This window comes from Pinus tabuliformis, chromosome 9 (genome assembly GCF_031772625.1).
Source record: "Pinus tabuliformis cultivar Carrire ecotype Pingquan chromosome 9, CPIR1, whole genome shotgun sequence".
Classification (NCBI taxonomy): Eukaryota; Viridiplantae; Streptophyta; class Pinopsida; order Pinales; family Pinaceae; genus Pinus; species Pinus tabuliformis.
Window position 1 is genome coordinate 1,143,551,025 of NC_142307.1, and position 144,179 is coordinate 1,143,695,203.

The 144,179-nt window shown below is 38.2% G+C and overlaps 1 pseudogene; it reads left to right on the forward strand.

The window, feature by feature from the left end:
- Positions 1 to 7,316: 7,316 nt before the first annotated feature.
- Positions 7,317 to 88,054, forward strand: LOC149152674 (pentatricopeptide repeat-containing protein OTP51, chloroplastic-like; annotated as a pseudogene).
- The last annotated feature ends 56,125 nt before the right edge of the window (positions 88,055 to 144,179 follow it).

Consider the following 144,179-nt stretch of genomic DNA (forward strand, 5'->3'; position numbering starts at 1 on the left):
TGCTTCTTCATTATCCTGATGCTTTTGACCTAGAAATGGCATATCAACTCAGAGAGAGAGACCCTGCAATTCTTGAAAAAATGTAGTGAAACACAGTAAGTGTTGAAGCTAATCTTCTCATCAATAAGTATAAATTAAAGCTTGAGAGGACTAAGAAGAAAGTTGTTTTTAAAGAAGAACCTTCATCATCTTCAGATGTAAAGCTTGACACTCTAATCAAAACCATGGAGAAAATGATGGATAGAATATCCATAGCTGATCAACGAGAGGTGCCTTCAGTGAGGAATCTGAACTTTCATGGCCAACAACAACAATAGTTCAGAAATAGACAAAAAGAGCAACAAAATCAAGATACTCAAGGACAAGTAAGAGCGTCATTTCAACAAAATTATACCTAAGGCCGGGAAGAAGATGAAGAGGAGATTGTAGAAGCAACTCATTTCTTTGAAGATGATGAGTTTCTTACCTTTTTGACATAATAAGATTAGTTTTTTGAAGAAACTTTCATACCAAGTGATCAACAACTTGTACTTGCAAGTGATGATCTATGGGTTGTGCAAAATGAATAATTCCAAAGAGGATATCAAAATGCTCTTAGTCATTTGTAAAAACAATAAAACTTGAGGAAAATAAATGTACCTATTACATTGAACCAAAAGAGGCAAAATCTATAGAAAGATACACCAAGCAAAGAAGCATCTCCTGCAAATCATAATAAAGAAAAATAAATTTCCATACTAAGCCGGGATAAAACCAATTAGGCATCTACCAACAATGTGAGTAAAGATAAAGAGGTTCAAAGTGAAAGTCATAAGAAGGAGTCTCAAGCCAAAGGACAAACAGAAAAGAAGGACATCACTGCAAAAGCGGTAGAAAATCAATATATTCTATTTAGTTTAGAGAATGAAATTTCTAAGTTGAAAGTTTCAATTCCTCTAATAGAATTAGTGAAGAATGACAGGTATAAGTTTCATATTGCTAAAATGTTGAAGGTAGACCAAATGTCAGACATAGTAAATGTTGTTGATGATGAGCCTGCAATTCTGTTTGGTCCAACCTTAGAGGGAAGTCTTGAAGATAGTGAAATCCCACCTTTTTATCTTAGTCTCAAACTTCATGACTTCATCCTCCATAATGTCATGCTAGACTCTGGTGCCTCACATAATCTCATGCCCAAAGTCATCATGGACAAACTAGGACTGAGTATCACCCGACCTTATCATGACCTCTACTCTTTTGATTCAGGTATATTGAAATGTCTTGGTCTCATTAAAGATTTAGTAGTGTCCTTGGATCAAATTCCTTCCAATAATTTGTTGATGGATGTAGTGGTTGCTAATTTTCCTCCTTGGTATGGTATGTTTCTTTCAAGGTTTTGGGGAGCAAAACTAAAGGGTACTCTACAACTTGACTTTTCATATGCTACTATCCCAGTATTTGGGAAGTTCAGAAAACTCTACTGGAAAAAAATATGAAATTCATGATCAATAGTAAGGAAAAACCAATAAATCAATCTATACATGTTGTGCACACTGATCTTGATTCTTTCATTTTGTTTAGTGATATGAATTCAGTCGATGATGAAAGTCAGCTTGTAGAAATTTCAAAAGTTCCAGATGTTATAACCAACGTGCAGAAAGTTATGAATGTTGAAGGGAAAGAGATGAATGAAGAGTGTTTGCAGCCTGCAAACCATTTTGAAAAGATTGTTGAGATAGTGCAAAAAACAGAGTGTCCTGAAACAGCTAGCCATCCTCCAAAAGGTCAGACAATTTAGCCTTTAGAAATCCTTTTTCCGGATGAAGAAAATTGTCTTTGGACCATGGAGTTTGATGGTGCATTGGGAAAAGAAGGAGCTGGGATTGGTGTTTGGATTCATGGTCCATTACATCAGTCATGTAAAATTCATCACAATGTAAGAATGAGTTCTTACAAGTTAGCTTTTGACTGCTCAAACAATGAGGTGGAGTATGAGGCATTGATTGCTAAACTCAAGATTCTGAAGAAGTTGGGAGCAAAGAAAATTTATGTTTATGGCAAGTATTAGTTGGTAATAAAACAAGTAAAAGGGGAATACCAAGCCAAGCATCCAAGAATGAGAGATTATCACAATGTTATACTTGACATCCTCAAAGATTTTACATAATATACTTTGTCTCTTATTCCTAGAACTGAGAATGTTATAGCTGATTCTCTTGCTACTGCAGCTAGTATGGTGAAGATTCCCATTGACTCCAATCAGAAGTATTCTATTCATGTCAAACACCACCCAGTTGTCCCTGATAATATGATATTTTGGCAAGTGTTTTGGGATGACAAACAAATCAATAATTTTCTGCAAATGGAAGGTGAATTCCAGAATTCCCGCATTGATGATGCATCTAATATGAATGATCCATATTTTGAAGCAACTGATATTGAAATACTACAGCTGAAGGACAACAACATTCCAAGAGGTCTTGTACCTTTGGAAAAGTTGTTTGATCGAGATGATGTTGCCAAAAATCCACCATGGTCCCCATGGAGAAAGGAGTTGAAGATGTGAACATTGGTGCAGACGACAAGCCTAAGATGGTCAAATTTTCAAAGTATTTATCTCTTTAGATGAAAAGTAAGTACATAGATTTAATGACAAAATTTTCTAATGTATTTGCTTCAGATTATTCAGATTTGAATGTCTATGACGAGAATATCATTCAACACACTATTCTGGTCAAGCCTGATCAAAATCCATTTCACCAAATACTGAGGAGGATTAATCCTAATTTGTTGCCATCAATCAAGAAAGAGGTAATAGGCTTTATAAGTCTGGTATCATAGTTCCAATTTGATTTTCTGAATGGATGTCAAATCTAGTGCCTGTAAGAAAGAAGAATAAGGAGATTTATCTTTGCATTGATTTCAAAAATTTAAATAAAGTGTCCTTGACGGACAATTATCCCCTGCCAAAGATGGATCATATACCTTAGAGGGTAGTTGGGTCTTCTAGGATGTCATTTCTTGATGGATATTCCGAGTACAATCAGATTTTAGTGCATAAATATGATCAATTGAAAATAACCATCATAACACCTTGGGGTAAATTCATGTACACCAAGATGCCATTTGGATTAAAGAATGCAGGAACAACTTTTCAGTGGGATATGGACATAGCTTTTGCTAATGAAAATGATGTATTTTTGGTTATATATTTAAATGATCTCATATTTTTTCCCAAATCCAATGAAGATCATTTACATCATTTGAGAATTGTTCTTTAGAAATTCAGAAAATTTGGTATTTCACTCAATCCAAAGAAGAGCTTATTCGCCATGGAAGAAGGCAAGCTGTTGGGACACATCATCTCCAAGGATGGCATTCGCATTGATCCTGCAAGAGTTCAAGCCATTCAACAATTAGATTTCCTAAGGAACAAGAAAGAAATTCATTCTTTTAATGGGAAAATCATTTTTTTGAGAAGATTCATCCCCAATCTAGTTGAACATTTGAAAAAGATAGCAGACATGATGAAGAAGGACAGGGAGGTAAATTGGTCTCTAGAGGCTAAGAAATCTTTCCATGCAGTAAAATTTTCATTATCTATTGCTCCTATTTTAATTAGTCCAGATTATACTTCAGATTTCATTATTTTTTGATGTGCCTCTGAGCATACATTAGCAGCAGTCCTAATGCAAAAGAAAGATCAGAAAAATGAGTAGCCTATAGCGTTCTTCAATCACACCATAAGAGATGCGGCACGAAGATACAACATCATTGAGAAGTAGGCCTTGGCATTGGTGAAATCCCTCAAATATTTTTGAGTTTATATTCTGCATTATCACACCATTTCTTATGTTCCCACATCAATGGTAAAAGAGATTCTTGTACAAATAGATCCTAAAGGCAGAAGGGAAAAATGGATTGTAGCCCTACTTGAGTATGATTTGGAGATAAATCCCACAAAGCTCATCAAGCGACAAAGTTTGGCTAAGCTTATGGGTGAATCTAATTTACATGCACTAGACATCAATTTGATTGCAGCACTTTCTAAAAAAGAAGAAGAAGAAGACTCATATTTACAGGTGTCCGATATGTTTACCTCATCTCCATGGTATTCTAACATTGTCTATGTCTTGCAGCATTTAAATCCTCCACCAGAATTTCCCAAAGGTAAAGCTAGATCCTTAAAGTTGAAAGCTTCAAAGTATTGTATTCTTGATGGTGTTTTATACTGGAAAGACCCTAGTGGTGTGTTGTTGAACTGTTTGGTAGAAAATGAAGCAAAGGATGCGATGAAAGATTTTCATAAAGGAGACTGTGGAGACCATCACTTCTAGAAGACTACAACAAGTAAGATCTTGAGGGTTGGCTTCTATTGGCCCACTCTTTTTTTTTATGTATATAAAATAGTTATGAGCTATCATGAATGGCAGATGTTCCAAGGAAAACAAAAGCTTTTTCCATTAACCTTACAACCTATTTCAATTATAGCTCCTTTTAAGCAGTGGGGTCTTGACTTCATTAGCAAGATCCATCCTTCATCATTTGCACAACATAAATTGATCTTGACAGCCACAGACTATTGTACAAAATGGATTGAAGAAATCCCAACTAGGCAAGCTATTGATTATGTTATCATTCAGTTTATTGAATCTAATATCTTGTCTAGATTTGGTTGTCTATAGAAGATAATCACTGATAATGTTGTTGCTTTCAAGTCAAAGAGGATGGTAGAATTTTTTGCAAAGTATCGTATTGTATTGGGACATTCTATTGCTTATCATCCACAAGGGAATGGTCTGGCCGAATCTTCCAACAAATCTTTGATCAATATCATCAAGAAAGCTTTAGAAGTGAACAAGAAGAACTGGCACAAAAAGCTCATTGATGCTTTATGGGCGGATAGAGTCAATACTAAGAAATCAATAGTTATGTCTCATTTTCAGTTGGTGTACGGGGTTGATACAATTTTCCCTTCAGCTATTGTTATTCTCGTTATGAAAATTCTGCAGGAAGTGGACAACAAAACAAATGATATGCAGTGAAGGATAAATCAGATGATCCATTTACAGCAAACAAGTGAGGAAGTCTTTCAAAACACTTCTAAACTTCAGGAAAGGATCAAGAAGATCTATCACTGCAAGATAAAAGAAGACAACTTAAATTTGGGAGATGTAGTTCTTTGGTGGGATGCTAGAAATGAAGAAAAGGGTAAACATGGCAAGTTTGAAAACTTGTGGAAAGGACCATACCAAATCTCAACTTTCAGTCTTTGCATCCTTTCGCCGGCGAATAAATGTACTTTTACATAGTTTTTTTAGGGTTTCTATCCAAATTTTTAAAAACTTCCTTTTTTTCAATAAAATTTGGTCACTGGTTATGAAATTCATTCGACACCATTCCTTTCAATCTCATGGTCAAAGACACCATATTGGTCAAGGAATATCATCATTAGTAGAGTCCCATTCCCATTTTTTCTCATAATCCACTAAATAGGTCATAAATAAGTCATCACTAGCTCACCACAAGGTCACTAGGTGTAATTCTGGAAAATTGGTCTTTATAACATTCAAATTCATGTAAAAAAGAATAGTGGAAGTTAGTTTTTTCACTAAGGTTTGAAAATATATGTTTTATTTCATTTTCTGAAATGAAATATCCTCATAAAAAAATAAAAATAAATAAAGTGTCAAAGTCCAAGTGCAAATTATTGGTGGGTCCACTATTATGCTACAAAGAAAAATCGATTTTCTTCATGTATAAAAGCTCACCATTCACTCTTTCCATTCTTCACTTTCTCATTGTCACATCTAGCTCTCCATATCATTCTAGTGAGGTAAATATGTCATGCCAAGAAGGGTTATTTGCATCCAAAACTGAGTTCTGAAATCTGTGCTACGCAAAAGACTCTGCATCTGCTACACATTCCTAGTTTGCAGCTTCATCGTTTATCCAAGGTGTGGGCCCTCTACAGTTGCTTTCTCCTTCATGGTGACACTCCTCTGCATTTGAAACAGGTTGGTAATTATACCTTATGGTTTATACTCTTTTGGTTTCCATTACTTAATCTCATTGTATCCGAGCTCTATTTCCTAGGGTTTTTGAAGGTAGTTTACAAGAGTTTCACTCTTTTCTTGTCAAAATTCTTGACAAAACTCATACCTTTATGCTTCCACACCATTATATGCCTTAAAAAAACCTACCCATACACCTCCCATTAAGCCAACTCCCAAATTCCATCATTTCTACCCAAATCCCTATCAAAATTGCACTCTCTTTCACTGTAGGACTGTATTTTAGTGTTTTGGAAGCCTTACACTCACCCAATCTGGTAATTCCAGTTTCCCTAGCTTCCTAAACTCCCCCTATACTTCCCCAAATTTTCTCATAATTTCTCACATTCCCATACCCCTCATTTTCCCTAAACTCCCTCACAACCCTTCAAAATCCCCTGTTTTCATGTAGTCAAACCCTAATTTGCTATACTAAGAGCTAAGGGATAAGATGGAGTCTAAAACTTCAGAACAGAAGAAGCATAGAGGAGGACATGTCATTAGACATGAACCTACATCAAACCATGAGGTTTTGTCTTCTCCCTTTGTCATGAAATCATTTGAAGATGCTAGTTGCCTTAAATTTTGTCAAAATCCTGAAGAACTGAAATGTCATGACCAATTGACTAGTGCCTTTGCCACTAAGCTTAAAGATGACAAAGCTACCATAGCAAGGGTTCCAAATCACTGTGTCAAGACAAATCATCTCCATGGCTATAGGGATTCCAGACATTGGAGAGAACTCGTTCAAGAGGGAAGAACTTGACCTTCAAAGCTATAAAATGTACCTAAAAACACAGTATCAGGCAGCTCCAACTTATATTTTTCCATTTAGACATTTGTTCGATAAGTGCACCCCTATATCATGAGGTATTTCACATGTGAAGGCTGGTTTTCAAGGATGTACAAGTACCACAAGAAACTTGTCATGCATTTCACCGGTGTACAACAAGTCAACTTGTCCTATTTCTTGTATAAGAGTTTGGTCAAAATGGCAGAGAAGATACAATCGCAAGGGGAGAAACACCATTCTTGTTTGTCTCATCATGGCCTAGTGAAAGTGTTGGTTTGTCATCAATTTTCACAAGCAAATGTGTTTGGGACCATTTTTATAGTTTAGAATTTCCTCCATCTTCTTCAACTAGGTCTCATGATAAAATAATACGTACAGGCTTACCCATGCAACAAGAAATCGCTTCTTCAAGAAGATCAACAAAGAGAAAGGATAGGTCAGAAGGGTCTCAGACCTAATCTAGAGGTGATAGGCTTGTGTTTTCTCAAGAGATGGTTGAAGGGGCAAAGCCTACAACAGGTAAAGAAGAATTTTCCTCACAACATGAAGATTCATCTCGTCCGGACACACATGTGACTTTAAAAGAGAAAGAACAAGAGGGCAGAATTAAAGATCAGATAATGAGGGTTAAGGAGGCTAAAATCAAGAAGTTGGAGGGAAAATTGATAGAGGAAAATGCTCTAATATCATGCCTACAACAAGAGAACATGCAACTGAAGGTGAACCAAATGATTCAAGACAAGCAAGCAGCAGTTTCAAAGAAAGAGGATACAAAGGGAAAAGCAGTGGTTGAAATGGAAATGTCCAAGGGTAAAGGTAAGCAAATTGCATAAGGTAGACCTAGGAATAGAGCATCCAAAATATCTTTTGAGAAGCAAAGAGAGATTTCACCACCAAAGGAGTAGATTATGGTAGATGAAATAATCGCTAGAAACATCAGTGAAAATAGGGATTATTGGCTTGATAAGGTAAATGGATACCAGGAGCAGCTCCTCAAGAAGGCCAACAAGAACAAAAACTCACAGAGGCATATGGCTATGCACTACTACACTAGGAACAAAATATCTCAAGTCAAGATTAAATAGTTGAAGAGCAAGCTCAAGGAAAACCTAATTGGCCAAAAAGACAAAGATAGCCTTGAGATACTTTCTGAGGCCTCACTCATAGCATAACATACATTATTTTACCCCTACTCAGCAATTTTGAAGAAATTTGGGGAAAATTTTGTCATTTTCAAATTTTTGGGCATTTTTTACTGTTTTAAAAACTCATAAATTTCTATAAGCGCAATGCCTTGGCACTACGCTTTCACCTCAGAGCTCCAAATGATGAAAAATATATTTTCCTGGATAACATTTGCCATAAGGATGTCAGAAATCTACTTTTGGAAGCAGGTCAGCAAACTGGTGAAGAGGAAAAGCCAAAAAACAGGTGAAAAACACATGTTCTGCCATTTTTCTGGAACATGCATTGCGCGTACAGAGTCACCTTGGGAGAATGGATTTTTGAAGGCCTTCCTGTGTTCCATTTTCAAAAATTCGAGTTGATATGGAAACTAGACTCAAAATTCCAGTTGACCATTCTCTTACTTTTCAGGGTTGACCTCCAAAAGACCTCCAAAAACTTCCTACAATTTGCGCTATGCTTATGAAAGAACTGCACTGTTTATATTTTCCTGTAGCATACCTTTTACTGCAAATTTCACCAAATTTGTTTTTAATGATGTATTGTGGATGTCTTAATGACTTGATGATGTAATTATGAAGTTAATAGGCATGATAGGTTGTTTTAGTGTCTATTTAAAGCCTCATAAAGGTAGCAAAACTCAATTTGAAGACTAAAAGAAGAGTTTGTGTTTGACCTTCTTACCTTTTCTTGTTTGTTGAGAGAATTTTGATAACTGTTCCAACACCTAAGGATTTGACCCCTGAAGGTGGGGAAATGGTTTTTTGGAGTCTATATGTATGTTTTCTCATTCAGTGAGAAGGGTTGGACTTTTGTGGAGGAGGCCTGTATGTTTATCTTCTCTTTAGCTAATACAAGAGCAATTGCAGTTATTTTTCACGAACTCTAGTTCAATGAGTCTATGGTGTTTGTTTACTCTTTCTATAATTTTCTTATGAATATATAATCTCTCTTTAAATGCTTTATCTTCTTCCTATGAATTGCCTTGCAGTTATATAGACATGATTCTGGAATTTAAGATCAGTTTATGTGGAATTCATAGTTGTGTTTACTTTCTTCTAAAGCTAATGAATTCATGCTTTCACATGCTCATTAGTTTCTTTTAAGCTCAAAAATATATACTACCTTGAGAAACACTCTAATTGCACCATAACACACTGATATCTAGCTCCTATTTATACTTGTCTCTGCATACTTGAAGCCTAGATCTAATTACTTGATCTAAACCCTAGTCCAACAAACTTAAAACCCCAAAGTCACAAATAATCAAAGCAATCTTGCATATCTAACCTAAAACCTTGTTCTTTACAACAATTCATTAAAAAATCCTTTGCTATATCCTTCTCTGGTTCAATAAGGCTAGCTACTGAGCTGAAATTGGTTCGAGGTTACCTCTTTCGATCTCCTCCTCAGCCAAGGAAATTGTAGAGGCTAACATTTTGGTGTCATTTCTGGGGAAACAACTAATAAATCATTCCTGGGAAATATTTTAGATATTTCAAGAGAACTGGTTTAGTAGCTTATAGTTTCCAGTATCCAAAGATAGGTTGAGTTTAAAAATTTCATCAATCTTAAGATATGAAACAATTATGGCTCCTAAAAGATATACCAAGTCAAATCCTGACCCAAATCCACCTTTTATTGTTGAAGACCCTGAAAAACTGCTCAGAAAAGTTAAGTTACCTATCACTAAAAGTGCAATTCAAAAAATTAAAAGAATAACTTCTCTACCTAAAAATCTATTTTATGTTGATCAGTTTCCTTTTGATACTCTGTTAGAAGTGTCTCTTTCAAGGTCAAAATCTGAGTCTTTAATTTCTGAAGTGATATCTGAACCTCTTCAATTTGAATCTCATTCTCATTCTTCAGAATCTCTATCTACTAGAGTTGACCATGAGTTGTGGTTGAATTTTGACAAACTTCAAAGCCTTGCTGACCAGCTCCAAATCACTACTAAAAAGGCCTACATTCAGTATTAGCTAGAATACTTAACTATTGCTTCATCCTCTACTACACCTCCAAATAAATCTACTACATCTCCAAGTACATCACCACCTCATCTCCTCCTCCACCTCCATTAGTGTCATCATCTTTACCTACACAACCCATTGTAGTACCTCCACCACCTCCAACAATCATGGCAAGATTCATACCTCTTATGCTGCCTGCTCAAATTGCTACTCTACCTCAGAATTATGGCCAAAGAATCCCACTATTTGATGGAAGCTCAGAAATCACAACCCAACGTCATGTTGATAAATTGGTAGATTTTATTGATCTGGAAGAAATTGATGAAGATGATGCTACGATGAGAATTATAGCTCATAGTTTCTCTGGATATGTGAAGAAATGATTTCGCAGCTTGGCTGCTAATTCTATCAATAATACTCAGAGACCAATAGAATTGTTCTTAGCGTGTTGGCAAGAAAAGAAAAACCCACTACAGATTTTGGCTGAGTACAATTCTATGAAAAGAAATCGGAATGAGACAGTCGAAGAGTTCACAACAAGATTCAATTTGGTATACAATTCTATTCCTAATGATATGAAGCATCCACCTAGCTTAGTGCTTCTTCATTATCCTCATGATTTCAACCCAGATGTGGCATATCATCTCAAAGAGAGAGACCCTGCAACTCTTGAAGACATGCAACAAAATGCAGTAAGTGTTGAAGCTAATATGCTCATCAAGAAGTCTAAATTAAAGCCTGAGAGGACTGAGAAGAAAGTTGTTTTTAAAGAAGAACCTTCATCATATTCAAATGTAAAGCTTGACACTCTAATCAAAACCATGGAGAGAATGATGGATATAATATCCATAACTAATCGACAAGCGAAGCCTTTAGTGAGGAATCCGAACTTTCATGGCCAGCAACAACAACAATTCAGAAATAAACATAAATAGCAATGAAATCAAGGTCCTCAAGGACAAGTAAGAGTGCCATTGCAACAAAATTATACCAAAGGTGAGGAAGAATATGAAGCGGAGAATGTAGAAGCAAATCATTTCTTTGAATAAGATGAGTTTCCTACCTTTTTTATAGAAGAAGATCAGTTTTCTGAAGAACCTTTCATACCAAGTGATTAGCAACTTGTACTTGCAAGTGATGATCTATGGGTTGTTCAAACTGAAGAATACCAAAGATGATATCAGAATGCTCTTAGTCATTTGTAAAAACAGTACAACTTGAGGAACAGAAATGTACCTGTTACATTGAACTAGAAGAGGCAAAATTTATAGAATGATACACCAAGCAAAGAAGAAGCTCCTGCAAATCATAATAAAGAAAAATAAATTTCCATACTAAGTCGGGATAAAAACAATGAGGCATCTACCAGCAACGTGAGAAAAGATAAAGAGGTTCAAAGTGAAAGTCATAAGAAGGAGTCTCAAGCCAAAGGATAGATAGAAAAGAAGGACATATCTCCAAAAGAAGTATAAAATCAATCTATTCTATTTAGCTTAGAGAATGAAATTTCTAAGTTGAAAGTTTCAATTCCTCTAACTGAATTAGTGAAGAATGACAAGTATAAGTTTCATATTGCTAAAATGTTGAAGGTAGACCAAATGTCAGACATATAAATGTTGTTGATGATGAGCCTGCAATTCTGTTTGGTCCAGCCTTAGAGGGAAGTCTTGAAGATAGAGAAATCCCACCTTTTTATCTTAGTCTTAAACTTCGTGACTTCATCCTCCATAATGCCATGCTAGACTCTAGTGCCTCACATAATCTCATGCCCAAAGTCATCATGGACCAACTAGGACTGAGTATCACCTGACCTTATCACGACCTCTACTCTTTTCATTCGAGTAGAGTGAAATGTCTTGGCCTCATTAAAGATTTAGTAGTGTCCTTGGACCAAATTCCTTCCAAGAATTTGTTGATTGATGTAGTGATCATTGATTTTCCTCCTCGGTTTGGTATGTTTCTTTCAAGGTCTTGGGGAGCAAAACTAAAGGGTACTCTACAGATTGACTTTTCATATGCTACTATCCCAGTATTTGGGCAGCTCAAAAAACTCTATCGGGACAAAAAGATGAAATTCATGATCAGTAGTAAGGAAAAACCAATAAATCAACCTACACATGTTGTGCACACTGATCTCGATTCTTTCATTTTGTTTAGTGATATGAATTCAGTCGATGATGAAAGTCAGCTTGTAGAAATTTTAGAAGTTCCAAATGTTATAACTAGTGTGCAGAAAGTTATGAATGTTGAAGGGAAAGAGATGAATGAAGAGTGTTTGTAGCCTGCAAACCCTTTTGAAAAGATTGTTGAGATAGTGCAAAAAATAGAGTGTCTTGAAACAGCCAGCCATCCTCCAAAAGATCAGACAATTTATCCTTCAAAAATATTTTTCCTGGATGAAGAAAATGGTCTTTGGACCATGGAGTTTGATGGTGCATTGGGATAAGAAGGAGCTGGGATTGGTGTTTGGATTCATGGTCCATTAAATCAGTCATGTAAAATTCTTCACAATGTAAGAATGAGTTCTTACAAGTTAGCTTTTGACTGCTCAAACAATGAGGTGGAGTATGAGGCATTGATTGCAAGCCTCAATATTCTAAAGAATTTGGGAGCAAAGAAAAATTATGTTTATGATGACTACGAGTTGGTAATCAAACAAGTAAAAGGGGAATATTAGGCCAAGCATCCAAGAATGAGAGCTTATCGCAATGCTATACTTGACATCCTCAAAACTTTTACATAATATACTCTGTCTCTTATTCCTAGAACTCAGAGTGTTATAGCTGATTCTCTTGCTACTGCAACTAGTATGGTGAAGATTCCCATTCACTCCAATCAGAAGTATTCTATTCATGTCAAACACCACCCAACTATCCCTGATAATATGAGATTTTGGCAAGTGTTTTGGGATGACAAACAAATCAATAATTCTTTTTAAATGGAAGGTGAATTCCAGAATTCCCGCATTGATGATGCATCTAATATGAATGATCCATATTTTGAAGCAATTGATATTGATATACTACAACTGAGGGGCAACAACATTCCAAGAGATCTTGTACCTTTGGAAAAGTTGTTTGATCAAGATGATGTTGCCAAAAAGCTCACCATGGTCCCCACAGAGAAAGGAGTTGAAGATGTGAACATTAGTGCAGCCAACAAGCCTAAGATGGTCAAATTGTCAAAGTCTTTATCTCTTGAGATGAAAAGTAAGTACATAGATTTAATGACAAAATTTTCTGATGTATTTGCTTGGGATTATTCAGATTTGAAGGTCTATGACAAGAATATCATGCAGCACTCTATTCTGGTCAAGCCTAATCAAAAGCCATTTCGTTAGATACAGAGGAGGATTAATCCTAAGTTGCTTCCATCAATCGAGAAAGAGGTAATATGATTTATAAGTCTGGTATCATAGTTCCAATTTGATTTTTTGAATGGATGCCTAATCTAGTGCCTGTAAGAAAGAAGACCAAAGAGATTCATCTTTCAATTGATTTCAGAAATTTAAACAAAGTGTCCTTGAAGGACAATTATCCCCTGCCAAATATGGATCATATACTTCAAAGCGTAGTTGGGTCTTCCGGAATGTCATTTCTTGATGGATATTCCATGTACAATAAAATTTTAGTGCATAAAGATGATCAGCTGAAAACAACCTTCACAACACCATGGGGTACGTTCATGTACACCAAGATGCCATTTGGATTAAAGAATGTAGGAGCGACTTTTTAGCGGGCTATGGGCATAGCTTTCACTAATGAAATGGATGTATTTATGGTTATATATTTATATGATCTCACAGTTTTTTCCAAATCTAATGAAGATCATTTACATCATTTGAGAATTGTTTTTTAGAAATGCAAAAAAATTGGTATTTCACTTAATCCAAAGAAGAGCTTATTTTCCATGGAAGAAGGCAAGTTTTTGGGACACATCATCTCCAAGGATGGCATTCGCATTGATCTTGCAAGTGTGCAAGCCATTCAATAATTAGATTTCCCAAGGAACAAGAAGGAAATTCAGTGTTTCAATGAGAAAATGAATTTTTTGAGAAGATTCACCCCCAATCTAAATGAACATTTGAAAGAGATGACAGACATGCTAAAGAAGGATAGTGAGGTAAAGTGATCTTTGGAGGCTAAGAAATCTTTCCATGCAGTTAAATTTGCATTATCTATTGCTCCTATTTTGATTAGTCCATATTATACTTCAAATTTCATTATTTTTTCATTTGCCTCTGAGCATACATTAACAGCATTCCTAATTCAAAATAAAGATTAGAAAAATGAGTAGCCTATAGCGTTCTTCAGTCACACCTATAAGAGATGCAGCACTAAGATACAACATCATTGAGAAGCAGGCCTTGGCATTGGTGAAATCTCTCAAATATTTCGAGTTTATATTCTGCATTCTCACACCATTGCTTATGTTCCCACAACAGCGGTAAAATAAATTCTTGTGCAAATAGATCTTGAAGGCAGAAGGGGAAAATGGATTGCAGCCATGCTAGAGTATTATTTGGAGATAAAGCCCACAAAGCTCATCAAGGGACAAGGTTTGGCTAAGCTTATCGCTGAATCTAATTTACATGCACTAGAAATCAATTTGATTGCAGCACTTTCTGAAAAAGAAGAAGAAGAAGACTCATATTTACATCTGGTGATTTAGAACCTTGTTATGGTAGCTTTGTCATCTTTAAGCTTAGTGGCAAAGGCACTAGTCAATTCGTCATGATATTTCAGTTCTTCAAGCTTTTGACAAAATTTAAGACAATCAGCATCTTCAAATGATTTTATGACAAAGGGAGAAGACAAAACCTCATGGTTTGATGTATGTTCATGTCTAATGACATGTCCTCCTATGTTATTATTCTATTCTGAAGTTTTAGAATCCATCTTACCCTTAACTCTTAGTATAACAAATTAGGGTTTGACTACATGAAAACAGGGGATTTTGAAGGGTTGCGAGGGAGTTTAGGAAAAATGAGGGGTATGGGAATGTGAGAAAATTCTTAGAAAATTTTGGGAAGTATAGGGGAGTTTAAGAAGCTATGGAAACCAAAATTACCATATTTAGGTGAGTGGAAGGCTTCCAAAACACTAAAACATAGTCCTCCAATGAAAAAGAGTGCAAGTTTGCTAGGGTTTGGGTAGAAATGATGGAATTTGGGAGTGGGCTTGATGGGAGGTGTATGGGTAAGTGTATTTAATGTAGATAATGGTGTGGGAGCATAAAGATATGAGTTTTATCAACAATTTTGACAAGAAAAGAGTGAAACACTTGCAAACTACCATAAAAAACCCTAGGAAATAGATATGGGATACAATGAGCTTAAGTTATGGAAACCAAAAGAGTATAAACCCTAGGGTATAATTACCAACCTGTTTCAAATGCAGAGGAGTATCACCATGAAGGAGCAAGTAACTGTAGAGGGCCCACATCTTGGAGAAACGATGAAGCTGCAAACTGGGAATGTGTAGCAGAGGTAGAGTCTTTTGTGTAGCACAGATTTCAGAACTCGGTTTTGGATGCAGGTAACCCTTCTTGGCATGGCATATTTACCTCATTGGAATGATATGGAGATTTGGATGTAACAATGATAAAGTGAATAATGGCAAAAGTGAATGGTGAGCTTTTATACATGAAGAAAATCGATTTTTCTTTGTAGAATAATAGTGGACCCACCAATAATTTGCACTTTGACTTTGACACTTTATTTTTTATGTTTTTATGAGGATATTTAATTTGATAAAATGAAATAAAACATAGCTTTTCAAACCTTAGTGACCAAACTAACTTCCACTATTCTTTTTTGCATGAATTTGAATGGTATAAAGACCAATTTTCCAGAATTACACCTAGTGACCTAGTGGTGAGCTAGTGATGACTTATTTATGACCTATTAAGTGGATTATGAAAAAAAATTGGAATGGGAATCTACTAATGATGATATTCCTTGAAAAAGATGGTGTCTTTGACCATGAGAGTGAAAGGACTAGTGTATACTAACTTTCATAACCGGTGACCAAATTTTATTGAAAAAAAAAACTTTTTGAAACTAAAAATTTGACAAAAAACCCTAAAAAAAACTATGTAAAAGTACATTTGATCGCTGGTGAAACGATGCGAAGCTTGACACTAACACATACAATGGGAGGGGTATATATAGCCAAGGGTGATGATTGACCCTTGTGACTCTTGGACTACCCTCATGATTGTTCAACTTCCCATGACTTTTCAAGTGACATGACTCTTCAACTTCTCTGTGCATCCATTGGACTTCACTTCACATTACATTCAATTACAATGGATATAACCCATAATAGTGATGTGACTAAGACAGTCAGTAGGGTAACTGCTAGACATGTCTACGGAATTTCTTGACGTAGGGAAGAGCAAGGCAACGAGGGTCATCTGGGAAGCTCTTCGCAATTTTGGGGAATAGTGCAGAGCAAGGAAGTAGATGATCAGTTGGGCATGTCTGTGCAATTTTGGGGAACAGTGCAGACCCAAGTTTCAGATCCGTTCAGACTCTCAGTGGGCAAGGAGGAGCGTTGATGAATATTCTTGAGAAATGTCTAGTTTAGTCGGACAGGAATGTAATTATTGTCCAATTTTGGGAGGCAGACAAGTTTCTCACCTTTGGGATTGCGCAGTGCAGCTGACCTGGAGGACAACCTCAAGCACTGCATAGTTCCAAGTAGAAGAGCAGGGTCACTGAGGGCTAAGACTATGTAGTGGAGCTTAGTCAGGGTCCAGCGGAAGAGGGTTTTCCTATCGGGCATATTTTCAGGAAAATGGCAAAGTGTCGAAAGCAAGAAAACTTGTGCACATTGACATTTTGAACATACACTTAGGATACTTGATGACGTGACAACATCGATAACCATGACCAAAAGACAAAACATGCCCTTAGTGAGACAATCTTACGGTTGAGAGCGACAAGCATGACACCTGTGATAGACCTTCAGACAACTGTGATGATGTTTACATGACAGTTCTTACAACTTTGTGTGTGAGTACGATAGATGTTTACATACTGAAGAAAACCCAAACACACAAAGACAGACCTTCAAACTTGCCAAAATAATATCACAAGCATGAAAAAGTAATCAACATTCCAAAATATGACCGCTAGTCAAACAAGAAAAAAGTTGAAATGACTTCACAAGAGCTCATGTGGTGAGCTCGAGTGTTTCCAACCATCAAAGGAAAAACCAAGGAAGGCTCCAAAATTTTGATGCAAGCTAAAATTTTGTAGGGTGTTGCAGCCATTACAACACTTGGAAACCCAATGGTTGAATACCATCTTCTCTGTTTTGGTTCATTTTCATTGCAGGGCCTTGGCCTTTCAGGAAGTATTGACTCATTGTGAAGATCACTACGACTTCCCCACTTACCTTGCAGACAAACATGGTTCACCTTGTATCGACTCAGTTGAACACAACGTAAAAATTCAGCCAGATCATAGTGCTTCAAGAGGGAAGGGTAATTTGGCTCACACACTTAATATTTTCATAGTATAAATTTTCATCTATGGTGTTGCTCCACTACTAGCAGGCTTGGACAATACCTCTGTGGAGTCACACAGGAACACAAACATTGCTCGACTACCAACGAGCCTGGAAATTACCCTGATGGAGTTGCTTTCTTCGCCTCTCTGCGTAGGAATTATTCTCTTCTTTCACCTTTATTATTTTTTGAAAGAGGATTGTGCATAGGAACTTATTTCTTTTTGAGGTGGAAGAGGGATCCTGGCTTATTGAGAGAAGAAGAGGTTGTTCCTTCATAGAAGCATGTAAGACCTCTTATTCAAGTTTTCTCATTTAGATTTTCCCTTTCTCTATTTCTACTTGTTGGATAAGATTGAACACATAGAGAAACAAACTGAGTATAGGCATGAGGAACCCCAGACTGGACACACTAGACACGGGTTCATGGTTTGACCAAAACTTTCCTTATAGATGGATCGTATTTTTCTTAAATACTTCATTAGCCAAAATTTACAACCAAGCACAAAGAAGATGGACACGGGACTGGCCAAGTGTTGCAGTGTCACAAGACTCTTTGAACTTCTGGCACATGCATATTCAGATGCCAGAACGTAGTGCAAGACAACACTTATTTACAAAACAAACAATTGAATAGCAAAGCAGAGAAAATCAGCAAAGCAAAGAACAAATCAACTAAGAAAAGAAGAAAAAGCAAAGAAAATAGTAGAAGAGCAATGAAAGAAGTATGTACACAATGTGGGGTGCAGCCACAGAACATTAAAAATAACATTTTAAGTCTTTTCCATTGACAGAGAGAGTGTCAATCTTCCCATCAAGTGATTTTAAACAATACATGTGTTGGCCAAGCTTCTCGTGAACTCTGAATGGGTCAATCCACAGGGACTGAAACTTTGTATGTTTTCCTTTGTCTTCGTGGGGTTTATCCCACTTCAAGACTAAGTCACCCATAGCAAAGATGGTGTTCCCGCCTACTTATTATCGAACAATCTCTTGATATGGTTCTAATGAATTTTGAAATTTTATTTTTCTTTCACCCTTTCATCCTGTAGCTTGGGTAATGTGTCCATCTTATGCTGAACCAATAGACACGGCTTGCCTTGGGATTCTTGGGATAACTAGAGAGTAGGAAAGTAGATATTTTGCGGGAGGATGGCTTCTTTTCTGTATACCAGGAAGTAGGGGGAGATATTTAGAGAGGGTTTGGGTGTGACTTGGTCAATCTAAAGAGCATTCACCAGAATAGAATGCCAGTTTCATTGTTCAGAGTAAATGGTCCTTTTTATGATGCGGATAATATTTTTGTTTGTAGACTCGACAAGACCATTTCCCTATGGGTAGTAGTTAGTTGAATTCTTTAACACAATACCATTTTTCAATGAAAATTCATAAATATTTAATGAAGAAAAATACGTTGCATTGTCAAAAAAAAGTGATACAGGAATGCCAAACCTTGAGATGATGTTCTGTCTTAGGAAGCTGATGACTTCCTGGTCATTCACTTGTTTCAATGGAACTACTTTTGTCCACCGTGTGAAGTAATATGTAGCAGTTAAGATGTAGTGGTTCTGCTTTGATGAATGTGTGAAAATCTCCACAATGATGTCCAAGCCCCATTGTTGGAATGGTTCATCCACTGCAACAAGCTGCAGCAGGGTTGTTGACCTTTGTTTTTTGCTAGCACATCTCTGATAGACCGGACACCTGCAGGCATAAGCATGTGCATCTTTGAATAATGTAGGCCAGTATAAATTGGCCCACATGACCTTGTACACTGTTGTGTTACCCGTGAAGTGACCCCCCGCTGGTCCATCATGGAAATCACATAAACCATTTCTAAATCTTATTCATCCAGGAACTTGAGCAAACTGTCGTTGTGATGTTTTCTGTAAAGCACTCCATGCACCAATTGGTAAGATAAAGCTTTCAGTATAAGTGCCCTCTTCTATTACATACAAAAGTGAGAGGGCATGGTACCATGCTCAAGGTATTGGCACACGTCTACGTACCAAGAGTTTCTGTGTGAAGTGGGGGGGGGATCGCTCAACATTATACATTTCAATTTCTTGCTCCTAGACGGTGTGCTCTACTTATTCCTCTTGCGCATGTACTTTTTTAGCTGCTAATATGAAAATACCATGACCCTTTATGGTGTGAATTGGCTTCATGTCAAGACCATACTCTTGCATTCCATTCATTCAGTTTTCCCATCTCTCACCCAACTCTTGTTGAATGAGTAGTGATCTAACTAATGGGTGTGGCACAAAGACAACATAATGAATTTTTAAGAGGTAGGGTATGAAATGTTTAACTGCATTGTATATAGCGTATTTTTATTTTTCATGGTAGGATAGTTCATTTCAGGTCCTTGCAAACTTGTGCTTATGAAAGATATGGGTCGTTCATTGTTTAGCTCATCTTTCTAAGTGAGCACAACAATGAGTGAAGTATCAGAAGAAAACATGTAGAGAAAGAAATCATTGTTGAAGTTTGGGTTGTACAGTGCAGGCACCTCTGTCATAGCTTGCTTAATCGAGGAAAATGATTCCTTTTCCTTCTTTCCTCAACTGTACATTGTGTCCTTCTTGGTCATCTCTTGAATGGGTTTGAAAATCTGCACAATATCAAAGATGAACTTTCTAAGGAAGTTGATTTTCCCCAGGAAGGACTGCATAGCTTTCTTGTTCAAGAGATGAGGAACCTGCATGATGGTCTAGACTCTATTCAGATCTACCTTGATCCCACTCTTTGAAATGATGTGCCCAAGGAAGTTACCCTCAAACACTATGAAAATGCTCTTCTTGGGATTCAAGGATATCCTGTACTTCTAACATTGCTTAAAGATTTTCTTGAGATGGTGCAGGTGGTCTGACTGATGTCTAAAGAAGACTTTCATGTCATCATGGTAGACCACTATGATTTTTTAGATGAGCCAATGGAAAGTGATGTCCATTGCACACTGAAATGTAGCGTCTTCGTTTACCAGCCAAAACGAAATTATACAGTAAAGGAACATACCCCACTTGGTACGAAATTTTGTTTTCAGTCTATCAAGCTCTGCTACCAAAACCTGATTGTATCCTGAGAAACCATCTAGCAAAGAGAACATATATGCTCCAAATATTGTCTATAGTATGTGCTCCATAGATGGCACTGGGTAGTTATATTTGTCCAAGGAATAGTTAAGATTTCAGAAATCAACGCACAGGTGGATCTCCTCGGATGTTTTATGATAGGGACTAAATTTTAAACCCACATGGAATGACAAACCTTGTAAATGATCTGAGCATCCAACAACATGGTCAATTATTTTTGTACGAGAGGTTCAAGTGATGGATGTACCTTCCTTAGCTTCTGCTGAAAATACTTGACCCCTTCTTTGATTGGAATGATGTGCTGGATTATTTGCATGTCATATGTTTTCAAGTCATCGTACATCCACACTAACACATCATGGTACTGTCTGAACAGGCGAACAAAATATTGTTTCTCTTTTGGTGTACAACATGTATCGAGATTCATGAACTTTGGGTCTTTGTCAGTTCCCAGGTTGATCTATTCATACAACATTGTGGAACTGTGGGTTTTGGCATTCACCAACCCCTGAAAGCGGTTTTGCAAGTCATACATCTTTTGAGTGATACCACACTCTTGGGGATGAGATTTCCTTTACTATCATCAATTATGCTCTATAGAGACTTCCTGTGCTCATCTTCATCTATTTCTATATCCTTGAAGACATCAGTGTTCGCCATGAAATGCAGTATCTATTGATCTTCATTAAAAACATGTAAATTAGTGATGTTATCGGGGATAGATGGCTTATATAAAATTTCAACAGAAAATCTATCCCTAAGTGGTGTCATCCTAGCAGTTGCACTTTTGAGAGCATCTGCAGCTACATTACGGATTCTTGGTACATAAATAATATTGAAGTCTTGGAAGTTAGAGATAAGTCGCCATAACTATTTTTGGTAACTCTTAAGACGGGGTGAAACAAAGTGTGTGGTGTTACATACCTGGTGTACCACGATCTCTGAATCACCTACCACTTTAAGCACAACAACGTTGAGGTTGATGGCTTTCTGTAAGCCCAAAATGAGTGCTTCATACTCAGCGGTGTTCTTCATGCACTCAAACTCAAGTGGCTTGAGACTAAGTGTTTCCTTTGCAATTGGTATGTCAAAACACAACCAACGCGAGAGCCCTCCTATGTCTTGGATCCATCAAAGTATAGGGTCCACATATTATCTGTACAAGGACCGCTTTCTGCGCTAGTACTATTGTCACTACTGTTGTTACTGTTACAATCTATAGTACAATTTTCATATTCGCTAGTTGGGCAAGGATGGAGACCCAATTGTGTGTCTAGTGGGGTTGGGTTGGTTGTGTAAGATAACACCCTAGCTACATTTCCATAAAGCAATTTCCGAACATAAGTTTTATGAAAGCCAACGATTCATTTTGACCATCCAAGGGAGTAACATTGTGTTTCACGTATCTTTTTGACAACACCAGGATCTAGTTTTTTCTGCCCTGTGCGGAAGCCATAAGTTTGACCAATGCATAGAAAACTATCCTTGTAGCTTGCTGGACCAGTCTCTGTTGAGCAATAATCCATATGCTTTTGGATGTCGACAATCATAATGTTAATGCACTGGTGAACTCGTCTGCAAATGATAACCAAATAATCACATCTCAGAGTTCACCAATGGCTGGAACACATGTTCTGTCAAGTTGGATGATCTGCGTAGTTGTACTACTCCATTGAGCATTGATCCGCTTAACAATAGAGAGTGGCATGACATTGACTAACACACCAGGATCAACCAAACAATTGTGAACTTTGAAGTTGAATATTTCAAATGACAGCAGAAACGGTGGGCAGAGTGAGTTCGCTTCCTCCATCTAATGTGTGTTGAGCATAGATGCAAGTGTGTTGGGAGACTTGCTTGGTCCCTTGCTAGAAGAGGCAACACTGTCTGTGGAGGTTTGCCCCAGTGCACACAAAAGAATATCTTGTTAACCCGTGATCTTAGTTAACTCATAAAGGGAGATGTTTGCATGGGTCTTTTTCATGTCTTCAGCAATGTTGTAATCCAGAGCAGGAAGACTCACTGAGACGTACGGGGATAGACTTGTGTTCGTGTTGTCCAGTGGGCTGCTTTTGTTTTTGCTTCTCACAAACATACTTTTAGTTGTAGCTGTCTTCCCGGACTTGAATTGCATTTTCAATGTTGAGATAACCAGTGGATCAATTGTTTTGAGCAGATGACGTCTTGCCTTTTCTCTCGCTATCTCAAAAATAGTGGGGACCCCTTGACTTCTCAAACTATATCGACTATTTTTCTTTAGGGCCAGACAGTCGCTTGGAGGCTCCTTCTCAGTGGTTTTCTTCTGGGCAACATTAATACATTGATACATGTTGATTACATTCCTAACACTTGGAGCTTCATCAGATGCAAGATCTTCTTCTTTGTCTTCATCCTCAGGCTGAGCTTGCTCGCTGGCTGTGAATTAATTATTCAACTTTGTAGCCAAAGCAATCATTCCTTAGTTCCATCCTGTGAAGGTCTTCTCTGAATGTCGTTCACCCTAGAACTTGAAATAATGATCGATAGCGATTTCATCCAAGTTGAGCACAAGGTTAGAGCTCTGCATAGTTTTGGTCATGTGGTTGATGCTGCTACCCGAAGCTAAGTTCTTCTTCTACACAAATCTGGGAACCCTACTATTGATAGTTGTCTCACTCATCCGTTGCTTGATTCCAGAAACTTCAGTTGTCAAGGACTTGACGAGATGAGTAAGGCTTTCAATTTCACTTGCGTCCTTTTCCTTTGCGTTACTCACAGTATTCTGAGACCTCCTGCCCATGTATTTGGAGTCCTTAGCTAATTCATTATCTACAATGACTCCAATAGCACATACGTCTTTCTCCACAGCAATTACCTCTTGGCAATTTTTTAGAAGTGGTGGTTTCGCAGCTCGCTTAACGAAATGTGCAATGTTGGTCGGTAGTGCAGACGTTTAGTAATCAACTTTGATGGAGTCATGAGGTTTGGTGTCTGCAGTGAATTTGTTCAAGATACAATTAAACCTTTGGTTAAAATCTTTCACTTTTTCTTTATGCCTCATTTTGAGACTGCCCAACTCTTTTAGTAACATGGCAGGGCTTTTGTTGGCAGAAAACGTCTCTAGGAAAATTCTCTTGAACACCCCCCAATTCTAAATGGAGTTGAAAGGAACGTTGTGGTACCATATAGTTTCTCTTCCATCCAAGGTACATGGAAGCAGTATACATGCAACATTAGCATAACGTACCTCGAGTGTCTTCAGATGTAGGTAGAACATGTCTAGATGATCTTATGCCTTCATTGCTCTATCAGGGTCATACTTCGTTAGCAATTTCTCTGTGTGTCTTGGCATCTTGTGCAAGACATCTGGGAGTGCCAATGGGCCCTGTGTCATCCATTCCATATTTTGGTCAACCATTTTTTCCTCTTCTTCTGAATCTGAAAGTTCTGTTAATTTTATTAGGGGAACATTGTTCTTTACCATGATAGTTTCATTTAATCATAGATACATTAAGTTCACCTCATATTATTTAGATCTACACCATTATACATCACCATATGCAATAAAATAGAAATAAACAACATCACCATCATCATCATCATCATCATCAATGCAACGGAACATAAAAAGGAACAATAGAAGAAAGCATGCATGCATAGAGACACCAGGATTGGTCTGAGACTAGGGAAAAACCCACTATGGGGAAAACCTTTGCAAATATTCTTCTTCTTCTTAGATCATCATCAAAAGTTACAACATAGAGTACAATGATTCATCACTTTATCTATGCAGCAAAAACAATAATTATATCTATGAAATAGATCTTAATCATGTTAGGAATCAAAACCCTTATACTGATGGAAGTAATGAGTTGTCATAAACTGATGTCGACTGAAGTATATTGTTGTCATTGTTTTGATAATTGCTAAGTGTTGGTGTCACTTTTTCGAATCATTGTTGAGTACCGATAGCGTTAATTATTGAGCCCAATACATATAATTGCGACAAAAACTAACAAATTAGATCTGTATAACAAAAGAGAGAGACTTAGATATACTTTATTTGTAGCAGAGAAACCCAAATCCACTGATCTGTAGCAGAGAGAACCAGATCCACTGATTTGCAAAGTCAGCTGATGTAGAGATGCCGAAGACCCTAGACCCAAATTTGGGTCGTTCTCATCACCAATGTTTGTGAGCGACTGAAAACCTCAGAATCAGAATCATACAAACAATATTTGAGAAACTATAACTGCACATTCAATCCCTAGGGGTCTATGTGCCTATGACTATGGCCCTGAGCCACAGTCACTCTCTTTCTGGGCTATCTAGGTGACTATTAAAGCATAGTTGTACTCTCACAGTGATGATCCAAGTGACTATGCCATAAAGATTTCTCCCTGGGCTTCCTGGTGCAAGTGACTAAGGACCAGAAGCCTCTGATCCCAAAGTCGCTTCGTGTGAACTGCCTCTGAGAGACTATAGATGCACATTTTCTCCCTTTCCCACTTCGTGCCAATGACTATGGTAAAAAATCTTCAATTCTGGGCCAGTGACTGAGATCTAGGATACCCTAACTCAGAGCGAACCCTTCGCCCATGATCTCCAATTCGATGAGGACTTCCGTCGATGAATATGTGCAAGCGAAGACAAAGTAGAAGAATAGAAACATAACTTCAGTGTGTCCAAATGCGATTTAGGTCGCTTCCTTTCATGGCTTATCCTGAGGGTTCATTTGGGGTTAATACTGACCCAAGTAGTTACTCATGTGGTTAGGGTTGACCCAGTCCATAATACATTTATGAATGAAATAATTCATAACTTAACTTCCGCTTGACCAAATCAAGTGATCTTTAGGTCAATTTTGGTCCTCTCAAAAAGAGGAATCTGATGAAATCATTATCTCAGTCATTTGAGCTATCCAAGGTGGAATTTTATCGCAGTTGCAAAAATTAACACTCCCTCTCAACTAGGGGGAATTCCACCTGCCAATATCTGTCCATTGAATAATATGTCATTTTGGAATCTTCGAGTGTCATTATGTATTATCACGGATCATCTCTGTCATGTAGTCGTTGTGCCATGTACATATCAAGTGTCTCAACATTACAAATCATCATTGTACATCTCTTTTTCCTACTCATATGTTGTACATTCTTGGATCTAGAAGAAGAAGAACTTGATACCAGAGGGGAGCTCAATATACCACCCTCTATCCATCAGACTGTTATCTAGAATCTCATCTAACGGGCTACTTGATGCCAGCCTAAGTTGTATATAACCCAATGATGTAGCCTAAGCCGCATATACCCACAATATGCAAATTCTAAATTCTAATATCACACACTGTGTGCCCCAGGAATTCCCAAAGATTCCTTACGTAGAAAAAATTTCCCTTAGATCGAGGTTTAAGGCTCCTTAATTAATATCTATGTGGAAACATTTCATTTGACTATCCAAAGTATAAACCTTTGATAGCCCTTTAAGTGGAACCTTACCCATGCATATTAACCATACCCTTTTCACTCTAGTTAAAACTCAACTCAACCCATAAAACCTTAACCCTGCTTATTTCTATTATAATTTCCATTTAATAGAAATATTTCATAACCCATGTTCAAACCATACCTTTCTGCCATTCTTCAAACTTTTGCACATATACCAATGTTCTCCTTAGCATGTTAAATCTCCGACGTCGATCTCATTCCTTGATCCAACAACTGTCGCGTCACTCGATTGCCAACCAGCTTGGCTGATCTTCACCGTTGATCAATCCCACTTGATCCAAAGGTCATCGTGCAATATTGCACATAATTAAGCATGACCGATATCAAAATGAAGGCACGTGTGAAAAGTGGTTTTCTCTCTCCACCATTTTCTACATGTCAGTCTCTAAGCTTAATCACATGAATTTTTGAAATTCCGCTTACCACCTTGAAGGTGCGCGAGAAACTGCTTTCCCCTTGCAAGACTACTTCACCCTTTTCTATCACGTGGGTTTAATCTCCAACGTTTGTCTTCTTAACTTTATGTTTTGCGATTTAATCTTAGTCATCTATCTCCCTTGCTCTCATTCGTTGATCTGGCTGATCTAACGGTTCCTGAGCATTGCTACGTCCTTTTCGTTCTTAATGTGTAATAGCCCATTCGGCTTTCTGCCTGTGTATTTGTCTTCACCTCACGATCTTCACTTGTTCTGATCTTGACCTCCACTCGCGCCTTTATGCTTCCTTCACCTTCATTGTAACACTAAATTCTTTCTCCTATATTTTCTATGTGTAAAGACATAACACTCCTCTCTGCACCTCTTCTCTAGTTCTGCACACCTGCAACCTATGTTATGCATATTTACTCTAGATCACACACAGATTATAATTCAATTACTCAGTACACACACATAAACTCAGAAATTGAGTCATCTGTATTAATAAACAAACATTTACACAGGAATTTCTTCCTTGGCCAGATTTTCAATATCAGTGGCCTTTCTTTTCCTACCCGTACGCTTAAATGAATAACTGACTGACTTTGACTGACTCCTATCTAACCTCACTCTAACTTACTAACTAACTGTATGCCTTTTTGGCTTACATTTATAAAAAAATGTTCTTTTTAACCAATTGTGGTTCAAATCCTTAATTTGTTGAACTAAATCCTGAATATCCTCTAAGTCCACTTTTAACTCCAATTATCCCTAAGAATCCTCTCCAGTTCCACAAATCATGACACCACATTCTAGTATAAGAGTTACAATTGATTTCCAACTCTCTCAACATCACTTGTCATCACTCATGTTCTCCTATATTCGAGAGAATTTACAAATATCCTCACAATATCTAATTAATTCCCATTCTAGTCAATCAAAACACAAAAAATTACATACATACGAATCCAACTTCCTTGAAAACACAAGACCCCTAAGTTAACTAGACTATTATGAAATTGTTGAGCTGAATGCTCCTGCATCAGACTCCCAAGGTTAAAATAATCATGATCTCCTAATCATGTGTCCTCATAATAAAAAAAACCTCCAGGATCCCAAACCTTAGTTTGTAACTGCTCAAATGCCTTGCACCTTTGTTGTTGTTGTATATCTGTTGTCTTCTGGCTCATTTTCCTCTCTACAATCAGTTTCAAATTTGATTGATCACTCCTCTTGCTATCATTTTTCTCAACCTGGGTTGTTTCACCATCAACTGCCATAATTCTTCAATCTCTATCTCCATCACATCCTTGGGTTGGTACATACTCTGCCATTGCATCTCACTGCACATTGTCCATTCATATTTAAACTACTGATTATTTTCTTCAAATTTTTCTACTTCAGCTTTTGCTATTACTCTTGATATTTCTCCAGGTACTGTTGTAGATATTGCTTCCACCCAAACTTCCTAAAGATTCTTGAAGATATCTCCCTCTGCAACATCTAACTTTTGTTCCTTGTCTACAAATTTACTTTCCAATGATTTAATGTTTTCGTTCCATGGGCTAAGTACTATCATGGAATCTTCCTTTTCCTCCATTTGATTGTTCTCCTATGCCAAATTTTTTTTTTCTTTGCAGCAGTATCTTCATCACAACCTGCAATCATAAAAAAATTATTAAAATAAAAAACATAAGTCTTATGTGCGTTTTCTTCCTTTGGCAACGATTCAACTTGCTGCTCTGATTTTTTCTCCTCTGTCAACACATCAGTGTGTTGATTTAAATTCTCAAAGGAATTCACAAGACTGTCAGCTAGTCTCTCCTCCACACCATCTGCTTCAATGATGTTTCCTGCTCTTTTCCACTGTAGTGAACTCCTTCCTCTGAAATCACACTGTCATACTTTGAGTTTTCCAGCAAATACTCCAGCAATTCAACTTCTTTGTGACAATTCATAAGTGTTTCATCATCACTTATAATTCCTGCATTTATACACAAATTATCAATTTGAAAATTACAAGGTTCAACAATCTCAACTATTGCTTCACATATCAGCTTTTTAGACTAATTCTCATCTTTTTCTTTCACAAGAAATTGTTCCTATGTTATAACAGCTTCAAACCTCAATGTATTACTACATTCTTTCTGATGCAATAATTCACTACTTTTTCCATTCTTCTATCCTTTTACTTCATAGTATTCATCTTCTGAAAGATACTCTTCCATACTTTTGACAGCTTCAAAAGACTGCTCGTCCTCTGCAAAACGTTCCTTTGTTATCGACCAATCATCAGATGTCCTTTCTCCCTTTGTTAAATCTTTTTCATAGACTTCTTCTTTCTTAACATATTTTAGTAAATTTCCTTCTTCTTCAATGCATTTTCCCTTGTTGTCTCTCAGTAATCCTTCTTCAAGAGCTATCCTTACCCCATCATCTACATTAATATTCTCCTGCATTTTTTCTTCATCAAAATTCATTAGATTACCTCTTTGAGACAATATTCCTTTATTCTTCATCACACCAAGATCCTAATCTTCGATCTCTATGACAACTTTAAATGACTATCTTCTCTCATTAAGAAACTCATCAACGAACTCCTTCTATTGCAACCATTCAAATATTTCCTCATCTGAAAGGTTTTCTTCGCCATATTTCACTTCAAGATCTTCATTCATCTTGAAGACATATTTACAAGGTTCCTTTTCTCCTGTAATACCTACAATCAAACATAAACTATCAATTTTAAAAACATAAGACCTTTCGGCCTCCTTTGATGCTTTAGTCATCATATCTCCTTGTTGTTATGAATCCTTCATATGATTTATAAGATCTTCCATAGATCTCCAGTCTTCTTTACCCAGAACTTCACCCTATTCTGCTTCACAAATGGATATTTCCATTTCCAACACAGTTTCTCTAAGTTCTTCCACCAGCCACTTCACTTGCCTCTGTTGTAGCCTTCTCTGTAACTCAGACCACTTCACTGTCTTTTTTCTCAAGACCCAACCTTGTCTTTGATTTTCCTCTAGTATCATCCTTAATACATTGAGTTGTTGTTTTAACTCTGCAATCTCCTTGTTGTTGTGTGTGGAGCATGATTGTTCAAAGGTCTTTGTTTCAGCCGAATGTATACCCCAGGAAGTTTGTATACCCCTCCATGTGGGGGAGGGGGGGGGGGGGTGCGGGGGGGACTTGTCCCCCCCACGGGAGTCGAGGGGGGCCGATCCCCTCCAGCTGGGGGGTCCAAGGGCCAGTGGTCCCCAGGCGGGGGCTAGGGGGCAATGCCCCCGAGAGATAAAAACAGATGTAAAATTGTCTTGTAAAAGTATAGTAATTTCTAGTCAATCTAGGCCGTTCATTAGGCGGATGATATGATGGTAGAACTTATGTTTAGTTTAGGGTTTTTTGCCCTAGAAGGAAACCCCTCTCTTTGTATGAGGGCATTGTATTTGAGGCTATGATATAGACGTGTATTCTCGGAGCGAGAAATAGAGAGGTGAGACTATGAGATAAAACAGAGGATATTACAGCGGATCTACTGTAGGTTGTGTTTTCTCATTTTTCTGGATAATAGAAAGGAAGGACTAGCTGTTCGAGGTGGATGTAGCCCAAACTAGGTGAACCACGTATATCTTGTCTCTCTTGTTTTATGCATTTTCTGTGTTTATATTTCTGCAATATTTTATGTGTTCCATTACTCTGTAATATATAATTGTCTAACAATTGGTATCAAAGCCGAAGGTCTATTTGGCTAATAAACTCACAGGAAAGAAGGGTTCCTCATTCGAGTGGGAGCAATGGCAGAAGATGGTAAGTTTAGGTCGAGAAATTTAACGGCCAAAACTTCTCGCTGTGGAAGATGCAGATGGAAGATTATCTGTATCAGAAAGATTTATACCTACCATTGGGCGGAAAAAGAAAGATGCTTATGGGTACGACAGATGAAGAATGGAACCTTTTGGATAGAAAGGCACTTGGAACAATATGGTTGTGCCTTGCAGCGTCGGTCGCCTTCAACATTTCGAAGGAAACAACGACAGAGGGTTTGATTAAGGCGTTGGACAAACTAAATGAAAAAACCTTCGACCTCAAACAAGGTATTTCTAATGAAACAGTTATTTAATATGAAGATGATAGAAGGTGGATCTATTGCAGACCATCTAAATGATTTTAATACTATTACAAGTCAGTTATGCTCTGTAGGGGTAAACTTTGATGATGAAGTTAGAGCTCTGTTATTCTTGTACTCATTACCAGAAAGTTGGAATGGTTTAGTAATGGCCATTAGTAACTCTGTGTCTAGATCTAGTACTTTAAAGTTTGATGATGTTGTCGGTGCTATCCTTAGCGGGGAAATGCGACAGAAAAACTCTGGTGAGACATCAGGTAATGCTTTGAGTGCGGAGTCTAGGGGAAGAAAAATGGAAAGAGGAAAGAGCTCAGGATATCGCAGTAAATCAAGGAAAGGCAGATCCAAGTCCAAATCGGGGATAGTGTGCTGGAAATGCGGAAAGAAAGGACACCTAAAGAAAGACTGTAGATCTCGGAAGGGAAAAGAAGGAGATGCACAACAAGAAAACAATCATGAAGCAAATGTGACAGGTGAGGTGTTACAAGATGCTTTGATTCTTTCTTTTGAAAATATTACTGATTCCTGGGTGGTAGATTCGGGGGCCTCATTCCATGCCACACCTGATAAGAAATACTTTCATGACTATGTTCAAGGAGATTTTGGACAAGTTCGTTTGGGTGATGATAAACCCTGTAAAATTGTTGAAATGGGTAAGGTTCTTGTAAAACAGCAGAATGGAAACCAATGGCTACTAAAGGAGGTAAGGCATGTTCCAGATCTAAAGAAAAATCTGATTTCAACAGGGCAGTTAGGCGGTGAAGGTTGTGTGACAACTTTCATAGATAAAGCTTGGAAGGTCACCAAAGGAGCCCTGGTAATAGCAAAAGGCGAAAAGGTTGGTACATTGTATTTATGCAATGGTATTTCTAACTCTATTAATGCTTTAACTTCCAAAGGAGCAGATGCAGCATTATGGCATCATAGGTGTTATCACTTAAGAAACATTTTCCAAATTGTTCACATCAGTTTGATTGTGAAGGTTAGGTGTTAGTCCAAGTTCAGTTTTTCCATGTTAAATGTAGTGTCTAAGTCTTAGGAGTCTTGGTGGTATGGTTAAATAAAGGTCAATAACCCGTTCTCATTCATCACTGGTCCCACGACCTGCATAGATTCCCTGTATCAAGTCTGTTTTAAGGTTCTTATATGTTACAAAGCAGTTTAGGTGTTTTCATAGCGTGGAATCCAGTCTAGGTTTTTCGTAGCACAAAACCCAGATTTTGCACTGGCTGCGCTATGAAATCGGGGATTCGTGTTGATCCGTAGCAATTCTCATCCAACTGTCAAATCTATCAAAATCCATTATTTTTCTACATCACCAGTTGTCAGCCATACACTTTCCTATCAATTCAACCGCTTATCCTCATCATTAGGTCGTTAGGTGTCTTGGTACACACAGGTTGCAAGTTTCGAAAAGGAGCCGAGTGTTCACAGTCATGATGATGTTTGGGTTCATGCATGGGAAACAAATTGACAGGCTTTCAATTTAAATTCTTTGAAGATCAAGTGAGGCAGCTTTCCTTATCCATTACAAGTGAGGCAGGGGTCGAGATTGCGACAGTGCAAACTTCTTTAATATTCACATTGCAGGAATTCCATGGAGGGGTCTACCAAAAGAAAGGAGCATAGGTCAGGCAGATATTTGAGGAACGAACCTGAAGGCTTAGATATTATCCTAAAAACAACGAAGTTGAAAGAGCATTCAAACAGGTTGGCTATTGGAGATTTTGCGAAGAAAGCTTCAAGGAAACATGCAATTAAAGAAGCTCATTTTAACAAAATGGAGGCTCTGTGGGAAGACAAAACAATTGCAATACCCGAGGTGGTCGACTGTCATGCTCAATACTACACCTGGTCAGTCCCTGCAATAAAGGAAGCAAAATTCATTAGAAAGGTTAATACAAGACTGAGAGCTGGGATCAGAATCATGAAGAGGAAAATCGAGGACTTGAAGATACAACTAAGCCGGCGGGAAGGATTTCCCTAGCTAAGGAAAATCACACAACAAGTAATGTTAAGTCCTTAAATTTTGATGAATTACCTTTTTGAAGTTTTCTTTGAAGAATGATGCCTCTGCATCTAGTTTTGAACAACTTTAGAGCAGAGGAAAAGGACATTCCAAAAGAAAGAAGCTCAAGACAGTCGGATTTTGGCACTTAAACTATGTTTTCGTGATTACACAGCAGTTTCGTAGCGTGCTACGAAACTGTTGTAGCTACATATTTTGACGAAGTTGATCAATTTTGAGGGACAAAAGGGAAACCTTTTCAAAAAGGAGTTTTTGAAGAAGGATCATTTACCCAAGACAAGAATTCAGCAAGGGCAAAACGAGCAAAGGAAAAGCATATATGAACCATAAGCCATTTGTTATAAAAGTAATCACAGCCAAGTATTGTTCATCATACTTCAGGTAGAATTAAATAGGTTTTATCCTCATACACATGCATGGGAAAGGTCTACAGTAAATGAAAAACATGATAGTCCAAAAACATTTTGTGTAATCAAAGAAGAACAGCAAGGATAATCGATTTCGAATATCCTTGTGGAGACCAAAAGTAGAAAAACAAAGGCAGTTTCCTACTTTCCAGGAGCAGTTGAGAGATGAGACATTAAGGCCCAGCAAGCAGTTTCAAACATCCACCAAAGCTAAACTGAAGAAGACCATCTGTCAAAGAATGAATTTGGATTGTATTTAATGCTACTACCAACATGATGAAGAGTTAGAATCCTAATTGTCTTAGGTCTCTAAAACTGCTAGTTAGTAGTCAGTGGTATTTATTAGTTAGTTTTAAATGTTAATAGGTGTCATCATAGGAAAAATTCGAGTTCCCCTCATGCTGGAGGAGGAATCTCAATTATGTAAAAATATCTATATATAGCAGAAGAGCTGATATACAAGGGGTTGGAAATTTTCAGAGAAAGACTCATATTGTGCCATTGTAGAAGATTATGTTTTTATGAATGCAGACTTTGGCTTTACTTCTCAGGATTCAGAAAGAGTTCAGTGGTGCAATGGTGGCTTGTTTATGTTTGTCCTTATCTCCTTATTTGCAGTAGTATGAAAGTATGATACTTAGAATTCATTGGTTATGCTCTAACTTCCTTCATACATTTGTAGACTGTGTTTTCCTTTATGCTACTGATGTACCCTTCATATGTTGAATTCTAGATGCCCTGACTTCCATGTAAAGATAATTTTATTGTCATACTGAAGCATTTCTTGACTCCATAAACCCAATGGATGCTTACTGATCATGTTCAACCATTCATATTTCTTCACTTGTTTCATAGAGTTAACCATCTAATTCATTATCAAAAATATTTAATCTTGTGAGAGAGCCCTCTCAAGTTGGGGAGGCTAAGCCTCAGCCAAAAGCTGGTTTGAAATAGTTACTCAAAGTATTCCTCATCAGCAGCCTATCAGGAACTGATTTTGAGATAACAATAGGCTCAAACACATGAGCGAAAAGGGGATGAAGATTCTTCACTCAAGGAATTTGTTCCCGGTTTGAAGAATGTTGATTTGGACTTCTGTGAGAATTGCATTTATGGAAAGCAGAAGAGAGTCAAATTTCTCAGAGTTGGGAAAGAAAAGAAGAGAAAAAATATAGAGCTTATGCATACAAATGTATGGGGACCTACTCAGGTATCATCTCTCGGTGGCTCTCGTTATTATGTTACTTTTATTGATGATGCAACTAGAAAAACTTGGATTTATTGTATTAAGAATAAATCTAATGTATTTTATACTTTCAAGAAATGGAAATCTTTGGTTGAGATTGAGACAAGAAAGAAATTGAAGTGTCTTAGATCAGACAATGGAGGTGAATATTGTAGCAAAGAGTTTGATAGGTACTGTTCAGAGCATGGAATTCACAGAGAGAAGATAGTTCCAAGAACACCACAAGAAAATGGTGTGTCAGAAAGGATGAACAGAACAATCATGGAGCGTGCAAAGTGCATGAGATTGCATGCAGGATTGCCTTTACAGTTTTGGGCAGATGTTGTAGATATTGGCGTTTATCTAATAAACAGAGGGCCTTCAAGTTCCTTGGATGGTGGTGTTCCAGAGGAAGCATGGACAGGTAAAAAGGTAAACTACTCTTTTTTAAAGCCTTTTGGTTGTGAGGCCTCTGTCCATATTGATAAAGAAAATAGAACAAAGCTTGAGGAAAAGTCAAAGAAATGTAACTTTATTGGATATGGTGTTAATGATTTTGGTTATCGCTTATATGATTACAAAAATCACAAAATCATTAGGAGCAGAGATGTAATATTCAATGAAAAGATCTTATATAAGAATCAGTTGCAGGAAAAGAAACAGGAAAAAGAAAACAAGGAATACCTTGATGAGATCACAGCAAAAGTAAAGGTGCCTGAAAATAATATTAATCAACAACCACAACAAAAACAACAACAACAGGCACCCCAAACACCTAAAAGTGGTGTTAGAAGATCTACCAGGATAAGTAGACCCCCTGAACGATACTCTCCTTCATTATATTATTTATTGTTGACTGATTATGGTGAACCCAAATGTTATGAAGAAGCAATGCAGGTTGAAAGCAGGAAGAAGTGGGAGGTAGCCATGGAAGAAGAGATGGACTCCTTAATGCATAACCAGACTTGGGAATTAGTCAGGTTTCCTACAGGAAAAACTACATTGAAGAATAAATGGGTTTACAGGCTGAAGGAAGAAGATGGAGGAAAACAGAGGTACAAAGCTAGACTTGTGGTGAAGGGGCTTGCACAGAAGAAAGGTATTGATTTTGATGAAATATTTTCTCCTGTTGTTAAAATGACTTCAATCAAAACTATTCTAAGTCTAGTAGGAGATGAAGATTTGCATCTTGAGCAGTTAGATGTAAAGACAACCTTTCTCCATGGGGATTTGGAGGAAGAGATATATATGCAGCAGCCACAAGGATATGAAGTGAAAGGGAAGGAGAAACTAGTGTGCAGTTTGAAGAAGAGCTTGTATGGCTTAAAACAGGCTCCAAGGCAGTGGTATCTAAAATTTGACAAGTTTATGTATGAACAAGGTTATACTAGATGTCACTCTGATCATTGTGTTTATTTGAAAAGGAAAAATGATGGCAACTATATTATATTGTTATTGTATGTAGATGACATGCTTGTTATAGGGTCTAACATGTAGGAAATAAATGTGCTAAAAAGAAAATTAGCAAATTCATTTGCAATGAAGGATTTGGGAGCTGCAAAACAAATCTTGGTATGAGAATAACTAGAGACAGGAAAAATTGTAAATTAACATTGTCTCAGAATGAGTACATACAAAAGGTGTTGAAAAAATTTAATATGCACAATGCAAAACCAGTTAGTACACCTTTTGCTATCCATTTCAAACTTAGTAAGGAAATGTGCCCAAAGACCCAAGAAGACATGGATTATATGTCTAAAGTTCCATATGCATCAGCAGTTGGAAGCTTAATGTATGCAATGGTCTGCACAAGGCCTGATATTGCACATGCAGTGGGAGTTGTAAGCAGGTACATGAACAATCCAGGAAAGGAACATTGGATGGCAGTGGAATGGATTCTCATATATTTGAAAGGTACCACAAATCAAGCATTATGCTTTGGTGGTTCAAACATTTCCCTACAAGGATATGTTGATGCAGATATGGCAGGTGACAAGATAACATGAGGAGCACTACAAGATATGTATTTACTGTTGGTGGAACAACTGTCAGTTGGCTTTCAAAAATCCAAAGTGTTGTTGCACTTTCAACAACAGAAGCAAAGTATGTTGCTGCTACAGAGGCTAGTAAAGAAATGATTTGGTTATAATGGTTTATGGGTGAATTGGGTAAGGACCATGATATGGGCACGTTATACAGTGATAGCCAAAGTGCCATTCATCTTGCAAAGAACTCAGCATTTCATTCCAGGACTAAACACATACAACTCAAGTACCATTTCATACGATTAGTGTTGGAAGATGGAGATTTGAAGCTGGAAAAGGTACACACTAGCCGGAATCCTGCAGACATGCTAACAAAAGTTGTAACCAGGGAGAAACTGAGAACATGCTCAGTTTCAATTGGTCTTCAAGGATGACGATGAAGATGAGAAATATCCAGGTCCAAAGAGGAGTCATTGCCCAACAAATGAAGCAGCGGTGGAGTTTCTACAATCATTCTCCAAGTGGGAGATTGTTGTGTGTGGAGCATGATTGTTCAGAGGTCTTTATTTCAGCTGAATGTATACCCCAGGAAGTTTCTACACCCCTCCACGCGAGGGGGTGCGTGGGGGACTTGTCCCCCCCCATGGGGGTCCGGAGGGGCTGATCCCCTCCGGTTGGGGGGTCCGAGGGCCAACGGTCCCCCAGCGGGGGCTTGGGGGCGGTGCCCCCAAAGCTAAAAACAGATGTAAAATTTCCTTGTAAAATTATAGTAATTTCTAGCCAATCTGGGCCATTCATTAGGCAGATGATCTAATGATAGAACTTATGTTTAGTTTAGGTTTTTTTACCCTAGAGGACAACCCATCTCTTTTTATGAGGGCATTGTATTTGAGGCTGTGAAATAAATGTGTATTCTCGAAGCAAGAAACAAAGAGGTGAGACTGTGAGAGAAAACAAAGGATATTACAACGGATCTGTTGTAGGTTGTGTTTCGTCATTTTGTTGGATAATAGAAAGGAAGGACTATTTGTTCGTGTTGGACATAGCCCAAACTGGGTGAACCACGTATATCTATGTCTCTCTTGTTTTATGTGTTTTCTGCGTTTATATTTCTGCAATATTTTATGTGTTCCATTGCTCCGTAATATATAATTTTCTAACACTTGTCACACTCCTCTTGGCTCATTCTCTTGCCATTTGCCTTGGAATCCTCCTTCTTCAGTTTTCTTCTGTTGTGGTCTTCCTCAGAACCTCTGTTACCTCTGTTATGACTATCAGTAGTCATCTTCTTCTCTATCTTCATGAGTTCCTTACTCACTTACTATGAGCTACGTTAAGGCCTCTGCAACAACAAGTCCTCCTTGTTGCCACTTACGCCACCAAGCTTTCCTCTATACTTGGTCTTTTGGCAAGCACTTGGTTCTCTATTCTCTCGAACCTATTTGAGCACTTCTCTCTACTCCTTCTAGGCTTCAACTCATTTGCACCTTGTAAGAACACAACTGTCCTCTTGTATTTCAATCACAATGAAATACTAGGTTCTGACCACCTCTTCTTTCACTCAGGAATTCTTATCATCTTTCCTCATCCCTTAGCAATTCTACCCACATCCTTTGTGGAATTTCCTTCATGATCTTTCTGTGAGCTACAAAAATACCTCTGCAGTAATAAGTCTCCTTCTTGCTACACATGCCTCACTAAGCTTCTCTCCTTTGAGCTCAATCTTTTGGCATCTCTTTGGTTCTCTTCTCTAGAACTAATTGAGCACTCCTTGCTCTAGGTTGCTACAAATTTTCTCACCTTCAAGACCTCTGTATGATCTGGCTCTACCATTCACCTGCACTTTGAGTGGATTTTTCTTTGTTTCCTTTGCATCTGCAAATTTTGTTTGTCATATTTAAAATCTGATCTCCTCCTGCCTGCATACATATCTTCAAAACATAACTTTATTCTAAGGTTTCTCAAAGAATTCTTACACACGGAATTTCTTTAACCTACTCTGATACCAAATGACGCCAGCCTAAGCTTCATATGCCCCAATGATGCAACCTAAGCTGCATATACCCACAGTATGCAAATTCTAAATTCTGATATCACACTATGTGTGTCCCAGGAATTCCCAAAGATTCCTTACTTAGGAAAAATTTCCCTTAGATCAAGGTTTAAGGCTCCTTAATTAATCTCTATGCAGAAACATTTCATTTGACTATCCAAATTCTAAACCTTTGATAGCCCTTTAAGAGGAACCTTACCCACGCATATTAACCATACCCTTTTCACTCTAGTTAAAACTCAACTTAACCCATAAAACCTTAACCCCGCTTATTTCTATTATAATTTCCATTTAATAGAAATATTTCATAACCCATGTTCAAACCTTACCTTCCCGCCATTCTTCAAACCTTTGAATATATACCAATGTTCTCCTTAGTGCGTTAAATCTCCATTGTCGATCTCATTCCTCGATCCGACGACTTTTGCATCACCTGATCGCCAACCAGCTTGGCTGATCTTCACCTTTGATCAATCCCACTTGATCCAACGGTCATCGCACAATCTCGCACAGAATTAAGCACAACCGATATCAAAATGAAGGCACGAGAGAAAAGTAGTTTTCTCTCTCCACTTTTTGCTACGTGTCGGACTCTAAGCTTAATTGCGTGAATTTTTGAAAGATTACCACCTTGAAGGTGTGCAAGAAACTGCTTTCCCCTTACGAGACCACTTAACCCCTTTCTATCACGTGGGTTTAATCTCCATTGTTCGTATTCTTAACTTTAGTTTCACAACTTAATCTTAGTCATCTATCTACCTTGCTATCATTCATTGATCTGGCTAATCTAACAATTCCTGAGCACCGTTACATTCTTTTGGTTCTTATTATGTAATAGCCCATTCGGCTTTCTGCCTGTGTATTTGTCTTTGCCTCACGATCTTCACTTGTTCTGGTCTCGACTTCCACTCGTGCCTTTATGCTTCCTTCACCTTCGTTGTAACATTAAAGGATTTCTCCTATATTTTCTATGTGTAAGGCTGTAACACTCCTCTCTACACCTCTTCTTTGGTTTTGCACACTCACAACCTATGTTATGTAGATTTACTCTAGATCACACACAAATAATAATTCAATTACTCAGTACGCACACATAAACTCAGAAATCGAGTCATCTGTATTAATAAATAAACATTTACACAGGAATTTCTTCCTTGACCTGATTTTCAATATCAATGGCCTTTCTTTCCCTGCCCGTACGCTTAACTAACTGACTCTGACTGACTCCTATCTAACCTCACTCTAACTTACTAACTAACTCTATGCCTCTTTGGCTTACATTTATAAAAAAGGTTTTGTTTAACCAATGATGGTTCATATCCTTAATCTGTTGAACTAAATCCTGAATATCCTCTAAGTCCACTTTTAACTCCATTTATCCCTAAGAATCCTCCCTAGTTCCGCGAATCATGACACCACTTTCTAGTCTAAGGGTTACAATTGATTTCCAACTCTCTCAACATCACTCATAATCACTCATGTTCTCCTATATTCGAGAGCATTTACAAATATCCTCACAATATCTAATTAATTCCTATTCTAATCACTCAAAACATTATTAATTACATACATAGGAATCCAACTTCCTTGAAAACACAGGACCCCTAAGTTAACTAGACTATGATGAAATTGTTGAGCTGAATGCTCCTGCATCACTACTACTCGGAATATCATCAGGCTACTCCCTGAAGTGTCATTGGGCTACTACCCGGAGACACTAGCGGGGAGCCAGATCTATGACCCACATCATCATTGGAGATCATATCATCAAGGAACATGTCTCAACCTAGAACCACACCAGGGATCATATCTTGACCTGAAATCTCATGAGGGAGCTATACATCTACAACCCCATATCCTAGTAATAGGATATCCAAACACACATGGGAGCACATCTTGACCCTGGGATCTCATCAGGAAGCTCAATCTCAACCTGGAATCATATCGGGGAGAAATAGCTTCCACTCATGTCAAGAAATAGGATACCTCATCACATAGGGGATTAAACCCTCAATCCTAGATTACATAGGAAAGTACACCCTCTATCCTAGAATTTTGTCGGGGAGCTTCACCCTCAAACCTAAATCCTATTTCCTACTAATCTTCCCATTGATGACCCAAAATGGTCATGCGGTATAACACCTACATCATAATCGCCTAAGGTTGTACACCCCCAATTACACCCTCAACTCATTGGCCAAACAAGGAGTAATATTCCCAACAAGCCCTGATTGTGGGTATGATGCCAACTGGGGTATACTCTATAAAGACCAAGAGGGGAGCAACATTCTCCAACCTTGTGAAGATAGGGGAGTAAAATTCTTCAACCCTAGGTAATGGATAGGGTAACTCCCTATTTTCTAGAGTTCCCTCAACCCCAGGAGCCCTTATCCCTCAATTCCTCACCCTGGGAGCTCAAACAGGGTAGGAACAGTTGGCTCAGTGTCCTCGATCAGTGCTACTCTCATAATCGGCAGTTATTTCCTATTCACAGAGAACAACAAATCAAATATAATGTCAGATCATATATATTCATATGCATCAAGAAAGGATACCATAATCATCCTCCCTCTCAAGGAGGTGTCAACCGCAAACCTAAGATTGTCTCACACAACTGCACTATCAATATGTGAGAGTATCTCAATCCCAACTATAAATATGGGACTTACATCCAATCGGGTCATCACAAAGTATCCATGGTAGCCATGTCATATATAAATCATGCTTGAACATATCTCTAAGGAGCTTGCATATCTTGCCTCCCAGCTAGCTATGCTAGCAACATCATGATCAACCTTAATCATGCTATGGATCTATCATCCAATATATCATGGTAGATTGCATAGTAAAGCAACATCCAATTGTTCTTATCAAATATCAGCAGTATGTCTGTGCAAACACATATCATAGGAGAAATATCACATTCTCAAAAAAAGAATGCATCATGTTGATATTTCAAAGTATGCTCGGTGGCAACATTATGAAGAAACTCACTCATGAGTTAATTAAGGTTCTACATCATACATATACATATGGATGTTCAAAATGGAACATCAATTCTTCAACTATCAGATGCCACGTCAAGTTCAACAACATCTTGAATTTCACAAACATTTTCAATACCTTTGCAATATGGAATTTATTTCCCAAATTCCAGAAATTGATTCATCATGCCATGATACATTATTTCGAGCTTCATAAGCCATATCCCTCTGATTTTGAGCATCATAGTCTCATCACCTATCACAAGTAGAAAATCAGGATATGAAAACAAAAACCATGATCAATATCAAAGTCACATCATGGAACTCATCATTCTAAATTCATCAGATAACTAGACATATCTAGATTGTAATGTTCTAACCATAATGCCTTGTTGCACCAACATAATCATAACTCAATGTTGTACCATCAACAACAGAGTCATGTCATTAGAGTTTAGAAGCCAAATCACGACCATATTATTAATACTTTCAACTAGGACACAGGTGGGGCTCATATAAAGCTCATATCAAATCATGACTTCATCAAGCCAACAAGTTGCAATAATCTATGCAAATCAAGTCATTATCATCATCATAACATAAGTCATTTATGTTGCTAGGTGCAGATGCATACACCAGTGATGGGTCATATAAATTCCACTTTCAACCAATGTGCTAGAAAATAAGCAAGCCAATTTCCAAATAAGTCATCGTGCCCACATAGTATCGATATTAGGGAAAATCAATAATTGTCAGATCAGATCACTAGATATCAGGTCAAGTCAAAATTATATCATAGAGTGATTTATAATCAAAGCATTTCTCAATTATCAGCTATTTTCAAACACTATGACAAAACATTGTTCATATATATCAGTAAGCCAAATTATGCCAACCTCATGTAGCAAAAACATAATGACATATCTATAAGTATGTCCCGATCACATGCAAACACAACTTTAATCTGCATATTCATGTTATGGAAAGCATTCAACCTTTTCCAGCTAACATATCTTGTTGTTATCTGCAATACATTTTTGGTATTGATATCTTCCAGGTGACCATCTGATTTCATGCACAAAACTTCATTATATGATCAACAATTTAACTCAACAACTTTAGAAATCAGTTAACAGTGGCAGAATATGACAGAGACATCATCATTCAAAGTTTAGAAAGCTTCATATGATGGTAAACAACAATCAAACCTCTGGTTTCTCTCTTCAAGATGGCATGGGAGCAAATTTAGTTGCATGGATGTTGTCTAGGCCTTGGCATGCATGTGACCACGGGACGAAATTTCCTTGATCTATGACTGCGACCGGAGAAAAAACCCTAATTTCTGAATGGGCTTCAGATCTAAGACCTTGTTGCAGATCAATATTTTGATATGGACATAAATCATATTTCAGCAACATATAACACAAACAGAAATTTTTTTCAAGTCACTCCATTAAGTTATTACATCCAGTTTAAGCATATGCCATCAAGACAAGGTAGTAAGAGATCTGGAATACCAATATTACACTTATACCTCTTAGATGCACTTCATAACCAATGAGATCATATTAGGTCATTCAATAAATCTTTATCAAAACAACAAGAGTGTTAATCATTCTTTCCACATGATTATCACAAGCATTACCAGCAGGTTCATGTTTAAGAGTCAATAAATTTTCCTTCTATAAAAAATCCATCATGACAAGTATCAAGAGTATCATTGTCTAAATCCAAGGAATTAGCCTTATTTAAGATCAAGATTCCAATGGATAGATCATGGATATTAGCGAAGTGTATTAGATAGCCTCATATAATTCAATAGGAACAAAAGGTTTCAACACCAAGTGCATCTCTTCATCATAGGAAACATAGATCCAAGTCACTTTCATAAGCATGTATGAGCCAATAAAGAAAGAGGCATCCTCATCATACCTTAGGGCTTACCAAGCCAATAGCTGAAACACAACATACCATGCATACCTTGAGGTATTAAAATACCTGAGCACCTTCTCATTAGACATAGGCCACTTGAAGCACTTCATCATATTTTGCATCAAGTACCTCATTATCTCTTTCTAGATCTGCATCTCAAGATGCTTTAAGAAGGATCTACACATATCATCTCATCAAGGAGGTTAGATACATCCATATACTCAAATACATGTACATGAAGTACAAGCAATAAACATAATCACCAGATCCATGAATCTATCAAATAAGAAGCATCATAAGTCAAGAAATACTTATCTTCAATGAGAGGTGATCCTCTCCCTCTTGAACCAATATTCAAGAGCCATCAATGTCCATGGTCCATATACCAATGTTGTCTTCAGGTATCCAACCAGATATGCTAAGGATTGTCCCATATAGGACTTCATCAAATCTCCCACAAGTGCTTGAGCCTTGAACATACTATACCTCATGAAGTTTCCATAAACCAAGGTTTTCTCTCCAACCCTGACATCATATAATCCATCAAACCCTAATCATAAAGTTTCCTAGGGTTTTCTTCAAACACTAGAATTATTTTAGGTCTCCACCATCCTATTCTTTCTTCCATCAAAAGTGTATCCATGGGGCTGATCTTCACGAAATTTCTTCAACCCATCTATGATACCATGCTAATATTCTTATGGAAACATTGTTCTTTACCATGATAGTTGCATTTAATCATAAATACATTAAGTTCACCTCCTATTATTCAGATCTACACCATTATACATCATCATATGAAATAACATAGAAATAAAAAACATGATCATCGTCATCATCATCAATGCAGCAGAACATAAAAAGGAACAATAGAAGAAATCATGCATGCATAGAGACACTAGGATTGGTTTGAGATCGGGGAAAAACCCATTATGGGAAAAACCCTTGAAAATATTCTTATTCTTCTTAGATTGTCATCAAAAGTTATAGTAGAGAGTACAATGATTCATCACTTTATCTATGCAAAAAAAACAATAATGATATCTAAGATACATATGTTAATCATGTTCGGAATCAGAACCCTTATACTAATTGAAGTAATGAGTTGTCATAAACTGATCTTGACTGAAGTATATTGTTGTCACTATGTCGATCACTGTTGAGTTTTGTTTTCACTGTGTCGAATCATTATTGAGTACATTTGTCACTGATCACTGAACCCAATACATATAATTGCAGTGGAAACTAACAAATCAGATCTAAATATCTACATATTTGTATAACAGAAGAGAGAGACTCGGATCTACCTAATCTATAGCAGAGAAACCCAGATCCACCAATCTGTAGCAGAGAGAACCCAATCCACTGATCTGTGAATTCAACTAATGCTGAGATGCCAAAGACCCCAGATCCAAAGCTGGGTCGCTCTCATCACCACTGTCTATGAGCAACTGAAAACCTCAGAGTCGCACTCATACAGACAATATCCAAGCAACTATAACTGCACAGTCACTCCCTGGGGGTCTTTGTGCCTACGACTATGGCCCTGAGCCATAGTCACTCTCTTGTCAGGTTATCTGAGTGACTATCAAAGCATAGTCATACTCTCACAATGCTAATCTGAGTGACTATGTCGGCAGGGTCACTCCTTGGGCTTCCTGGTGCGAGCGACTAAGGTCCAGAAGCCTTTGATCCCAAAGTCACTCCCTAAGAACTACCTACGAGAGACTATAGTTACACATACTCCCTTTCCCACTTTGTGCCAGCAACTATGCTTGAAAATGTTCAGTTCTATGCCAGCGACCAAGATCTAGAATACCCTAACTCAGAGCAAACCCTTCGCCTGTGATCTCGGATCTGATGAGGACTTCCATCGATGAACCTGTGTGAGCCAAGACAAAGTAGAAGAATAGAAACGTAACTTCAGTGTGTCCACATGAGCTTGAGGTTGCTTCCTTTTATAGGTTGTCCTAAGGGTTCATTTGGGGTTAAGACTGACTCAAGCAGTTACTCATGTGGTTAGGTCCAACCCACTCCATAATACATGTGTGAATAAAATAATTCATAACTTAACTTCCTCTTGACCAAATCAAGTGATATTTAGGTCGATTTTGGTCCTCTCGAAAAGTGCAATCTGATGAAATCACTATCTCGATCATTTGAGCTATCCAAGGTGGAATTTTCTTGTAGTTGAAAAAATTAATAGTTTCAACCTCTGAATCTATTGGTATATCTCCACCTCCATCTCCTTCCCTGCCGTCCCCACCACTGCCTCTACCAGAACCTAAGGACAAGAGTAAGAGTTTATCTTCTTCTCCTTCTAGGAAAACTGGAGGTTTCTCTTCATTTTCAATAGCTTCTACTAGCTCTTTAAGAGTGGCAAGGATTTCTTCTTCCACATATGAGGCTACCACTCTTGTGGGAGTAGTCTTTTTCTTCCTCCTCAAATAGGGAAGAGTGTGCACTCCTAGAATCAGTCCAACAGCTTTAGCAAACTGATGGGTGATGGGAAAGACAACACGAATGTGATGATATGAATTTATTGTTTGAGTCTGGGAAATGAGGAGTAACCAACTTCAGAGTTACACGTAGGGGAGAGGGAGTTCATGCTACTACCTTGACCAAATGATGTATAAGTGGGGTTGGTAGGAAATTCAGCCATAAATTACTGTTGGCCCTCCTTCTAGCACTAAAAATGTTGATGGTGATGGACCCACCAACATTCAGTGGATCTCCCCGGTATGAAGTCCAAACTAGACCTCACGCCATTTGTTGTAGGAATCACATCTGGTACGAAGGCCTGGTTTCCACTATCTTATAGATTTCTCTTATCTCTTGTTGTTCAACACATGAAAGTGTTATACTTGTATCTTCAAAAAGTGAGGTGCGTATGCCTAGTGAGTGTGTAGTGTAACTTTGTGTCTGGGTTCTCTTACTATAAAGGAGAGGGTAAAAGTAAGCCTCTAGATGAGAGGTAGTAGTACCACCCAAGGAGAGACACATGCAAAACCCACAAGGGTTTTTCTAGCATCCAGCGAAGTAGTCCACAATGGATGTGGTAGTGATTAAAACTAAAGTGCAAAGGAAAACACATACACCATGCAACAGAGTAGTCCACACGGAGGTGACGGTCATTATAACCAAGAAAACAAGAATGGTCTATCTAATGTCTGGGCGGAGTAGTCCACATGAACAAGACAACAGTGATAAACAATACAACACATCTTCAACAATGTAAGTTCTAAAATAACCAAAGTAGTTCAACTATCTTAGTAAAGGTTAAGAAAACATGCATTACAAATGTTTAAAGAGTAGCCTTACAAACATCTACAAAACATGTGAGAAAACGTGCTAGCTTGAAACAAGATTCTAAATTAAGAAAAAGTCCAAGACACATTTGTACATTATACATCACTAGTCCCAATAATGGGACATTGAAGCCACTCCTTGCTCCTCAAATAACAGGCTACAGACTCTCAAGGCTATGTGGGAGGAGCCAAAGTGAAAAGTCTCGTGCTCATACAATGGGAGGGGTATATATAGCCAAGGGTGATGCTTGACCCTATGACTCTTGGACTACCCTCGTGATTGTTCAACTTCCCATGACCTTTCAACCGACATGACTCTTCAACTTATGTGTGTGTCCATTGGACTTCACTTTAAATTACATTCAATTACAATGGATATGGCCCATAATGGTGATGTGGCCAAGACAGCTCTTGACACAACTCGACATGACACTACTGACATGTACTGGCTGATTGTGGTGTCCATGTCGAGTTGCTACACTGCTGAGTGATGGATGTACTCTTCGTGTCCTTTGTCTTCTCCTCCACATGGCATAGTTTTGTGGGGTATTCCATGGTCTTGGTCTTGCTTGATGGTTCAATGCATGTGTTCCTTTTGCTTGTTTCTTTATATGCTTGGTACATTTGTCTAGCTACAAGAAAGTATTCTAGCATGTGCGCTCCTTCTTCATCTCGTTCATCATCTTGCCATGATCTACCAGTGTACATGTTCTTACAATTCACTCATGATGGGATGATGTCAAATCCAAAACCTCCTAGTCTAGCATGATGCATTTTGCTCATGTTTCAGGTGATAGGGAGGGAGGACAACTCATTGAGACAGCACAGAGTGCAGCTTAGGCTGGAATGAGGTATTTCGAGAGGACAACCTACACTGTCAAGAAAAATTACGCAGTGATCACTGGGAGGTAGGATTGTGTAGTGATATTCACCAGTGTTAGCTGCAAGTTGGGACCCTGAGGGGGGCAGCTTCTTCGTAGTTTTCAAAGGGAAGATAGAGCGGGCTGCAGAGGGAATACTGGTCAATTTTGTGCAATTTCCAGAGGGAAGATAGAGCAGGGATGCGGAGGGACCTGCTAGACATGAATGTGCAATCTCTAGGAATAGTGCAAGATAGTCAGTAGGGTAACTACCAAACATGTTTGCACAATTTCTAGAGGCAGGGCATAGAAAGGAAGCAAGGGTCATCTGGGAATCTCTGCGCAATTTTGGGGAACAGTGCAGAGCAAGGAAATAGATTACCAAATAGGCATGTTTGCACAATTTTTGGGAATACTGCAAACCCAAGTCTCAGAGCAGTGCAGGCTCTCATAGGGAAAGGAGGAGGGTTGATGACTGTGCTTGAGAAATGTGCACTTCAGTTGGACAGGGAGGCAATTTCTGTACAATTCTGGGAGGAAAACAGATTTCTCACCTCTGGAATTCTGCAATGCAGATGACCTAGAGGATAGCCTCAAGCACTACGCAGTTATGGGTAGCAGATCAGGGTCACTGAGGGTTGATACTGCACAGTGCAACTCAGTCGGGGTCTGACAAAAGAGGGTTGTCCGGTTGGAAATATTTTCAAGAAAATGGGTAACTATCGAAAGCAAGAAAACTTGTGGAGACTGACATTGTGAACATACACTAAGCATACTTGACGACGTGACAACATAGACAACCATTACCACAATACAAGGCATGCCCTTAGGGAGACTATATTAGAGTTGAGAGCAACAAGCGCAACACGTGTGACAGACCTTCAGACGACCATGACAACACTTGCGTAACAGTGCTTACAACTTTGTGTGTGAGTACAAAAGATGTTTACATAGTGAAGACAACCCAAACACACAAAGACAGACCTTGAAACTCACAAGAATAAGATCACAAGCATGACAAAGTAATCAACATGTTGAAAGATGATCGTTGGTCAAACAAGAAAAAAGTTGAAAAGAATACACAAGAGCTCATGGGGTGAGCTCGAGTGTTTGCAACCATCAAAAGAAAAACCAAGGAAGGCTCTGAAATTTGGATGCAAGCCAAAATTTTGGAGGTTGTTGCAGCTGCTACAACATGTCCCTAACTTCTAGCCCTACAACACTTATTCACGTATGTACTTGAGGCCATTTCTTCCTTTTTCATTTGGTTACATTTACTGCACACATGAATAAGGGCCAAGCCAACACCTTGAACTCAACCCCTGCTTATTTCCATACATTAATAGTTATATAGATCTCAGAGCTATGCCAAATAAGCTTGAATGCATGTGCATAACTGGTCTTAATGCCATCCCTCTGGATCTTATGAGGATTCCAACCTAATTAGCTTATACTTGGGTACTTAAGCATGCATATATGTATTTTAGCACCTGAACATTATCCTTATTGAGCTTTCAATTTCCTATATCTCTCCTCATCTATTCGTAGGGATCAACCTAACACATTCAACATATTCATATCTATTATATATGTTGGGCAACGGGTCCCCCGCGTAAGGGTTTTTGGGGTCAAAGCCCACAATTTTGGGTAAAAGTATGATAAAGGTTCCACAAAGTGCATGGAGCACAAATTGTAATGAGTCAAGTCAAAGGGTTGTCCACTTGAGAAAAATGTAAGATAATAGAAAGAGAGTCAGCCTGCCCATGGTCGATGGACCATGGGAATGTATAAATAGAGCAAGGCTCTAGGTTTAGAAGGTAGTTTTTTAGTAGCTTTGGTTAAGATCTGAGGTGTATGGGCTTGTAAAAGCAAGAGTGCTCTAATTCTATAAGTTCGAGACGTGGTTAGTCGTAGTTAGAGTAGGCTCTACAGTTGGTAGAGTTCGCAGCTGTGTGTGCGGACCACTGCAGCTGAGTGCGCAGGGTGGAATTGGATTGTACTTAACAGAAGGTTAATAAAGATAAGTGTTTCTGAATTATTGTGCATCTGATCGTGGATCTATATGTTTAAGCTTATGTTATGGTTTTATGCGTATCTTTAAGACTTATGGTTGTGCGCACTGGTTTTAACTATTGAATGATTGATTAAAAGACCTTAAGGAATAGATCAGATTTGTAATAACTGCAATAATAATAAGAATCTAGGAAACACCCCGTCATGGATCTTCGCAAAGGCCAAACAGCTACACAAAGTAGTGTGAGTGCGTGGTTCGGTTTGCGACCCCTCTAGACCTCTTCAAGACATCCCCAGGGTGCGGAAACCTGGTTCCAGCACCCTCCCATACTACCTCGGGTGAGACTTCAGTCCACACTCCGCAAACTATTGTCGAAAGGGCCAGTAGTGTTGGGATTTGTTTGGCCCCAATAAGCCAAAAAATGGTTCCGTTGCTGGGACCGGAATCTGCCTAAGGGATGTTTGATGTCAGAACACTAGAACCGTATGAAGAAATAAATTGAAGATTGAAGCTTCACGAGTTCATGGTAGATATCTGAGAAGAGGTGACTGGATCACCACATATACATGGAAATCCACGAGATCTTCTTCACGCCCTTCTCGTTAGAACTGTATGAGTGGATCGCGAGGCTAGCAGATAAAGTGCAAGCTTGATCAGCTAATGGTGTGGACTCTAGAGTTAGCATGCATGCTAAAGGCAAGATAGCGCGGGCCGTAGAGCATTGGTTGGATCGGATAATAGGAGGGGTTATCACTAAATTTGCGATAAACACAACTGTCAACTACAGCAAGGTGGAAAGACATTTTCTCAAGGGACTGCGGGGTAAGTACATCAAATAATTGAATACTTGGATTAAAATGTTGTTATGTGAAAAATGGGTTATGCAAATCCATTGATGTCTAGGGTAATGCAGAGCAAAAGAGGCTACCAAGGGATCTAAGGATTAGAGAACAGTCCCCTAATTTCATTTTCGTGGGAAAGCAAGGAGGAGCTCAGTGGGTTATCTCCGAGAAGTGCGGTCTAGTTGATAAAGAAACACATTCCACAGTTACCACCTCCATCCACGCCATCACTCTCTTCACCTACATCCACCCCATCTTCACCTACCCCACCTCTAGCACGTCCAAGGGTTGGAATGGCGAGTGTGATCAAGTTGCCCATATTTAAAGGCGTAGGAAATGAGGAACCAAACCAGTTTTGGTTTGTGGTAAAGGTAGTATGGGAAGCCCAAGGTGTTATGGATGATAACATTAAAAAGGCTACTTTGGTGAGCACGCTGCAGGATCATGTGTTGACATGGTATATTAAGCACTCTAGCGATCATCCAAATGCCGGAATAGCGGAGATGCAGGATGCATTGAACAAAGAGTTTAGCCAACCAAAATCATAAACTCAGTTAATGATTGGATTTAAGGAAATTGTGATGCTTTCGGGCGAGACTCTATTGGATCTGGACTGGCACCTGAAGAGTATGATCCAAGAGGCTAATATGATGCTTTCAGAGGCGTAGCATCATGCCTGGTTTGTGGCATCCCTAACACTACACCTAAGGACGGCGTTGTCACAACAAAAGGTCTCAACCCAGGCTGAAGCATTAGAGATAGAGATGAGGTTGCATGAAACTCCAATACAAGATCCTAGGTTGGGAGTTCAACAAATCCATGCGCAACTACAAAACCTATGCTTGGAGATGCAAATCCTGAAGCAAGATAGGGCACCCAGACCAGAGGCGTGTGAAGAAGTGTGGTGTATCAAATGCAAAGGCCAGGGTCACGACAAGGATCACTACCCTGTATTCGCGAACTATTTGGCGAGAGGGGGGTTGATGCCATTGAGGCTGGAGGTACAAGGAGGGCCAAGTGTGGCACCTGCACTCTGGTGCGTGATTTGTCAAGTAGGAGGAAAGCACATGATTGGAAACTATCACCTGTTGCAGAAATATACCTGGACTCTACAGCAACTATACTGTAACTTTTGTAGATCAGTGGGTCACAACGCGCGAACGTGTCAAAGCTGTGAGCTAATGATGGATAGGACCCCAGTCTATCGAATATAGACTGAAACATGAGGTTTCAATCCAGCCGCAGGGCCACACGGAGGATTACAAGGATGCGACCAAGGGAGAGGAGGGATGGGACCTAGATGAGGGCGTGGGCAGCTGATATGTTATAATTGCAGAGGGCCAGAGCACTACGCTCATGATTGTACCAACCCGATGAGAATATATTGTTCGTACTGTGAGTAGTTTGATCATGAAATGGTAGATTGTCTAACATTGATCGTCCAAATGCGTAAGAAAGGGGTACTAAAGCCTACCCCTACTCAAAATATCCAAATGATGCGGTCTAAATGACGCGAAGAGCACCCTAGCATAAACATGGTACTTAAAAGTGGCGTAACTATGGGGGAAGATAAGAGGAAATAGCCCGAAGAAAATTCAAAGGTTCGCGAGGCTCCTACAAGGGAACCTGAGTCTGAGATGGAACACGTGAAGGAAACATCCAAGGAAGCTAAGAAGAGCTTCACAGAGGCCTCTACTATAGGTAGTAAGGGTCAACTTAAGCAAGGAATGGATCCTTCTATGCTTAATACCTTTTTAGAGACATGTATGAAGCTTCTGCGTGACAATAAGGTAGTTAAGAGACTACAAGAACTGACCACTAGGTGTGCAGGATCAGGAGGGCCACACGTGGTCCGAAAGCTTAGAAAGCATGCTTTATGTACCGGACAGGAAATGCGATTGACGGTGAAAATTGGTGAGTATGAGATGGATCAAGTCATCTTATATTTGGGGTCAGATGCGAATGTATTACCAAAACATACGTGGGAACACATGGGCAAGCCCGTGCTACAGTGGTCTCCTATTCAATTATGGATGGCCAACCAACAAAAGATCTTACCAATGGGAAGGTCACAAGGGGTGATAGTGGACATTGAAGGTGTAAGTACGTAGATAGACTTCAAGGTAATAGAGATTGTGGATGACAGTAACCCTTACCCTGCATTACTTGCAATACACTAGGCAACGGATATGAATGGAGTCATCAACCTAAAAAAGCAGAAAATGATTTTCAAGAAAAAATCCCTACGTGTGATAGTTCCGCTGGATCCCACCGAAGGAAAGCACTACACTGAACCTGTGTGTGATGAGGACAGTGATGATGAACTATACTGCATCTACCAGATAACTGTGCAAGACCAGGATCAGGTGAATCCAATAGCAGACAAGAGAATCTCATGGGAACGTGATAGTTCCTACACGTCGGATTCAAATGAAGAGATAGAGCGATGGCAAAACTGATTACGTGAGGTAGCAACGCTAAATTGTAATATGATGATTATATCACTGTGATGCAGGACAACCAAAGTAAGGACACTACCAGTAGAGGACGGCACAACAAATGGGGAGGAATTCGTAGACCATTGGGGAACTACAATTATGGAATAGAAGCAGCACGATGCACAAGAAGGGGTGATGCATGTGACAACTACACAAGGGTGGAATACACCTTGGAAGATTAGGTGGAACGGGCGCAAACGTAGAAGGCGGCTGCATGTACGGGTTGGAGGCCCTCAGCATCGAACTTGGTCTAGGTAGCCAGGACGAAGTGGCTTGGGCACCCACCTACGACGAAGGATGCAGTCGTATGCTGTGCAACCACCACCCCAACTAAATCTATGCATACCAAGGGTTCGATGGGCCTATAGGACCATAAACAAAATGGGGTGTGTAAATATGACCCTCTCCGTGGTCAAACACGATGAAACCAGGAAGATGGAGAGAATTTCCCCGACCACCATCCCTGCAGTTCGGACTAATAGAAAGGACCTGGGAAAAGGAATTCGGTGGTTGCAGGAAGCCATTTGGTGCGGGAACTTGAAACTTCGTGAACTCGATGAAGAATGGGCACGGCTAAGGAGGAAAAGCATGATGTTGAATGAAGAAATCAACAAAATGAAAACTGGAGTCACACAAGCGGGCCGCGTGAATATGAGAATAAGGGGACCAGACCTGGTTAGACCTACAACGATACTAGAATGAGCTACGACCCTGCTATCATGGCTACGACCGCACCAACAAAGGAGTGTACCATATACAATAGAGTGCGAAGGGCTATAGGATACAAAGGTACTCAAAAGGTGCCTATAGCCTAGGCTAGCAGGAAAATTGAAGTCCCGCACCAAGGGTGCGACCACCTGACTATCCATAGGAGGCCCAGTCTCAGCACTCCATGCAGTTGGAAGAGAGCGTGGGACTATAAAGGAGTTTGTAGGGGGGTTGCGCAGCGCGGACGTGGGGAGCAAAATCAGTATGAAGCACAAATGCATCCGTGTACAAGGGACTGTGTTGCTGCGTGGGGAGGATGGAAGGTGACCATTACAGATACTGTTCATGACAAGATGTCCCATTTAAGACACCGAGGAGCAGACGACAGGCATTTAAGACACAGGATTGAATGAATCTACCACCAAAATCGCATTAATGAGCCACGAAAGGGGGGCATAGTCGAAGTTGAATTCAAAAAGGCATATAAAGCACAGGTGGCCTATCACCAAACAACCCTTGGCACTTTGCATATTAAGTCGTTCCATTATCAAGTAGATAGAAGCAGGATGAATAAGGCAATTGTGGGAGAAAGTATGTGGTTTCATGCATTGTCGAAGGATATGCAAGAGTCCTTAATTACGGTGATATCCATAACCAAGGATGTTACGCAGAACCCTATGTTGCAGGTAGAGGGCACAACCGAGATCCCTAAATCACCCCGGACACTGTGAACCAAGAAGGACCCACAGGTAGCAGGATCGGTCCGGATGTCTCTGCGAAATCTGTGATTCGGCAAACTATCGATGGAAGAAAAGGGAAAAATGGTTACTATTGAGAGCGATAATGAGGAAGAGGATCCTCTGACCTTTGTCGAAGAGATGGAGCCAGAAGAAGAGATGGAAGAAGATATCCAGCCAGTATGAGCCCCAAAAAAAAGGCCTAAGTATGTCCCTCCACAAAAAGGGAGGGTCAAGGTACCTAAAGATTTGGATACCGTTAAAAGCGCACTGATAACCCCGTCCCTCCCTAAAGGGGTTCTGTTTGAAGGAACGATGACTGGCTGCATTCCCACTATGAAATTTGAACACTAGGACCTTGCGGATATGAAGAAGTTTCCCCATTTGGAAATTAGCGAACTGATGGAACAAAGCATGGAGGGTGTTGTTACAACACTACAACCGCTCATGGGACTTGGATTAAACTTGTCTTCCTTCCCACGAGACGTCTTATACCAGCTATAGGATGGTGCAACGATGGAGCTCCGCACTAGGGAAGGACGTGCGATACAGATACTCAGTAAGCAACAAATTAACATCGAGTAGTTGAGCCTCCAACGTGATGAAGCAGTTGCACAGAATTGGCAGTTGGATCAAATTGTGGAGGAAGCATGTTATCGTGCCCCTGAGCTCAAGATTGTGGCAGATTTACCTATAGGCATACAGATCCACAAGTTGGCCAATGGGTTCCGCCAAGCAAAGGAAGAAGTAGCAAAAGTCCAGGTGGACCTCAACTTGTAGATCACAGAACTGAGACTCAAGGCACAGTCCTCTACACCACCAAAGGTTAGAGAGCAGCAGCAACATGCCATCCAATCTGGGTGGGAAGCAATAGCATGTGCCATACAAGAGTGCACCAGCTTGTTAGATCAGTCATTTATCATGGTCACTTCACTACAGGAAGACCCAACATTAAAGTGGTTAGAGACCGAAGCACGGGAGTTTCAGTAGGCCTATGATAATGTCCGAGGGACTGCATAGATGGTTTCCCTTACTCAACGATTGGCCAAGATGTGGGAGGCCCAAGATCTCAAGGCACAAGTCAACGCCGCTCGTCAAAAAGAAGCAGTCCTTAAAGAACCCATCCAGTCTTGGATTGATGAGGCATTCGCGGTCACCCCCAACATCGAGGGAAGGCTAGCCCACATGTAGGAAGTATACGAACTCAGAGAAGCAAGTGAAGCTAATAATGACATATTAGAGGCTCGCGCACAATGAGTACAACAGATGGCAGAAGAATGTGTTGTGAAGGTAAGCGAAGCATAGAAGTTGATGAATAACCTCCGCGCGAAGATCATCGCAGCAGCCAAGTGACTTAGGACAAGTCACGATGATTATGTTGGGGGTCTGTTAGGTAGCGGGCCCCCCGCGTAAGGGTTTTGGGGGTCAAAGCCCACAATTTTGGGTAAAAGTATGATAAAGGTTCACGAAGTGCGCGGAGTGTGAATTGTAATGAGTCAAGTCAAAGGGTTTTCCACTTGAGAAAAATGTAAGATAATAGAAAGAGAGTCAACTTGCCCATGGTCGGTGGACCATGGGAATGTATAATAGAGCAAGGCTCTAGGTTTAGAATGAAGTTTTTTAGTAGCTTTGGTTAAGATCTGAGGTGTGTGGGTTTGTAAAAGCAAGAGTGCTCTGAGTTTGTAAGTCCAAGTCGTGGTTCGTCGTAGTTAGAGTAGGTTCTGTAGCTATGTGTGCAGAGGCCTGGTAGATCCGCAGCGGTGTGCACGAACCCCTGCAGCTGAGTGTACAGGGTGGAATTGGATTGTACTGAATAGAAGGTTAATAAAGATAAGTGTTTCTGAATTATTATGAATCTAATTTCAGATCTATACGTTTATGCTTATGTTATGGTTTTATGCATATCTTTAAGATTTATGGTTGCACACATTGGTTTTAATTGTTGAATGCTCGATTAAAAGACCTTAAGGAATAGATCAGATCTATAATAATCGCAATAATAATAAGAATCTAGGAAACACCTCATCGTGGATCTTCGCGAAGGCCAGACAGCTACGCAGAGTAGCGCGAGTGCATGGTTCAGTTTGAGACCCCTCTAGACCTCACCAAGACATCCCTAGGATGTGGAAACCTAGTTCCAGCACCCTCCCATACTACCTCGAGTGAGACTTCAGTCCGCACTCCGTGGACTGTTGCCGAAAGCACCGATAGAGTTGGGATTTGTTTGGCTAAACATTTTTGAACCTGGGTCAGGGCCCAATAAGCCAACAATATATAAAAACACACACACACACACACATATATATTTTGTTATTCCTCCAGAGCTTGGCAGTTGAAAAATAAGGCGTGGAAGCTTAAACGTTACACATAACATAGATCTATCTATCTCTTAGTGCACATGAAGCTTAGAAAATGTTCAAACTCATAAGTAGTAACTAGCTCATATAACCATTGCACACATGCCAGTCAACTAAACTATGTGCTCATAATATTATAAACATTCAATTCATTCGAACATGCAAGAAGTTCACACTTCTAATTCATACAAGGATCATAATTATATAGCATACCTAAAGTCACATTTCATGGCATAATATATGCATTGGACCAACACATTGGATACATATCAATACAGGCCTTAGGCAAACACAAGAACTCAATCCATTCTATAACCATTTCTCTAATAAAACAATGTTAATTCAAACAAGAATACTTCATTCCTCAGCATTACAAGCCATGATAAAGCAATGCATCACACAAGCATAAAGAATTCAGAACATAAGAGACATCAACATACACTTCTCTTTGATAAATTGATCCAAGAAACTAATATTGGGACTTCAACTCTCCACCCAACCTTAGACACATTGTAGCCAAGTCTTTCTTGCAGTAGTCACCCCCAAGCCAGATTCCAGATCTTAAGGATGAGTGCTTAAGGGATTTAACCAAAACTTCTAATTGAAATAGGGTCTCCAGAGGAGCATCCACCTCCACCCACCAACAACTTCTTACATTCAATATCTCACAGGGAAATATAGAGGTCCACCACCTCCACCCATTCAACTAATTCAATAATAAAATGTGGATCTACCATTACAGGCCAAAGAAGGGAATCCATAGGCTTGCCTCCACCCAAAATCAACTGATGGAATCCATAGGTTTATCACCTCCACCTTCAATAAATTCTTTCACATAGTGGTTCCACCCAATCCTGGGAATCTAGAACCCACTGTATGAGCTAGAAAATTAGAGGGGGATAAATGATTTTCCTTATAAGGAATATGTCTCCACCCAAGCTGTCACGAGAATCCATAGAAATCTATCTCCACCCTCCAGTCTTACAGGGAATCCAAATACTATTGTCCTCACCTAGAAACATGTTCTTTCACCTCCCAATTCTCAATCAAATGTTTTCTCTGCTCCTTGCCTTTGGGTAGTGACGCAGAGCTATGTGCTCTTTTCCTCCTGCATTATGCTTTCTTTCCTCCTTGATCTAGGTCCGAGTGTCACAAAGGACCCTTCCAAGACCTTTTACTTTCATGATGTGTTAAATTGCATTTTTAAAAGAACATAAATGAATACATCTACATGTTGTAAAGAAGACGAACATGACATTCATCAACATATGAAAACATAAGCCATTGATAACGGAGTTCGTCTAGCAGGGACTACGTCTTCGGGCCCCGGTGTCAAGATGGTGTAAGCCGTTGCATTAAGTGTTGTCAATAGTGATGATGTACATAAGAGGTGATGCCAGTATCATACAAGGAAAATGCCCTCACACAAGAGCGGCGCCAAGATATGTTCTGCTACAGGAACTCTCAATCAAAAAAGGACTCCTATCAGTATGACATAAAACTCATGCATGATGATAATGAGCATCTCACCGACATGGCATAAAAGGATCTCAATGCAAACATACATGGCGACACATGAGCATCCCATCAACATAACGACCAAGGGATCTCAAACAAAAAATGACGAATCATGACAACAAGTACATCCCACAAATGATTATGCATCACATCAAGCAGAAATCATGAAAACAAGTAAGAAACAAGATCCCACATCAAACATCAAACAGGGATTTGTGCAGCACAATGCATAGCAAAAGAAATACATGAACACACTGCATATGCCTAACATCTAGGGGCCATCTGAAGAAAAGGATGTCAAACTGTTGAAGTTGTTCGTACCATAAATCTCGCGGCATCGAGTCTCATGGAATAGTTGCTCGCACATGAATGCTGACACCTACACTCCACTTTGAAAAGTGGTTGAAAAATGAAATGAGCAAATGGAAAATCTAAACACACCATCAGATTTGTGGCATCAAATAGTGCAAAATCAATTGTAAAATTTCTGAATTCTAAGAAAATGAAAATCTGGGGCTTAAGGAATCTTTTAGATTCCCCCTAGATTCCTTAAATATTCCCTCCTCTGGGTCCTCTGCAAATCAGCTACTCATATCATGAAACTGACTACGCCATCCGGTTTGTGTCACCGGTAGGTGTAAGATCGACATAAAATTTGTCCAATTTGTACACTGTAAAAATTTCACCCTCTTGGAAATTTCGCTCAATCATGGTTCCACTTGAAAATAAATTAATTAAAAATTCACCCTTATTTTTGTGCCCACTCCTAGTTCCTCCATGCTACCTCAGCACATAGTGAAAATGAGGTTTATATAAATTCTATTGGGCGGATAGTCCAAAGGACAACCGTTGGGTGTGTTGGTAACTTTAGCAAATAGTTGAGGAGGGGTCGAGGGATCAAATCCCGCCCCTCCCGCATTAACCCACATGATACATTTTTTTTTTATGTTTAAGATTGGGGCCCTGTAATTTTGGGTGGCCACACCCCAATTACCACAGAAGGTTACGTATACTCATTGTATTAAATGGAGGGTGCATGTGGCATGTTAATTTTTGGTGGTATCATATTAAATGTTGGTTCATTGGTAGGTTGGGGCCGACCCACATGGGCCATACAGGTTCAATCCCTGCCAGCCTCCACATAAAAATGATTAACATATGGTGTATAATGGAGAGGCAACCAATGATTTTGTGAACCTCTCCCTAAGGATTTCCTACCCTTGTCTTTTTTACCCTTATATTCTTTCTCTATTTTCTTTCATCTCTTTGTTGTTCTCCCTTGACTAGCTATGAATTCCCTCCTCTCGAATTCATCTCTTGTTTTTAGTGCATGGGGTGTCATCCACCAAAATAAATCCTCATCTCCCTTGAGTGGAGTGTGATAGTCCTCCCCATTATGCAATTGTAGTCATTTTTGGTTGTGGGAATACATTCTTTGTCACCCCCTGACTTCCTTCTCAGCCATAGTGGTTTTGTATTTTCTGTGTGGTGGTGGGGACGTTGTTGTGTCATCTTCCTACCCCACTCTTTTGTTGGTTGACTTCAACTATCCCTTTTTCCAATGCAACCCATCCTTCTTAAATTTTTTCCTCTCTTCCTTGTGGAATTATCCAAGGCAGGCATGGAATATGTTTTTCTCCTTTCCTACTTAGTCAATTTATAACACCAGTCCATTAAGACACACCTGCTAACCCTTGAATGGATATCATGAAACTAGTCAAAGCTCCTTCAATTCCTAAGCAATATTCTTCCTCAAAATATGGAATTTTTGTCCTAATTCTCAGGCCTTTTAGTTTATAATCAAAATACATGAGATATTTAAAATTGTTTGTAAGCATGAATTTTCCCAAAGGGGTTGTCACATAGGGAAGACAGTGGCCAAGTTTCAGAAACATGTGTATTAGCCCAAGATGTAAGAAGAGGCAGCTAGGTTCATAAGAGTATGAATGCTTTGTTATACTAGCAAGCCTAGTAATAGGAAATATGGTCTATATCATCCCTCGCTAGTACCCACTTGTCCTTGGGAAAGCATTTCCAAAGACTTTGTGGGAGGTTTACCAACAACTAGGAAGCGACATGTCTACCTATTCAAGGGAGTTGACATGTTTAGAAAGATGTGTGTTCCAATGACTTGTAAAAATACCATAAGCATGAAAGACGCAGTGAACTTGTTCTTTGGATAGGTCTAGATACAATTTGGAATACCAAGTACCACCATTTCATACAGGGACACAATATTTCTCAGTGCATTTTGGACTACATTTTTGGGAGAAGATTGACATGAATTTGAAGGGATTTGCAACATTCCATCCATAAAATATGGGAGAATAGAAGTAGTCAATATGATTTTGGTGCTAATTTTATGGGTTTTTGAGGGGTTATGATCAAAAGCATCTAAATACTTGGGATAAAAATATGGTATATATAAATCACTCTTATAATAGAGTAGTCCACACTTCTATTGGTAAATCCCCATTTGAAACTTATTTTGGATATTTTCCACCTTCACCTTTGGATATTGCATATGGGAAACAAGGAAGGGTGAGGGAATATCTCCCTAGGGATGCCTTATTGTAAGAAAAAAAAAATGAGAACATTAGGAAAATCTAGTTATAAGTACAAAAGACACTGCAAAAGTCATAGGTAAAATACAAGGCCAAGCCTGATCAACACAAAACAGAGAATTCATTCAAGGTAGGAGACAAAATATGGTTATATTTGAACAAGGAGAGTCTACAATCTCTTGGTAATAAAATCAAGGCTTTGTGATATGGTCCCTTTGAGATATTGGAGAAGGGGATGATAACTCCTATAGACTCAAACTAACCACATACATGTACATTTACTTTTTGGTGAATGTGGAAAAATTGAAACTTTACGAGCATTCAATGCTTGATTAGGAAGAAGAACATGTCCTACCTTCTGTATAGGATTTGGCACCGGAAGCTTAGGAAGAGATGACATAAGATACAATTTTGCAAAAGAGATCTAGAACTACAAGAAAAGGGAAGCATGACCTTTTGTATACTCTGTTGAAAGGAAAACTTCCAAGCAATGCTAAATGGTACTCTATGGAGAAGGTAGAGGAAAAATTTCCTCACCTCACTTGGTAAAATATTTTGAGGACCAAAAGAATCCCAAAATGGGGAGTTGTGATCTGGATTGGATCATTATATTATTTATCATCCATCTTGATGATTTCAAGGTGGGAAATTTGGAGGAATCAACTCACAAGGCCATTTTTACTAACTAGTCCTAGTTTGGCGAATTGGGTTCGAAAACCTTCCACAAGCAATTTGAGGGATCAAACAACATTTTTTTGGGGGGTAAAACTTTTCTACAAAAAATTTCACCCTGTATAACTATTCTACACATATATACCTTTGCAACGACACAAATATTTCCTCAATCAAAGTCCGTATGCAAAAGTTATGTCACCAAGAAGTTGACCTTCCTATTTTGACTACCATGATTCAAGAGGATGCCACGTAAGTCCTGATTTTTCATGGAAAATGGGTTACCCACATGATCAGGAGGAAGAATATTCTAGAATATTCAGTATTGTAACTCTAGTTAAGAGTTGAAGGAGTCAAACTTAACAACTAGTATGCTATCGAGCTATGTTATAACTGAGCCTCTAGGAGGAAAAAGGGGTTCCATTCTATTTGAGTGCATTTTGTTAAATAGATGTATAGAGTAGTTGATAGTGGATAAATAGAGAGGAAAAAAAGTATTTGTGTATTGTTTCATCCCATGGGCCATAGATCTCATTCTATGTACTTCTATCCATTTCCATTCAGAGAAAGACAAAGAATATCAAACTCACCTTCTAGCTAGGTTTTATATTGTAAGGGTTTCCCAAGTCATATCTTATGTTATCATGGTTGTGAGTGATTGTATTTATGTCTATTCTCTATTTTCAATATTTCATATAGTGCATACATAAGCATAACACAATATTAACAAATCCATAAAGCTAAGGAAAAATTAACCCTCATATTATAGAATTTGTATTTTCATTATATTGCAATGGATTTGTTGTGAACAACTATCCAATGGAATATCCATTGTAATTTATGTATCATCATATTATTTAAATATTGATTGAAAGAAATATATTTTTTGTATTTTAATAACACAAGGTAAGGTCATGATAATGAATGGCTTTGTTATTATATGGATGTGCTGTTGAATCTCTAAATGCTTTTCTTAACCATCCAACATTATTGAAAAGATTAATTTTCTTTCATTAATCATTTACTGGACTAAATTTCACCTCTAATAACAATATGTTATTTATTTGTTTACACAAATAGAAATGGAAGCAACATTTCTCATTTTCCCATTTAATTAAGCCTTATGAGAAAAATAGAAATCATCTTGTAGGGAGACAACTTTAAATTCTTATTTGTAGTTAAAGCCATTTCCACTAAACTTATTCTTAAAGAGTGATTTATTTCCTAGCCAGAAGAATGAACTATGGATTCCACCCCTTATCTAAACCATGATACCACTAGGGTGAAGGAAGTGCTTACATGGCTTTAATCTCTCTCAACCCAACCCACTACTTCCATGACAAAGCTCAACTTTTCACTACAAATATTTATAGGCCCTCATCTAGCCATCAAATAGAAATGGTACTCAAATACATTTCCCCACACAACAAAAGGAATACTTTCCCTTCATTTCTTAACGATCCTTGGAAGATAGTCTCCCTCTCCAATGCTTTTTGGTGCATGCAGAGAGAGTACAAATTTTGGTTGCATTTTTGGAATATGTAGGATAGAAGGCACTTGGCCTCAAAACAATCAACAAACAAAAATAATAGGATTGCATGTTTAAAGATTTTTACTTCAAGATTTATGGACATTTTATCCATTGTTTCTCTCTCAAACCATCGAATGTTTACTCACACATTCATTAGAAAGTTTCACCAACTTCTATGGGCTCTTATTAGCTACAGGTAGATTGGATTCTTGTAATATTCTTGACCCTTTGGATGTATTCAATATTAGCATAAAATTATGTTCCAATTGTCAATAAGAGATTATATTGATGGTTGTTAAGCATATGATTTTGGCCAAATTGATCCCATTGTTAGAAATACTAGTGGGGGGTGAATCAATATTTCAATCTAATTTCATTTTTACCTAGTTTTCACTATTCTTTACAATGTTAACTGAATCATCATTTAGCTAAAAGTACATTATGACATCATATCTATGCATAATAAAATAACACATGTAAACCATGAGCAACATATAATCATAAATGCAAGTGAAGCACATCACATCAACAAGTCAACATCATCATCATCACATAGAGACACCAAATATTAGGTGGAAAACCCAATTGGGAAAAACTACCACTATTATAGTCTTTGTCTTCTTCTTATTAATATTTAGAAAATATTCTTTTACATCTTACACTAGTGCATGCTTCTACCATTACGAAAACCCCTACTTGTTGGAGGCAAAAACCTCCAATTGTTTCTCCAACTACCACTAGAAGTAAGATACTACTCCCTGATCAAATTATCTGGCCACCATCAGAAGGAAGCTACCACTCCATTACTGAAGGCTCTGACCCTAAGACTCTTGTGGACCTCATTTCAAAATATTTCACACTAGATCCATCTGACTCAAATACAAATAATCATGGGCTTCGTTTCATCCATTTTCATACTAGACCCATACTAAACATTTTGCTCATTAATCTGAATACAAAACCAAATCATGTCATCAATAATCAATTTTCTCACCAATGTTGTTAATATAATCATCAATTTAATTTGACCTCAATGCATATTTGTAATAAACAATTGTCACAACCTAGTGGCATCATATTCTCTACCCAAACATCAGCAACAAAAACCAATCTCAACACTATAATATGTTGATTTGGGGTACCATCAGATGTGCTCTAGCCATGAAAATTGGTAGAGAGGCAAGCGCATGAGGTCTCCAAGACCCAGAAATGGTTTGCGCAGATTCTAATTAGTTTGGGAGATATGAAAATAATTAATATTTTTAATGGAGTTCCTAAGTCTAAACTTAGAAAAAAATAAAATATTAATGGGTATTAATATAAAACTGGGTTAGAAGGTTCCGAAATTCATGGATCAATCCAAATATAATCTTAGTCATTGATTATATATTTAATCTCGGTTGTTGATGGACCAACGAGAAAAGTATAAGATGAGGCTTGAGGGTCAATTGGAGAACACACTAGAGTGATCAATCATTCATTTTGCTAGAGCAACGTTGCTAAGCAAAGTTGAAACAGTGATTAGTAGCGAGGGGCAGTGAGTACGAGGCGGAAAGGTAGGAACAATCCTAGGAGACCAGCATAGAAGTGGAGAGAGCCAGAGCAATATTCATTCCAGGCTATGCAGAGCGCAACATAGGTAGTGCAGAGCCCAGAGAGACTACATCATCCATGCAGAAGGCAGAGGGAGTGACACAAAGGCTACCAGAGGCTGCGTAGTGCCTCAGAAGGCTAACATATAGGGTCTTGGGGCTGATGCAGGTTAGAAAGAGGCTGAAGCAGTGGCCAGAAGGGCCAACACTGAGCTTCAGTTGTGCCGGAGAGGGTTTCGTGGGACAAGTTTTATGAATACATGTTCCCGGATATAGAGGTATTGTTGTTGTAGATGTTTCTGTCGGGTGAGCTAGTTTATGCACCCAGTTGTGCTCAAATAAAATGCATAATAGTATTACCCTCTGAATAGTTTCACCAGTTTTCCCACATTGGGTTTTTCTAGGGACATTGGTCCAAAAATAACGGTGTCACTTATGTACTTGTTTTCTTTTAGTTGATGATCTGTAAATGTTGATACTGTACTTGTCTTTATTTTTCGTATCTACATGGTAAATAATTTGCTAAGTAATTAAACAAGTAGGTGAAATAAACTAGATAGTATAGGAATAATTTCTAATGGGTTAGACTTAGAAATTTCAACATGGTATCAGAGCGTGGTTGCAAATCATAGGAAAACTGAAGGCATCAACCAAGAAGAGCATTTTCAGCAGATTCAGTTGTCCTGAGTGACAAAGTTGATCCTTACAAAAGGCGACGGAGGAAGGAGTGACACAGAGGGACTGTGTCATCATTCTCGGCCAAAGAAAGGTAGCGTAGAGGCTAAGGGAGGCAGAATCAGGCTCACACAGAGCCATGCAGAGGCTAGGAGGGCTAATGCAATTGGTTGGGGGAGCTGATTTTCTGGTGCCGGGATTACGTAGAGCCAAGTGGCTCAATCCTTCAGTTGCTGGGGTATAGGAGGTTGTGGGTAATTTGTGGAGCGAATTTGGTGGGGTATTGTCGTCAGAACAATACCTAACAGGGAAAGACCATGGGGAGAGAGTTGCTACCAAGGCAGATTTCTAGCCAAGGAATCTAGATCAGTGGTGCAATTGCACAGACGACTAGAGTGGGACAACTTGACATTGGCAAAGGAATTTCCAGAAGGGAAATAGAGGCTCATAGGGAGTTGAGCCAAGAACTTCCAGACTGGGAATTTGAGAGACTCAGCAGGAGTCAAATAAAGGACTTTCAGGAGGGAAGTAGAGAGACTCAGAGGAGTCGAAAGAAGAGCATAGAGATGGTCGTGAATGGGATGAGAGATCATGATAGGCTGGACATGGCATCCAACTTTGTGGTCTAGAAGGCTAGGATCTTGTCCATTCTAGACAGACATTGCCTCAAGGGCTTCGTCATGAGAGTGATAGTTGTCCCTGTTGACCTAGTAGCTAATGAAAGGTACGAGGAGGAAATGTCTAAGGCTAAGTGCATCATCCTTTATGGGGTCAAGGATCATTTGGTACCACATATTGCCAAGAAGGAAACAACAAAGGAGATGTGGGATTCCTTGAAGACATTGCACCAGTATACTTATGTGCAGAGGAATATTCTCCTAGAGAATCAATTAAGGGCATACTAGATGAAGAATGGAGAGCCGATAGATGTCTTCCTCGGTCGCATGAAGAATATTCGTGACCAACTAACTTCCATAGGGGCCACGCTGGATGAGGAATTGATGGTGAGGACCACACTGAACGTAGTTTCTGAGGATTGGGAGGTATTTTTCCAAAGCATACTAGGAAGGATGAGTCTTCCAAATTGGGAAGAACTATGGGCAACTCTTCATCAAGAAGAGATCAAATGGTTGAACAAGGTGGGGACTAGCGAAAAAGGGGTCAATATCAAGAAGGAGGAAGAAGAAGATGCGGCTCTAGCATCTGCGGGAAAGCAGGAGGAGAGGAAGAAGAAGGACCTCTCCAAGGTCAAGTGCTTCCATTATGGGGAACTGGGTCATTTTGCAAACTATTGTCCTAGGAAGAAGAGTAAGGGAGAGGGTTCTGAGACCAAGGCAACGTCAGCAAGGGCATAGAAAGAAGTCGAGGAGGATGATGATTGTGCCATGAGTTCTCATGTCCCACTTGAGAAGAAGTGGGGAGACATCAATTTGTAGTCATACAGACTATAAGCGATGTGGGGTAGGATCCTTGAGGTATCCAACCTCTTGGATTATACCTTGCTACGGGAGTCCCAAAGAGGAGTAGCAGGACTTGTGGATGCAGGTAGAGACGGATGCGGATGAAGTGACAGAGCGTGCTATAGTGCAAGAGTCCTTGGATAGCTCGAGGCTAGCAGGCTGCAACAGTGCGAGAGGCACGAGAGTGTTGCACCAGTGCATGATGGCATAAATATTTGTGCAATGGTGCAAGATGCAAGGAGTTGCTGCAGCAGCGCAAAGGTCAATAGAAGGAGAAATTGTTAGCGGCAGAGGGAGATTCAACATCAAGAGTGTTTCTAGCCTGACAGGGATGTCAGAAGTTGGGTGGATCAGTTACTTACTTCTCAGTAAATTATTTGTAGTGCAATAGCAATATGCAATAGCACGATGTAGCATGATGAGAGGGGATGCAGTGCTAGGAGGATGGACCAGCAGCAACACGGATGCAGAGGGAGTTGTCATACAAATGCAATAGTGGTAGTGGCAGGGCCTTGGTAATAGTATAGGATGCAGCAGAGCAGAGAATGTTGGTCGGGGAGGCCTAGCATTAACATAGGTACCAGTGCTAGATAATCAGAGTGATGCTTAGTGAGGAGTATTACTAGAGCATAATCCTCACTAAGAGGGAGTGTTGATTTGGGGTAGCATTAGATGTGATTTGGCCATGAAAATTGGTGGAGAGTCTAAAGCACATGAGATCTCCAAGACCCATAAATGGTTTGGGCAGGTTCTAACTAGTTTGGGAGATATTAAAATAATGAATATTTTAAATGGAGTTCCTAAGTCCGAACTTAGAAAAAAAAAAAAAAATATTAATGGGTATTAATATAAAATTGGGTTAGAAGGTTCCAAAAGTCATGGATCAAGCCAAATCTAATCTTATTTGTTGATTATAGATTTAATCTTGGTCATTGATGGACCAACGAGAAAATTATAAGAGGAGGCTTGAAGGTCAGTTGGAGAACACACCAGAATGATCAGCCATCCATTTTTCCAGAGCGGGGTTGCTAAGCAAAGTTGAATTAGTGATCAGCAATGAGGGGCAGTGAGTATGAGGCAGAGAGGTAGGGACAATACTGGGAGACCAGCAGCCAGTCCAAGCTACGCGGAGCCCAGCAGTGGCAGCATAGAGCCCAGAGAGACTGTGTCATCCACGCAGAGAGAAAAGGGAGTGACGCAGAGGCTATTAGAGGTTGCACAGTGCCTCAAAAGTCTAATGCAGAGGATCCTGGGGCTGACGCAGTGGCCAGAAGGGCCAACGTTAAGCTTCATTTTTGTGGAGAGGATTTCATGGGACAGGTTTTCTAAATACCTATTTCCAAATATAGAGGTATTGTTGTTGTATATTTTTCTTTGTTGGGTGAGCCGATTTAGGCACCTAGTTGTACTCAAATAAACTTCATAATAATATTACCCTCTGAATAGTTGTACCTTTTTTCCCGCATTAGGTTTTTTCGGGGACATTGGTCCAAAAATAATGGTGTCACTTGTGTTCTTGTTTTCTTTCATTTGATGATCTATAAACGTTGATATTGTACTTATGTTTATTTACAATATTTACATGGTAAATAACTTGTTAGGTAATTAAACGAGTAGATGAAATAAACCATATAGTACTGGAAGAATTTCTAATGGGTTAGACTTAGAAATTTCAACATAATATGAAACCTATCAAACATTCAAGCAACACCTCCTCATCACAACATAAACTCTCTAACTTCACTAACAAAACCCTAGCAACATATTTTGACAAAAAACTTTGACCATGAACTAGATAGGAACATACATACAATGAAACTACAATTACTAATATCCATACAATGAAACTACAATTACTAGTATCCATACAATGACAAAACCCTAACATGTGAGCAACTTATAGTTATACATGCTTGTGGCCTCTATACATTTCTCATGAAAACTATACAACTGTTATGCCTCTGCAAAACTCACTGTTAGTCATCATTCCTCCGTCCATAAACCAAATTTGTCAATTTGCGTTCATATAATTAGCACCAAACCCTGATTCAATGACAACAACATCATCTCTCAACTTATAAATTACATAGGAAATAGACTCAATGCATTGATAAAATACTTTTCAATATCATTCTTTTTATGCACTCCAAACCCTAACACATAACAAAAACCATAAATCAACCTTTTTCGTTACAAAAAATAACAACTCAACAAACTCATCCAATACATCAGCTCATTAAGTGAAACTTAGTAAACATAAGTCTACTCAAACCCTAGCAGACAATCTCTTAATTAATACATCACCATTCTATTGGAAATAATACTGAGAGGGGGGTGAATCAGTGTTAGCAAGCCAATAATTTTTCATTTCCATAATCAGATTTATGTATGCTACTTCAGTTAATGGAACTCGTGTGTATACGCAATTGTGGTTAAGGAAACTAGCGTATATACTGCAAACTTAAGATTCAGTTAATTCATCATATGTTGATCTTTAATCAGTGCATCAGAACTATATAAACAATAACCAGGTGCAATAAAACAGAATAGACAATCACACACATGAACACAAGATATAAGGTGGAAACCCAATGTGGGTGAAAACCACTTGCTGCAATCGTCTCTATCTTCTTTTAATAAGAAGAAACTTATTTTTACGATTTTTGTACTGGTGCAGACTTATACCAGTATGTAGGATTCTACCTGCAAAAGGCTACAACCTTCTCTCATTCTCCAGCTTCTCTTGGAAGGGAGCTACAACCTCCTAGCTCGTGTACTAACTGATATGTTTACTAGTACATAGGTGCCTACCTACAAAAGGCTACAACCTTCTCTTTTCTTCCAGGGACCACGTTTCATAAATTTTCAGACTGGATCCATCAATAACATCATTCAATCATCAAATATATCTGCATCAACCAATCTCCTTTTCACCAACCACAACTGAACCAATCAATCACTTTGACAACCCTTCAATCTGATATTTCAGAATGTTGTAACCAGAATACAGTAACTAGAACCCGAGCCAGAACCCAGAACACTGTAACAGCAAATAGAGGCAGCTAAAACATATTTTACAAGGTGTACGCTACTTCCATGTGTCAAACCTGTGTGCATACGGTCCTTTCTGAAGGTGAAGCTGTATACAGATCTGCAAATCAAACTTAAGATGTATACGTTGTTTTGATATGCAAAACCAGTGTGTATATGTGCCTTTTCTAAAGTGAACCTGTGTACCAATCTGTAAATGATGATTTAAATATTACAACAATTCCATACTTCAGTTATACCCAGATCATCATATTTACAAACTACAACATGCGCAAGTTATTCAGATAAATGATCAAACCACATAAAGATACTTCACTTCAAGCCTTAAGGTCTTGACCCATCATTAGATCTTATCCTTCATCAAGCACTAAGGTTCATCCTTGGTTTAGATCCATCTATGTACCATAACCCAATAACTTGTACACTAGATCTTGCTCATCATCAGATATTCAATACTTGAGTACATTGACCTAATGATCTTCTTCTCCTTATATAGTTTTAGGCCTTTCTTAATACCATGGTCCAAAACCACTTAGGACCAATACCTGGGATCAATATTTCAGACCAGATACTTTGGACCAATACCATGGATCAAAATACCATAAACCAAATACCACGGACCAAAACTTAGATTTCCAACATGTACGCACCTTTATTTCTGTGAAACTGCGTGTGTACATTATACTCACCTTTTGCTCTGTTAACCCACGTGTATATGCTACTTTTTCAAGGTGAACCTACGTTCTCTTTCCTCATTCTGTGAAGTCTGATCTATAACCCTGAGTTGTTAACCTGTTTAACTGTAATCTGTCATCTGAGTGAGTTGTCATCAAGGACAACACTTGTGTCAAATCTGAGTAATAATGCCAACAATCTCCCCCTTTGGACTTGATGTCAACCCCAAGTCACTCTCCCACTTTGTCATCTAGGGCAAAGGGTCATGCTCCCCCTGAGTACATGTTGAATTCTCTGATATGCTAAAGTGTGCTGATTGAGCTTCATGAACGAGTCCATGCTCCCCCTGAATATAAGCAAGGTCTACAAAAATATGTTCTAAAAGAATAACATGACTCTATACATACATCATAAATGACCTTCCTATCACCAATGACTCATACATACATTCATCTCCCAACCAAGTGGGGATATACCAATTGTTTATACATGTCAAAACAAAAACATTACAACATCCATCCCATGCATAGTGGGGTAACAAAATAGGTCGTTTCATGACCTTTTCATAAAAAGATATACATGACATATATAACAGAGACCAAGACCATGATAGTCATCAACAATTATCATCAGTAGCATTTGTCAATCAGCCTCCAGTCCAGCAACCATGTTCTCCCCCTGAACCTGTTCCACCTAAAACAAAAACAACTGTGTGATTTTGTAACAAGATCTTCTAAGATAATGCCAAAAATGAATTATTAGAAGCATATGCTCCCCCTGAACCATATCAGACTCCTTTCTTCCTGAGTCTAGTCACTTCTTTTCCTCAAACCAACATATATGTGATTGTATCCACATAAACTGACGTATGTACGCAAATACGCTTCATGAAACTCGCGTATAACCACCTTTCTCTGAAACATGTAGGTTTTAACAGTAGGATGATGCATCAACTACTCCCAACTTCTGTCTGAGATATTCAAAAGTCTCTTTGGGCAGTGGTTTGGTAAATATATCAGCAACCTATTCTTTGGAGGGAACATATTCCAATTTGACCTTTTGTTCAAGCACTTGTTCATGTAGAAAGTGATATTTGATGGTTATGTTCTTGGTCTTGGAATGCATGACTGGATTCTTTGAAATACTAATGGCACTTGTGTTATCGCATAGAATGGAGATGGGTGGAGTACATGTGATCTAAATGTCTTGCAATATTTGCATCATCCAAAGGATTTTTGTGAAGCAATATGCAGCAGCCACATATTCTGCTTCAATTGTAGATAATGCAATTGAACTTTGTTTCTTGCTGAACCAAGACACTAATCTGGAACCCATATAGAATGCACCACCACTAGTGATTTTTCTATCATCAACGCTTCCTGCCCAATCTACATCTGTATATGCATGAAGAGTAAGATCTGTATCTCTAGGATACCATAAACCAAAATTTTGTGTCCCTTGAAGATATTTGAAAATCCTTTTGACTTCCTGAAGGTGTGATTCCTTTGGATTTGCTTGGAATCTTCCAACTATTCCTACTACATGCATGATGTCTAGTCGAGTACCTGTTAGATAAAGCAGACTGCCAATCATGGATCTGTAAGCTGGTTGATGTACTGCTGCTGATTCATCATTTGAGCTGATACTGCATCCTGTTACCATTGGGGTACATACTGGTTTGGTATCTTCCATGCCATTTTTTTTGCAAGATTTGTTTGAGATATTTGGTTTGTGACAGAAAAATACCATCTTTATTTTGTTGAACTTGTAGACCAAGAAAATATGTAAGCTCACCAAGCAGGGAAATTTCAAATTCTTGTTGCATTACCGAAGAAAAATTCTGACTCATAGCTTATTCATTGCTTCCAAAAATGATATCATCAACATACACAACAAGTATTAGCAATTTATTATTGTCAATATTCGTATATAGATTGTTATCAGTTGATCCCTTTGAAACTTGTTGATGGAGATATTTGTCAAGACAGTAATACTAGGCCCTTGGAGCTTGTTTTAGACCATAGAGAGCCTCATTGAGTCTGCATACAAGTTTTGCATCATTTCCAAGAATGAATCCATCTGGTTGCTCAATATAGACTTCTTCTTCTAAGTCTCCATTAAGAAAGGCAGATTTTACATCCATTTGATATACTTCGAATTTCTGAAACCTATAAAGAGCAAGGAACATTCTTATGGCTTCAATTCTAGCAACAACTGCATAAGTTTCTTCAAAATCTATACCTTTGTGTTGAGCATATCTTTTACAAACAAGTCTGGCCTTGTTTCTAATAACTTCTCCATTTTCATTCAGCTTGTTTTTGAATATCCATTTAATTACTATGATATTCTTATCATGAGGTCTAGGAACTAATTCCCAAGTATTATTATTTTAAATTTGCTCGAGTTATTCATTCATGGCTTTACCCAACATTCATCTTTGCTTACTTCATTTAAATTTTGAGGTTCGGTGGAGGATAGCAATGCTAGATAGCTGGAAGCTTCTGTAATAGTTCTTCTTGTCTGCACACCTGCCTCTTTTTGTCCCAAAATTTGCGTCTCTGGATGATTTTTCCGAACATACTTGGACGAAGTTTTTTCTTCTACCGTTATCTCTTCTTCTAGTGCTTCATTGGTTTCTTCTTCAGAATTAGTGGGATTTGATGTGGAAGGATAATCCTCATCTTCTTCATAATCTTCTGTTTTTATTTGTTTTGTATTTTTGCATGCTTCATCAACCACAACATCAATACTTTCAATACTTTTCCCAAGTATTTTATTATAACATTTATATCCTTTACTTCGAGAAGAGTAACCAAGGAAAATGCCTTCATCTGCTCTGGGTTCAAACTTACCAAGTTTTACATCAGTCCTTTTGATGTAACATTTGCTTCCAAAAACTTTGAAGTATTTTACAGTAGAAGTCTTACCATACCAAAGTTCATGTGGAGTTTGAGTGTTGTTTACCTGAACATTTGCTTGGTTGAGAATAGTGACGGCAGCAAATGCAGCTTCACCCCAGAAGGTTGCAGGAGTTCCAGACTCATCTAGCATAGCATGAGCCATTTGTTGAATAGATCTATTCATCCTTTCTACCACTCCATTTTGCTGAGGAGTCCTTACGGTGGAGAATTTCCTTTTTATTCCATGTTCTTTACAAAAGTCAAAGAATTCATCCGAAGTAAATTCCCCTCCTCGATCAGATCTGAAGCATTTGATTTTGAAATATGATTCATTTTCAACCAAAGCTTTGAAGGCTTTGAACTTTTTGAATTCTTCATCTTTATGCTTTAGAAGTCATATCCAACACATTCTGGAAAAATCATCAATGAACAATATAAAGTATTCTTCTCCACGAGGTGAATTTTTCCTTGATGGTCCACATAAATCAGTATGAACAATTTCAAGAGGCTTACTAGCTGATCCTTCCTTTTCAAGGACGTGCGATCTAGTTTTCTTACCAAATTGACATGATTTGCATATTGTATTTTCTGGAATGCTGATATCAGGAAGATCATGAATCGCCTGGAATCTGCATGCTTTTCTTATTTGAGGAAAACTTATATGCCCCAATCTTCTGTGCCATAGCCAATGTTCATCATTTTTGTTTAGATAGGACTGTTTTTGTCCTCCCTTGAGTATGTATAGTTTGTTTGGATTTCTTGTCCCTTTAATTATGGTTTCTCCTCTATCAAGCTCACGAAAAACACATCCATTTGATCAAAACACTACTTCATTTCCTTAATCACACATTTGACTCACACTTAACATATTGTGCTTTAAGCCATCAACATACATAACATTCCCAGCTTTAACTTTTTCTTTCAAGAAAACAAAGCCTTTACCTTTTATGATAGCGGGAGTGTCATTTCCAAATGAGACACTCTTTTCCTTTTCTAAGGCATTATATGAGCGTAGTTTTTCTCTGTCACCTGTCATGTGTTTTGAGCATCCACTTTCGATGTACCACTAGTTTTCTTGTCCTTTTGCATACAAGGCTGTACCACATCTTTCTGTTTGCGATTCTTTCTTTCTCCATATTTTGGATTTAATGGAGTTTTCTCCTTTTGAGCTATTTGCCAAAATTTACTCCTGCATTCAGATTCTTCATGGCCAAAGTTGTTACAGATTGAGCATTCCATTCCATTTTCAAGAAGAGAAAAGCTATTATAGGAAATTTTCTTGATCCCTGTCACATTTCTTTGATTTCGTACTTCTCTAGTCATGATATTTTTGTAAGAAACACATTGAGCAGCTTTTTGTCTAAAATTATGACATGAGAAACATTGGCCATTAAAGAAGTTCCTGCTATTATTGAATTTACTGACCTGATGATTATAGTTGAATTTCCTTCTACTGACCTATTAATTGATATTATTTGAAGCAAATTGAGTGTGGTTTACCTGACTTTAATTGTGGCCTCTGTTCATTCTTGAAGTAAATTGAGCTTGATTCACCTAGTGATCTACTTTATGCCTTTGCTGATGATTATCGAACTGTTCACTGATCTTTGCTGCATCACAATAGCTTTTAGTGGATGTTTACGGCTTCTGTGATTGAGATGTTTCTTCAAAGTATCCAAGACACATATTTATCAGAGGAGAGTGTTTCACTTTGATAATTTGATTTAAGGTATCTGATCCTTTAGCAAATCTAAGATTGAGAGCTTTTGTTTTCTCAAGATCCTTTCTTAGACCCACAATTTCACATTCTAGCTTTTCATTGTGTTTTTCTCTTTCAGCAAGTTGGAATGTCAAGGTATCTATAATCATACTCTTTTCTTCTAAAAATATTTTGAGTTTAGATATTTCTTCATAAAGGTCATCTTCATCTAAAGCATCTAAAAAATCATCATCTTAATAAGTCATTAGAAGTCTATAGTCATTGCTATTTTCATCTTCATCACTATTTGATAAACCATCACTATCTTCATGAGTATAGTAGCTCTTTTTAATTAAATTTTGTTTTCTGTTCCATTTTGCAAATTCCTTACCTTTATCAACCTTATCTTTATGAGGACATTTGGCAGCATAATGACTGAATCTTCCACAAGAAAAACATTTGAAAGGTAGTTTACCTCTAAATATTTCGGAACCCCGTTGAAGGTTCTTGACAAAGTTTGCTTCTTCTTCTCCTTCAGAAATATGTCCTGAAAGATTAAGTTCTTATTTTCCTGAAGCTTTAAATGTAGCTTCTCTCATATTTGATGGACCTCCTTTTCTCATCTCGAAAGCAGTTAAGATCTCGTGCAGCTGTGTCATAGTAATAGTCTAAAGATCCTGATTTTCTTCTATGGCAGATACTTTTGATTCAAACTTAGCAGACAAGGATCTTAAAACCTTTTCAACTAAAGTAACTTATTTTATCTCTTCACCCAAATTCTTCATGCAATTAACGATCTCATCTATACGTAAGAAGTAACTAGCTATACTTTCATCATTGTGCATTTTGAGAGTTTCATATTGAATTCTAAGAGTTTGCAGTTTTTCACATTTTACCTAAGTGTCTCCTTCATAGCTTAGAACGATTTTTTCCCATATTTCTTTGGCGGATTTGACTTGCATAACTTTGACAAATTTTAATTGTGATAGACTTCCCAATAATGTATTGACAGCCTTGGCATTGGTTTCATATTTCCTTTTACCTATCGCATCTGTAGGAATTATTGATGCAAATGTATATCCTCCTTCCACGATTTCCCAAACATATTTTCCAAGAGATTGAAGATAGGTTGTGGTTCTTACCTTCCAATAAATGAAGTTGCTTCCATCAAAGATTGGAGGTCTGATGGATCCCTCTCTTTCTTGATTACTCATGATGATGGATGTTCCTTGAAGCGATCAAGATTCTTCTGAAGAACCTACTCTGATACCAATTGTTGGAAATAATACTGAGAGGGGGGTGAATCAATATTAGCAAGTCAATAATTTTTCATTTCCATAATCAAATTTATATATGCTACTTCAGTTAATGGAACTCGCATGTATACGCAACTGTGGTTAAGGAAACTAGCATATATACTGCAAACTTAAGATTCAGTTAATTCGTCCTATGTTGATCCTTAATTAGTGCATCATAACTATATAAATAGTAATCAGGTGCAGTAAAACAGAACAGACAATCACACACATGAACACAAGATATAAGGTGGAAACCCACTGTGGGTGAAAACCACCTGCTGCAATCGTCTCTATCTTCTTTTAATAATAAGAAACTTCTTTTTACAATTTTTGTACTGGTGCAAACTTATACCAGTACGCAAGCTTCTACCTGTAGAAGGCTACAACCTTCTCTCGTTCTCCAGCTTCTCCTGGAAGGGAGCTACAACCCCTTAGCTCTTGTACTAGCTTATATGTTTACTAGTACGTAGGTGCCTGCCTACAGAAGGCTACAACCTTCTCTTTCCTTCCAGGGACCACGTTTCATAAATTTTCAGACTAGATCCATCAATAACATCATTCAATCATCAAATATATCTACATCAACCAATCTCCTTTTCACCAACCACAATTGAACCAATCAATCTCTTTGACAGTCCTTCAATCTGATCTTTCAGAATGCTATAACTAGAATATAGTAACCAGAACCCAAGCCAGAACCCAAAACACTGTAACAGCAAACAGAGGCAGCTAAAACATATTTTACAAGGTGTACGCTACTTCCCTGTGTCGAACCTACGTGCATATGCTCCTTTCTGAAGGCGAACCTACGTACAGATCTACAAATAAAACTTAAGATGTATACGCTATTTTGATATGCAGAACTAGTGTGTATACGCACCTTTTCTAAAGTGAACCTGCATACAGATCTATAAATGATGATTTAAATATTACAACAATTCCATACTTCAGTTATACCCAGATCATCATATTTACAGACTATAACATGTGCCAGTTATTGAGATAAATGATCAAACCACATAAAGATACTTCACTTCAAGCCTTAAGGTCTTGACCCATCATTAGATCTTATCCTTCATCAAGTGCTAAGGTTCATCCTTGGTTCAGATCCAGCTATGCACCATAACCCAATAACCTGTACACTAGATCTTGCTCATCATCAGATATTCAATACTTGAGTAAATTGGCCTAATGATCTTCTTCTCCTTATATAGTGTTAGACCTTTCTCAATACCATGGTCCAAAACCACCTAGGACCAATACCTTGGACCAAATACATGGGATCAATACTTCGGACCAGATACTTTGGACCAATACCATGGATCAAATACCACGGACCAAAACTTAGATTTCCAACATGTACACACCTTTATTTCTATGAAACTGCGTGTGTACGTTATACGCACCTTTTTGCCTGTTAACCTGCGTGTATACACTACTTTTTCAAGGTGAACCTGCGTATACTTCTCTTTCCTCATTCTGTGAAGTCTGATTTATAACTCTAAGCTATTAACCTACTAAACTGTAATCTGTCATCTAATTGAGTTGCCATCAAGGACAACACCTGTGTCAAATCTGAGTCATAATGCCAACACATTCATATCATCAAGTTACAATCAACAAACTATTGATACAACAACAACATATATCAAGAAACTCATCAACATTGTAGGGGCCTGATTCCTATTATTAGAGTCTCAATCTATAATACACTAACAGATCTATTTCCCTACTGTTCTAAAAGTAAAAAAAAAGAACTTGCTGACCTTCTTACATATATTTAAACATTCAACATCTTATCACTTTATCATAAGTAACATAATTTAAGGTGAGCATTCCATTGATATCAACTTAACAAGAGTGGTCCATGGAAAATACATGTTCCGACGGTTGATGATGATACCTTTGTCTTATAGCTCTTGTTGAACTCTCCTTCTCACCGACCCAACCGGATTTACCTCCCAGCCAACTAGGAAATAAATTCCTAGCCCAGGAAACCTCCACAGGTTCCCTAGCCCTCTATGCCCAAGTCCAACCAGATATAGTGTGTCCTCAAGAAGAATGTGCAAAACTAGATAATGATACTTTCCTCCTCTCAAACCCAAGAAACCTCCACAGGTTTCCAAGGTCTCCCAAAATCATAACAAGGCCAAACAATCACAACCAACCCCCACAATCCTAAGCAAGACTCCAACCCCCCCCCCTTTTCTTCCTTCCCCCTTCCCTTTTTATAGCCTCTTTCCTCAACCACCTCCCATTAATGTCATTAACTTCTCATCCATCCTTAGTTGACTTCTCTTCTCCCAAGTAAGCTAGGAGTACATTTGGAATTGTGACATGAATATAAAATTGAGAATTTAATGGGAAAGCATCATGTCTTCTCCCAAGTAAATCTGAAAAGTACATTTGGGAATGTGAAGTGTAATTACATGGAGAGGACCATGTCTTCTCCTTAGTAAATGTGAGGGTACATTGGGGAATGTGAAATGAATAAATATATATTGATGATAAGATGGAGAGGACTATGTCTTCTCCCAAGTAAATGTGAGGGTACATTGGGGAATGTGAAATGTACTTACATGGAGAGGACCATGTCTTCTCCTTAGTAAATGTGAGGGTACATTGGGGAATGTGAAATGAATAAATATATATTGATGATAAGATGGAGAGGACTATGTCTTCTCCCAAGTAAATGTGAGGGTACATTGGGGAATGTGAAATGAATACATATATTTTGAAATAATGGAAGGAGACCATATCCTACATAATATTCAATTTGAGAAGGTAAGTGGGGAATTTGAATAATGGAAATCATAAATTTATATTAGACCAATATTTCTCAATATTTTTAGATAATGTAAATATTAACAAAATTTGTAGGATAAGATTTAAGTGGGGCATTACATACACCCCTCCTTTAGAAAACTTCATCCCGAAGTTAGAATGAAAAGATACAAGGAGTTTGAAAGCATAGCAAACCAGAGAGAGTTATAGCATTAAAATTCGATAAGTCAGAAAATGACATTACTTCCCATCAAGAGTCTCCAACTGATCTATATCTTCCTATCCACCCTGGCCTACTTCCGTTCCCGCCCTATCCATCCTCTGCTGCCTTATCAGTGGCAAAGGCCATACTGACCACTGATAAAACCGACATGGTGGGAGCGTCGAATGCCTCGACCAAACTTTCCCCAGCAGGAATCTGGCAATCGTCATCACACGTTTAGGGGGAGCGTTCAGCTATCCTCCCCACGATTCCAGGTTTCAGAGGATACATGGTGGGAAACACCTCCACCCCTCCTTCAGAGCACGGACCACACTACAGAGCTGGTTGGACTTGTCATCGAATAATCCAGTCAGGTCGTCTTGCCACCTGTCATTTGCATTTTTTTCTCGTGTCATAAGAGTGCATATCAAGTAGATACCAATGAAGTAAAATAATGTACATTATACCTTCCTCATGAGATGTCTCATCCTTCCCTCTTGGCTATCACATAGTTCTTTTCCCCTGCAGGTTAGCCTCTCATTCATGCATTTATATAACAACAAGACATATAATCATCACATTACTAAGTCTAGTATCCATGTGTCAATCTAGGAATTCTCGCTAAGTCATTCATTTAAATAAATCATATCCACTTGAGCTATATATGAACCAAATTAATTATGATAAGTTACGCACTAGATAGTCCATCACTAAGTGAATCATACATGTATTCCATACATCAACCATTTCTATCATTAATATCAAATCTATCAACTGATTCATATAAGTAGTTTTATGTGTCAACCAAATGCATCAATATTACATAATGTTCATAAATAAATAACATGGAAATAGGATCTTAACATAGGTAGCTGTCTAAGTCAAAATAGGCATCACAGATGCTCAAAACGTGAGGGGTAGTCACGATGCATAGTCTCTGCATCCTCCCAGGTAGCAGATCCTGGGCTATACTTGTCCCACTGGACCTTAACTTGGTCCACCGTGCGACGTCTGAGCTGTCGAACCCTACGGTCCAATATACGTAATGGTTCTACCATTACGGTTCCCATGTCCGAGACCTGCAAGTCCTGCCAATCCAGTTTGTGAGATTCATCAGAAACATAATGTCGTAAAACATATACATGAAAAACATCATGAGTTTTATGCAAATGGGGCGGCAGTACAAGACGATAGGCAACTGGTCCAATCTTCTCCTTGATCCTAAAAGGTCCTACGAACCGAGGTGACAATTTCGTCCCCTTCCCAAACCGGATGGTGCTTTTGTTGGGCCGGATACGAATAAAAACTTGGTCCCCTACTTCATAACTGCGATCAATCCTATGTGAATCAGCATAACTCTTCTGTCTATCCTGTGCTTCCTTTAACCTTTGCCGAACCTGCTTTACCCGCTCCTCCATTTCTTGAACTAATTCCGGGCCAACTATCACTCGGTCCTCCAACTTTTCCCAACTCAATGGCGTCCTGCAAGGTCTTCCATATAGAGCTTGATAAGGAGGCATCCCGATTGAACTGTGATAACTGTTATTATAGGCAAACTCTACCAATGGTAATTACCTTTCCCACTGAGTCTGATTATCCATGACGTACATCCTAAGCATGTCCTCCAGAACCTGATTTACTCTTTTGGTCTGCCCATCTGTTTCTGGATGATATGCAGTGCTTAGGTTTAACTGAGTTCCCAGTGCTGACTGCAAACTTGTCCAAAACCTAGATGTAAATCGGGAGTCTCTATCAGAAATGATCTTTGTGGGCAATCCATGCAATCGGATAACTTCATTGACAAACACTCGCGCCACATCCGTAACATCGTAAGTGTCCCTTACTGGGATGAAATGGGCACTTTTGGTCAATTTATCAACTATAACCAATATAGCATTGTGCCTCTAGGAAGTGAGTGGCAAACCCACCACAAAATCCATGGAAATTACTTCCCATTTAGATGTAGGGATGTCATGAGGTTGTAGGAGTCCTGCTGGATGGCGATGATCAGCCTTCACTCACTGACATTCAAGACATTTGGCGACAAACTGGACTATGTCATGCTTCATGCCTGCCCAAAAGAAGAGTTTCCTTGCATCTGCGTACATCTTCTTTACCCCAGGATGTGCACAATAGAGTGCTCTATGAGATTCTCTGAGGATGGTTTCTCTTATACCCCCTTCCTTAGGTACGTACATTCTCCCTTGGAATCTCAATAGCCCATCTGGTTCAAGGACATATCCTTCAAACTTTGGTTCTATCTGTTTCCCATTTTGGATAGCTGAGATTACTTTTAAATACCAACTATCTTCAAAGAGTTTCTCCAATATCCGCTCCCTTAAATTTACCTTTAAGGCTACTAGGGAGAAAGTTCGTGGCCTCCTGCTTAGTGCATTCGCCACTACATTCTCCTTTCCCTTGATGTATGATATTTCAAAATCATACTCACTCATGAATTCGCTCCATCGCCTTTGTCTGGCGTTCAAATCCCTTTGAGTGAAGAGATGCTTTAGGCTTTGATGATCTGTTCTTAACTCAAATCTTCTCCCAATGAGGTAGTGTCTCCATAGCTTCAAGGCTAACATCACTGCTGCCAATTCTAAGTCGTGGGTAGCATATAACTCTTCATGCTTCTTCAATTTTCTAGAAGCGTAAGCTATTACTCCGCCTTCTTGCATCAATACTGCACCCAATCCCTACGTCGAAGCATCGGTGCAGACAGTGAAGTCTTTTCTCATGTCTGGTACTTGAAGGATCGGTGCACTAGTTAGTAACCTCTTCAACTCTGTGAATGCAGTGCCACATTCATTTGTCCATTCATACCTAACCCCCTTTCGCTGTAATGTGGTGATGGGTTTTGCAATCCTTGAAAACCCTTCCACAAACCTGCGATAATACCCAGCTAGCCCCATAAAACTACGTACCTCATGGGCATTTTTTGGTACTGGTCAATACATTATGGCCTTCACCTTTTCCGAGTCAACTGAAATCCCTTCTCCTGAAATGATGTGCCCAAGGTAATGGACTTTCTTCTGAAAGAAGGAACACTTTGACAATTTCCCATACAATTGATTTTCCCTTAAACAAGTCAATACTACCCTTAGGTGCTTTTCATGCTCCTTTTCATTCTTGGAATATATAAGAATGTCATCAAGGAAGACTTGCACGAATTGGTCCAAATACTTCCTGAACACACCATTCATGAGGCTCATGAATACTGCTGGTGCATTAGTTAAACCGAATGGAACAACTACGAACTCATAGTGCCCAAATCGAGTTCGAAATGCAGTTTTTGAGATGTCTTCCTCCTTTATCCTCAATTGGTGGTACCCAGATCGTAGATCGATTTTTGAGAAGACCTCTACCCCCTTCATTTGATCAAATAAGTCATCTATTCGAGGTATTGGGTACCTATTCTTTATCGTGGCTCTGTTTAAGTCTCTATAATCTATGCATAGGCGCAGGGAACCATCCTTCTTCTTGACAAAAATTACTGGTGCACCCCAAGGGGAAATACTAGGTCTGATCAATCCCAAGTCTAAGAGCTCCTTTAACTGCATTTGCAACTCACAAAGCTCTGGAGTTGTCATCCTATAGGGTGTCTTAGATATTGGTTCTACACCTGGTTTCAGATCAATGGTGAAATCAATCTCTCTTACAGGAGGTAATCCAGGCAATTCCTCTAGAAAAACATCCTTGAATTCAGCCAAAACTGGATGTTAATCCATGGAAGGTCCTTTCTGGTCACTTACAGTCTTGACCAAATACAGTTTGCAACCTTGTCTGAGACAACGTTTTACCTTCATCATGGATATGAATCGTAGGGACACTCCCCTCTTGATTCCACAAATCTCAATTGGCCTACCTTCATCATCTAAACAGATCACCTTCTTCTTGAAACAGTCTACCAAAGCTCGATGAGCTTCTAGCCAGTCCATTCCAACAATTACATCATACGTTCCCAATTCTGTTACGTATGCCTTTAACTTAGTCATACACACCTCGAGGTTTACCTGACATTGGTCAACACTAGGCCCTATTGCTTGTTTTATTCCAGAAGCCATCTCGACTTGTTTAAAGTCATCGTGCTCATAGGTTGCCAACCCACATTTTTCTAATGCGACTGGTGAAATGAAACTATCTGTAGCACCAGAGTCAAACAAAAATTTAACTTTTACTTTGTTTATCATACCTGAGGTTTCTACTACACAGACTGGTGTTCAACTTGCTGATTGTCAACTGCGGCATAGATTCGGTGGTGGCTACCTGCTCCCCCCATTGGTTCTTTTCCCTCTCTTATGTTGTTACTGGTTCGAAACTCTGGGCAGTCCCGCTGGTAATGAGGTCCTCCGCATCCCCAACAAGTGATGCGTGGTGGACCTTGAACCGAATGATGTGGAGTTCTTTGGAAAGAGTTTCTTCCCCTGGAACCCCTACCCCCACTTGTTGTTCCTCGCCTATGACTTTGATTTGTACGCGCCCTTGAAACTGTGGGTGAAGCTGCACTAGAAACCATGGAAATTCCTACTGTTGGTGTTCTAGGTATAACCCTGTTTCCATATGGTGGTGGCCTCCGACTTCCCCCCCTTGGGAAGGTACGAGGGGCCTTCCCCATAAACCCTGTTTGACGTGGAAAGATGGCTCTGCCTTCACCCTTTAAATCTAGGTGTTCTTCGACATAACGAGCCTGTTCTACAGCTTCTGCAACTGAGGATGGTTTCCACATCCGTACCATTGCCCTAATCTTAGGTCTCAATCCATACATAAAACGATCCGCTTGGCGCTGATCAGTATCCATGTAGGAAACATACTTGACCAATTCCATAAATCGAATTTCATATTCTTCTACAGTACGACCTCCCTGTATCAGGGCATGGAAGGCTCCTACCTGTTGTTCTTCATAATATGCTGGTAGGTACTTCTTCCTAAACCTCTCCTCAAACAATTCCCAAGTAACTGTGTCTGGAGTGAGGTGTAGTTGACGCTCCAAGTTACCCCACCAATTCAGAGCACTATCTCTGAGTTGGAATATTGCTATTTTGGCTTTGGAATTGGAATTGTAATCCCTTAGTGCGAAACACCTTCCCATCCCCTCTAACTAGGCTTCTGCACGCTCACTGGCACGACCTCCTGCAAATTCTGGGAGTTTAATCTTCTGGAGCTCTCTAGTAATGTCCTCAACTGGAGGTCTTCTATCATAATCTCTAGATCCCTCGGGGTTCCCTAACCCTGATGAAGGGTGTTCCCCTTCCATTTCATTTGTTTGGCGTCCTCTTAAGGTTTCATTAATTGCTTCCAAGGAACGCAGGATGAGAGTCAATTCTGGTGAAGGTAATGGGTTATTTGAAGGAGGTCCTTGTGAAGACTCCCCAGGCCCTTGGTTCCTTCGTGTCCTCACCATTTTGATTTGTTCAAAATCTGCACGATATCTAAGACTTATTAACCCATCATAAGGGAAACCGAAATTTTGAACATTATAAAATCGTAGGTGTATAGAACTGCCTTTCTCTTTGAACCTAATATTCACTAAAGGAGAGTATGTCCCCACCTACTTAATAATCACGTCTTTCAATATTAAATAATGATCCAAGAGTTAATGTATAAATTACATATTATATTTTAAATATTATAAAGGTTGTAAATACATTAGTTACCAACCTTGTTACAACAATGCCTAAGGGTGAATTCTATTAAAAGGACTCATTCTAAACAAAAAAAGACTCCAAAAATGTCATTACCACCTAATACATTGAAACTAATATGGGCTAAGAAGAGTCTATCTCACCTACTTAATCACTATGTATTACAATATTAAGTTTTAACCTTACATAAGAAGCCATTATATCAATTACATATTACATGACAAGAATTTGAGAGTGTAGGTGTATAACATTGCCTAGCCCTTGGAACCTAATATCCACTAAAGGAGAGTATGTTCCCACCTACTTAAAGACTCAGTCTTTCAATTTTAAATTATGACCCTTATAAATATAAGGGGATTATTGTATGAATTACATATTACAGGATAAATATATAAGGGTTGTAGATACATAAGAATAACATGGTGACCAACCATCTTATCAGCAACAGTGCCTAAGGAGTGAATTCTACGAAAAAAAATACCCATTATAAACAAAAGTGGCTCCAAAAATGTCATTCTCACTGTTTATTTCTGATTTTTGCACAAACATTCATTTCTCAAGAAGCGGATGGAAAATGGATAAAACATAAAACATAAGTAAGAAAAAAAATGGATAATTCTGAACGAACCCTAAATGCATTTGCAACTTAAAATGTTGGCTGGTAAAATCCTTCTCATCATATAGGGAGATATTGTTGAATAGAGTATTTGGTTTGATAACATCCTTTTGTTGTATTATTGCTGTATGTCATTGTTGTTTTATCTCTGAGCTATTGAAGAAATCTTTTTCTGTTGCCACCTAAACGAGTGTTGCTTTGCTGACGTCGATAGTCAAATATCTTGTGTTGCTAAATCCTTCAAGTCGACAAATAATGGAATTGTCTGTTTTAGTTTAATTCCCACATCTACTTTTTCGAGGATTAATTCATATACATGCCACATTATATGTTTCCTTTTGTTTTCTAAAGTTATCTTGGTTGTCGGCTTTATTTCCACCCTTTATATACCTTTGCTTTTTACTTTTAATACTTTAACATTTGTTATAAACTTCAGAAAATATTTGCCATGCCTGAAATCATATTCCTTCCATATATAGAGGATTGTCTTATTCTCTCCTTATATTTTGATGGTGCCTTTTCATGCAACCCATTAACTCTAGACTTTCGTGTCAAACTTTGCCTTATGATTCTTTGATGCCTGCACAGCGAGGGGTTTCTTTGTTGCTCTAACGACACTCTCAGAAATATGTAATATATAGGTGAAGTTAGGTAAGTTGTACTCAAATTATAAATAACGTATATTTCATTCAGTGTGATAAAGAAATTCCAAAAATTGGTGCTTTTCAATTTTTAATTTTTTTTTTGCCCAGGTATATCTCACACACGTACACATGCCCAGGTATATCTCACACACGTACACTGGTACACAGGGCAAGATAAGATAAATAAGATAATTTTATTACTGTCAGACAAAAGATCACAAAAATAGGTGTATGAGACTGAAAAGTACATCCAAAAACTCAAAGGAGAATGTAAAAGTGCAAGGGCAACACTTATAACAATGTTTCTAAAACAGGTAATATTTCTCTAACATTATAAATTACATTAATTACCTCTTAGGACCTAAGTCTTAGGAAACAAATATTACATGGTCTAATACTTTTGTGTATGTATCAGTATTGCGAAAGTCTCTGATTTCTCCCCATTTCTCTAATTTTTTTCTAAGTTTATTAGGTTGCAAAGTTTTTAGAGCTTTTTAGTTTTGAGTTTATACGTCTAAAAAGAAATTTAACCAATTATTTCTCCATTTTATCAATTTTCCAAATTGATTGTCTTCGCTAATTTTTTTTTTAGATGCCAAGTTTTGCATGGTCACTGACATGTACTTGTATAAATTTCAATAATTATTTAAAAAAAAAATAAAAAAAATTGAATGATGAATTAAGTTTAAATTTGGGATTATTTTTGCTTATTTATTAGAAAAGCCCCAGAACTCTAAAACATTTCTTATCGCAAAGCCTAAGAAGTTATGTTTCCTATACTGACCCTGTTTCTGGTTTTGTTTAGTGTTTGTAATTTCCAGTAACAGTGTATCAAGTGACAACATCGGTTCTGGAACACAGACTGCCTGAACTTCATCGCTTCTTCTCGTTGTCCTCACACCTCAAGTAGAATCCACATTTTCTCGATGTATGGCAAAGTGTCGACCTAATCGGGCAGCTTATGAAATATACCTTGAATCCTTGATTAAATGTGGCACGCTGGAGAGGGCTGAGGGGGTTTTTGCAGAGTTGCAAAGGGATGGTGCAATTGGTATTAAATCAAGATGTGCAACATAATGCTAGAGGGATATCTCAATGCTAGTCAAGAAGAAAGGATCAAACAATTGTATGATGAAATGTGTCATAAGAAATATGACGTTGAGCCTACATTGATGCTACAAATAAAACCGTTGCTCAATTTGGGCGAAAAAAAAAATTGTTAATAAGCGTCTCAGCTTGAAACTTGTTGCAGAGCAGCGTGAAATTTTAATTGCTATATTTTTGTCTGGTGCTAAGGTAGAATCGTACGATGAGAACAAGACTTTTGAAGTTCATTTTGAGTTCAATGAAAAATTTGAGGTACAGGATGTATTGAAAGCACACATATACGACACATTTTATGAATGGCTGAAACCAGTTGATCGATTGAAAATTCAAGCTGAAGACATACCGCCTCATTTTTCTACTGTGAGTCATGGTAGTTTTCGATTTTATGCAAATCAATTTAGACCAGGGGGACAGATGGTAATGCCACGGCTTATACATCGGTGGCTATCTCCCCGGTGTTCTAGCATATTGGTATATGTATGGTGGACGTAAGAGCAACTCTGGAGATGTTATATTTTATGCACAAAACTATAAAGTTGAAGATGTTGAATGTGTTGGGAAAGCCTTGAGAATGAAGTCAATAATTTGTGTCATAAAAAGGAAGGGAAAGAAGTTTCAGATACGATGTCAAGGTAAGGATGCAATCTGGGTTTGGGAGTTGATGGAGCCTTACATATTGGATCCATTGAAAGAGTTTTTGAAACCTACAGCTAGAGTTATTGAAAATGGAGCAGGAAATGAAGACACTGATTTTTATTCAGAGGACAAGTTTAATGGGGGGAGTTCTGAGTCCATGAGTGATTCTGACTCTCAGGAAGGGATTAAAGAGACTGAAACAGAGTCGGAAATTTTAACACAGTAAGCACAGAGAGAATGAACCTTTTTGGCTACACAACTTAGCATGCAGATTGCATTTGCTGCAAGGACATGAGAATACTCTCTACAGTGATGAGAATCAAACATTCTGACATGAAAGAGCATGTCATTTCTTCCAGTTCATGATCAATTAAGAATGATGGGATTCAATGATGGATGTGTGACACGAGTAGATGATCTGAGTGTGCTGGATATAGAAGATTGAAGGGCACTTAATTTATTTGTAAGCCTAATTTGATTCTGTTGTATGGTCTTAAAAACGACAACACAAACAGGCATCGCGCTCCCATTGGTGCTGGGTAGATATTGCAATTGGGATTGGGACGTCATCAGCGTTATGTTCTGTATTTTTTTTTGTCTTGTATTTTGTTTGAAGTCGTAGCCTCATGTAATTGCAATGACACAAGTCTTTTAAGCTGTCGGCAGACCGAGAACCCAATTGCGAGCTATGATACCATTCAAATTTACTTTCTATAGACTGTAACAACGACCATAATGGAAGGGATCCACTCAACTGAGGAGCATATGGCAACGTATCAACAGATGAAATGGGAGAATCAATGAAAATGACACAAGTCTTTTAAGCTGTCGGCAGACCGAGAACCCAATTGCGAGCTATGATACCATTCAAATTTACTTTCTATAGACTGTAACAACGACCATAATGGAAGGGGATCCACTCAACTGAGGAGCATATGGAAATGTATCAGCAGATGAAATGGGAGAATTAATGAAAATGACACAAGTCTTTTAAGCTGCTGGCAGACCGAGAACCCAATTGCGAGCTATGATACCATTCAAATTTACTTTCTATGGACTGTAACAACAACCATAATGGAAGGGATCCACTCAACTGAGGAGCATATGGCAACGTATCAGCAGATGAAATGGGAGAATCAATGAAATATATATTGTATGATTCAAAATGTAGAATCCCATTAAAACTCGCTGCCTAATAATGTTTCTCACATACTGTCACATTTATAACCAGGTAATACATAGTTACAATAATTTGCCTTCTCAGAGAGCACAACTATTTGGCAGCATCACAAATCAATAGTAACACCGAGGATAGCTTAGATCTTATTGATAACTTAAAACCAGCTAGATTTTCTTCCTTGCATGAAACGAGCTCAGACAGCATTATATAGCCATTATTTTCATTACATAAACAAGTTCAGAAACACTATATATCCCTTCATTTCATTAAATCGACATCTTGGAAATTGGGTTGCAGCGCACCAAAATTTAGATGCTCTCATGGGTAAAGGGTTGTTAACCACAACGGCTTAACAGCTATAAGGTCGGAGGTTCAAGTCCTCCTTCTAGCGGCATTTGGGTTTTAGTGGGCTTTGGGTCCAGATTTTGAACCAAGGCTCTGATACCATGTGTAGGGGCCTGATTCCTATTATTAGAGTCTCAATCTATAATACACTAACAGATCTATTTTCCTACTGTTCTAAAAGTAAAAAAAAAAGAACTTGCTGACCTTCTTACATAGATTTAAACATTCAACATCTTATCACTTTATCATAAGTAACATAATTTAAGGTGAGCATTCCATTGATATCAACTTAACAAGAGTGGTCCATGGAAAATACATGTTCCGACGGTTGATGATGATACCTTTGTCTTATAGCTCTTGTTGAACTCTCCTTCTCACCGACCCAACCGGATTTACCTCCCAGCCAACTAGGAAATAAATTCCTAGCCCAGGAAACCTCCACAGGTTCCCTAGCCCTCTGTGCCCAAGTCCAACCAGATATAGTGTGTCCTCAAGAAGAATGTGCAAAACTAGATAATGATACTTTCCTCCTCTCAAACCCAAGAAACCTCCACAGGTTTCCAAGGTCTCCCAAAATCATAACAAGGCCAAACAATCACAACCAACCCCCACAACCCTAAGCAAGACTCCAACCCCCCCCCCCCCCCCCCTTTTCTTCCTTCCCCCTTCCCTTTTTATACCCTCTTTCCTCAACCACCTCTCATTAATGTCATTAACTTCTCATCCATCCTTAGTTGACTTCTCTTCTCCGAAGTAAGCTAGGAGTACATTTGGAATTGTGACATGAATATTAAATTGAGAATTTAATGGGAAAGGATCATGTCTTCTCCCAAGTAAATCTGAAAAGTACATTTGGGAATGTGAAGTGTAATTACATGGAGAAGACCATGTCTTCTCCTTAGTAAATGTGAGGGTACATTGGGGAATGTGAAATGAATAAATATATATTGATGATAAGATGGAGAGGACTATGTCTTCTCCCAAGTAAATGTGAGGGTACATTGGGGAATGTGAAATGTACTTGCATGGAGAGGACCATGTCTTCTCCTTAGTAAATGTGAGGGTACATTGGGGAATGTGAAATGAATAAATATATATTGATGATAAGATGGAGAGGACTATGTCTTCTCCCAAGTAAATGTGAGGGTACATTGGGGAATGTGAAATGAATACATATATTTTGAAATAATGGAAGGAGACCATATCCTACATAATATTCAATTTGAGAAGGTAAGTGGGGAATTTGAATAATGGAAATCATAAATTTATATTAGAATTTGAATAATGGAAATCATAAATTTATATTAGACCAATATTTCTCAATATTTTTAGATAATGTAAATATTAACAAAATTTGTAGGATAAGATTTAAGTGGGGCATTACAAACATACTCTTCATTTTCTAACATATTCTGACTCAGCACATAAAGCACACTTAAGCTTTGTACAACTCACACCAAAAATCAATATCTATTGACAACAATATATAAAGACTGCAACAACATGACATCAAATCCACAAACTTTGACATCAATATTTTTCTCATACATCATACCCTAGACATATATTCCCACAGGATCATTACTTTTAACCATAAATTTATTACTTCAATTTCCCATACTTTGTCACTGCGTAAGACACTCTAGAATCGGTCCTTGCTACAAATAATATTATGATTTCAAGTAATAGTTTCATACAACTTATCATAACCTTAAAAATATACCCAATTATACCCCTACACTAACACACTGTCAATCCATTGTGACATATCGTAGGCAAATTAATTCATTTTTTATGCACACTTTCTTTTGTCTTCAATACAAAACAACAAAAGCATTCTATCTGAAGCACCATTTACTCTTACAAAAATAAGTTCAATCTAACTTTTGTCCTCAATGCACAACAATAGAAAATTTAAAGCAAAAAATATAAACATTGAGTTACACCTCCCCTGCAACCACACACTATCAACAGTATAGAGACACCATTCAACCCTAGGATTTATCATAGGTATGCAATCTATGGTTCCCAATATATCTGGTCTCGAATCCAATGGCACTACAAAAAACACTTCAAATAAGAATTACATACAACATCCAAATTCAACAACTCAACCTTATGCATATAGGAGACATGTGATCGTGCTGCTTAACTAACTTAAGCTACAAATTCCATACGCACATCATAAGTTCTAATCCAAATGCTTAGGTATAAAACAATGTCTTAGCTTAGTCATGTGTTATACACAAAATGACCTCCTCATCATCTCAAAGGACAAGGACACTTTGACTGGAAGAAAATCACTAAGTTGCAAGCCCATTTGCGAGGGTAACACACTCCAGAAATAGATAGAGGGTGTTATAATGTTGCCCATGACTCAGTAGGGAGCGTTAGTCCCTAGGTTAATGCTCTATTTTTCCTAAAGGGAAGCGTTACTGGATATTTGTGGATTTCTGGAGGTCAAAGCATGAGTTGACTAACTAACACTCCTCTTTTCACTCAAATTTCAGCTCGAAAGCAAGAAACATCCACCTCAGTCCTAACTGAGTACATTGATAATCCTATCAAAGCTACAAAGAATGGGAAGAGCAATAAAGCGAGGAAACATCCAAACTTTTGCCTCATTGGAACTCATGGATAAATTGGCAAGGAAAGAGCCTCTCCTCATCTATAAATCAGAGGCTCGGCCATTGTAACAAAGATCAGAATATTGAGATTAGTATTGTTATGCTATCGAAGAGTTGAGAGAGAGAGAGGGAAAGGAGCCAAGGAGCTAAGGGAAGACTTGATTAAGAAACCATGGTTGTAATCATTCTTCTCTCATCAAATAATATAGATTTTCTCTTATTTTGTCTACTTGATGATGTTGAGACTTCTTTTTTGTATATGTTGATGCGATTTTGAGATTGATAGTCCTCTTAGATGCATGTTAGTTTTATATTCTCTTGTATGTTAATGTTTTTAATCGTCAATGTTTATATGTTTTGAAGGTACTTCTTGTCTTGCATATGTGTAGGTTATGTTCTAGGAGTGGGAAAAGTGGTTCTCCCTTTGTCACATTGAGATCCCAGTGGAGTCATCAATTTTGTTGTAGGGATTAATACATGGGTGGTTGTGGACAAAAAGGTCGTCTCGGGTCTCCCAGGACCCAAGGCATATGAAATTAGATGACTTGAAATTACTCAAATAAACATGCACATATCATGGGAAATCTCTCTAATATGAAGGATACAATCAAAGTGCCATATCCAAACTCTATTTGGTCCTGGAACTGATGGAACGTCAAATGGTCGCCTGGATTGCTCACAATCACTCAGGAAATTTCTGCTCCTTTTTCTCTCTAGGGCACTCTCACAAACTTCAAGCAGTGAAAATGAAGGTTTGTCACCATTCTTATATTCACTCTGGAGGTATGACTCACTTTAGCTAGTCTTTGAAATTAAAGTTATTCATTCCTATTTTGGTTTAAAAATGTACCATCTCGCTATTATGTCAAATTTTACCTATGCTCTGATGATCTTTTAGTGTTTTTATGTAGAGTTGGCCATATTTCTAGATAAGCACATTATTTTTTGGGACTTTTTCTCGCTCTTGAATTGAAAAACCCTTAGAGTTACCTTCTTTGGGCTCGTAGAACTCCTATGAAGAAGATCTCAAAAATTGTTTTAATCTCTTTCTCTCACTCCCTAAAACTGAAAAAAATAAAATAAAATAAAATAAAAATAAAATAAAATTAATTAATTAATTAAAAATTAAAATTAAAAATTAAAAATTAAAAATAAATTAAAAAAATTAAAAATAAATAAATAAATTAAATAAAAAATTAAAAATTAAAAAATTAAAAATAAAAAATTATAATTAAAAAATTAAAAAATAAATAAAAATAAAATAAAATAAAAAATAAAAAATAAAAATAAAAATAAAAATAAAAATAAAAAATAAAAATAAAAAAATAAAAAAATAAACGTAAAAATAAAAATTCCTCTGACTGGTTAAAATTTTATGAAGCTATATCGAGTTTTCTTCATCTAACTCGTTAAAATTTTATGAAGATATATCGAGTTTTTCTTCATCTCACTCGTTAAAATTTCATGAAGAATATTCAATTTACTTTGTCTCCTCATACTCGTAACAAAATGAGGCATACTTATATTGAGCATAGGTTTATCACTTTATCTGAACTCAATGGACTAACTTACGGAAAAGGAACTATGTCAAGTATACTATTAACCCTTTGTCACACCTAGTCATCAACCTTGACAGACGTACCCCTTCGGGTTGTCTTTACGATCTTTTTAGACTCTCTAAATGTGAAAAGACCACCGAGTTAACGTTCTTGGACTTGTTAAACTTAATCAAATTGGAAAATTTTGGATAGAACAATGGCCCTGTATCTATATTCTGAAGGATCTTTTTGTAGCAGTACTCTTATCACTCCCTTGAACATGGCACCACCTCAACAATCCTCTTTGTCAGCTTCTTGTTGAACCCTACCATCCTATGAGTTTAGCCTTGATACCTTGATGTTTCGCATCTTTGTATCCTAACTCTCTTTGTTGTCCCTGAGTCTAAGCTGCCCGGTAACCTTGATGTCACGCCTTCTATTGTTCAATGGATTCATCTACTCTCTGCTTCCTGTATCGACCATACCATCATATTCCTAAAATTTCCTTCCACCTGTTTTCTCCATTACTCTAAATATATCTCCAAAATAATCATTCTTGTCTTGTTTTGTGTCTGCTGATGTAGGACGCCCTATTCCTACCATTTATAGATCTCTTCCTATTGAATTCAACATCCTATCTAGGAAGAATATCCAGAAGCATATTAGTACCCTAGAACTTGCAGTCATTAGTGGGAGGTTACCTTGCATTTGATTGGGATTTTCACTACATTTGATTGGGGGTTTTCACTATTATCTCCCAGTTGAACGATTCTACGAGTGTTCTATGACAACAAACTTTCACGCTCACTAGATTGTATTGGACATCTTGGAGATCATCATCATTCTCGGTGTCCATCCTCGCATCTGTTAACAGTTTTCATCATTGACTAGTAATCAGATGATTCCTCATATGTTCGACTTCAACTCCTTTATTCACATGTCCAAAAATATGTCATTTAGAGAGGCGATGACCAAGACCTTGGGTAGAGGCTCACATCACTCAGCCTTGTTTCCTCTCCCAAGCTACGTATATTGTTTTCGGAGACAACTCTTCATATTGATCATATTATGAAACATCTTCCACATTGTGCCTATCGTGGACATGACATTCATACCTCTTTTGAGAATCACTCTGATACAACTACTAAGCATGGGAATGCCCAACTTAGGACATGTTTACATATTTTTGACATATGTTGTTGTTTTTAGGTCTCCTGTAGTTTCAAAGCTCCAATCCTCTCTCTCTCTCTTCAGTTTATATAAATTATTTCAGTCGCTGTCCCCTTCTTTGGCCTCACACTTTAGGGGGCATCTGTTATAAAAAAATGACATCCTCATCAGTTTGGAGAAGGACACTTTGACTAGAAGAAAAAAACTAAGTTGTAGGCCCATTTTTTAAGGTAACTCACCCTAGAAACAAGAAGAGGGTGTTATAACACTTCCCATGAATCAGCAAGGAGTTTTAGTGCCTAGGTATGCTCTATTTTGCATAAATGGAAGTGTTACTGGATATTTGTGGGATTTTGAAGGTTAAAGCATAAGTTGTATGAATGACACTTTGCTTTTCACTCAAATGTTAGCTTGAAAACAAGGAAACATCCACCTCAATCCTAACTAAGGACATTTCTAATCCTAGAAAGGATACAAGGGAAGGGAAAGAGCAATAAAGAGAGGCAACATGCAAGATTTTTCCTCATTGGAACTCATGGAGAAATTGGTAAGGAAAGATCCTCTCCTCATCTATAAATCAAAGGCTCGGCCATTGTAACAAAGATTGGAATATTGAAATTAGTATTGTTATGCTTTCACAGAGTTGAGAGAGAGAGGGGAAAGGAACCAAGGAGCTAAGGGAGGACTTGATTAAGAAACCATGGTTCTAATCATTCTTCTCTCATCAAATAATATAGATATACTCCTATTTTGAATACTTGATGATGTTGAGACTTCTTTTCTGTATATGTTGATGCGATTTCAATATTGATTTTCCTCTTAGATTCATGTTATTTTTATATTCTCTTGTATGTTAATGTTTTTAATCATCAAGGTCTATATGCTATGAAGGTTACTTCTTGTCTTGTCTATGTGCAAGTTCTATTCGAGGAGTGAGCAGAGGGGTTCTCCCTTTGTCACACTGAGATCTCTAGAGGAACTACACTAGATATTGAGAGGTAACTCTTATCTTTTACTTTGTTAATTCTATATTAACATGGATATGTGAATGTGCCTTTGAGAAGTTGTAGGTCATCTAATTTCACCTACTTTGTGTCCTAGGAGACTCAAGATGGTTTTTCTGTCCACAATCACATGTGCATTAATACCTATAGCATTTTGTACCTTAGATAAGGTCCAGAATGATTATCTTTATGCCCAAGGATTAGATCTCTTCGATTTTGTAGTGATATTATGTCTACAGGATTACCAATGTGCAAATCATACTTCCAATAGTCAATGAATATATTTATCAAAATGATTCAGATTAAATTATTTGGCACTTGTCGCTAAATATCATAAATTCATCCCCAACGCATTATATCAATACCTATTCTAGAAAAATATATGAAAGAAAATAAAAATGCACATATATTCCAATTCCCAAAACTATTTCTCAATCACACTTCATTGATGCATTCCTTCAACCTATGCCATAATAATTCAAAGAGGAACAAAAATAATTCATCAAATAGTTCAAATTCTCTTCAAGTGGAAAATTTCACTCATAATATAGATCAATACAAAAAGATATGTTCTTTGATTTCTCAGATCGATCACCCAACTATTGGATATGGAACCATACTTTCATTAAATTTTGATCACTGCTAGAAAACTTCTATGCCAGAACAAATATAAAGTAGGAAAACAAAAGATTCATAGTCTTTTGGTGCTCGAATGGGAGAGATAAATTTCTCCACTAGAAAACACACCCAATCATCCAACACTTTGTGTATCTAACGACATTGACTTGTCCTTTACTATGGTAAAATACCAGTTTGTGTGATGTAATTTTTTTGACAAAGTTAAATAGTTGTTGAGCCCCCTCGATCCCAAGATTGACCTTGGGTAATTTGGTGGTTTGTGTGTGGATTCTTTTTCTTTGCCATGATCATCTCCACATATTCAAATAATATGTTTTATATCCACATCTAAATTAATTTGTGGACCTCATCATTATATAATGTATTAAACACCATATCAAAAGAAATTTGTTTCCCCAAACCAAGTGATTAATTTTCTTTCAACAATTTTGGACTATTTTGATCATTATACTAGTAACTCCATGACTAGATCAATGTGTGTTCTATTCAATCCATTCAAACAACGATACATATCCATATAATTAAATATAATTCCCAATATACATATGAAGGACCAAATCAAAAATATAGAATAAATATGTTCAACTCTCCATGGACCAAAGGACCAAGCTTAATGCTCAATAATCAATCATTGGTTACCAAAACCCAATAGAACATGGGACAATCAATTCCAACCATGAACAACCCAAGTTGACATCAATGCCAACTGACCATTAGCCATAATGCCAACACCCTAGTTGAAATGATGTAAATACCTTGTATACATTTCTATTGTGGAGTCCAAGGCCAAGGCTCACCTAGTGAATGGATAAGCTTACAATTATGGTAAATATACTCTCTCTATACCCTGTGGTGTACTTTCCATTGTGTTCCCAAGATATGTAAAAATTATTTTTAAAATTAACATAAAGGTCTAAGGATATTTGCAAAGAACATATATGGGCTTATGGGTCCACTAGAAGGAAAATGGGAAAAAGGAACAAAGGGGTTATTAATAAGCCTAATTTCCCAACTTTCAAAACTTTTACCTTTCTTACTATCATGTGTCTCATTAGAGTCTTAACCACTCTATTGAATGGAGTTGTTGATTGTTGTGATGTTTTCGATGCTACAACACCCTCCAAAATTTTTGCCTAGACCCAAATTTCGAAGCCTACTTTGACCTTGCATACTGTAATCATAAGAATTAAGACTTATTGCATGTGTTTTCTCAAAGTGTTTTGGTCTTATTTTCAAGAAAATCAAAGTGTCATATTTTCACATGTCAAGTGTCGCACACTTTACAAAAGCTATTTTTGGTGGTTTCGAGGGGTAATATTTGCATAAATGAGTTGTTCTTTCCATTTAAACATGTGTCACACTCATTTCCAAAGTTTCAATCATTTTCGCACAAGTGTCATCATGGTCATCGCAAAGAGTATCTTTGGTATCACACGTGGCATAATTCATCACAAAGTTGTCGCACTAAGGGGAATATGTTGTTCATGCATTCTACATGATCTATGTTTTGTCGTAAATTATCCTAAGTTTTTGATCACATAAAAGTATTTTTATTTTTCACGTCAGCTACATAGTTCTCACACTTGGTTAAATCTAGAAAAATTCCCAACCAAGAAAACTAGCCTTAACCAGCCTTCCTGAACTGCACATTGTGCAGTATTAGCCCTCAAGCAGCAACCCTACCTCTTGGCACTACGCAATGCACAGTTCCTACCTCCCATAATTTCACACTACGTAGTATTAGTGATCAATCCTGGTCCCTGAGCTAAAAAATTGTGCAATATTTCCCTCTAGCCAGGCCTGAACTGTGCATTACACAGTCTTAGTCCTCAAGCCCTTGAGCTCTCAAACTATGAAATTGTGCAATCACCTAGCCTCCCTAACCTTCTATCACTGTGCAGTGGGCAACTTTAGTCATTAAGCCCTCATCATGTCTCCTTGAGCTCCCCAATTGTGCAATCTTCAAGCCCATTCCTTCATGGACTATGCATTGCATAGTCTCAAGGCTTACACTTGACCCTTGACTTTTGGAGATGTGAAATTACACAATCACTGAGCCTCTCCCTTATCTTACCACCCGATTTCGACTTAGTCAATGGATCATCATGCATCATCTTAGACTAGGGTTTTATCAAACTAATGTCGTCTTGTCATGAGTGAATTGCAGATGCAGGTACTCTATCATACTATGATAGGATGATTAAGAAGGATATGTAGGAGAACATGCTAGAATACACATTTGTAGATGAATATGCAAGTTGACTTATTGGGAGGAAGAAAAGGGACATTAGTTTGCGACCATGGCTCAAGACCAGATAACACTGAAGACTCCTCATCTCTAAGCCATATGGAGGTGGAAAAGAGATCATTCTCAAGAAGACATATAACAAGAAGTAGCAAGAATGGTTTAACACTACCATTTCATCAGTGTCATGTCATGTCATGTCATGAGTCATCATATGCCACATCATTTTGTAGATTATGTAAATTCTTATTCCAAAATGTATTGTAAAGTGAAAGTCCAAAGGACATGTACAAAATATGAAGAGTCATGTAAAATTCGAAAATTCATAGAGAAGTCAAACAGTCATGAGGGTAGTCAAAGAGTCACAAATAAATTGACGGATCACCCCATTGGTTATATATACACCCTCATTATACAAGAAAAGTCATTTTCACCTTGGCACCTCCCACAAGGCATCAGAGAGACAAGCTAGTTCTTTTAGGGAGCAAGTAGTGGCTTCAATGCTCCACTATTGGAGCTAGTGGTGTTCGTTGTATACATGTGTCCTGGAACTTTTACTTAATATATGAAGCCTGATGGCCAACACGTTATTCATGCATCGATTATGAATATTTGTAATATTGTTCTATGAATGTTTGTGATTCATGTTTGTTTTCACCTGTACTAAAGAAGTTGAACTATTTTAGTTATTTTAGTGCTTATCATATTAAGAATGTGTTGTAATGGTCACAATGACCATCGCATCTTCGTGAAATATTCTGCTGGATGTTAGATGGATCTCTCTTGTTTTTTTTTGTCTCTACTAGAGTGGTACTACTACCTCTCTCTTATAGACTCACTTTCCTTTTCCCTCCGCATTAGAAGCACCTCGACACACCTATAATCGAACACTCACCAGGCACACTCACTTGCTTTTCAAAGGCACATATGCATTCCTCTCTCTTATTGATGGTTAGATCCAAGGAAAACCTTTAAGAAAATGGTAACCGGATCTTATTTTGGATGGGGATCCTATCCCAAAAGGTGTGAGGTCTAATTGGGAACACATATTTGTTGATCAGTGGTTGTCATTGATGTCAACCCAAGCAGCACCAAGGGTTATCCCAATATTGCAAGGGAATTTTTACTTGAAAAACCATATCATTTTGAATCAAATATCTTCTTGATGGATTCTACTCGTCGAGATGTTTCCGTTGATATATGGTACCCCTCCCATTTCTTCATGATTTGAGAGTTATTTGTGTTTGAAGTTAGTAACCCCAGTTAGTGGGCTAAAACCCTATGGGGTTGTGGCACAACACTCTTAATTGGTTATATTCATTGAATAGTCAATAATTAATAATAATAAAAATTCTCCTAAAATCCCTCCAACATTCACTTGTTGAGGACCCTCTCAACTCAAGACATTCATATAAATAATGACCCTCATATCCTCCTCTAGTAGGGATTTTGTGGCTTCAAACATGTCATTGTGGAATATTTGCTATAACTTTTTTTCTATGAAGTTTCCAAAGCGTAAATTAAAACCCATTTGTGCCAAAATCTAGATGAACCTCTTGAACGAATTTCAGATCTTGTTTTGCTACAATTCCGGAGATATGATCTGCATAAGTTAGGGTTTTTGCAGGCTCCCAAATTCCATGTCAAACAAGTAACGTTGGGAAAATCACCATAATTGTCTCTCTAAGCATTGGACTAAAATTTCGTAAATAGTTGCAGAATGGAGACGGAATGCAGATGTTTTAAAATCATTTTCAGGGCTGAAGGTTGCACAAGTGACACGTGGCACTTCGTACAAGTTCGCTCTACCGAACTAGTCTATAATCAGGTCATCGTGGGATATTGGGCATAACTCTTTCTTGAAGAATCCAATCTTGATAAGACCTATGGGGTTGAAAAGAGAACTCATAGAGCTACCACAGTACGAAATTTCATACCCTGGAGATCCAAACTTACATAGCTACAACATATTCAATATCGAGCTCCTGGAAGGAAAGAAAAAACACACATTCAAGGATCACTGCAGTAAGGACCACATATCAACAGTCAAGGGTAAGTATCCTACAACAAGGTGTGTATGATTAGTGTTTACATTTTAATTTTGAGTATCATCTCTAACATATGTTTTTTCAGAACAACCTAAGTATATACAGGGTCTCAGTTATATCTCTATGGCTCTATATTTCATAGTTAGTTTTTCGGATGTCCTATTCTTGATACTACGCATTTGATGCTACATATTCTTGATACTACACCAATTATACCAAATGTATATGTTATAGGTCCATGTTACTTGTCTTTTCACATTTGATAGAATGGTCTCTGTTGTTGTACTTAGAACTTGGTCCAACACAAGTCTAGGTTCTATCATCAGTTTTTATTGCATATATCTTTAGGTCAATTTTGGATATAGTCTTGCATAGACGCCAGGCCTATATCAAGAGTGGGAGTATTTGTCTACTACTACAACAAGTCAACAAAAAAAGTGACAAACACTTCAGGTACACATTGTTATTTTAATTTGTATTCCTCATTAGTATGCACTTACATGTGTTTTGCAGGCAAAGATAAGTTGAAGGGTATTTTGTTTTGTTTTGGGATTGGTTTTGCCGAGAAAATTTTGCATGCAAGTAGAAGAATATTCAAGTACAAATTCAAGCAAAAATTCAAGAGAAAAAGTATCAAATGAAAAGAAGCATTGCAACAGGACATCCTTTGAAGACATGACAACCATTTTCATATTGTGAAGAAGTATCAAGGCCAAGAGTCAACGGGACATCCTTTGAAGACATGAAAGTCATCTTCTTATTGTGAAGAAGTATCAAGGCCAAGAGTCATTTGTAAAAGAGCCATCATTATAAAATTGTAAAAGCATCATTTGTAAAAGATTCATTTTGCATAGAGTCGAAGAGGCTTTGTTGGGAGGTATAAGATTCACTTTTGGGATGATGTCATGGTTGAGTCGCAGGTCATAAAGTGATTGGGTATTTGGTCAAGTACATGAAAATCATTGTACATCTTATTTTATCATGGATTGTTGTCCCTAGTTTTGGAATCCACAATCTTGTCTTATTTCAGTCATTATAGGGTGGCAGGGAGGTGCTAGGTATGTGTATGAAGTCACATATGGGTTGGGGCCTGTGAACACTTCTGGGTGGTAGGGTGGTGCTAGGGTGAGTTGTGGCTCGCTAGGGTGTTGGGGCATCCATTAAGTTTATTATTGAAGAAACTAGGGTGTTGGGGCATCCTTCTAGTGGGAGCTGGAGAAGAATGCTTTTCTAGAATTCTAATAAGTTGTTGCTTTCATTTCAATTGGGACTGAAGATTAAAGAATTTATTAGAAAAGCATTCAGTGGGTTTTGAACTGGAGGGGGTTTTCCACCTAAAATTCTTGTGCCTGCTATGTTCTTTTATTTACTGTTATTACTACATAAACATTAATAATAATTGAAGATTAACTAATGCTCTAAAAATATTTAAAAGTGCCAATTGCTAAGAAATATTGATTCACACCCCCTCTCAGTATTTCCAACAATATTGGGGAGACCCCTTTGAATGTTAGCAGGTCCAATATTTTCAACATTTCTGGCGTTAGAAGGAGGGAAGCTAGATTTTTATGGCTGATAATTCCACCTAGCCTCATCATACTTCTTTCGGTCAAGGCAGTAATATTCCCAGCACCTCCCCTACTCATATTCCTGAAGTTGGCAGATCTTCTTAGCCTAGTCTTGGAAAAACTTGTGAAATCTCTTACAAACATATCCAGGCCATCTGTCCTATAACCCGTCACTTTGTTAAGGCTATTGGATTGATCCCTAGAGTACATAATATTCATTATTTTCCAAAGAATAACACAACCACTCCTACTGGGATAATGGTCAAAGATTTGGTTCTTGCCACCCTTGAAGATTTAGCAGAGACTGTAGAAAACGCAGAGAAAATAGAGAAGTCTCCATCTTTTAACTAAGGTGACAAAGACAATGTTGTACTCTTAGGAGACACTTTCCATAGGTTATACATTTACAAATATCCCTCAACTTCTGAAGAAGAGGAGGAGCACAAAGACAAAGACATCGCAGACCAAGATCTGAATTGGATGTTTTAGGGCCCAGTTGCTCTATCGAGTGTTTTATGCAAGATGTCAAAACCATCGGAAAAGCTGCTAAAAAAGTATGACCCTAACAAAGCAGTCAAAGTGGAATTCCATTTGGACAACTTCTACCTACACCTACAAATTCTCAAGGTAAGTTACAATTATATTGCATGTAGAATTTTTCCTTGTACCCTAGATGGTAGAACATTTGTACGACACCACAGTCTTTCTCTAAACTCAATCCAGAATCAGAAGGGGTTTAAAAAGTTGTTCCTTGAAAAGTTTGCCAATAAAAAAACCCCATCCATGTTATTAATAGAGCTACGCAATCTGAATATGGAACAAAAATAAAAAGATAAATATTTTAATTAAAGGTTCAGTTACATATTGAAAAATTTTCCTATGAATATGAAACCTCATGACTCCATCACGATTCATTACTACACTTATGCCTTATCAACGAGCATCACATAGTTCATTAAGAGAATTACGAAAGAAACTTTTGCTAAGAGTTACGAAGAAGACATTATGGTTGAAAAGGAATTGCACACAATTGGATTCATTGTCCATGGTGAACCATCGAAAGACTCTAAGGACACGGGTAAAGGGTCTCAGGCCTCTTCAAGTAAGGCCAAGGATAAAGAAGCCATTGATCTTGCAAGGTTGACCCAGACCATCAAGTATTTGTCCAATGATATGGCAGAGTTAAAATAGAGGTCAAGTGACACCACCATCAATAGCAATCCCCCAAAGTTCAAATTCTTGAGAAGGGCTGCCAACTTCAGCAATAGTAGCAATCAACTAACTAAATCGGCACAAAGCTCGAATGTTGTATTGAATGTAGAAAGCATGGGCATGCACCAATATCATTATTTCCATCAAGAATATCATTCAGAAAAGATATGTCCGCAGTGGAACACAACATGAACACTCTGGCTGCGCACATCATTGACACTATACTTTCAGATGAGTATACTAAGCCAATGGAAGAAAAGAAATAAATTGTTGTGGCTGAAGAAACTGCAAGTGAGTGAATGCTTTCAGTCTTTTATCTGCAACTGAAAACAAAACTGTCGAAGAACTGCCACTAAGAGGACCTGACTCAATAGCAGAATAGTCGATATAACTTGAGAAGTCAAGGGCCGATTTTTGAATAATATTTGACGAGGCAGAAACTGAAAGAACACATGTTAAGGAAGATCACACCACCTGTTAAATCAACTCAAAACACTCAAAATAATTCTGGAAATACTGCTACAACAAAAAATACTTTCGTAAATGGAAAAATAAAGCCCACCATTTCAAACATATCAGGTAAATTCACTCCCCCAGACACTTCAGCAATTCCCGCCACGCTTGATTATAATATAGGTTAAGACATGAAGAAAGCTCATGCTAATATTTGAATTTTCGAGCTAACAAGGATCGCAAGCTAGTGGGAACTTCTTGTCTGAGCTCTTGATCAGTCTTCCTCAAGTGACAATGCTTCTTTGCAGAAGGGACCTAGTAAGTTTTCTAGTCCCCTAGAATCTATTTTGAATGTATTAAAATTGAAATAAAATACATTATTCCCTTCATTTTTATTAACACTTGAATTTTTTAATTATAATGTACATGATTTCTTAATTGATTCTGGTGCATATGTAAATGTTATTACATTTTCCATGGCTAATAAAATTAATGCTACATGAGATAAGATAGATGCACAAATTATTCAACTGGACAGGACTCTTGTCTGAGCTATTGGTGAACTCATAAATGTGCTTATTTTCCTATCATCTGATCAACGAGTTCACCAATGCATAAACATAGTAATTGTGGACATCCCGGAAGCCTACAATGTATTACTAAGTAGCGACTAGTCTAGTAAATTACATGGGTACTTTTCTACTGACTGGTCACATTTATGGCTTTTGTATAAGGGCAGGAATAACCAAATCTAGGTAGAATCAAAGCCTTACATGAAGCACATTGTCACACCCTTCGAGGGGAAAAATGAGCTAGTTTCTTTTGTAGATTTGATCTTTGGAAATTTATTTTTTGACACTGACCTAGGGTTCTACCTTGCTCATCCTTCCCCAATCCCACCAGACACATAGATGGAACTCCTTCCTAGTCCAACTCGAGAAAATGACTTTTGTACAATAGATAGTAGTAGTACTAGTATAGGGCATAGTTCTTGTACATATGATGTTTGGACTTTATTTTTTCACAGTTCTAAGACATAGGAGGCCTCTATAGGTAGTTGTATTTTAATAGACCCACGACAGAGAAAAAACTTGATCTCTAGTTTCTTGGAATTCAAGTGCACTAACAACATTGCGAAATATGAAGCACTTGTCTAGGTCTTACAGACCAAAAAATTGGGGTTCTTAAAGTAGTAGGTGACACTGAGATCGTCGTACAGGAGGTGTGAAATACTATACACTGTGTGTCACCTAATTTGAAAAGATATCAATAAGAGGTATGGCATTTAATTTCTAAATTCCAAGCTTTCAATATTGTATTTGTTCCTAGAATGCATAACACAGTTGCGAATGCATTAGAAAATGTTGTTGCTAGATTGTCACCGCTTAGAGATGATTTTTCTATTGAAATACTTTATAATCCATTCATCCATGATAATATCACTAATTTACGCATTTTTAATGATGACCAACAAATGCTACATTTCATGGTGAACATTGATGTATTCAAAGATGCAACCATTAATGGAGATGAGCATAATAAATTGTTGCACTATGTAGCTCGGGAAAGCAAGTAAAACCCCATGCTGAAGGGCATGGTTTCATTAGAAAAGTTGTATGACTTGTAGAATCACTTTAGAGGACCATTCAATGCCAAAACCCACAGCTCAACATTGTCGCATGAATAGATTAATCTTGGAACAGAGAAATATCTAAAGTTTGTTAATATCGGTACTTGTTGCACACCTCAAGAGAGGAAAGCCTTTATCTGCCTATTCAAGCAATACCAATATGTTTCAACGTGGACATATGATGAGCTCAAAAATTTAGACATTAAGGAAGGGTCCAAGCCTTTTAAGAAAAAGTTGTGGAAGATGCATCCGATGCTTGAGCCCCCAATTCAAAAGGAGTTGAGGATGTTGTTGGATGCTTAGATCATATACAAAGTGTGACATTCAACATGGGTATCTAATCTGGTCCCAGTAAGAAAGAAGTCTGGGGAAATACGTTTGTGCATGGATTTCTGAAATCTCAACCCTGCCTTGGACAAAGACAATTATCTTGTGTCATCAATGGAACAAATATTACAGACAGTATCAAGGTTGGAAATGTTTTCTTTACTTGATGAAGATTCTAGATACAAGCAAGAACTTTTTGAATGAAGTGCGCATGTTCGCATTCAAAAGAATGTCCTTTTAACTAGTTAATGTTGGTGCAACCTTTCAACATGTGATGGACATTGCATTTCATGGACTGATGAGTCAGAGAGTGGTGGTGTATCCTGATGATGTCACAATGTTTTCAAAGAATATATCTGACCACCTACACCACTTGAAGCAAATCGCTAAGTGATGTCGGAAATATGGGATATCTCTTAATCCCAAGAAGAGCATTTTTATAGTGTCCAAGGGAAACCTTTTGGGCCATATTATAGTAAAAATGGGATTAAAGTAAACCCTGAAAGGGTCAGGGATATTACGTATATTCCTTTCCCAGTGAACAATAAAGCCATGCAGTCCTTCCTAGGGAAGATAAACTTTCTCCTCAAGTTCATCTTCAATTACACTTAAATTATGAAACCTATGTAGTAGATATTGAGGAAGGATGAAATTTAAAAGTGGGACAAAAGGGAAAAGGACACATTTTCTTGTATTAATCAAGCTATCGTAGAATCACCATCCTTGTACAGCCCAAATTTCAACAAGGATTTTCTTCTCTACAACTTTTCTTCTGATACATCTCTTGTCATCGTGCTTACAAAAATAATTATTAGAACAATGAGCAGCCAATATCTTTTATGAGTGATAGACTACACAAAAATGAACTTAACTATCCCATAATCGATAAACATGTGTATGCATTCTGTAAGGCAGTGAAGCACTTCTAGTCCTATCTTTTGAAATATCATTGTATTATCTTTATTTCACACCCAATATTCAGATCGTTGTTTGTCCAAAAAGAGTTGGGTGAGAGAAGAGTGAACTGGATGACTGGTTTACAAGAGTATGATCTTGAATTCAAACCTGTTCACACTATCAAGCCCCATGGTCTATGTCAGTTACTAGCAAGAGTAGTGAACACAAAAAAAGAGGATCCATCTGGGTGGGAGTAGGAAATCGAGATGTAGAACGTTGAGCTAGCTACCCCCACTACTATCTCAAACTCTTCGTACATACATGTGAAAATATCTTGATCATGGCACATTTCCATCTCACTTATCCATGCAATAGAAGAGGGAAGTTAGGTTGAAATCATTATCTTACTAGCTGGTGCATGGGGTACCTTTTAGAAAGCACCATAGTGGAGTATTTCTCAGATGCTTGGAAGAACATGATTCAGAGAAATTTTTGCGTGATATCCATGATGGACCAGCCGAAGGACATTTTGCGGGTGACACTACAACACACAAAGTCATGCGGGATGATTTTTATTGGCCCGCATTATTCAAATATTATCACACATATTCCCACAAGTGTCTGGTCTATTAGAAGTGTGTCATCTAAGGAAATAAGTTAGTTTCGTCATTGCATCCTATAGACACCATTTCAACAATGGGGTCTAGATGTCATTGATGAGATTTTTTCGCACTCATTAAAGCAACATTACTATATTCTCACTGCCACAAATTACTTCATGCAGTAGGCAGAAGCCGTTCCACTCAAGCAAGTGAATGATCAGGAAGTCATCAACTCCCTCAAATAAAATATCATTTCTAGGTTTGGCATTCTGAATTCACTTGTTTTTTACAATGCAACATACTTTTCATTGTTAATAATATATTATTTTGAATTGGAAAATGGTATTGTATTGAAACATTTTGATAATTACTATCTACAGGGAAATGGTCTTACTGAGTCTACCAATAAGAACCTCAACATCATTATTAAGAATATTTTTTTCTCTAAACTGAGGAACTAGCACTCTACTTTAGTGAATGACCCATGGGCTGATCAAGTCATGCCAAAACTTTCTTTGAATATTTCTCCTTACTTCTTGATGTATGGGAAAGAATTCATCCTACCCCCGAACATCTATTTGTCTGCCCTTCAAATTTCATAAGAATCCTAGGGAAAACCATGCTTATTGGTTCAGAGTAGGATAGACACCATCTGAAAGTGATAGGAAGAAAGATAGAAAGCCAAAGAAAAAAAGTATGAATCATCAAAGTCATATCATGAGGTGGTTTAACAAGAAGTCTACATGGAAAAATGAATTCAGTGTGGGTGACCTAGTCTTAAAGTGGGACAAAGCCCATGAAGACAAAGGAAAACACACTAAGTTCCTATCCCTATGGATCAGACCATTCACAGTGCATGAGAAGCTTGGCCAACACACATATTGTCTTCAATATTTATATGAGAAGATTGACTCCCTTCCTATTAATGGTCAAGATTTAAAACAATATTTTCAATGATGGTCTAGGTTTGTGCCCTACCCTATGTACATAAATTATTTTCTTGTTTCTTTGTTTATTTGATCTTGCGTTTTATTTTTTTCATGTAAATAAGAGTCATATGTGAATGTGTTTCTTGTCTTCTTTTTGTGTGGCTCAGTTGAAAAGAGTTTTGTGACACTACAACATTTCGCTAACTCTTGATCCTTCTTTTTTTTGGTTACGTCTTTTAGGCGATTATTTTCTAATGAAAGATGCAATCCTTCTATAAGGAGAGTTTTGTGTTGATCTATGATATGTGTGTCTATTCTACAAATCGTACGCTTGTACTTGGTTCTTTATGTTTCATTATTTTCATGCTTATCCAATCAAGTAGAAGAGGAAAAGGGGAAAATTTTAAACGAGAAAACCTAAATTAGAGGTCTTTATATGCTTCTCTGAAGGAGAAACTTCTCCTACTCTCAATAATTTAGGATCCCTCTTCTGCACATGAAATGAATACGTGCATGTGCACAACCCTATATAAATATATAAATAAATGCAGAAGAAGAGAAAGGCTTCCTCCATAGAGAGTTGAAGCAAGAAACGTCGTCGAGGTACTATCCAGGCTTGTTGGCAACATAGCAATTCTTGTGTTTATGAAATGACTCCTTCGGGGTACTGTCCAGGCCTGCTAGTGGTGGATCAACACTAGAAAATATACTCTGAAAATCTAAATCTCGCAAACTATACTCCCCCTTTCTAATTTTAAACATCGCGATATTGTTGATATTATGTTTGTTTTCAACCAAGAAGGGATAGAGGGGACTATGTTTATTCACAGGGTAAGTGTGGAACCAAATTTATCTACATGATGAATCAATACTCCCCGAATAGCTAGACCCTACACAAAAGAATCAACCCAGAAAGAGAAGCTAGAATTCTACGACTGTGTTGCTAAGTCTTGTTGTTGCTATAATACCCTCCAAAATTTTGGCCTACAACCAAATTTCAGAGCCTAATTTGACCTTGCATGTTATCTTCGCAAGCATTAAGATTTATTGTATGTGTTTTCTCTAAGTGTTTTGGTTATGTTTGCAAGAAAATCAAAGTGTTGTCTTTTCACATATCAAGTGTCGCGTGTTGTACAAAATCTTGTTTTGGTGGTTTTGAGGGGTAATATTTGTGTAAATGAGTTTTTCTTACCACGTAAACATGTGTTTCGCTCAATTCCAAAGTTTCAAGCACTATCACACAAGTGTCATCACAGTCGTCACAAAGTGTATCTTTGGTGTCGCACTTGGAGTAAGTTGTCACAAAGTTGTCACATTGAGGGAAGTATGTTGTTCATGCATTATGAGTGATCTATGTTGTGTCATCAAGCTTTATAAGTGTGTGATCACAGAAAATTATTGTTACTGTTCACATCAACTATATAGATCCCACACTTAGTCGAATATAGAAAACTTATAGACCATGAAACCTAGCCTCATGTAGCCTTCCAAAATTGTGCATTGTGTAGTCTCAGCCCCCAAGCAGCAAACCTGCCTCTTGGCACTGTGCAATGCACAGTTGCTTCCTACCAGAACTAAACACTGCGGAGTCTTAGTGCTCAAGCTTGGCCCTTGAGCTCCAAAACTATGCAATATTTCCCTCCAACCAGGCCTAAACTATGCATTTCATAGTCTTAGTCCTCAATTCCAGCCCCTGAGGTATTTAAATGGGCAATTGTGCAATCACCTAACCTCCCTGTCCTTCCAACACTACGCAGTGGGAAACTTTAGTCATCAAGTACTTATCATGGCTTCTTGACCTCCCCAACTACACAATCTTCAAGCCTAATCTAGCCTAGAATACACATTGCACGGTCTCAAGGCTTAGACCTGACCCTTAACTACGTCAGTTGCATAATTGTGCAGTCACTAAGCCTTTCCCTCACCTTTTCACCTGATTCGAGCTTAGTTAGTGGATCATCATGCAGCATCTTAAACTAGGGTTTATCAGAATGACGTCGCCTTATTGTAATTGAATTACAAATGTTATATCTCTATCATACCATGATAGGATGATGAAGAAGGATATGCAGAAGGAGAACATACTATAAGACACCTTTGTAGCTGAAGATGCAAGTTGAATGATTAGGAGAAAGCAAAGGGAAATCAGTTTGTGACCACAGCTCAAGACCTGATAACACTGAATACTCCTCATCTTTAATCCCTATGGAGGTGGAAAGGAGATCATTCTCAAGAAGACATATACTAAGAGGCAACAAGAATGGCTTGACACTACCATGCCATCAGTGTCATGGCATGTCATGTCATGAGTCATGATATGCCACATCATTTTTTGGATTATGTCAATTCTTATTCCAAAATGTATTGTAAATTGAAAGTCCAAAGGACATGTACATAATATGAAGAGTCATGTAAGAGTCAAAAAGTCATAGGGAAGTCAAACAGTCATGAGGATAATAAAAGAGTCACAAGGGAAGTGAAGGATCACCCCATTGGTTACATAGACACCCTCATTATACAAGCAAAGAAATTTCACCTTGGCTTCTCCCACAAAGCATCAGAGTGACAAGCTAGTTCTTTTGGGGAGCAAGTAGTGGCTCTAACGCTCCACTATTGGAGCTAGTGGTGTTTGTTGTATACATATCCTAGGAATTTTACTTAATATATGAAGCCTGATGGCCAACACATTCTTCATGCATGGATTATTAATATTTGTAATATTTTTCAATGAATGTTTGTGATTCATGTTTTTTTTCACTATACTAAAGTAGTTGAACTATTTCGGTTATCTTAGTGCTTATCATATTAAGAATGTGATGTAATGGTCACGGTGACCATCACATCTTTGTGGACTATTCCTCTAGCTAGATGTTAGATGAATCTCTCCCATTTGTGTGTTTCTCTGCTAGAATCGTACTACTACCTCTCTCTTAGAGGCTCACTTTCCTTTTCCCTCCGCAGTAGAAGAACCTAGACACAGCTACAACTGGACACTCACCAAGCACACTAACTTTCTTGTCGAAGGTAGTCATGCATTCCTCTCTCGCTGACAATTAGAGCCAAGAAAAACCTTTAATAAAATGGTAATCAAGTCATATTTTGGATGGATAAGATCCAAAATGACATGAGGTCTAATTGGGACCACATATCAGGGAGACCCCTTTCAATGTTGGTAGGTCTAACACTATCAACATTTCTAGTGTTGATAACTCCACCCACCCTTATCATACTTATTCCAGTCAAGGCAGCAATACTCCCATCACCTACCCTACTCATCATCCTAAAGTCGGCATATCTTCTCAGCTCAGTCTTAGGTAAACTTGTGAAATCTCTTACAAACATATCTAGGCCAACCGGCTCATAACCCGTCACTTTGCAAAGGCTATTGGATTGATCTCTGGAGTACATATTCTTCCTTATTTTCCAAAGAAGAACCCAACCACTCCTACTGGGATAGTGGTCGCTATAGTAAAATATTTGATTCTCACAACCCTTGAAGAGTTAGCAGAGACTGCAAAAAACACAAAGAAACTAGAGAAACCTCCATCTTTTAACAGAGGTGACAAAGATGACATTGTACTCTCATTTGACACTTTCCATGGTTTAGGCGATTATGAAGAGGAGGAGGAATATCCCTCAGATTCTAAAGAAAAGAAGGATCATAGAGACAAATACATGGCAGACCAATATCTGGATTGGATGTCTCAATGCCCACTTGCTCTACCGAGTGTTTTACACAAGATGTTGAGACACCCAGAAAAGCTGCTAACAAAATATGACCCTGAAAAAGTAGTCAAGTGGAAAACCATTTGGAAAATTTCTATCTACACCTGCAGATGCTCGAGGTATGTTACGATGATGTTTCATGTAGACATTTTCCTTGTAACCTAGATGGTAGAGAAACTATATAGTACCCTATTATTCCTACAAACTCAATCCATAATTAAAAGGTCTTTAAAAAGATGTTCCTTGAAAAGTTTTCTAATGGCAAAACCCCAACCATGTTATCAATGGAGTTTGGAAATATGAAGATGGATCAGAATGAAAAAGTTAAATATTTTCATCGGAGCTTCAATCGCATATTAAACAAATTTCCTACGAATACAAAACCTCATGACTCCATCACGATTAATTACTACAATTCTTCCTTACTAACAAGCATAAAGTAGTTCATTAAGGGAATTGTGAAAGAAACCTTGGCTAAGAATTACGAAGAAGCCATTACAGTTGAAAAGGACTTGCACACAATTGGAGTAATTTTCAATGATGAACCATCAAAAGACTCCAAGTACATGGGTAAAAGGTCTCAGGCCTCTTCAAGTAAGGCTAAGGATAAAGAAGCCACTGATCTTGAAAGCTTGACTTAGACCATCAAGTCTTTGTCCAATGAGATGGCAGAGTTAAACAGAGGGAAAGCAAGACCACCATCAGTAGCAAGACCCAAAATTTCAACTTCCTGAGAAGGGCTACCAACTCCAGTGAAAGAAAAAACCAACCAGCTAAGTCTACACAAATCTCGAATGTTGTGTTTAATGTAGAAAGCATAGGCATGGACCAATATTATTCTTTCCATCGAGAATATCATTTAGAAAAGACATGCCCGCAGTGGAATCACGACACGAATGCATTTGCTACACATATCATTGACACTATACTTTCATATGAGCAGACTAAGCCAGAAGAAGAAAAGGAAGAAACTATTGTGGTTGAAGAAACTACGAGTGTTGGGCACGCAATGAATGCTTTCAGTTGTGTATTCGCAACTGAAAATAAAATTGCCGAAGAACTGCCACTGAGTGAGGACACGGCTCAAAAGAAGAAAAGTTGATATAGGTTGAGACTTCAAGGATATTTTTCCGAAAAAGAGTTGACAAGGTAGAAATTGAAATAAAAATCATTAAGGAAGATCACACCACCTTTCAACTCAACTCAGGAGTCAGAACACTCAGAATACACCTGGAAATACTTCTACAGTGAAAAATACTTCTGCTAATGGAAAAAGCAAGCTCATCATTTTGGAAGTATCAAATAAATTCACTCCCCTAGACACTTCAACGATGGTCGTTGTGCTTGATTATAATATAGTTGAAGACATGAAGAAAGTTCATGCTAATATTTCAATTTTCAATCTTACAAGGATTTCAAGCTAGTGGAAACTGCTTCTCTGAGCTCTTGATAAGTATTCCTAGGGTGATAATTATTCTTCGTAGAAGGGATCTGGTAAGTCTTATGGTCCCCTAGAATCTTTTCTAAATGCATTAACATTAGAAGCAAATACACTCTTCCCTCTATTTTTATTGACATTTGAAATTTTTAATTACAATGTACACAATTTCTTACTTCATTCTGGTGCATATGTAAATGTAATTCCAATGTACTTGGCTAAGAGAATCAATGCTACATGGGATAAGACAGATGCACATATTATTCATATTTATAGGACTCTTTTCCGAGCTATTGGTGAACTTTGAAATGTTCTTATTTGAATACCATCTAATTAACGAGTTCACTAGTGCAAAAACATAGTAATTATAGACATCCCGGAATCCTACAATGTATTACTGAGAAGGGACTGATCCAACAAATTACAGGGGTACTTTTATACTGACTAGTCACATTTATGGCTTCCGTATAAGGGTGGGAATAACCAAATCTGGGTAGACTCAAAACCTTACATGAAGCACATCGTCACACCCTTCGAGGGGAAAAACAAGCCAGTTTTTTTTGCAAATCTGATCTTTGGAAATTTCTTCTTGGAGGTTGACCTAGGGTGCTACCTTACTTAGCCTTCCCCAGTCCCACCAGACACACAGCTGGAACTCCTTCCTAGTCCAATTGGCGGAAATCACATTTGTGCAATAGATAGTAGTATTACTTGTGTAGGGCATAGTTCTTGTACACATGATGTTTGTACCTTTCTTTTTTAACAGTTCTAAGAGATAGGAGGGATCCAAATATTATTGTTTTTTAATAGACACGCAACAAAGAAAACATTTGATATCTAGTCGCTTGGAATTCGAGTTATGGGCTTATAGAAGGGCATTGACCTCAAAGTTGGAGTTCTTAGAGTAGCAGGTGACTCTAAGATCGTTGTATGGTAGGTACAAAATACTATACACTGTGTGTCACCTAATTTTAAAAGTTATCAATAAGAGGTATGGCATTTAATTTCTCAATTCTAAGCTTTCAATATTGTATATGTCCTAGAATGTGTAATGAAGTTGTGGATGCATTAGAAAATGTTGTTTTTAGGTTGTCACTGCTTAGGGATGATTTTTCTATTGAAATTATTTATAAGCCATCTGTCCCTAATAATATTACTAATTTATGCATTTTAATGATGACCAGCAAATACTGCATTTCATGGTGAACGTTGATGTATTCAAAGATGCAACCATTGGTGAAGACAAGCACGATAAAACGTTGCAAGATGCATCTTGGGAAAGTAAGGAAATCCCCATGCTAAAGGGCGCGATTTTAATAGAAAAATTGTATGACTTTCATAATCGCTTTAGAGGACCAATCAACGCCAAAACCCATAGCTCAACACTGTCGCATGAGTAGATTAATCTTGGAAAAGAGAAAGATCTAAATTTTGTTAATCTCAGGACTTACTGAACACCTCAAGAGAGGTAAGCCTTTATCCGCATATTTAATAAGTACCAAGATGCTTTCCTATGGACATACAATGAGCTCAAAACTTACGACACAAAAATAATCTAGCATGCCATCCCAATTAAGGAAGTGGAGAAGCCTTTTCAACATAAATTATGAAAGGTGCATCGGACACTTGAGCCCTTGATTCAGAAGGATTTGAGGAAGCTGGTGGATGCTCAGATCATTTAAAAATGGAAACATTCAACATGGGTATCCAATTTGGTCCCAGTAAGAAATAAGTTCATAGAAATATGCTTGTGCGTGCATTTCTCAAATCTCAGTCGCGCCTTAGAAAAAGAAAATTGGCATGTGTCATCAATGGAACAAATATTACAGACAATATCGGGGTCAAAAATGTTTTCTTTACTTGATGGATATTCTAGCTACAACCAGGTTTTTCTCTTAGACCCTTACAGACTCAAAACTATCTTTCGAACAAAGTGGGTCATGTTCGCATTTAGAAGAATGCCCTTTGTGCTAGTTAATGTTGGTGCAACCTTTCAATGTGTGATGGACATCACATTTTTTTGATTGATTGGTCAGAGCATGGTGGTGTATCTTGATGATGTCATGGTGTTTTCAAAGAATGTATCTGACCACCTATTCCACTTGAAGAAAAACTTTGAGTGATGTTGGAAATAAGGGATATCTCGTAATCCCAAGAAGATCATTTTTGCAGTGTCGAAGGGAAACCTCTTGGTCCATATCACACCTAAAAATAGGATTAAAGTAGACCCTAAAAGGGTCAACTATTACGCAAATTCCCTTCCCATTGAACAAGAAATCCAGGTAGTCCTTCACGGCGAAGATAAAATTTCTCTGCAATTTCATCTTCGATTAAACTCAAATTTTGAAACCTATGTAGGAGATGGTGAGAAAGGATGAAATTTACAATGGGAAAAAAGGGAAAAGCATGCATTTTCCCGTATTAAGCAAGCTATCATAGAAGCACCAACCTTGTACAACCCATATTTCAACAAGGATTTTTTGCTCTATGCCTTTGCTTCTGACACATCTCTTCTTGCCGTGCTTACACAAAAGGATGATCAAAACAATGAGAGACCAATATATTTTATAAGTGCTAGCCTAAAAGGACCTGAATTTAACTATCCCACCATTGATAAATAGGCATATGCAGTCTATAAGGAGGTGAAGTACTTCCAACCATATCTTTTGAAAAATCATTGTATTATCTTTGTTTCGCGCTCCACAGTCAAATAATTGTTTGTCCAACAAGAGCTGCATGAGAGAAGATTGAACTAGATGACTCGTTTACAAGAGTATGATCTAGAATTTAAACTAGTTCACATTATTAAGGGACATGGCCTATGTTGGTTAGTAGTAGTAGTGAACACAAAAAAAGATGATCCATCCAAGTGGGAGTCAGAAATCAAGATGTACAATGTTGAGCGAGCTACCCCCACTACTATCTCAAACTCTTGGTACACATATGTGCACTAGTATCTTGAGCATGGCACGTTTTCCTCTCACTTATCTGCACGACAGAAGAAGGCATTAATATTGAAATAATTATCCTAACAATTGGTGCATGGGGTGCTTTTCAAAAAGCACCATAATGGATTATTTCTCATATGCTTGGAAGCACATGATTTAGAGAAAGTGTTGTGTGATCTCCATGATGGACTAGTCTGAGGAACTTTGTGGGTGACACTACAATGCACAAAGTCATGTAGGCCGATTTTTATTGGCTCACATTATTCAAATATTCTCACGCATATTCCCACAAGTGTTTGATCTGTCAGAAGTGTGTCAGCCGAGGAAATAAGTTAGTTTCATCGTTGCAGCCTATCATTGTGGAATAACCATTTCAACAATGGGGTCTTGATGTCATCGATGATATTTTTCCACACTCATCGAAGCAACACCACTATATTCTTACTACCACAAATTACTTCGTGTAGTGGATAGAAGTGGTTCCACTCAACAAAGTGAATGATTTGGATGTCATCAACTCCCTCAAATAGAATATCATTTCTAGGTTTGGCATTCTGACTTCACTTGTTTTTTACAATGCAACATACTTTTCATTGTTAATAATATATGATTTTGAATTGGAAAATGGTATTGTATTGAAACATTCTGCTAATTGGAACTGAGGAACTGGCACTCTGCTTTGGTGAATGCCCCATGGGCTAACCAATTCATGCCAAAACCTCCTCTGAATACGTCTCCTTACTTCTTGATGTATGGAAAATAAGCCATCCTACCCTCGAACATCTATTTGTCTACTCTTCAATTTTCACAAGAATTTTAGGGAAAACCATGATTATTGGTTCAGAGTAGGATATACACCCTCTGCAAGCGATAGGAAGAAATATAGAAAGACAAAGAAAAAAATTATCTTCATCAAATTCATATCAAGAGGTGGTTTGACAAGAAGTATACATGGAAAAATGATTTCAGTGTGGGTGACCTAGTCTTAAAGTGGGACAAAGCCCATGAAGACAAAGGCAAGAACAATAAATAAAAATCCCTATGGATCGTACCATTCACAGTGCACAAGACACTTCGCAAACACACATATCATCTTTAATATTTAGATGGGAATATTGACTCTCTTCCTGTTAATGGCCAAGACTTAAAATAATATTTTCAATGATGGTCTAGCGTTGTGCCCTACCCTATGTACATAGTTTATTTTCTTGTTTCTTTATTTGTTTAATCTTTTGTTTTTTTTTTATTCATGTAAATAAGCATCATATGTGAACGTGTTTCTTGTCTTATTTGTGTGTGGCTGAGAGTCTTGTGACACAACAACATTTGGCTAACCCTTGGTCCTCCTTCTTTATTTTAGTTATTCCTTTTGGTCGATGATGTTCTTATGGAAAATGCAATCCTTCTGCAAGGAGAGTTTTGTGTTTAACCATGATACATATGTATATTCTAGAAATATTATGCCCATACTCAGTTCATTATGTTTCAATGTGTTCACGCTTAGCCAATCAAGTAGAAGAGGAAAAGTGGAAAAATCTAAATGAGATGTCTTTACAAGCTTATCTAAAGGAAAAGCCTCTCCTACTCTCAATCATTCGGGATCCCTCTTCCACCAATTAAATGAATAAGTACCTATGTATAGTCTTATATAAATACATAAATAAAGGTGAAAGAAGAGAAAGGCTTCCTACATAGAGAGGTGAAGCAAGCAACTCCATCGGGGTACTGTCAAAGCTCGTTGGTAACTAAGCAATGCTTGTGTCCCTAGAGTGACTCACCAGGGTATTTTCCAGGCCTACTAGAGGTGGATCAACACCAGAGATGAAACACTATACTTTAAAAATCTAAATCGCAAGAACTATACTCCCCCTTTCTAATTCGAAACATTGTGATATTCATGATCTTATGTTTGTGTTAAACCGAGAAGGCACAAAGTGGACTATGTTTATTCAGGGGGTAAGTGAGGAAACTAAAGCGATCTACACGATGAATCAATATTCCCTTAATAACTAGACCCTGAACAAAAGAGTCAACCTAGACAGAGAAGTTGGAATTCTACCAGTGTGTCACCAAGTGTTGTTGTTGCTCTAACACCCACCAAAATGTTGGCCTACACCCAAATTTCGTAGCCTACTTTGACCTTACATATTGTCGTCATTAAGACTTATTGCATGTGTTTTCTCTAAGTTGTTTGGTCCCTGTTGAGGGCCCCGAAATCAGGTCAACAACAAGGGGGATACCCACCCGGTCCGGAACCTGGTTGGCGGCTCCTTGCCCGTTTGGTGTAGCGGGTCCGACTGGGGATAATGGGACCAGCTTCCCAATCTAAAGGATGTGTGTGTGTGTAGATTTTGATGATGCTAATTTAGAGGTAATTTTTAAGCTAATTTAATTCTAAAATCTAAACTGACTCTATACTACTGTAATCTAACAAAAACAACACAACTAATCTATACTAACCCGGGATAGAATTCTTTCATTATGCGATCTAAAAATATTTCATACAATAACTGGTAATAAAGATCATTCAGCTATCATAAGAATATAAATCAATTAAGATAAACCATTCTGCATAAGAAGTTAGGCAAAACAGTTGTGAACAACATATCGCATAACAGTTTATTCATATGTCAAGCACAAACAATTGACTCCACCGTACAAAAGTGCCAAATGGTAACCCACACATTCATACATTAACATATAAACAACTCAGTTGTATATCACTTTAAGAATATAAGCAGAAATTAATCAAGAGATAAAAGTACCATTTATGACTGATTTCACTCACAAACTTCAAGCAATAACGATTTATCTCTACTTACTTCTAACATCTACTAAGAGTACAGAAGTGAAACATCAGTAGTAGACATTAAAATGCAAACATAAATAAATCTTGATCCATCCATTCATCAAAAACCCCCTCCGAGGGTGCAAAAGTGCATGTTCTGAGGACAAGTTTTTTGACAAATTTCCGGACCCTTCTCCAAATGCCATGAGAAGGGTTAAATACTACTAACTAACTAATCTTAATTACACAAATTTAGGAAACGGCTTCAAATGACCGCCCTTTTTCTAAAACAAATTTATTTCTAAAAAATGAATCTAATTTCTAACCGTTTATGTATCTGCTCCTTAGTGTTGTAAGCAATGCAAGGTTCGCCTGGAAAGAGTCGGCTGGTTGTCTTTTTCTTTTGCTCGAGTGATAAAGTAGAAATAACAAAAGCTGGCACCTTTTTCTGACAAACTAGAAGATATTTTTGAAAATCTTCCTCTGGTTGGGTGTATTTGCTGTGTGTATACTTAGTATAACCCAGATTTCTTTCAAACTGATTGTGTTGTTGCTATTTCGGTTTCCGGCCGTGTGAATGACTCAATAAGTTAGGGATTTCGTTGCCTGAACAATCTTTCGTTCTTTGTTCCAGGCTTTTCTGGAGCGTCCTCCCTCTTTAGCGTTTTTCTTTTTGCTTTACCCAGTCTGAGCTTCAGGATCTTTTGCAAACATGCTACTTTTGTGCGCCTTTGACTCTGAGCCTTGGATAGTCTATTTTCATCAGTGTCTGTTGAGTGATACTCTGGAATCCGCGGCCCTGTTGCATGCGGCATCCATCTGCGAAGGCATATCCTCTCTGTTCTTCTAGTATTGGCGCTTTCCCCTTTTCCTTAGATGTTTCCTGCATATAGATTTATATTAGTTGCTGGCTTGCAGTTTACGCAAAGGAAAAGAGAAATGACGAAAAGATTGACATGAAAGATTTAAGTTCTAAATGAATGCATAATCATGACCTTCATAATGACTTGACTCTTCGAAAAACGCAATACGATCATCCTTGGATACTCAGGCGTGCAATCATTAATTTCCCTTCAGGTGCGCGATCAATTTTGGGTTTACAGATCATGCCGAAGAAACTTTGCGATGAGTGGTTTCTGAGATTCGCATCGCAGCAATTAATAGTCTCATTCATCGCAGATCACAAATCACAAGATCGCAGGTCGTAATATCGCAGATCTCAGATCGCAATATCGCATTTTTCATTTGATCACTGTGCGCTGCTTATGCGACGTTGCGATATGCGACGTCGCATATCGGCCATCGGCGATTCCTTTTTGTTTTCTTTTAAGGGCGCTTTCAAAATATGCGATGCGATGAATTTCGCATCGCTTCTTTGCAGCTTATTTATGCGCATAGGAAAACGCTTCACTCTCTCTTTGCGATGCGGTATAGCTTTTAGGGAGTTAAATACAAAAATTTTGATAAAAATATTTTTGGGATTTTTCGTTAAGGGTACCCCTTTGCTTGATGTTATTGCTAATACCAAACAAAGAGGGGGGTTGTTGGTGACCACAACAATGGCGATTCATTGTGAAGAACCAGATATCTCTACTTTTCTATTGACATTTCCACTTCCGAAACAGAAAAATTTTCATATGTCTAAATTTTGTTATGGACAGATAGAGTAGATTACCCCTTATCCTGTCAATGATACTGTGTCTCAACCTTTTTTTTTTATTCCAATTGTCTGCTTCCTTAGGCTTAGTTCTTGCATTCATACCAGACATTACTCGGTCCTTTTTAAAGATAAAATAAAGTCTTCTCTGCGTACTGGCTTTAAAATATGCTCATTTGTCGTAGGTAGAGCCTCTGCTGCCCGCAAGCGTCCATAGCCTCGACAGGGTTACCATGTTATCCAGCAATGATCCTTTTTCCTACTTGAGGTTATTTACAACATTTCAGAGAAAAATCCTTTTTGACACTTTTCCTTTTTTTATTCTCTAAAGAACAATGTCTTGGTTTGGTGGCCAAATTATGACACAGTCATTCACTTGATTTACACTTTTGCTGAACAAGCTGGCTCGTGATGAGACCCCTTGTCTTTTGATTGCAACAATCTTTGAGTCGTTGCCCTGTTTTGATAGACAGTATTGGCAAAGTCAGCAAGTTATAATATCTGTGATCATGATAAGTCGGCTCGTGATGAGACCTCTTATACTTTGAGATATAGTGTTTTCTCGGATTGTTTCTCTGAATGTTGAGGTTTCCTTTAGCAGGGAGGAAGTCATTGTTTTTCCTTAAGAAAGCTCTGGACGACAATAATAGACTTTGAAAAAAACAACTTTACAGAGAATATTTATTTTATTATAGATGATACCTTTCATTATGCTGACATAAAACAATTTTTTACCAAAGGTTGTTTTCATCAAAGTTTTTTGAGAGGTTGAAACTAATATCATATTCAGGTTAAAGTTAACTCTATTTGTCAATAATAAAAATCAGATTTTTCGAAAAGTTTTGCTATTTGTACAAGTGAAATCAAAATCTGATAGAGAGTTGGTGTGCTCCTTCAAGAATCCTTTTCAATGATCATTTACAACTGGTTTTATTTATAAGAAAGAGAAAAACAAAAATAAAATAAAAGAAACTAAAACTATCCTACAAAAATAGAAGAATGATCTTCTATGGAAAATACATTTTAAGAATATGTCCATTCAGAGGCAAAGAATCTCTTCTACCTGCCAAATCCTGCAACACAAACGTCGATGGGCCTATGACTTCTACAATCTGAAAAGGACCAAGCCACAGCTTCTGAAATTTCGTATGTTTGCCCCTTTCTTCATGAGCCTTATCCCATTTCAAAACTAAATCTCCCATCTGAAAGTTCTTTCTGGTTATGATGTTTGAGTCAAAAGAGGATTTTATTAGCGCTTGGTGATGAGCATGGGTTTTCTTAGCTTGTTCTCGTCGTTCTTCTAGTTTGATTATCTCCATTTGTCTCAATTGTAAGGAGGAAGTAGATACTTCATCGATGTGTTGTACTAAAGACAAAGAGGGAATGACTAAGTGAGTTGGAAGAACCACTTCTTTCCCATAAACTAAATTAAAGGGAGAAGTGCCGATTGAAGCTTTCTTCGTAATTCTATCTGCCCATAAAGCATTTACCAGCGCTTTGTGCCAATTCTTTTGGTTTTGGTCGACTGTTCTTTTAATAATCCTGATTAGGTTTTTGTTTGTTGATTCAGCCAACCCATTACCTTGCGGATAGTAATTGGCAGAATATTTCAGTTTGAATCCCCTTTTAAGTGCAAACTCAGTCATTGCATTTCCAGAAAAGTATGATGCATTATCAAACATTAAGGCAGTTGGCAATCCAAACCTAGTGATGATAAATTGATCTATGAATTCAATAATGTTTTCAGAATTAACTGTCTTGAGAGGAACTGCTTCTACCCATTTAGTAAAATAATCTGTTGTCGTGAGGATATACCTATGCTGCTTAGAAGAGTGAGGAACGATCTCACCTATTATGTCCAAGCCCCATTGGTTGAATGGTTGCTCGATGTTAACCGGCTGTAGTGGCATGGACGATTTCCTTTGTTTCCCTGCAGCAGTCTGGCAGATTTGGCATTTCCTTACGTAATTGTATGAGTCTTTGAATAGCGTGGGCCAATAATATCCTGCACGTAATATCTTATGCGCAGTAGCTTCTCCAGCATAGTGTCCACCTGCTGGTCCATCGTGGAGTTCCTCATATGTATGTACCTCTTCAGATGAGTTCTCAGGAATTTGCGATGCTCCAGCTAACATCTTGCAGAAGCCTTGACCTCTTACGATGTTTGCTGGCTTGATCTCAAGATCGTATTCTTGTAAAGCGGTAATCCAATTTGCTCTCTTTTCGCCCACATCCTTCTGTACTAACAGGTTTCTTACCGCTGGAAACGGTACTACGACTTTGGTGTGGGCCTTAAGTAAGAAAGGTCTGAAATATTTGATCGCTTTGAAAACAACATATGCCTGTTTCTCCACGTCTGAATAATTGAGTTCAACACCTCGTAAGTTCGAGCTAAAGAATGCGATTGGAGCTTCCGCCTTCTCTTGATTTGTTTGAGTTAAAATCGCGGCATAAGATTTCTCTGAGGAAAAAGTGTATAAGATAAAAGATTCTGAAAAATTTGGGGTAGCTAAAGATGGAGTGTTGATGATAGCTTGTTTGATCAAGTTGAATGCTTCGTGCTCATCTTGACCCCATTTAAAATTTGAATTCTTTTTTATCATATTTTGTAAAGGAGAAATAATACGTGAAAATTTTGGGACAAACCTTTTTACAAAATTGATTTTTCCAAGGAAAGATTGCATGGCCTTTTTGTTATGGGGCATGGATATTTCGGAAATTTCTTTGATTCCGTCAGGTTCCATATGAATACCAGATTTCGACACTATGAATCGAAGCAATTTCCCTTCACTTAATGCGAAAAAAGATTTCTTTGGGTTAAGTGAAATCCCATACCTTAAGCATCTTTGAAAGATTTGTTTCAAATCTTTGAGATGGTCGCTTCGCTTCTTGGAGTACACTGTTATATCATCTAGGTAAATCACTACCGATTTATTGACTAAACCTTTAAACGCAATGTCCATGGCTCTCTGAAAGGTAGCACCGGCATTGATCAAACCAAATGGCATCTTCCGATATGCGTATGTGCCCCATTTGGTTCGAAATGTGGTTTTCAACTGATCATCGGGATGCACCAGCACTTGATTGTATCCTGAAAATCCATCCACGAAAGACATTAACTTTGAGCCTGCTACTGCCTGTAGTATTTGCTCCATAGGTGGGAGGGGAAAATTGTCTTTCTGACAGGCTTTGTTGAGATTCCGGAAATCAATACAGATCCTGATATCTCCGTTTTTCTTTCTAACGGGCACCATATTGGATACCCATTTGGAGTGTCTGACGGGGAAAATTATTCTGGCTCTCAACAATTTATTTAGCTAAGTCTTTATCTGATTTTCTAAGTTGGGGTGTATTTTTCTGAGCTTCTGCTGGACAGGTTTTTCATTGTCAATCATAGGGATAGTGTGTTGAATGATAGAAGTGTTGTATGTCTTCAGCTCATCGTAATTCCATGCAAAAACGTTTTTGTATTGTCTCAGAAGACGGATATATGCTGATTTTTCTTCAGGGGCTAGGCCGTGGCCTAGATTAATGTTTTGCGGCTTCTGATCGGTTCCTAGGTTCACTAATTCATAGTTCAGAGTTGAATTGTAGAGTTTAGAATTGGCAGACCTTTTAAACCGACTTTTCAAATCATATAAATCTTCTAACTTAACCACCGATTTAGGTATAGCATTATCAGTGCTATTTTGCTGAATTTGGTGATCATGATGGTCTTCGTCAATTATTTGATTTGAGTAGGAGCCTTCAGAAGTGAGGAAATTTACAATGTCTGGATCGTCGTTGAATACTCTCCAGTTGGTGATGTTGTCAGGGATGGATGGTCTAAAGATTAATTCTATTGAAAACCTATCTGGACTGAAATCTTCGGAGGGAATAAGTCTAGAGGCTATGTTAGCTAACAGGTCTGCGCTCGCATTTTGGAGTCTTGGGATTGACGAAATATTGAATGCTATGAAATGTGAAGTCAGATCTTGAACTAAAGATTGATAGTGCTTTAAATGACTTGACAGGCAATGTATGGTGTTACGTACCTGCTTGATGACAATTTCAGAATCTCCAAAGACTTGAAGATACTTAACATTCAACCCGATTTCTTTGTATAGGCCTTGCACCAAGGCTTCGTACTCCGTTGTATTGTTTGTGCAATCAAACTCAAGTCTGCATGTAAACATGATCTTGTTTCTGTCTGGGCTAATCAAAACGCATCCTGCTCCTGCTCCCTCGTTAGATTTAGAGCCATCAAAATATAATTTCCAAAATAAAGACGTATTTACAGAGTTATCTAAAAAATTAAAACACTTTGAATCATCAGTTTGGGAAAAAATTTCTACTTGGGACAAAACTGAATTTTCTAAGTAAGGTGAGGTGTGAGCATTGAAATTGCCGAGGAAAGAATCTACCGAGTAATTGCCTATGATACTGTTGTTGTATGCTATTGCTTCGTTCTCTCCTTCCAATTCTGTCACTATGTACTTTTGGTGTAACTCTCGTTCAACCTTTATTTGATTCGGTTTACCGTTGTAGGGTAACCACATGTGCGACCAGTCGGTTGAGAAATATCCGTGGAGTTTTTTGGACCAATCCCTGCTAAGAATTAAACCATAAAATTCAGGGATATCAGCTACTAGAATGTCGATAACCTGGCATACTTTCGGGTTAGACGACAATCTTATGGTCACCTGGTTAAGTTCACCAATCACTTCGACTTGAGATCGATCAAGTTGAACTATGCGCACTACGGATTTTTGTGGCTGAACATTCAATTTAGCACATATTGATCTGGGTAGAATATTCGTTGAAGCACCAGAATCAACCAAGCAATTGTGCACGTTTTTATTGAAAATTTCATAAGTGAGAAGAAAAGGAGGAGTATGGGATCTTGACCTTCCTCCAATCAAGGCAATGTCATTCGGATCAATCTTATTGATCATGTTGGTTGGAGGTCTTCCCATGTTGTGGGAAGCTACAGCTATAGGTAAAGATGTAGTAGGCACATCCTGTAATTCTTTCATCATTATTTTATGTTGATGTTTCAATTTGCTCAATTCGTAAAGAGTGATATTAGCCCTAGTCTTTTTCATGTCATCGATAATGTTATACTCCATTTCATCTGACACTATCAGTGTTCTTGATGGAGGTGCTTGATCTGATTGGACTGGGCTAAATTGGGTCGCTCTAGCAGTTGTTTTCTTTGATGCGACCTTATCTTTTGTTGCAGGGCTTGCGCCCTTCTGTTTACGGGTAGTTTGGGGAGGATCAAGTTGATTTTTGCTTCGTGTGCTAAATGGAAATGCTTCTTGATCCTTTTCTTGTGGGAGGATGAAATCCCACATTCCTTGTAGTTCCACAACTTCTTCATCATCGGTCTGCCCTTCAGTGGTATTCTCTTCTTCTTCTTCTTCTTCAGATTCGACATTTGAGACAGCATTGGGTGGTTTCACCTCCATGGGAGGATTTCTTTTAAAAGATCTGTAGGGATTTTTTGAAGAAGTTTCTGCTACTTGTTTTCTTATGTCAATCATCTCATTGGACATGGCCTTTAACACCTTTTGTAATCCTTCCATATCGAAAGGATCTTTCATTTGCTTCTTCTTGGTGTCTTCTTTGAAAGAGATTTTCTTAGATTTGTGTTCTTCTATTGCAGATCTCTTTTCTAGGGCAACTACGCATTTTTCTACTGCTAACGCCTCAGTTAAGTTTTCAACTAAGGTCGTCTTGTTTGCCCTATCTACGAAGATAGCCAAGTTTGATGGTAAGGCCGTGATGTACCATTCACATCTTAATTCCTCGCTGGGTTGAGAAGCAGCGTGAATTTTGTTGAGGATCTTATTGAACCGTAAATTGAAATATTTAATGGGTTCTCTAGCCTCAACTTTAATATTAGATAGGTCATTGATCAATGTCACTGTTGATATATCATCGCCAAACTTGGTGAGGAATTGACTTTGAAAAGTGTCGCAACTTGTGATGGACCCGGAAGGTAACGAAAAGTACCATGACCCGGTTGTTCCTTGCATTGTATAAGGAAAAAGCCAGACGACAACATCCTCGTTGGTAACTCCGTTGAGATTAACAGAAAGCATGAAATTATTGATATGCTCTTCAGCTAGCATGCCTGTTTCTGGATTGAACTTAGGTAGCCATTTCTCAGGATGGGCCGATATTGGGCTCAAGGGTGGAGGCATTAAAACCGCCCCAGGATTGTTCCATGGAGACTCGGCCATCGTTGAGCCGCTAGTTAATGAGAGTGCAGAAGACGGTCCCTGATGCTGAGAAGATGAAGGTATTATGATCTTTGATGATTGAAGAGGAAGTGTTGTGGAATATGGATGAGTGATTTGGGATGAGGATGTGGGTGGTTGACTTCGTGGTGAGGGTGTTGAAATGGACGAAGTAGATGAAAGAGTCTCACAGTCAAACTCTGGGGGTGTTTTCCTTGCTCTTTTCCTAGTAGGGAGAGGCAGTTGACTTGGTTGAATACCAAATTTCTCACTCTTCAATCTGGTCAGGGGATGAGCAGGATTGTACTGCGAAGTCACGCTGCTGTGAGATTTATCAGACTTCTGAGAAAAAATAGAGAATCCCTGGAGTTTACGAATCAAAGTTTGAATTTCCGGGGGTTCAATGATAAGTTGGTCTGATATATTAGGGTAGGTAGCAGCGGTGGATACTCGAGCGACTTCCAACTCTGGGTTTAACCGTACTGGAGAAGTCGGGGGAGTTGATGAGGGTGATTTACTCTCAGAATGGCATTTAGATTTTGACTTAGTTGCCATTCATAGTTCGTGCCCTCCTTCTAGCGCCAAATATGTTGAGGGCCCCGAAATCGGGTCAACAACAAGGGGGATACCCACCCGGTCCGGAACCTGGTTGGCGGCTCCTTGCCCGTTTGGTGTAGCAGGTCCGACTGGGGATAATGGGACCAGCTTCCCAATCTAAAGGATGTGTGTGTGTGTGTAGATTTTGATGATGCTAATTTAGAGGTAATTTTTAAGCTAATTTAATTCTAAACTCTAAACTGACTCTATACTACTGTAATCTAACAAAAACAGCACATCTAATCTATACTAACCCAAGGTAGAATTCTTTCATTATGCGATCTAAAAAGATTTCATACAATAACTGGTAATAAAGATCATTCAGCTATCATAAGAATATAAATCAATTAAGATAAACCATTCTGCATAACAAGTTAGGCAAAACAGTTGTGAATAGCATATCGCATAACAATTTATTCATATGTCAAGCACAAACAAATGACTCCACCGTACAAAAGTGCCAAATGGTAACCCACACATTCATACATTAACATATAAACAACTCAGCTGTATATCACTTTAAGAATATAAGCAGAAATCAATCAAGAGATAAAAGTACCATTTATGACTGATTTCACTCACAAACTTCAAGCAATAATGATTTATCTCTACTTACTTCTAACATCTAATAAGAGTACAAAAGTGAAACATCAGTAGTAGACATTAAAATGCAAACATAAATAAATCTCGATCCATCGATTCATCAAAAACCCCCTCCGATGGTGCAAAAGTGCATGTTCTGAGGACAAGTTTTTTGACAAATTTCCGGACCCTTCTCCAAATGCCATGAGAAGGGTTAAATACTACTAACTAACTAATCTTAATTACACAAATTTAGGAAACGGCTTCAAATGACCGCCCTTTTACTAAAACAAATTTATTTCTAAAAATTGAATCTAATTTCTAACCGTTTCTATATCTGCTCCTTAGTGTTGTAAGCAATGCAAGGTTTGCCTAGAAAGAGTCGGCTGGTTTTCTTTTTCTTTTGCTCGAGCGATAAAAGTAGAAATAACAAAAGCTGGCACCTTTTTGTGACAAACTAGAAGATATTTTTGAAAATCTTCCTCTGGCTGGGTGTATTTGCTATGTGTATACTTAGTATAACCCAGATTTCTTTCAAACTGATTGTGTTGTTGCTATTTCGGTTTCCGGCCGTGTGAATGACTCAATGAGTTAGGGATTTCGTTGCCTGAACAATCTTCCGTTCTTTGTTCCAGGATTTTCTGGAGCGTCCTCCCTCTTTAGCGTTTTTCTTTTTGCTTTACCCAGTCTGAGCTTCAGGATCTTTTGCAAACATGCTGCTTTTGTGCGCCTTTGAATCTGAGTCTTGGATAATCTATTTTCATCAGTGTCTGTTGAGTGATACTCTGGAATCCGTGGCCCTGCTACATGCGACATCCATCTGCGAAGGCATCTCCTCTCTGTTCTTCTAGTATTGGCTCTTTCCCCTTTTCCTTAAATGTTTCCTGCATATAGATTTGTATTAGTTGTTGCCTTGCAGTTTACGCAAAGGAAAAGAGAAACGACGAAAAGATTGACATGAAAGCTTTAAGTTCTAAATGAATGCATAATCATGACCTTCATAATGACTTGACTCCGAAAAACACAATACGATCATCCTTGGATACTCAGGCGTGCAATCATTAATTTCCCTTAAGGTGCGCGCTCAATTTTGGGTTTACAGATCATGCCGAAGAAACTTTGCGATGAGTGGTTTCTGCGATTCGCATCGCAGCAATTAATAGTCTCATTCATCGCAGATCGCAAATCGCAAGATCGCAGGTCGTAATATCACAGATCGCAATATCGCATTTTTCATTTGATCACTGTGCGCTGCTTATGCGACGTTGCGATATGCGACGTCGCATATCGGCCATCGGTGGTTCCTTTTTGTTTTCTTTTAAGGGCGCTTTCAAAATATGTCATGCGATGAATTTTGCATCGTTTCTTTGCAACTTATTTATGCGCATAGGAAAACGCTTCACTCTCTCTTTGCGATACGGTATAGCTTTTAGGGAGTTAAATACAAAAATTTTGCTTTTAAGGATAGAAAATTTTCTTGAAGTTTAGAAACATTGGCGAATCTCACTAATCCCTAATATGCAAACTATAAAATCTTTATTGATATAAATGTAAAATTATTCAAATTTATAATGATTTTATATATAACCTCTATATAATGTTGGCGATTTTTAAGGTAAAATAATTTTATATTCTAAAATTTAGGCGAATCGTCTTTTACAAAATTGGAAATTAGCAAATCTTTTTTGTGGAAAAATCATCGAAAATTAGCCCACTGGGCGAACATTAGCCCCTAAAATTTTCCATGGGTCCCCCTTTACTTGATGTTATTGCTAATACCAAACAAAGAGGGGGGTTGTTGGTGACCACAACAGTCCCGTTTGCAAGAAAATAAAGCGTCGTATTTTTGCATGTCAAGTGTCGCACGTTGTGAAAAATCTAGTTTTGGTGGTTTTGAGGGGTAATATTTGTGTAAATGAGTTGGTCTTACCATTTAAACATGTGTTACACTCATTTCCATAGTTTCAATCATTTTTTGCATAAGTGTTATCATATTTGTCGCAAAGTGTATCTTTGGTGTCACACTTGGCATAAGTCATCGCAAAGTCTTTGCACTATGGGAAGTATGTTGTTCATGCATTATGGGTGATCTATTTTGTGTCATCAAGATTTCTAAGTATATGATCACATACAATTCTTTTTAATGCTCACATCAACCGCCTATATCCCACACTTAGTCAAATATGGAAAAGTTCGCGACCCGGAAGCCTAGCCTCACCTAACCTTCCTAAATTGTGCATTTTGTAGTCTCGACCCTCAAGAAGAAACCCTAACTCTTGGCATTGTACAATGTGCAGTTCTCGCTTCACAAAATTACACACTACGTAGTCTCAGTGCTCAAGCACAACCCCTGAGCTCCAAAACTACACAATCTTTCCCTCTAGCCATGCTTAAACTACTCATTACACGGTCTCAATCCTCAAGCCCAACCCTTGAGCTCCTTAACTAAGAAATTTCGAAATCACCTAGCCTCCCTGACCTTCTAGCACTACATAGTGGGCAACATCAATCATCAATAACTCAATCTAGCTCATTGAGCTCCCCAATAGTGCAATCACCAAGCCCAGTCCAGCCTAGATTACATAGTCTCAAGGCTCAGACCTAACCCTTGACTACATGAGTTTTTCAATTGCACAATCACTTAGTGTCTCCTTCAACCTTCCATCCAATTCCAGCTCAGTTAGTGGATCATCATGTAGCATCTTATACTAAGGTTTTATCAAATTGATATCATCTTGTCACGAGTGAATTGCAAATGCAGGTACTCTATCACACTATGATAGGGTGATGAAGAAGGAGATGGAGAAGGAGAACATGCTAGAAGACACCTTTGTAGATGGAGATGCAAGTTGATTGGTTATGAGAAAGAAAAAGGACATTAGTTTGCAACCATGGCTCAAGACCTGATAACATTGAAGACTCCTCATCTCTAAGCCATATGGAGGTGGAAAAGAGATCATTATCAAGAAGACATACAGTCAGAAGAAACAAGAATGGCTTGAAACTGCCATGTCATCATTAATTCCATATCCTCACTGTCATGTCATGTCATATCATGATTCATCATATGCCACATCATTTTTTGGATTATGTAAATTCTTATTCCAAAATTTATTGTAAAGTGAAAGTCCAAAGGACATGTAAAAAATATGAAGAGTCATGTAAAAGTTGAAAAGTCATAGGGAATTCAAATAGTCATGAGGGTAGTCAAAGAGTCACAAGGGAAGTGAAGGATCACCCCATTGGTTATATATACACCCTCATTTTACAAGAAAATGACTTTTCACCTTGGCTCCTCCCACAAGGCATTAGAGAGACAAGCTAGTTATTTTTGGGAGTAAGTAGTGGCTCCAACACTCCACTATTGGAGCTAGTGGTATTTTTTGTATACATATGTCCTAGTAATTTTACTTAATATATGGAGCCCGATAGCAAGCATGTTCTTTGTGCATGGATTATGAATATTTATAATATTGTTTTGTGAATGTTTCTCTTTCATGTTTCTTTTCACCTGTACTAAAGTAGTTGAACTATTTCGGTTATTTTAGTGTTTATCATATTGATAATGTGTTTTAATCGTCGCAATGATCATCGCATCTTTGTGGACTATTCCATTGGATGTTAGACAGATCTCTCATGTTTGTGTGTGTCTCTGCTAGAGTGGTACTACTAAATCTCTCATAGAGGATCACTTTCCTTTTCCATACACAGTAGAAGAACCTTGACATGCCTACAATCTAACACTCACCAAGCACACTCACTTGCTTTTCGAAGGAACATATGCATTCCTCTCTCTTGCTGACAGTTAGATCCAAGGAAAACCTTTAAAAAAATGGTAATTGGGTTGTATTAGGGATGGGGCTCCTATCCCAAATGGTGTGAGGTATAATTGGGACCACATATTGGGGAGACCCCTTTGAACTTTGTAAAGTCTAGTATTGTCAACATGTGGGAAGTCCACCTTCCATAATTATGAAGACATGATGGTTGACTACAAACATGAGGGGTGTATCAAACCTCATCATATAAGAATTTGAACCTCATGGAAATTAAAACTTTCTCTATTCCCATGCACTCTTCATTCATACAAATTTGAATTGACTCATTCCTTCACTCATTCTTATCACTACACTCATCACATTCTCACTAGAACTCTCTCTTAATTATTCCCATCAACCATTCAATTCATTCTCTCATACCCCTTGGATTTTTGTAGTTTTTAATTTGCATTCTCATGTCAAGGGTTGAGATTCAAATTAGTAATGAAAAATCAAATTGAGAAAGAAAATAACATGGGCTTGAAAATAGAGTTAAAAGGTTATAAAGGAGTACAAAGATAGGTGCACTACAAGAAAACATCTTCTCATGGATATTTTTTGGAATCTCCCCAGGAAATCCCCCCTTATTCATTTGTAACAAAGGTTGCTAGTAGAGGTGAGTGATTGACATATTTAAGAAATGTTTTTTGGTAGGTGCACTAAGGTAGATTTCTATGATAAGACTATTGAGTGTCTGGATGATGATGGAGAAAAGAGAATATTACAAGGAAATAAGAATCCTACATTAGTTAGAATGGTTATAACTATGCAGGCAAAGTGCATTAGCAGGAAAGGTTGTGTATTGTTTGCAGTTCATATTTCCAGTGACAAATGGAAGGATGTTGAGGATGTTAAAGTATTGAAGAGGTATCTGGTTTTGTAACATTTTTAGAATGTATTTCTAGAAGATATTTTAAAGTTACCGCCTCATAGGGAAGTAGATTTCTCTATTGAGTTGATACTAGAAACAACACCAACATCAAAGGCACCTTATAGGATGAGCACTCCAGATTTGGTGGAATTGGAGTTGTGGCTTAAGGAAATGCTCGATAATGGATACACTAGGCCAAGTGTGTCACCCTGGAGTTGACAATTATTGTTTGTGAAGAAGAAGGATGGTACTCTTAGGTTGTGCATTGATTACAGGTAGTTGAACAAGGTGACTATCAAGAACATATATCCTTTACGACAGATTGATGACTTGCTTGATCAGTTGAAGGGAGCAGCAGTGTTATAAAATATTGACTTGATATCATGATATCATCAGGTACACATCAAACAATATGACATCTACAAGACCACATTTTGTACCAAGTATGGGAATTATGAGTTTGTAGTAGTTCCTTTTGTTCTTACTGATGCTCCAACTACTTTCATGTGTTTGGTGAATAGTGTGGTGTGTCCTTATCTGGACAATTTTATGATAGTATTAATTGAATTTACATTGATATATTCTAAGAATTAGGAAGAGCACATAGAGAACGTAGCATCAGTGTTAAGATTTTTGAGAGAGAATTAGTTGTATGCGAAGCTTAGTTGTGTAGTTGTTTTCAGAAAGAAGTTCATTACTTAGGGAATGTTTTTTCCAAGGAAGGTATAATAGTGGACCCGAAAAAGATCAGAGTTATCATGGAGCAGCTCCTAGGAATGTGGATGAAGTTAGATAATTCATGGGATTGTCAAGTTAATACACATGGTTCATTAGGATCTTCTCACATATTTCCTATCCTATTACATCTTTGTATCGAAAAGCTAAGAATTTTGAATGGAATGAGGAGTGTGCAACTAGTTTTGAGTAGTTGAAGCATTTGCTTCCAAATTCTATGGTTCTGAATATTGTAGATCGTAAAAAAGAGTTTGTGGTATGAACAGATGCTTACAATATAGGACGTGGTGGAGTTATAATGCAGGAAGGATAGGTGGTATGTTATGTGTTAGAACCTAAATTTTCCTTAGGCTGAAGGAAGGAAAAATTTAGGGTAACCACAAACCACGCTCAGTCTGGTAGCTAGCCCTACCAAAACAGGAGAGGGCTCTCTTCAGGTCACACTCAGGAAAATAAATAATAAGGTCTAAGATGACTCAAAAATGAATACTGATTTTAGGCTAGGTAAATAAATATGATGGAGATGTTTGAAGAATAACTGAGTTTTCTGGGATGTGTGGGGCCAAGGAATAGCATGAGAAGAGAATTTAACTCAAAGACACAGGTTATTTCGTGAGGCAAGACAGGCGGAAAGTCTAGCAATTAGAGTTGAAAAAATGTGAGGTGGAGAGATTGTTTGAGAGTGTGAAAAGGGCATAAATACATGAATTCTTTTCAACAGAAGAAAACATAGAACATGAAAACTATCCCAAGGCAAAGCAGTGCACTAAATTCTACCTTTTTACTTAGAAAGCTTTCACTGGAAATGAATATGAATGGAAATATGAAACATAACGAAATACATATGAAACATAAAGAAGATACATTTGCTAAACTCACGCCACAGGAATCTCATGAACCAGAGCTGTAATCTTTCATTAATTCTCTGTCAAAATATACAGTGAGTGACTGGGTGTCTCTCCCACAGTTTCCCAGAAATTCCAACCCTTTGCAAATAGTGTTGCTTACAATAAATAGACTATGCCATTGGGAAATAGAATGAACCACAGTTGGGGAGTTTTTCAAATGATTACAAACTGGAAATGGAAAGCCAATCATTAGTTACAGGTGCAATGTTACATAAATGAAAAATGGCTTGGGTGACTGCTCGCCTTCCTTTTCCACTTGGATAGGAGCCCACCTTTAGTGAAAATACTTTTTAAACGTTGCCTTAGTTTCCAAGAAAAATATAGTGTAAATGAGTGGACCCACTTGGAGAAAGTCACGAAGCGGGCGCGATTTTGGCCTTTTGGTGTCTGTGCGCTGTGCCAAAAGCTATATGCACCGCGCCACTTTGGAGGTGATTTTGAGGTACCTTCAGGAGTCAAAATTGTGCCCAAGTGTTCTCGTTGGAAATCCTGGCCCATCTACTTTCCAACCCAAGTGGAATTTCTGAATTTTGTGCTCATTTTCCCCTCCAAAACTTCATTCTCATAAGACTGGTTCCTGTGTGTCAAAATAGGGGCAGAGAGGTCATTTTTTGAGAGATTTTAACCTCCTGGGGACTCAAATCATGCCCAAATTTCTTGTCCATGCACCAGCAAGCATGATTTTTCATGCTAAATCCAAAAATACAAGCAATTTGTGATTTGGAGCTTCCAATCCTCTGCGCCGCGCTAGTGGCGCGGCGCATAGGGAGAAAAAACCTGTGTTGTGACCAAAAATTTGCCATGTGACGAAAATTGCACCAAATTTCTTGAAATTTGGGCTGGAGCTTCCTTATCAAGTGTTATGCTGGGCCAAAGAGGCTTTGGCCAATATTTGAAGTCGATCGAGCTCCCTTTACCTCTTTTTCTTCTTGATTGCCTTCCTCAATTTCGCCTTCAAATTCCTGATTCAGGCCTTGCACACTTTTTTTCGCGCCATGTAGTGTAAAGCCATGTGTCTCAGCAATGCATGGTCCTTGTCGGCCTTTTCCAATAGCCTCTCCAAGTGCATGTTAACTCTCTCGAGATTGGCCTCCCGATCCTCATTAATCTCTTGCTCCAATGACGTGAGCTCAACTCTTCTCCTTTGTGCAGCTTGGCGATGCTCATGAATGTTTTGTAGCTCCATGATAGCTTGCTGATCCTCCAACTATTTGTTCCTATGCTCCAGATATTTCATGTTCCATTTGGCTCTTTCCAAGTCAAGGGACAAGGCTTGAATCTCTGCTTGCTGCTCTTGGATGATCTTTTTAAGTTGTGCACTCGTCGGTTCTGTATCTGTATCATCATCATGAAGGAGAATGAATTCGGTCTCTCTTTCACCTGATGGCTCACCTGAAGGCCCCTCATCATGCATTGGCTCCTTACCTCTTTCTTGTACCTATAGTTTTGATGTCGGAAGCGAGGCCCCTTCCACCCCGGGTGGAGATAACACTCGCTTTGCTGCTGCAAACAAATGTCTAGCACCCCTCTGATATGTGATGAAAACCGACACACTAGAAGTCTCATGGCGCTCATACCGATGAGAAGGTTCACCCTCATGCTTAACCTCTGATAATACCTGTGAAGTGCTAAAGAGGTCACGGGAGATGAAATCATCCCAAGTAATGCCCTGCAATCCCAGCTGATGAACCACCAAAATCTTAATAAGAGCAAAGTGATAAACACTGTTAAGTTGCTGGTGAGGGGTCATGTGCTGCATGAAGGTGTTCATCCTCTCTATGTTCCTGCAAATGAAATATGGGATGTTCATCATCCGTACCCTGTTAAAGTGCATGAGAAACCTGATGTGATAGGCATATAGACGAGAGAACCTCCCCTCACAATTGAAGTATTTCATGATCAACTTCATGAGTGGAGCATATTCATCTTTCAAATATCGGAATGGAAAGACTCTTGTGAGCTGCCTCAAGAAAATGGCCTTAATGTAAGGCTCATAATGCTGTCGATCAACCTTCTTTTTCTTGTGCCATGGTTCTCTAACATTCGGTATTCCGGTTGCTAATGAGACAGTTTCAGGTGTCAGTGTGAAGGTGACACCAGCCAAGATAGAGTGATCTCCATGTAGGTGAAGCACAAAAAGATGGGCCAACTCATGATGAACTCGAACATTAGCCACCCTTTGACAAAACTCAAAACATGATAGATGTTGGAAACATGACATTGCAATAGGGCAGGCCTGCAATTTAGTGAGGGTGGTTGGCTCATCCCTAACATGTTTTCCACTTTTGTGATGTCTCTGGGGAGCCTGTTCTTCTGAGGATGAATCACTTTGTTTTTCCATCTCATACTCTGATGAATGCTCAGATGCCATGACTGTTGTATGTGTATTGTGCTTGGATTACCCTTTTATGATGGTATGAAACTAGGTGTTGTTGTGAGATCTGCCACCAAGGGGAACAATGCAAAAAGGGAGTGTTAGGAAGGGGAATAATATGATGGGAATAGGGGTTATGGGGGGAAATTTTGTTTAGGGATATGTAGGAGGGGTTGGGGATTTTATAGGGTAGGTTTATGGGGTTTTACATTGACAAATGAGTGGAGGGATAGGGAATATGGGTTTAGTAATGTTTTAGGGTAGGGAAAATCGGGAAAAATGGGAAAAGGGGGTGTAGGAATTTACAGGGTAAGTTCCTCAGAAAGAACACCAAAAGGACACCGCTCACAACCAGATCACAGATCAATACACCAGTATTTTTGACGTGGTTAAAACCCTCAAAGAGGGAAACAGTCCACAGCCTATGCCAACGTGGCTACTACAGGCAATTTATTAATCAAAGAATGAAAATTTACATAAGCTTCTCTCATTCACGAATTACCCGAACAATGACCCTCCATGCGCTTTAAATAGAACTCATGGACCAATCGGGTGTCAAGCCACGGATCAAGTGTCAGTAATACCGAGGAGAGAGTGAACCGTCGGATCACTACATATTGTGACCGTCGGATTGTAAGTTACAAAATGTACAACGGTAAAGAAACACACTTTACCTAACTCTATACCTAACTCTACACTAGACCAAGTTGAACTTAACTATATCCTATGTGTTGGAATATCCTAACATCTCCCCTTAAGAACAACTTGGGATAGGATTGAAGGATTTACAAATATGACACAATAGGAGAAGGAAGGAGGCACTAGAGCCTATCCCCCCTTAGTGACAACTTCCTGAACTCCAAGCATATATCGAAGTTTAGTGAACTTCGCCTCTGTGAGAGCCTTTGTGAAGATGTCTGCAACTTGATCATCTGTTGAACAATATTGCACTTCAAGAACATGGTCATGAATGAGCTTTCTGATGAAGTGCATGTGTAGTTCAATGTGTTTGCTGCGCTGATGCTGGACTAGATCTTTGCATAGCTGAATGGCACTTTGATTATCACACCAAAGTGTGGTTGGATGTTGCTACTCAAAGCCAAACTCTGATAGGATCTGACGAAGCCACAAGGCTTCCTTACTAGCTTCCACGGAACCACGATACTCTGCTTCTACTGACGAAAGAGAAATGTCAGCATGTTTCTTACAAGCCCATGTAATAGGTCCTGAACCAAGAGTGAAGACATAACCGGCAGTAGACTTCCGATCATCAGGGTCACCAGCCCAATCAGAATCAGTGAAACCAACTAATAGAGGAGCTGCTTTGGCACTGTAATGAATCCCAAACTATACTGTACCTCGAACATAACGAAGTATTCTTTTAGCTGCTTTCCAATGACTTTCACAAGGATTTTTCATAAAACGAGCAACAAGGCCAACAACAAAGGAAAGGTCAGGACGAGTATGGGTTAAATACAAGAGTTTTCCTACAAGTTGACGGTATAGGGTAGCATCAACTTCAGGAGAAGTACAAGAGACTGAAAGTTTGACTCCCGACTGAAAGGGAGAAGGGGCTGGCTTACATTCTTCCATGTGAAAATGACGAAGAATATCACAAGCATACTTGGACTGGGAAAGGGAAATACCCTCCTTGGATTGCAAGACTTGAAGACCGAGAAAATAGTGTAAGTGTCCTAAGTCTGTCATTTCAAATTTCTTTTTAAGGCTGGACTTCACATGGTTTATAAGGTTGGGATCACTACCAGTAAGAATAAGATCATCAACATAAAGAACAAGGATGATAAGAGAGTTGCCCACTTTCTTGGTGTAGACAGTATTGTCAGAATAACACCTAGAAAAGCCAGATTCTAAAAGAAAGCTATCCATTTTGGCATACCAAGCCCGAGGAGCTTGCTTGAGACCATAAAGAGATTTCTTAAGTCGACATACAAGGCTGGAGTCTGTTTGGATGAAGCCAATGGGTTGTTCCATATAGATTTCTTCATGCAAGTCCCCATGCAAGAAGGCAGATTTAACATCCATCTGATGGACTTCCCATTTTAAAGAGGCAGCAAGGGAAAGAACAAGGCGAATAGAGTTCATTTTGGCAACAGGGGAGAAGGTTTCAGTGTAGTCAATGCCTTCAACCTGTGAAAAGCCCTTAGCAACAAGACGAGCTTTATGTTTATCAATTTTCCCATCTGGTCCATACTTGGTTCTGTAAACCCATTTACATCTAACAAGTTTGCGTCCCTTTGGTAGAGGAACAAGATCCCATGTATCATTTGCCAACAATGAATGATATTCTTCATTCATAGCTGCTTCCCAATGTGGATGGCCTGAAGCTTCTGCAAAAGTGTCAGGATCATGATTTACTGGAGCTTGAGCTAGTAAAGAAGAGGCTCTTTCAAACTGAGAACGTGTACGTCGCTGATCTGTAGGATCACCGGCAAGATCACCTGCTGCATCCCGAGTAGCACGAACCCATCTTGGAAGTTGAGGATCCTGAGAAGGTGGGGGAGGATTATCATCCTCACTTTCATCATCTGAAGAAGAAATTTTTTCAAAAGTAGAAGAGATAGGAAGAGGTGGCACATCCGTCGGACTAGGCTCGCAGGCCGATTTATTTTCATCAAATTTTACATCTCTTCTAATGATAACATTTTTGGACTTAAATGGAATAAGTCTATAACCTTTTACATCTTCAGAATATCCAACAAAAGTACATTTCTCACTCTTAGGTTCTAAAGCTTTATGCTTTTCATCTGGAATATGGGCCCATGCTTCACTTCCAAAAACACGAAAGTGACTTACATCTAGTTTAATGGAACTCCAAGCTTCTTCTGGAGTGATATTCTTTATAACCTTAGTAGGAGTGCGATTTATTATATAATTTGCACAATTAATTGCTTCGGCCCAAAAACTAAGACTGAGTCCTTTAGATTGCAGCATACAATTAGCCATTTCCTTTAAGGTGCGATTTTTCCTTTCAGCTACACCATTTTGTTGTGGAGTGTATGGAACAGTATGTTGCATTTGAATTCCATTTTCGGTGCAAAAGTTGATGAATTTGTTTTTAACATATTCTCCACCATTATCAGTTCTTAGCTTAAGAATATGATGTCCAGATTGTTTTTCAACAAAGGCTTTGAAGGCCAAAAATGTGTTAAATACTTCACTCTTGAGTTTTAAGAAGTATACCCAAGTGCGTCTGGAGAAATCATCAATGAAAGTTAAGAAATACTTGCAGCCAGAGAATGAAGCAACAAGAAGTGGACCACATAAATCATTGTGCACAAGCTGTAAAGGGGCTGAGGTGTACGAAGAGGCACGTTTTTCAAAGCTGTCCCGATGATGTTTTCCGAGTACACATCCGGAACAAACACCATCTCTGCAAGATACCATAGGAAGACCTGTCACCATATTTTCTTTACATAGATGCTGAAGGGAGCGATATTTTAAGTGACCAAATCGCTCATGCCAAAGTTTGCTCACTTCATCATTATGAGCAACAAATACTGAGGGAAGATTTGATGACCCAAAGTTGTGAAACTTATACAACCTTGTGGAATCATCAGCAATACCAGTAGCTAGAATCTGTTTAGGATCTCTTAGATCCTTGATTACAACATCATGACGTGAAAATTCAACAATTTTACCTTCACCTGAATGAGTTATCTGATATACAGATAGAAGGTTGCAGGATAAGGTTGGAACATATAATACATCATTAAACTGACCATTGTCTAGATGAACAGTTCCAGTCCCTACAACATTAAGAGATCTATCATCACCAACATATATATTTTTGGTGTTACAATCATTTAAAGAAGAAAACATGGCTTTGTTTTTGGCCATGTGATAAGAGGCTCCAGAATTAATGAGCCATTCATGAGAATGAGAAGAAGAAGATACATTTAATGCATAACCAGATTGAGATGATTGACAACGACATGCAGAAAGTGTCATTCCTAAAGATGAAGTTGAAGTTGAAGTTGAAGAATGCTCCACATGGATGTTATGTTTCTTCATTGCGGCTTCCGAGGCTTCCATCTTCTTAAAGCATTTAGATTCTAAGTGGCCATCTCGATTACAAAAGTTACAATGTCTATCAGTCTTCTTCCATTTGCTTTTATTGGTCCTATCATTTTGCTGAAATGATCTTTCATTTTGAGGCTGAGTTTGCTTAGGACCCTTGTTTGGTTTAGGACCATTCTTTTTAGGATATGACTTCTTAGGATTCTTTGAATTTGGTTGCTGTTGGGCGGCTAACGCTTTCTTGGAAGAGTTTTCAAGATTAAGAAGACCAAGGTGTAAGAGTTTTTCTTGTTCTCTTATTAAAGAATCACAAAAAGAGTCAAAGGAAGGGGCCTTGTAGTCTTTTCCCTGACAAATGAAAGCTTCCCTTGTAGAATGGAAGGTGGAAACAAATACAAAGTAGGCTGGTCCCAACTTAGTAAGGATGGAATAAATAAGGTTACTATCTTCTTTCTTAACCTTAACACCTTCCAAGAGATATCTAAGGGTCTTGAATTTGGACAAGAAATCTTCAATGCAAGAAAAATTATTAGGATCCAATGTAAGCAACTCATTTTCAAGTTGATGGGCTCTAATTTCATTTTTAATCCCAAAAACTTTAGTGATTTGTTCCAATGCTTCATGAGGAGTCTCAAGTTCTGCAATATGGAATCTAAGATCAGGAGAAATAGACATCCCTATCAAACCTCGTGCTTGATCTTGTCTATTTTCCCATTTTGCAGCCTTGTCTTCATCTTTTGGTTTCTTCTCTTGGTCTGTGGCTATTCTGTAGAGACCTTTACTTCTAAGTAAATCTTCCATGTAGGATATCCATTGGAAGTAGTTAGTGTTGTCAAGAATGACTTGGCATGGACTTTCCATTTTTTTTTAAAAACTGAAGCTGAAGATGCTGAAAGTAAGTGTTCCAATGGATAGATCTCGAAAAATTAGGCTGTTTTAAAAAAACCGGCTCTGAAAAAGGCTTCCGGATGAAGAAGTTATGGCTTTTTGAAAAACATTTGTTGAAGTTGCCGGCAAAGTGCGCGAATGTGCGGAAATGAAAAAATCCGTCCCCACAAAATGGAGACTTGAACCCAAGACCTCTACTCTCTTAAAATAGCTTTGAATCAATTGATCTATACAAAAAATTTGAGAGAGAGAGAGGGGGGGGGGCCTTGGTTTGCGTGCTTGCCTTGAGAAAGCTCTTTTTCCCTACAAAACACAAAACCCAACACAGACATGCAAAGAAAACGAAACTTATGGCTCGAAGTTAGCTTTAGCCAAAAAACTAGATATTAAAAAAAAAAAGAACCTTGCGGCTCAAAGTTAGCTTTAGCCGAAAAACTAAATATTTTTCTCAATGTTTCTGATTTTCCGAGATCACACTAAGGTGCAGGGAAAAGAGCATACACATGAGAAAAATCCTTCCTTTCTGTTTCTGATTTGCCCAGATCACACAGAGTCGCAGGGCAAAGAGCATACACAGAAATGAAAGGTATAGATCCGGTTTAAAAAAAAGCTAAATAAACCGAAACCGAAATAAGCAGAGAGAAAATAACAGTAAACTGCAAATAAACACTGTATACCTCCAGATCTTAAAAAAGACGCAGCTAGGGCTACCGGAAACCTTTTCACGTGAAACGAAAGGGGTTCTTCACTGGAACAGATGCTCTGAACACAACAGAGTAGTCCTCTCGGCCCGAAAGCAGTCAGAAATAGCAGATCTAGGAAACAGCAGTCGGATGCAGTTCTACCGGCTTCAGATTTGGATCACCAACGGACGCGGCCCTCAAATAGCTCCGATACCGTGTAGGAATTTACAGGGTAAGTTCCTCAGAAAGAACACCAAAAGGACACCGCTCACAACCAGATCACAGATCAATACACTAGTATTTTTGATGTGGTTAAAACCCTCAAAGAGGGAAACAGTCCACGGCTTGTGCCAACGTGGCTACTACAGGCAATTTATTAATCAAAGAATGAAAATTTACATAAGCTTCTCTCATGCACGGATTACCCGAACAATAACCCTCCATGCGCTTTAAATAGAACTCATGGACCAATCGGGTGTCAAGCCACGGATCAAGTGTCGGTAATACCGAGGAGAGAGTGAACCGTCAGATCACTACATATCGTGACTGTCGGATTGTAAGTTACAAAATGTACAACGGTAAAGAAACACACTTTACCTAACTCTACACTAGACCAAGTTGAACTTAACTATATCCTATGTGTCGGAATATCCTAACAGGGGGAAGGGAACAATGGAAAGGAGTGAAAAAATGAGAGGTGAAAGAGAAGCCTTGGCATCAATACCACAAGTTTGCAACCCTAGCAACAATGGCTTTGATGTTTTCTAGTGGTAGGTTTTAGGCGTTTTTATTGCAACTCTAAACGGCCATGAACCATCACTACATTCCATAAAATTTGATGAGCAAGCCAAGATATAGAGTCTACCTATCAATTTGGAGGGTTTCAAAATGATTGGTTGCAAGTTTGGCACAAATTCGGGCCTCTGTGGGTGTGCGCCGTGCAACAAACCCAGTGCGCCGCGCTCGATATATGCGTCACGCCCGTTTTAATTTTACACTGCGAGGTCGCGCTCTGTGCTCCGCGCCCCTGTGTGTGTGCGTGGTGCTCCTGAAAACAACTCCAAACTCACTCCAAATACGTGCTTGCACTCTCACACTCATTTTGCAATGTTTCTCTCTTCCTTGGTGTTCACAATGACTTTGTTTCTTGTGGAAACTTGTATATAAAAGCTTTGAAGTCATGGGTTTGATTTTTTCTTCTCCAAAACCCATTTTGCTAATGTTTTGTTTTGACACTTTTCACTGATTTAATGCAACACTAAATTTCACTTTTCCATTTGAAATTTTAGCTAAAATGATGAAATTTTTTGGCACTTTTACAGGGGTCGCACGGCATGGCATTTGGCCAAGGAAACCATGAATGCACCTGAAGAAATCAACTGGAGACTTTTTTTTGAAAATTATTACAAATGACACACTGTTTGACTTTTCTTCAAAACAGAGTTTTGAAGAACAGTCGTAAACTGTCAACATGACGATAAAAATCTCTGAATCATAACTTTGTAAGGGCCTCCCTCTGGCCTGCATGGCTTTATTGGACATGTTTGAAGACCAATTTATCTGATCCCTAGACCTAATGACTGAAAATGACTCTTGTCCATTAAAAGATAGAACGTTGACTATCATGGACTTTAGTGAACCTTGACAAAAGACTTGAGCAAG